The following is a 144,179-nucleotide window of genomic DNA, read 5'->3' on the forward strand; positions in this document are numbered from 1 at the left end:
TATTCCAAGGAGGCCATGATGTGAAGTCCAAGCCATGGAGAGGACATGTGATGGCAACCAGGTTACAGTCTTAGTCACTGAGCAATCCCAGTCCAGGTACTAACTATGTACCTGAACATGCCTTTGGATTGCTCAAGCTCCCAGTCTTTGGATCACATTCCCTCCCTGATTTTCCATCTTTCAATGTGATACCCCAGGTATTGTGGTACAGTGTGACAAACCATCCTTGCTTTTTTTCTGTCCAAATCCTGACCCAAACAATTTAGGAAAATAAAAACTAAGTGTTGGGGTTGTTTGAGGTGTAGTCATAGTATCTGGGACTAAGCCAAGCAAAAACATCACAGCTAAACTGTGAATGAAATGAATCTGAGGCCAAAATTTAGCTTTGGAGCAGTCAATAGGCAGTGTGTTTGTAATTTTTTTGGGATCTTATGTAAATGAGATAATGAATGTAACTGCTCCTATTACCATGCCTAGTAATAGAAAGTATTTATTATTGTGCCAAAAGAAAAACATGTGTAGATACACTTCTAAATGATAACCATCAGTGATCTGCTAGTAATAATCTTCTGGTCCAATGTTCCAAAACTTTAAAAGTGTATTTCCAAATTATATATGAATAAAGATGTGGTTTATTGTTCAAAGTCATGCAAATCTGGGCAGAGCTGGAATTCAAACCTAGATTTTTTTTTTTACTCTAAATTTTATTTTTCATTACTATATTCTCCTCCTCCCAGATATTTTAATGTCTAGAGAAAAGATTAAGAAACTCCGATTATGAAAAGTTGCTCCCATTGTAGAAGTGTCAGAATGAAAAGTTAACCTTACACACTAGAAAAGAGAGATAAGGAATGATTTAGTGGTTAGGAATATGATGAGTTTATATATGAAGATAAGTTTCTGTATTTCCCTGTGTGTGTATGTGTCTTTAATTTATAAAAATTAAAATTTAGGTCAGCTTAACAAAGCGTTTCATTTTGGTGAGGATTAAGCCTTCATTTTATACACTAAGGTTTGATAACCATCTTTACTTCAAAGAAAAAGCAAGGACAGATATGGGATTTAATCAGTACAATTTTGCATACAGACATCAATGATGCACAAGGTTCAGGACTAACTGGTTATTAAGGCCCCTTTAATTTTCACAGAGATAGTAACCATAACTCCCATCAATGCAACATTGATTATTTCACAGATACCTGGCAAAGGACTCTCTATATACCTTTTTTTTAATCCCCAAAGCAAGCTTCTAGAGTAAATATTACTTTGCCTTTTTTCTACAAGTGAGAAAGCTAGTACTCAAAAAAGTAAATCATTTCCCCAAGGTCACCCAGCTAGGAAATAGTGGAGTTGGAATTATAGGATGGTTCAATCTCTCACATCCTCATCTTTATAAAGTACTCTAAAGAAAACACAATAAAATCACATGAGGGAATTACATATGATATGACCAATCACAGGAAAAATAAACCTGTAGTAGTCTTACAGGTTTTTATCTCTCTATACTTAGGATTTTTTAAGTTACAACCATTTGATCTCCTTTTGAGAATATCATTGCTATTATAACTGTACAGTTTTAATATCCATCCAATACATAAATTTTCTACCTGTATATGTTGGTAATTTTAAAATATATACATGGAAAAACATATAGTACATACAAACCAAATGCAAATAAAAATATTTTAAAAACTTTAGAAATTCTTTAAGCAGGTTATGTTAATCCTATTAAAAATGGTTTTTCTATGTACAATACATAATCTTTAAAAATACTACTCCAGGAAACAAAAACTCTTTGGTTCAGTAAAAGGACTGTAAGTGTGGAAATCTGATTTGTTAAGGATGCACTTTCTTGGATTGGACCTCACTTATCGGGTTAAAGTCTTCAGGAAGCATATAACTTCTCTGGATGATGAAATAGGTGTGCAGAACAGGTGGAGGTTGTGTTTCACATAGACTATTATGATATAAAAATATAACCAGAAACTTGAATAATGCTGGAATTTGGATATCATTTGTACTCTGCCAGACTGAAAGAAAAAAAAAAAAACCTACAGAGAAAGCTCTGCTTCCCATCCATTTTAGAAAGAGGAAATAAAGTGATCATGGTCAATCCCTATAAACATTCACTTACTAGTGATGTTCTTAGATACTAGTATCCAACATTATTGAAAATATTCTATTCATTATTTGGAAGATTTCCAGGAGGAGGCAGGAAGAGGCCAGATGCTAGGTGTTCTTTCATTTCATTTTACTTTGTTTTTGTGGTACTGAGGACACAACACAGGGTTACTCTACCACTGAGCTACATCCCTAGGTTCATTGTTATTTTATTTTGAGACACATTTTTTTTTTAAATTGGTGGAGACAGGGTCTTGCTAAGTTGTTGAGACTGGCCTCAAACTTGCAATCCTCCTGCCTCAGCCTCACAAGTCACTGGTGTTACAGGCAGGAGCCACCACAACCAGTAGTAGGTATTCTTTTACTTCTAAAATCCTATGACTTCTTCAATGGCATGTAATTATAAACACATCCAGAACTCAAATGTCTTTAAAAAGAGTCATTAACTCCTCAGAGATTGCAAAGCATCAACATTTGCTAATAGGTTTCTCATTAAAAATTAATGGTAGCCACTCTATCCCTTTTTGGTTTATTAATAGCAACACTGACAGAATTGACCAAAATAGCTCAGAGTTTCAAAGAGTCCATAACTTTACCTATTGGAATCTATTCTCCCTTTATCTCTAACAGGGAGGAAAAGCTTTCATGATTTCATTTTAATATATTTTCTACTTTGGTAATGAAAACATTTTAGCAGATAAAACCTTTCCAAAGGTCCTCATTTAACCATAAATTATAACCACTTTTAGCAGGGTTTTTGAAAATCTCTGAGGTATCATAGCTGGTCACAGCAGAAAGAAAAATACTTTTGCTTTGTTTAATTTTTCTAAGTTTCTCAATAGAATATAATGGATAAGTTGACTTATTTACTTTAGAAAGGAGTATCACTCTCTAATACGCAAACACAGTTTCCAGACTAGTTTCAGAAGCATATCTGTATATTTCTAGGCTGAAAGAAGTCAAGAACTATTGATTACCAAGATTTCTACATAACACCTTTTAAGATGCCACCATGCCTATGTAGAGTTGTTGAGTGCTGGGGAAATCTTCCAAAATTTAGTCAGATTCTTCCTCTTACTTGCAGAACTTAGTTGCTCAAGGGCAAGGCCCTTGTTAAGCCCTTATTATGACTCAAAAGAGAAGAGTATGACTGGGAAGGAGCAGCAGATTTCAGAGAAACTATGCTGCTTCAACAAAAATGGCTTGATTGTGGAAAAGGGGCAGGGGATGGCCTTCAACATTTGACACAAGCATGGAATGGAATACATGAATAATTCACAGCATTTAAATGAGACATTATCATTCAGAACCACATCCATGCCACTCTCCTCCACCTCCTGCACAGGGATTTCTTTTCCCTAATGGTCTTCCAAAAGATATTGTAATACTTTGAAGAGAGAAATAATCAGTGTCGGATTTTGATCCTTATTGTCCTCTTCCGTATAGGCAATAATCATCCTGTCTTCTGTTAGAAGTCCTTGTCCCAGCCGGACAGCTCATCTGGAGGCACTCCCTTTTCAGGAGGATACTTGTCAAAGTAGCTGTGATCGATGGGTCCACTGAGCTAATACAGAAAGTTTTAAGACAAAGGTGAGAATAATGTTGATTAAGCATTCTATTGCACCCAGCTGATCTTTTTTCTACCTGAACACTGATTCAATGCCACAACCACTTGTAAAGAACACATTAAGAAAATATGGCTCAAATATCATCATTGAGTCACAGTCTCAGCTTACTGAGATTTTTTTCTTAAGAAACAAATGATCAGTGGTCAGTGGATTACATTCATTAGTTGCTACCTGGCATGAGGAATTACTTTCTAAAGAAAAAGTAACAGAAATAATACCTATGATTTTATCAAGTTGAAAAATATTTTAAAAGCAAATATGTAAAAGTCAAAGTTTGTCACAGTCTTTCTTCTACTTAAGTTTTTTAGCAATCTTGAATTTTCATATGGTTAATTCATCCCTATCAGGTATCCATAATGCCAAAGGGACAATTCAAAATATTAGTGATCCTGTTGAAAGAATAAAATGTCTCTGGCACTAAATTAGTTTGTAAATCAGGTAGTTTCTAATTCTTTTCTTTCAAACAAATTATATAGTGCCCAATTGATGAATCAGTTTAAAATATCATTAAAAATATAGTTAATGATCATCATAAGTGTTGGAGCTTGGGGGCAAGGTGGGGGGATCATTCATTGGCTAGTGGTACGGTTTTTGGACAGTGTAGTCCAGAGGAAGCAGAACATAAGCTGAATTGGGTGGAAGAAAGACTTTTCCAGGTTAATGCCCTGTTATCTTTTTGCTAGTGTTGTCTCTGAAACAATTGTGAAAGGCTATATCTCTCTTTGTACATTTGCAGACTGATTACTAAATTGTCATGAAAGTTTTCATAGTTGTGGAGAATGCAATTTTTAGTATGTTGTAAATATTGTCATTTTCAGATAAAATGTCATTGTTTCTTTACTCCTTTAAACAAGTCTACTGTACTTTAGTGATCACTGAAGTTTGATAAACCATTTTTAAAAGTCAGAAATATTATATCACTTTTCTCCCTCCATTTCCATTTTCCTATAAAATTCATCTTAATATAAAATGTTCTTTTTGCTGTTAAACTTTATTATTTATCTTTATCATTCAGTGATTTAAATTTTAATATATTTTTTAGAATTTCTGTGACAACAGAAATTTCTGTGATAGCACAAACACTTCTTCTGGATTCCGTTATAATTACATTTTTAATGGCATGCAGCACCAGATGATATAAATACAATACAAAAATTTAAGGGTAACTATTAAATAAATGATATTCCATCTGTTAGCCTGATGGAATCGAGTGCCTTGGGACTTGGGTGGCACTGACATGTAGACAGTTCCTGAGAGGATAGCTAATGCTGGTCAAATAGGAAAGAGTAGTTAGTGCCTCTGATCAAAATTACCGTCAAAAAAACCACCTAAACTGTTACGTATCCATGTGCATGTGTGCGCATGCCTATGCACACCCACTCCTAAAATCTGTTTACAAAAATAAATCCTCAGAAAAAAAATAAGTAATATAGTAAACACCATACCTCTCTTCGTAAGGGTGATGGGAGATTCCGTGCTTTCAGTCCTTCCCAATTAAAACCATTTAACCACCTGAGAAATGAGAAGGGGGATATTACTTGTCAATTCCTTTTGTTTCCAGCTATCTGTCTGCAACAGGGCAGTTACAGGCCGCCAGAGGAAAATCATGCACCATGCTGGTTGTTTGATCTAGCTAAATTAAATACATGTGGGAACGTAATGCAACCCAAGTATCATCCAGATTTCCCTTTATGTGCTCTCCAAATTTCCAGAATCTTCCCATTCCCATTCTCCAGATGTCCTTGCTTCTTATTTCAGTGAGAAAACTGAAGCAAAAAACAAAAAACAAAACAAAACAAAAAAACGAAACCATACACACACACACTCACACAGACACACAAAACCCTTCCACAATGCCCGCCAGATTCTGTGTTACTTTTTTTCCTATACCATGAAATAACTGCCTTTGCTTCTAGCTAAGCTCAATGCTTCCACTATATACTTGATCTCATTGACTCTTCTCTATTCAAGGACATACTAGACATATTCCTGCAATTCTCCTCTGTCCTGAATCTTCTCTGTAAGATCATCAAACATTTTACTTCCTAGAACCCAACATCCTCTCCTGACCTCAGTTCACCTCCAACTCCCATCCCATTCCTTTCCTTACATTAGAGGAAAACCCCTGGAAAGTGTAATTCAATTACCCTCTCGACCTATTTTCTCCTGACCACACCAGAATTTGGTTTAATTCCATACATTCATTGAATCACCTGGATTCTCAGTTTTCCTCTTACTTGATCTACTTGTAGACTTTGCAATTATTCATCAGACCCAAACCATAACTCTTTGTTCACTTGGCTTCCAGAACACACTATCCAAGCTTTCCTTCTTCCTTCTGAGCACTTTCCCTCCTCTTCCAATGTTATCTTCATGAAGCTGGTGAGCTCCAGGACTCAGTCTTTGGACCTTTGCTCTTTGCAAATATTCTCACTTCCCAGATAATCCCAACCAGTCTCATGGCTTTAAATGGGACATATATATTGGCTACTCCCAAATTTCTATTGTCAGCAAAGACTTTACCTCCCTGTTCCTTTAACAAACTATCATCTACAACTGCTATTTATCACTCCTATCCAGATATCAAATACGCATCTAACACAGATCAGAACCAAATTTGGTGTTTTAGTCAGTTTTTTTTTTCATTTCTGTGACCAAAAGACCTGACAAGAACAGTTTTAGAGGAGGAAAAGTTCATTCGGTGCACACAGCTTCAGAGGTCTCAGTCCATAGACACCCAACTCCATGGGCCTGAGATGAAGCAGGACATCATGGTAGAAGTTTGTAAATGAAAAGACATGACAATTAGGAAGTGAGGAGACCAATTCACTTACCAAAACCAAAATACATACCCCAAAGGCATGCCTCCAGTGACCTACCTCCTCTAGCCACATCCACCTTGCCTACAGTTACCACCCAGTTAATCCATTCAACTGGATTAATGCACTGATTGCTTTAAGGCTTTCATTACCCAAGCATTTCATCTCTAAACTTTCTTGCATTATCTCATACATGAGATTTTGGGGGGCACCTTATATCTAAACAGTCACATTAAGCTCCAAATTTTCTCCACCAAACTTGCCTCAATGCTTTCAGTGGCTCAAGTCAAAGACACTGGAGTTATTCTTTCTCACATCCTACCTATGTTAATAAGCAGATATGGTTAGTGCTACCTTGCAAATATATCGGTATTAGGACTATGATTTATCCTCTAAACTTGCACTATACTAGAATGGATGAAGCTCTGCTTTTGTCCTTAGGAAACAACCCAGCAGCAAGAGAGATCATTTAACACGTCAGGTCACCTCATGTCTTTGCTCAAAATTCTTCAGTGTCTTCCATCTCATTTGTTCTGAAAGGTGGTCTTTATCATGTCTTTACTGTTGCCTACAGGACCTTACAAAATCACCCTTTCCACCATTGCCCTTCCACTATATTACTGCTGTCTTACTTTTCTCTTTATCTTCCTCCTGCTCATTTATCTCCCTATCATTCTTCCAATAGGTTAGTGATACTTTCACTTTTTAAGACCTCTACATGCAATGCTAGATTATTTTTTCTCCAGATTCCCACATGGCTCATTCCCTTAGTATCTTCAGATCTTTTCTCATCTTCTCAGTGAAAACTTCTTTGTCTACCCAGTCTAAAACTGCATCCCCTCTCACTCCTCCCCAATCAACACTTATTTCTTTCCCTGTTTTATGTTCCCTCTTTAGCATTTCCGATAAACCATTTGACTTATTTATTTTAATTTCTATATCCTCCACTAGAACGTGCACCCCATGAGGTCAGGAGTTTTCATTATTTCCTTTCCTTTTGTGCACCTAATATTTGAGGTCTTGCTTGAGACATAATAGGGGCTCAATAAGCATTTGTTGAATAACTGCAAGAGGAGGTACTATTGTGTATTATAACATCACACTCTCAGGGTGGTGATGTTCCTAGTGACATGTACCTAAAAAGCTCTAAGAACTTTTCTAAGGAAAGAACATTTCTAAGGAAATGTTTTATAGTCATCTGTGAAAATAAGAGGTTAAGCTGACGTCCAGATAAAGCTCTTTCATTTATTGCTTATGTTTTGCTAATCTAAAAGTGTTCTGGTCTCTAGCTTGTATGCCAAGCTTGGTGGGCTAGAAATGTAACAAAAAAAGTCTGAGGTTCTTGCTTCTCTTGAACACAATCTGTTTGTTATCTCTCAGGATCTTACAAAAAACACAGAAGAATATTATTCTATATCCACTGATGTTTTCTACTGGGACCCTGAGGTCGGTGCAGCCAACAAATATTTATGGAGAGCCAACTTGGTTCCTTTTTTTGGTATCAAAAAGGACCAAGACCTTACTTTTAAAATGTTTCTATTTTTGTGAGAGGTGACAGACAAAAACAAAACAATATAAATTCTTTTTTTTTTTTTAAAGAGAGAGTGGGGGAGAGAGAGAGAGAGAGCGAGAGAGAGAATTTTTTAATATTTATTTTTTAGTTCTCGGTGGACACAACATCTTTGTACGTGGTGCTGAGGATCGAACCCGGGCCGCACGCATGCCAGGCAAGCACGCTACCGCTTGAGCCACATCCCCAGCCCCAATATAAATTCTTAAACAAATTTTAATAAGTACTAGGATGCTAAAAGAGAATACAATGGTACATGTGTAACAGTGGTCCACTTTATGGTCCCCTTGCTGCTTTGCCACTGCAGAGCATTTTTAAAATGGACATGTTTCCTTCTCTTCCTCTCTCCCTGCTCTTCCCTAATCTCGTCTCTTCCCTAATCTCAGGGGCAACTGGGTTACCTTTCTTCCCCATCCTACACAGAGTTGATCTGTCCTTAGGTACCCACCCACCATAGGAATGAAGTAACCCAGACTTTGGGGATGGTACTAGAAGATGCCAGAAATGATGTCTCCCAAATTAACAAATGAAGTATAATTCCAACAGAGAACACGTGGAATGTAGCCTTTGAATTACCTCTTAAAAATCCCCCTGTTCCTGCTGATGGGCAAAATCACAGACTTTGGGACAGGAGTCCCCTGTGTTTCACCTTTGCTGGCAGAGCAATAAATCTTCTTTTTCTTTTTTTCTCAAAACCATATCCTTATTTCAGATTGGCATCAGGGACAAGGACTGAGCTTTTATCAACAAATTTGGCCACCCAGATGGGACCTGAGAGCAGCTACCACTCCAGCTTTTTTGGTCAGGCCTGCTTCTCCAAGGAACCCAATACTTCCATGCTGAGGAGTCATGGTGCTGGTGAACTTTTTGAGAGCTAACTTCAGGAGAGTTAGGAGACTGGTGAGTTTGCCTCGGGTTGAACCAGAGGAGCCATTCCTATGAGTAAAGGGAGGGACCAGAGGAATGTCCCACCAGCTACTGAAGCTCCTTTTGCTTCGGGCAATTCCCATCTTCTCTCACAGAACAGTACAGGTTGCTCCATTATGGTCTACTTTGAGAAGAAGGAAACTGAACTCAGGATAACGTCAACAACTTTGGCCATTTGGTAAGTCTTCCGCTGGGCATGCTGAGCTTCTTGATTCTACATAGTTGGTTCCTCTTTGTGGGAACATCTGGTCCCTCCTTCTGGGGACAATTGTGGCGCCACTGATGTAGGAGTCATAGTTAAAATGGGCTCTAGAACCTAGGGATATGTACTCCCTTTTGATATGTTCTAGGTTCTCATCTGTTTGTTGGTCTTGGGCTTGAGAATTCCCTCTGCTTCTCTGTTTTATTTTTATCTGCTACTGACCTTTTAAGACATGGCCAGTAGTACATTGATTCTACAAGTAATCTCTTGGGAAAGATCTTGGCTGGTCAGTTTCAAGGTTCCCATCTATCAGCCATGATTTTGGGGCTCCTCTCTGTGTTTCTTTATTGTACAATCTTGCAACTGGAGTTGGTCTGTCAGAGGTCAAGTGAGTTGAAGAAAGGACCACCAATAGGTATAAGTCTATGATAATGTTTTATTTTAATGATCTGGCTTTTGAATAGCTTTCTGGATTATTATACAATCTTGCAGTTGAAGTTGGTCTGTCAAAAGTAAAGTAAATGGAAGAAATTTGTATGTGTGGGTCTTCCTATTTTAAAGGATCCATTCTGCCAGCCCTGGTTTTGGGGATCCTTTTTTCTGTCTGATTTTTTGGTCTGTTACTGGCCCTTTAAGACAGGAGCCATGCTGCATTGATCTTACCTGTAGTCTCTTGAGTAGAGAGATCTTGACTGAATGAGCCACCTACAGGTATAAGACTAAGAGAAAAACAGTTTACTGGCCCTTTAATGGTTCTTCTGGATTATTACACAATCTTGACTTTGTAGTTTGTCAGGGATAAAGTATATGAAAGAGATTCTATATGTACAGGCATTTATGCAGTTGCACAATAAGGGGTCTGAACCATCAGGAACTAAGTTGAAGGTGCCCAAAGGTACTGCTTCTGGTGTGCAAGGAGAGCAAGACACCAGAAAAAGGGTTTTAAAAGATTTAAATCTTTGACACCCAGTGCTGGCACTCCCCACACTGTTTCTCAGGCAGCCACAGATCATCTCATGTGGTCAAGGACACTGGCCCTAATCTGGGGAAAAAAAAACCCATAAAAGCTGCCTGAGCTACAGAAAAATGTCCAAAGAGAAACTGCCCTTCCTTTCAGCCCCATTTGCCTATGGGAGGTGAAGGCTGCTGGCCACAAAAAATGTGCAGTAGATTCCAGCACTGTCAGTTTATGACCTAGGGACAGGACTAGTCTCCTCTTTTAAAATCTAACAGAACACCCCATTTGGACAGGGGATATTCATCACTGGGGCAGAGCAATTCTTGCTATAATAGTAGCCCATCAAACTAAAATGGCTGGGGAGACTGGCAGAATAAATAACTACACCCAGATAAGAAAAAGACATAAAAAAGGCCAACCTGTGTTTTGAAGGCATCCTCTGCAAAGAGATCTTCAAGGAAGACTAAAGAAAAGGATGCATTGCATATCAACAGGCCTAGTGTAGGAAAAATGTCCCAAAGGATCCTCTGGGTACAACTGACAGTGGGGAACTCACTAAAAGTTGATGACACTGTGATAATGATAACAGAGACAGGTCAGACTCAAAAGAATCTTGTGTTCCAACCTTTTAAATACAACCTCTGTGGAAAAAGATTAAGCCTTTTTTTTTTTTTTTTTGGTATACACTGGACTGTCCACCTCCCAGGATAAAATTTGTTGTATAAATTAAATGCACAGATAACATTCATAAAGTATGTGTATGGTTTAGATGTGATATCCCTCCAAAAGCTCAAGTTTTAGACAATGTAACAAGGTTCAGAAATGATTGGTTTGTAAGAGTCTTAACTCAATCAGTGAATTAATCCCCTGATAGGGATTCACAGAGTGGTAACTGCAGTGGTAGGGTGTGGCTGGAGGAGGTGGGAATTGAGGAGTGGCTTTGGGTATGTATTTCTGTCTGCCAAGTAGAGTCTCCTTCTCTACTTTCTGATCACAATGTGAGCTGCTTCCCTCTGCCACACATTTCTTCCATGATGTCCTGCCTCACCTCAAGCCCCAAGGAATGGAGCCAGCCTTCTATGGACTAAGACCTCTGAAACTGTGAGCCCTCAAATAAACTTTTCCTCCTCTGCAGTTGTTTTGGTCAGATCTTTTAGTTACAGCAACAAAAAAATTGACTAAAATAGTCCATTTCAGAATATGAATTTAAGGAAGGGTCCAAAACTAGAAAAGATAAAAGAAAGTTATAGTTTTCCATATTTTAGTATGGAAAATTAGAAGGTAAAAGAAATGTTTCTGGATGAGAAAGTATTTTGTCTGACAGGTAAAGTAATATTTTTTGTGCTAAAGTCCAAGATGAAAGAAAAACTAAGGATATAAAGTAGTGGTGAATGTTTTAGTAAGTTGAAGAAGATTTGCGAAAGGTAATTCTTAAAATGTTTATGTTTGTGTTTAATTGGCTATAATTAATACAAAGTTATTTAAACTTTAATGTAATGATATGAAGCAAAATCTGAAACATTGATTTGTTCTTATCTATTGAGATAATTTTCTTGCATTTGTTAGGTTTTATTACTTGGAGAAATTAAGCCTTAAAGGAATTAGGGTCTGTACCTATTTTAAATCCTTAAATGATTACTTTGTAACTGGTTTAACAAAAACTGTTATTTAGATTTTAACACTATTGTTGACACTCAAAACGTGACTAGGTATATGTATGCATCTGAGAACTATATCTGTCTGAGTGTAATGTAAAAGTTAATAAAATGAAAGTTTATATAAGTTTACAGGCAAGATAACCAATAAGTGCTCTCTTTTATACATTGTATTTTACATAGAAGGGCCACACTGTCATTTGAAGACCTGTCTTATATCTGTTTGCTTCGATCAAGTCAGTTTCTGGTTCATTAACACTATTTCCTAAATGTATAAGAGATTTAAAACTATCTTTTGATTTTTGTTAACCCATGCAGACTGTAATTATTGTTACTGTCCACTCTGGATTCTAAGTTGTACTTTAAACTTGGTTAAATGTAAAGCTTAGGAGAGCACTTTGCCAATTTGGTGTTATCCAAACTAAAATAATCTGTAGCAAAATCTTGGATTTGTATCCAAAAGTCTTGGATTTGGTTGGTATTTATTCATGTAATTTGATGTTCTGTAGCTGGATAAAATAACCTATTGTCAATAAGTTTTATATATATAAAATTTTGTGTTACTCTTCACACTGAAATTGGAATTTAAATACATTTTTGGAAGGTAACAAGGAGATCCTGATCTGTTTAAAAGTGACACTGTAAAACATGGAAGCATTCTGCCATTTTTTCCACAAAAAAAAAGTTAAAAACTCTCTCTGCATTTCTTTGATTCATGTTTCAGATGTAATGTTATATTGTGTTATTTGTGAAGAGCTCTGCCTTACCTGAGATAAAGCTCTGCCTCCCATCTTAATCCATGTTAGAATGGCTCCAAAATAGGCTAGATTTCAGCTCATTTAAAGTTGTGTTCAAAAGATTGAATTTTGTTGTAAAGATTACTGTGATCTCAAACAGGGGATATAATATATAACTAAGTAAAGGTTCAAAATCATAAAAGTCTTTTCTTGGTTCATAGCTCTACACAAACTGAATATGTTTTTTTCTTTGTTAATTTCATGTTGTATTTTCCTTGTAAACTTTATAACTGTTGCCTGTTAGTGTTTTGCAGAGGTACTGCTTCTAAAAACAAAAAACAAAATTAAAAAACCTGAGTTAATTTGAGATGATAAACCATCAGGACAGATAGTATATAATGATGACTTCCAGTACTAATACTAACCCTAATTAAATGAAAGAAGTCTATGTAAAATTATAGATATTGAACTTATAACCTGTTACTCCATCTTTAAGACTGGTGAAACTGGCTTTCTGGATGTTTAAAACCAAAAACTTGAAAACCAAAGTCAAGGAAGTAAAAGGGCAAGACAAAAACAGTCAATATTTTGGCCCTTGCCCCTCTAAGGTCAGCTAGGATGCAGATAATGATGGGAGCTCTCTGGGCCCTGCAACTCTGGTGAGTCACCTGATCTGCTGATTAGGGAGATGGACAGGACCCTAGAACACAGGAAGCCAACTAGTGCACATTCTGCAAAGAGGAGGATCACTAGACAGGGAACTGTTCCTGGTGCTTCCAAGAGAAGCCACATATGGTCAGCAGGACCCTGACTTATTCTGGTAGGTGGCACCACTAGTAGAGGAAAGCTAAAGGAGCCAGGAGGCTTCACATATGTCCCCAAGTGTGATCTTTGAGGAATCTCAGCTGACTCTTAATTGAGATAGGAAGAAGGTTAGTTTTGACCAACTTGGTCTTAAACACCTGGCAGGAGAATATATACTAAAAGCACAGTCCTACATGGACATTTAAAAGGAAAAATAATGTTTTGTTTTTTTTTAAAATGTAACTTAAGATGTACACTTATGTCAGTTCTACCAAAAAGTAAGTAAATCTGGAGGCTATAAAGGAAGGGTTCTTGTGTGACAGTGCCTAATAATAATGATCACAAGAGTTGCAAAGTTGTCCTGAGTTAATTTGAGTCTGATTTCATAGACCCACAAATCTTCCTAACCTCCTATATTGATGAACTTGATCTGCTTTTCACTGATAAGATTGTGATACCATCCTCATGGTTTTCAGAGACTGGGTGAAATACTAAATATTTTTGTGCTAATTATTTACAAAAAAAGTAATACTTTGCTGTATTGTTTATTGTTGTCTTAGCATGATCTCTGCCCTATGTCCAGTTACCTGCCATCTGCCACTGTGGAACTCAACTGTTCTGATGCTGAATGAATGCTCTTAACTGTCCACGGCTGACCTGATACAGAATAAGTACTTTGGGTTACTTCCCCCAACTTTGCTCCCTTTCAGCAGGAAGCAGTTTGGAGATGTGCTAGCTCATTTTTCCACAGAAATGGAATGTAGAAATTGACAGTGGGGAAATGTTACAGTGGTCCACTTTATGCTTTGAATAAAACCCTTGTTTTAATAAAACCCATTTTTTAAATGGATGTTTCTTTCACTTCCTTTCTCCCTTCTCCTCCCTAATCTCTCCCCTTCCCTAATATCAGGGGCAACAGGACTACCTTTCTTCCCCTTCCTAGACAGAGTTAATCTGTCCTTGGGTACACACTCACCATAGGAATGAAGTAATCCAGACTTTGGGGATGGTACCAGAAGATGTCAGAAATGACTGTCTCCAAAATTAATAAGTGAAGTGTAACTCCAACAGAGAACACGTGGAACGGAATGTGGCCTTTGAATCACCTCTTTAAAAGTCCTCTGTTCCTGCTGATGGGCAGAATCACAGACTTTGGGACAGGAGTCCTCTGTGTTTCTCCTTTACTAACAAAGCAATAAACCTTCTTTTTCATTTTTTTCAGAACCATATCCTTATTTTGGATTGGCACTGGGGACAAAGACGGAGCTTTCAGCAACAAATGATGGCTGGAAAGGGAATAATAGGAGGAATGGATTTTAGCTGTGGTGGTATTTAAAAAGTATTATTAGAATTAAGGCCAGAATGAAGAGAAGGGTGAAGAAGCCACAAGAACATCTGTGGCAAGGGCCTTCCAGATGGAAGGAAGTGGCAGGAATGAACTGAAATGTGGTGAGAGCAGAGAAAACTAAAAAAGGCAAAAAAAAAAAAAAAAAAGGTATTGAGAAATAACCAGAGGCCAGATCATATTAGTGTGTTTTAGGGCACAATAAGAAATTGATTTTTCAGTGTGATGAGAAGCCATTACAAAGTTCTAAGAAAATTATGCAATCGAGTTTTCAAAAGACATTTCTGGCTACGTAGGGAATAACCACAGGGGACCAGGATGGTCAGGTGGTGATGGTGTGGTGGGGTGAGATGGAAGGCAAGGTGATTCTTAGGAGGCTGTCACATTCTTCTATCAGCCAAGTCAGTGCTTCTACCTTTCTCAGTCTCTCTGTACCCTAGAGTTGATTCTGGTTCAGTCCTTGACTACATTTCCGAATCCAAGCCTAAGTTTAGCAAAAGAGTAGGAACTGAAAACAGAGAGGGCAAGTGCTAGTACATTCCATTTCAGATGCCGTTCCTAAAGCAAAGTGCCATTTTAGTAGAAGCTGCTGGAACTCTAGCCAAAGACTGAGTTCCAGGCAGCACACCAGGAGTTCCCTCGCCCTCCGCTGCCCTGCAATTCTGAACAGAAACCACAGTTCTCTCCTGGATCCACCCATCACTGCTTCCCACAGACAGAGGCTCCATTTTTAGAGATTTCTGGGTACATAGTTCTGTAGATTGTTTTCTTTTGCCACCAAATACAGTAACAATACGTTTAACGTATTTTAATTCTCTCTACCCAGAAGTATTCCACAAACATTAATAAAAATCATTACCATTATTCTACTCAGACTGTATCATTACCATTACTCAATCAAAGAGAGTGTGCATTTTGTTTTACAGAGTACTTGCTACAATCTGACTTATGGTAATGTTTACTTAACATGAGTGGCCATTCACTTCATACTTGGCCTTTTGATATTAACCACATTTTAAGTAATGCAAATGCCAGCATGTACTCATGGGTGAAAAACATCCACCAAGGAAATATTGGCATTAACAGCACATAAATTGCTTCTTTGTTTTCAGAAGGCTTGTAGAAGCTATTCTTAAAAGTAAAACCAATGTTTAAAATACTTAAAACAAATTATTCCTCTTCTTATCAGAAAAAATTTAATAGTACCCTACAAGTCTATTATTCTTCTTTTAAAAATAGGTGTTGGGAGATGTGATTGATGCCTCGTTTATAAGTTAGCTCATACATATGGGAAAGAGGAGCTCTATAATAAATTTTTTAGGAAAAGATAATTAAACACAGAATGAATAAATCCATATAACAATATTCCATGTTTAACTCTATTGTGTTTAAATGAAATGCTTACATGAATAGGTCTCTAAGAGCATTGAAGCTTTTACTTTAGAGAGAGGGGGAAAATCTAATGCCAGACTTTGGGTTTTTTTTCCCTTAATATTCTAAGAATATGCTGCGGAGTAAAGCTACATACCCAGGAGACTTGGGGAAGGTTGAAAAACACTTCTGTTTGGTGAAAAATATGGGGGTCTTCCCCCCCCACCAAACTTTCATTAAAAACAGCAAGGAAACAGAAATATAGAATGAAATCATGGTTTTGAGCTCTTTGGTCTCACCAGAAGGCACTGTGTAAGCCTCGTGTATCTTTTTAGTCAACTCTTTTCTACACATTATACTCTGACTTCTTCACATCTACCCACAGCAAAGACCACCTTGCCTCTTAGGAAAAAGAGGCAAATTATGCCCTACAGGGAATGAAATTCAGAATTCTTTATTTAGATGCCCAGGGGAGGAAGTTCTTTACCATCAACTTCCATGTGCATCCAATCACAATTTGTCAGCTACATTTAAATGAACTTGCAGAAGTAAGTAAAAGATAGAGCTGCAGGCGGTTAACAATTATATCATTTCTGGTTCTCAATTACCCCAGAGCCAAACCTGAAGATGTTTTAATGAGAGAAAGGGAGAAAATATATTGAAAGAATCACTTTAATTGACGGGACACTTGTTTCTGCCATGTGAATGGTGTGTTGATGTGTCATTTTATAATGAGAAAAGAAACTGTGAGAATAGCATGGAATGCAGGGAGAAGATAAATTGGAGTCTAAGATTAAATAATGAGCTTTACAACTGAAGGCAATCCAAAGGACAAGAAAGAACATTAAAATACTACAAGCATTTTGATGTCTATAAAATCCGCAGATTTATCTGTCTTATTTCTCCCTCTTTCTGCTTTTTCTCCTTCCCCTCTTTCCTCCTTAAGGCAGAGCTTGATATGAGTTTACAATGTTGAATACATGGCTTTATTTCAAGTAAGTTCATGAATACATAGAGCAGGGCTGGCAGCTTGGGGATTTTTTTTTAAGCTGTACTGCTACTGTTTAGGAAAATGAATAGTGTTTCTATTTATCGGTAGCCACATCTCTCCTTTTATTTTCACACTGTTTTGATGTGTCCCCAGCTCCTCAGTGAAAATTTCTATAGAAGGCTGGGGGTGTAGCTCAGTAGGGGAGTGTGTGCTTCCCATGCACAAGGCCCTGGGTTCGATCCCCAGCATGACAAGAAAAAAAGAAAAAGAAAGGAAAATCCACAGAGTAATAAATTATTGAGAGTCGTTTTCATTTCTAACAGCGACCGCATCAGTGGATTCAAAGGTTTTCAGTTAATGAAATTCTCAAAATTATTTTAGTACTATCAGTGTTTTTTTATAAGTGATATTTTCTATCTATAAATAATAAGCAAAGTAAAAACATATTGAAGATTGCAGGACACAGCCAGGTACTGACTGAATAAACAGAAATCCTCCAGGTTTGAAGGGCCACATTTGAATATTTAATCAAATCAGAGAGGATGTCTTAAGGAAGTTATCAATGGCGCTGAAGACCATTTTTAGAAACTCATAGAACTGAAAAATCTAACTGCATGTTAAATTACAGCACAAGGAGAACTCGATGCTTGAAGTTCTGCATAAATCTATGTTCTTCACCAAAATAAATAAAATCAACATGAGACTTGAGAATTCGGAGAAATATGCTAAGGAAAATTATATTTAAACATATTAAAACTGAAAGAGAATAAGATGAAATATTATGAAGTTACATATTAATAAGTCCATTATAACCTGAAAATATCCTAAATTAAAATATACCTACCCTACTGAACATTATAGCTTAGCAACACAGTTCCTTAAGGAGTATGGGTTGTTTGCCCCCATGATCATGTGGCTGTCCAGGAGCTGTGCCTGGCAGCTGCAAGAAATCACTAAAGAGTGTATTATACCACATATCTGTAACCCCAGAAAAGATCAAAATTCAAAATTCATCATATAGCTTCTACAGACTGTGTGTTACTTTGCACAATCATAAAGTTAAAACATCATAAGCTGGTGCTATTTTACTACCTACTTAGCTGACCTTTTCTCCTGAATATTGACAGTAATGATTATAGTCTATTTTATTTTAAAAGTCAGTGTTGGAAACAGAATTTATTTTCCTTATAGAATCCAAGTTCATAATAAAAAGCAATGAAAATAGTGAATAAAAAGCTAAGTTTCCATGACCTGAAGATGTGATTTTGTTACTTGTTTTATAACTTCATCTATTCTCAATATGAATTTCCAACAGTATAAAAATCTCCTTGAGATTGATTGCATTGACCACATCCAAAACAAAGCAGGAAAAACAAAACAAAACCACTCCCCCAAGTTTGCACACGCATGCGTTTGCACTCTCTCACACACACAGGAAAAATGGAAAATCTACATAATATAGAAATTCCTAGAATTTCTATATTATTCTGGGCAAAAAAGTAACTACTGACCTGTGTTTCTTAATGTCATTGATTCCATTCTTCAGATTTCCCAGTCTTTCTGTTGGATTTTGCCTGAAAGCATAATTTTTTAAAAAAGAGAATTACAGTAATGATACTCGAGTGAGTCTCATTCATTCATTCATTCAGCAGTATCCATCAAGTTCCTACTGTAGGTCAGACACCTGAGTTTAGGGAGATGAAAAAGACGTGGCCCTCCTGGAAGAGGCACAGTTGAACTAGTTAGGAATGTATTTGTATGAATTCTTTAACGGAGCTATAAATAAATACTTAGTAAGTACTATCTTGCCAACTCAACTGAGAAAACCAGGGAAGGCTTCTGAGAATCATTTACATCAAAGCTGAAATCTTCTTAGAAACAGGCAGGAATTCCTGCTGGCCACCACAGCTAGGTTTCATGTTCTAAATTTACCAAATTTTAATGATTCAAAAAAAGTTCAAGTGCACAAAACAAAAAGAAAGAAAGTATCAACAAAGTGTAACTTAACCAAAAAAAGCTGGAAGCCTTCTATTTCTGATAAATGATTTTAGTATTAAGTAGAAAAAATCGGGGTAATTTAAAGTAAGATCAGAAGAATGTCTTTTAAAAATTAAAAGTTAAAAAAAAGGCATCAACACTACTAATTTTCTCTCAAAACAACCAAGTTATAAATAAATAATTTTATTTTTAACCCAAGGTTTGTGATTCTATTTTGCCCTGTAACAGATGAAGATGATTCCTGAAGATAATCTGTGAAATTTGGATCTTTTTAAAGTGTACATTGCTACTGGATTCTACAACACATGAGGGAAATTCAAAACTCCTAACTTAGTTTTCATAACAGAAAAAAAAACAACTTTCTTTAAATGTAATTAGCAACATTTTTAAAAAGTAAGTGTATACCTAATTTAAAAAGGTATAAAGAGAGAACCTGAAAGCCTTCACACTTAATCCAAAACAAGGGGTTATACTTATGGTCACTCTCACCTGCAAAGCCTACGAATTAAATCTTCAGGTCTTCTTGTTATCTTTCTGGGAAAATCCATTTTTTCAATTCCTTTGAGAATCAGATTGTAGGTCATCATTTGATCAACCCCAGAAAAGGGTGGGCTAGGGAAAATCCAAAATAGGACACACTAAGACCAGAGTCCAGGGCTTCTTTTTTCTTTCTTTCTCTCTTAAGTTTTTCTTCCCTCTCTCCATTCTTTCCTTCCTTCCCTCCTCTCTCTCTTCCCCTGTCCCCCTAGTTATTTTATAGCACATATTTGGATATGTGCTAGAAAATCATTTCACTAATTTCACATCATTTAAATCACACACACACACACACACACACACATACACACACACACACATAAAACACAGGTAATCTATCAGTTAGTGATGATCCTTACAAAAAAAAAACCTAAAGGAAAAGAGAGATTATACTTTTTTGTTTAAAAGAGTGAAAAGGAAAAGCCTCTCTCCTGAGCTGAAAAATAAGTAACGAGAGGAAGTGGATGAGCTACACTGTAATCTGTGGGCAGAAGGCTCTAAGACAGGAAGAACAAAGATCGTGTGTTGGGAGTAGGCCTGTGTGTTCTGGAGGTGTGAGGTGGGCAGTGTGGCTGGTGGCGTGAGTCAACAGCTAAGGAATGCAAGAGATGAAGGCAACAACATGTAGATCCACTGGGCTATGGTAAGGATCTGGAAATGTATTCTGATTTGGTGATTTAATGAAGAAATTAGCTTTCTTCAATGCATGAAGAATAAACTATGATGGGGTTTGGGTGGGATCAATAAGAAGGCCTGCTATCCTGGCAGAGGACAATGGTATTGAAGATGTGAGACCTGGTTGGCTTCTGGATCTATCTAGACTGTAAAATAAACTGAGTATCTGTGACCACTCCAAAATTCATATGTTGAAACCCTAATTATGATGTAATGGTAGTTGGAGGTGGGGCCTATGGAAGTAGTTAAATCATAAGGGTGGAGCCTTCACAAATGAGATTAGTGCCCTTCTAAGAGGAGGACAGAATGCTGGCTGGCCATCTTTTCACCATATCAGGATCAAAGGAGAAATTGGAAATCTAAACCCAGGAAGACAGTCCTTATCAGAATTCTGTCATGCTGGCATGCTGATCTGCTACTTTAGATCTCTAAAACAATAAGAAATGCATGTTTTCTGTTTAAGCCACCCAGTTTATGGTGTCTTGTTCTAACAGCCTGAACTAAGACAGGTGGTAAAGACAATAAGATCTGCTAATATAAAGGTAGTGAGTGGGAGGAAAAGAAGGATTTAAGAATGATGCTGAAGTGTTTTGGTTTAAATGTCTATAAAATGGAACTATGATCACTAAAAGAAGAAAGGCTGTGGTGGTAGTTGGTAATTTGGAACTGAAATGCACTCCCAAAGGCCTGTGTATTAAAGGATTAGTTGTCGGCCTGTAGTGCAATTGGAAAGTGGTGGAAACTCTGAAAGGTGGGGCCTTTTGGAAAGAAGTGAGGTCATTGGGGGCATGCTCTTGGAAGGGATATTGAAATGCTGGTCTCTTTTTTCTTAGTTTACTAGAACTCATGATGTGAATAGGCCTCCTTAGCCACATATACTTGCCATGATGTATTGTGTCACCACAGGCCAAAGCAACAGGTCCAAGTGTGCCTAAATTGAAACCTCTGAAAACCTGAGCCAAAAGAAACTTTTCTTCCTTGTAAGTTGTTTATTCAAGTATTTTGTCATAGCCACAGAAAACTGACTAACATAGTGAGGGTACAGAGTAAGTTATGAGGACGGAAATCAAAGGTTAAATTTTGAACATTCACATGGAGATGCTAAGCAGGCAGTTGGATTTATGAGTCTAGTATTCAGGAAAGAAGTTAGGGATGAAAGTATGATTTGTGGTCATCAGATAGCATTTATGGCCATGGAATGTGATGGTGTCACCTAGGGAGTGGTAGATAAAAGAGAGGTTGAGGGCTAAAAAGGTCCAACGTTGAGATGCTGGAAAGATTGGAGGTGTCGAGCCATAGAGACTGAGAAGAAGCCACCAGTGTGGGATAAGGAGAAAGAGGAAGGTCCTAGAATCCTTGTGCAGGAAATATTTCAAGGAAAGTTACAGCTGAGATGAGTGAAAAAACAATTGAGAATTGATCACTGACATTAGATAACATTTCATAGTCCACTTTGCTCTTAAAAAATAATTTCATGTCTATTCTGTTATGCCATTTAATTTTTTAAAATTAAAGATGATTTCTGCTACTCTGCTGTATGCTGGAGAACTTTTGATACTGAGAGTTCCCCACCCTTGGTAATAAACTTGAAACAAAGATGGTATACCAGGTTTTTTTTTTTGTTTGTTTTTGTTTTTTAACAATCTAGGTTTCACTTGTAAAGAGAAAGAGACAGAAAACAAAAAAACATTGGTAAGATATTTTAAACACACACACACACACACACACACAAACAAACAAACACACACAGAGAGATACATACATTTACAACTATATTATTTTGTTTTGTCTTATTCTTCAGATGTTTTCATTTTCACTTACCTCCTGCCTCTCTAGAGTTCAGGGCATTTGAAATTTACTCTTTTCCTCCCCTATCCTAAAAACGTTTGCAAAAATAATTCCCCAACTTCTTCATGACAGTTCATGGCCACTTAAGCAGTTCCAAGGTGGTGGGATTTCCCCCCTTCCTTGTTTTCTCACTTTATTTCCCTATTTCTTGTAACAATTTATTCTATTTGATGAAGATTGAAATGTATATCTCCAGGCACCTACAGGTACCACCTTGCATTTCTCAGAAATACAGCTGAAACTTCTAAGATGGTAAAAAAAAAAACTCTTGATATAAAATTCCTTATGCCCCAAACCTTAAACAATGTTCTTCTCTGAATGACTCCCTGGAAAATTTCCCTTCTTTCCTTCAGAATTGTAAGCAATGAATATTTGAAAATGATAACTGATAATATAAAACTATCTTTCATATCTGTTTGCCCAGTATGTTCAAAGAAAATGCTGAATGTAGACACAGGTAAGCTAATATTGAAGCTTATAGTATAAAAAGTTCAAGAAGGGCTGCAGGGATAGCTCAGTGGTACAGCAGTGGTCCAACAGCACAGGAAAAAAAAAATCAAGAAGGTTCTGTGATTCCACTAAGCTCTCTTTCTCAAGTAAGTGTTTGAGACTTCTATTCCACCCCCAATAAACCTACCCCAGTATTTCTTAAATTATTCCATATGTGAATCCTCTCTGAAATTAAGATTGAGAAATATTTGGTTATAAATTGTTATAAGGATAATACAATCAGTTAATGAGAAAGGAGGTAGAAAACTGATCTGAATTCTGTGTGTGTCCACATGTTACATCTAAATAGATACAATGCCACATGTGTGATAAAAAGTGCACCTCATTTAGAACCAGAAGACTTGAGATTAAATTACTAATCTTCAGCAGGTAGCTTTCTCACTTGGTTTTCTAATCTACAAAATTCAAGTAATAAAATAATCATAATAAAACTTGAATCATAAAATAATAATAAAAATTCCTGCCTTATCTTCCATACCAATTTATGAAGACTAAACAAGATAATGCTTACATAAGTGCTTTGTAAACTGTGAAGCATTTTACAAATGTGAGCAAATATCACATAGATTCTATGATGTATGTGCGTGTGCATGTGTCTGTACGTGTGTATGTGTGTTAAATATTTGGGACCCTGAATTCATTACTATAGTATTTTAATCTCTTTGGAAATTACAATGCAATTTTAACTGCTAAACCTCTGATGCGTCTTGTCTGTGTTCATTAACACCTCTAGAAAGGAGTTGGCAAGAGGATGAGAATTTAAATCCAGCAGTATGGCTTTCTCTTAGCATTTCTTATTAATGATATGTTGGGAAGATGGAAGAATATGGCTAAATTTAGTTTGTTTGATCAATGAATTTAATTGAATTAGGAAAATAGCTTCTTAACAAATTTTAAAAAGAGGAAATGATAACAATCACTCAAAACTTTCATTACAAACATTCATTCCTTCTTTTAGTCTAATGCTGGATCATCAAAGAAAGCCCTCCCATATTTAATGTTATCTTCAATAAGGTACCTTGACATTTTAGGTAAAACATAGCAATTCTATACTCCTTTCTTTCAACTTCCTGAATCTTTTCTGGCATGCTATAAGCTTACAACCTCACAGTATTTGAAACAATATAAAGAGAAAAAGGCAACATACTTAATAAAGATATTTCATAAATATTTTAAACTCCTGAATTATAAATTTTTATCATTAGTGAGTTACTCTGGCATTTCTCTAAAATAAAGTGTCTAAATAAAACTGGAAGATATACACTTACTTGCCCGTTAGGAGCTCATACACTAGAATTCCCAGGGACCAAAAGTCCACACTGAAGTCATGCCCTTTGTTGAGAATGACCTCAGGAGCTACATATTCTGGAGTCCCACAGAATGTCCATGTTTTCTGTCCAGAACCTATTTTTTTAGCAAATCCAAAGTCAACCTGGAAAGGAATCAAAAAATATGTCAGAGATTATAAAACTTATGCTCCTCTTTAAGTCTGCCAGTAACTTCCTAAATCTTTCTACACTCCCACCCTTTCCCATGTGCACACATGCACACACACATCACACACATAGTCTCTGTCTCTTCTCTCTCTGTGTTACATATTTTTTTTGCAGGATCAGATATAAATCTAGTTGCATGCACCTCTACTCTCATCACCCTTAGAAGATAATTCAATTTTGGTAATAGGCTCCCAACAAGCAGTGCCAAAAGTAAATTTAAATATGATGGTGGTATTCAGTGGGAAGAAATGAGAAGGGGAAGTGATACAACTCTGGGTGCAGGAAGCTCCATCATGGAAATACAAACAGTTGGGGGAATAGGGTTGGAAAGAGATTACTGGGCCATGACTCTGAGAACGTCCCTGAGAAGGAAGGAGGGACTCTCCCAGGGTAAAGAATCAGTACCTCCCCTTCTCTGTCTTCTCTAAATGGGCTCTCCCACCTCTCTTAGCTTCTGCTCAATGAACTCTGTGCACAGAATAGACAGGGAAGAAAGCTGGAGCTGCAGAGGCCCTGTCACTGAATTGAGGCAGTGTCAGTAACTGAAACCAAACCCGCCTTGTACAACAAACAGTTGGTTAGACCTGTGTAGGGGTATTTAGCACATATTTTTCATCTCTAATATATACAGATACTATTTTAACAAAACCATGTTCCAGTTCCCTCAAGTAAACAGGCACAGAAATTGCTCCTGGACTGTAACATGCACATTTTAACAACTTCATTACACATGGATGATCTCAACATAATGGCAATAATCTTATCTAAAAATTTAAATAAACAAAGTTAGTATATCAAAATCAGCCTTCACCTAAGAAAGTGTAAGCCAGTTAGTTAGAAAATCCATGCCCCATTTATTCAAATATTTAAAATATTTATTTTACCTTAAATTTATTAGAAAGTTACCATCTTACACATGCTTTGTTCTTATCCCACAACAGCAAGAATTTCCTTCCTGGGAAAAGGGAATCTACTTAACATAATTCAAAGTAGGCTTTCACTGTTTTCTTTCATCCACACAGAACAGTTCACAAAGATTATATGTAGGAGATAACTGGGGATATTATAGAATTAAAACTTGTAACCAGCTGAGATCAGCACATCTACTTACTCCTCAGAGAAGAAACCAATATGAAAATTGTAGCTAATTTTATAAAGACTGAAATTTAAGAGATAAGAAAGCAACATTTATAGCTGCGTTTGTATGCACAAATAGGTAGAAATATTATATTTTATTGGTTTATAACTGCTTCTCAACTCATTTTTAATTGCATTTAATTTCCCTTTAGCTTCTGCTTAAGAAAAGTTTTCATCACTCTAAACTTAAAAATAAATTTTTTATGATCTAAACAAAAAGTATGTATGTGGTTTCTTTTATAAAAAAAAGAATGACTGAATATTTAATAGCTATTTAAAAGAAGTTTTCTGGCTCTAAGGTGGTATATTTTAAATTGCTGGTCCTGCTCTTATCATATTTGCATATTGAGCCATAGGTGGTAATCACTACATAATTTTTTTAGGATTTATGAACTCATCACTTTCTTTATCTTCTTAAATCATATCAACTTTGGTTTAATTCATTTGGTGAGAAGAAACGGACCTTCAGACCTACCCAAAGTTACATGCCTAATAGAGAAGACTACATCTTCTGTCAAATTCTGCATGTTTTTAATCAAGCTCCCTCTGTCTTGCACCACCATAGATTCTAAAACAAGCCTCCACCTTTTCTTTACCCCATCCCATCTGGGCAATGAAAAGTCAGTTACTTAATATTTTTGTTTAATAAACATTCATTGAGCATCACCATATACCAAGTACCAGGATAAAGAAAGAGTTCTGGCAGAGTTTATATTGAGAAAAAGAGAAAGAAAACAAGGTTATAAATATAATGCCATAATGATCATATAATGTCAGATGGTGACATATGCCATAAAGAAACATACAGCAGAATTAGGCACAGAGAGCAATATGAATTGTATCTGAAATAAGGTGACCAAGAAAAAGCCACACTAAGGAGAAAGCATTTGAACAGGTTTGAGTAGAAATCTGAATGGAATTAGAGTTCTATAAATAGTGATTCTGTCAGGAGGAAAGCTCTGAGATGGGAACATGCACTGGTAAGTTCAAGGCCTGGGAAGAAGGCCAGTGTGGCTGGGTCATAATGTGGGAGAGGGAGAGATGCAGGAAGTGAGAGCAGATTCTGGAGTGTGTTTGTAGGCCACAGAAAGAACTTTGGATTTTTCTTCTAAGAGTTACTGTAGGATTAAGGGAAAGATGTATGATGCTATGGCCTGACTTATATCTTAAAGGGACCATTCTAAGAAATAAGAAAATAGACCCCTGGTTTTTTTCCCCTCACATTCTACTAGCAAAAGTAGGCTTTCAAGAAGGATCTCTAGAGAACCAGACTGCAGATTCTCCTGGTCTCTATTAAATTTCTATTATTAAACATGGCTTAAATTAAGCTAAAAGCTTACAATCATTAAGTATCCAAATACTTTAATAAATGAGAAGTTTTAAGATACTTCTAAATCTGCAGCTATGACTGCATCATTGAGAACCAGAAAAATTAGCACTGTGGCTTGCTGGAGCTGGGTCCAAGAAGTATGAGCTTGTTCCCAGAAGTTTCGCTCTAGGTCAGAAAATCTGTCAGATATTGGTTCTCTCAGTCACATAAATATGGACACAAAATGACCAGTCTAATTAAGCCAGATGATTCATGGAGACATAACATTCCAAAATAATATTTATGTGGCATTTTTAGGGCACTTTTTTTTTTTACCCAAGTCTAGACAAGGGTAAAATGGAATCTGTTCATCCTGTCTGCCAACAACCAAAATTGATTCAATGTCCTTCAGATACATCTGTCCATCCTCTAAATAGGAAACAATAGGTAATTTCCATCAAGTTAGAGAGAGGCTAAGGTATGTGTGGATGAACCTTTCATAACAATGGCCTGTTCTTTATGGGGTATGGAGATTCAGCTGAAATGCTCAGAGTATTTAGTAGAAGGTGGGCAAAAAAGGGATGATTTGCATGCACAAAGGCAAACTGGACAAATTCTTTGAGGCTCTTTGAAGATTTCCTTGAATCACAGAACCAATTCCTCTCTTATAAGGATCTCTAACACTGCTTATATTCCACAATTACATCCCTAGTAGGAGTACCATCTAATTGGGTGTGAGTAAATCTAGCTCCTTAAGAAAAGACATTGTATCTATTCATTTTGTACCTTACAGCATTTGTAACAGATTTTCAACTTGTGTTTAGTGAGAAAAAAATGAAGAGATAACTGCTCATATGGGTTTCAATAAGATATAATAAGCATGAGGTCTAGGAAGGTCATGGGTACTTGTATGAGCTGAGACTTGAACCAGGCTCTAAGGTAACCTTGTACAGGTAAATTGATGAGGAGGTAGAAGGTATTTAAAGGAGAAGCAGTAGCCATGTTAAGCACACTGATGGGAAAAACTGTCACTTAGTAAGTACAGCTAATAATTTCTTGGCAACGGAATATTGTTGGAGCTGATAATTATTTTTATTTTTAAGTTAGGAAATACTATATCTATCTATCTATCTATCTATCTATATAGCGAGAGAGAAACTAAAAAGAGAAAGATAACAAGTATTTATACTTTATATACAAAAAGTCTATTTATAAAACAATGTGACATGTATACAAGTTATAAAGCATGAGAATAAAACCCCCTGTACCACCCACCAGTTAAATAACTAGAGGAAAGCCAACATGGAAGGTCCACGTGCTTCTCCTAGGGAGTCCTTTTGCCCAGTGGGCAAGAGGTCATCATTCCCCTGACATCTACACTTATCACTTGCTTGCATTCATTTCTAATTTTGCCCCATATCTAACATACCTAAGTATGACAAAACTTTTATATTTTAAACTTTAGGTAGATCTTATCTATTTTGGGGCAAATTGCATTTTTTATCATTCAAATTTATATCTGTTAATTTAATCCATCCTGAAGTCCATTTTCACTGCTGTATCATAACACCATTTAATTAACACACTATGATTTTTATCCACTCTACTGTTGGTGGACATCTGTGCTATTTCCAACTACATGCCACTCCAAAATTCTTCTACTGATATTGTTTTCCATCTTATCTAATAGATATGTATAAGACAGTAGAGATGCTGGGTCAAAGATGTGATGGCATTTTCAAATTTATTAGATATTGCCAACTACATTTTCCAAAGGGATTATATTATATTGCTACTCTCTCTACCAGAAGTGTATAAAAATTCTAATTGCTCTACATCCTCACAATGATTTAATAATATAAACATTTCCCTTTTTGCCATCTGTGAGTACAAAATCACTGTGGTTTTAACTTGTATTTCCTCCTTTAGTAATTAGTTTGAGCTATAGCATTATAATTAGCTTTCATATCTGAGGGAGCAATTTCCTTCCATCCTGTTCTCTTTGTCTTCAAAAATGTCTTACTATTCTTGGCCCTTGGGTGTTCTTCATAAATTTTAGAACCAGCTTGCCAAACTTTCAGGAAAAGCTCTGCTGGGAATTCCACTGGAAGTGTATCAAATCTGTGGATCAACTTGCAAAGTACTGACATCTTTAGGATGTTCAGTCTGTTTGTTTTGAAATATAGTGCATCCTTCTGAGTTAGGTAAATAATGCTAGTTGCTGCACTAAATATTTCAAAGAAGGTATAAAAGCTTAAACTCTATATTAATGTACTTCTTTCTTACATTCTGGGTTTTGCTGAGGAGTGAGATCTCCACTAACAGTGATTTAGGGAGACAGGCTCCTTCCATCTCAGGGCTCTGCTAACTTCAAATCAGCTATGTTTGTTGGCAACAAGCCAGAAAGAGTACAGAGACCCACTGCACAGAAATTTTACAAGCCAGTTATGTGAGTAGTACACATGGCTTTTGCTAACATGTGCCACATGGTCATAACTACCCAGAAAAATGGCTGAAATGGATTGTCTAGCTCTGTGCCCAGAAGAGAGAATGAACAACATTAATTATTAATTTAAGTCTTATAATATCTTTTAAATATGATTTTTCTAAGTTTCTCAATAAAATTGTTGCACATTTTTGCTAGTCTTGGTTATGACTTTTTTTCATAAATGGCATTTTTTGCTCTATCAACTATTTTTCTGGTTTTCAAATAACACTGTTTTTGTATTTTTAAAATATGTTTTTTTATATTAATAATTTTACATGCTGCAACCACACTAAAAACTCTCTAATTAATTCTAACATTTGTTTTCCACTTTGGATTTCTATATAGTTAATTATTATCAACTAGTAGATTTTGTCCTTTGGTTTTCCATCTGTCTTTTAAGTTTATCTCTATCTTAGTTCAATGGTAAATAAAATACTGAATTGGGGTACATAGATCACTGATTTCAAGAGAATACTTCAAATGTTTAATCATGATGTACAGTGCTTGCTCTAAATTTTGTTAGGTATCTTTCATTTGATTCATTAAATTTCTTTTTATTTTTAGCTAGCTAAGAGATTTTATTATAACTGAACGTATCAAAATTTTCTCTGCAACTATGAAGTGATTACATAATAGATTTTCTACTTTAATCTGTTATGGTGGTGGTTTACTTTAACAGAGCTCTTAAAAAATTTTTAAGACTTTTAGAACAATCAGTGAGATTAAGAGGAATGATACAGAGATTTCTTATGTACTTCTTACTCACACACACATACAGACTTTCAATAGTCAACATCCCCCAACTGAGTGGTACATTTGACACATCACCCAAAGTTCATACTTTCCATTCAGCTAACATATGATTTCATGTATCAATCATTGTATATCATATAAGTATTTTTACTGCCCCCAAAATATGTTGTGTTCATTTCTCTCCCACACCCCACAACTTGGCCACCACTGGTCTTTTCACTGTCTCCTGTAGTTTTGCTTTTCACAAAATGTGACACATTTGAAATGAAACACTATGTGGCCTTTCCAGATTGGACTTTCTTTTACTTTGTAATATACATTTAAGGTTCCTCCATGTGTTGTCATGGTTTTGATAGTTCATTGCCTTTTAGCATTGAATAAAATTCCATTGTCTGGATTGAGCCATCTACCCATTTGCCTACTGAAGGACATCTTGCAAGATTTGGCAATTATGAATTAAACTGCCACGAACACTTGCAAGAAGATGTTGAAGTGAATATCAATTTTTTTGGGGGGGGGTAAATATCAAGGATTGGGATTGCTAAATGATATAGTTGATGTATGTTTAACTTTGTTAAGAAACCAGAAAACCATCCACCAAAGTGTGTGTGCTGTTTGCATTTCTCTCATGGCTCCACATCCTCGCCAGCACTTAGTGTTGTCAGTGTTCCAGATGTAACCACTCTAGAAGGTGAGAAGTGTTATTTTGCTGTTTTAATGTTTAAACCCCTAATGATTTAGATTGTACACATCTTTTCATGTGCTTGTTTGCCATCTATATATGTCTTGAGGTGAGATGTCTGTGCAGGTATTTTGCCCATTATTTAATAAACTTCTTAATTTTCTTCTTCTTATTTTAAATGTACTTTATACATTTCAATAATAGTCCTTTATTTTATGTGTCTTTTAAAAATATTTTCTCCTACTTCTGAGGCTTGTCTTTTCCTTCTCTTGACATTTTCTTTCACAGAGCAAGTTTTTAATTTAAATGAAGTGTAGCTAACCAATGATTTCTCTCATAGGCCATGGCCTTTGATTTGTCTTAAAAGTCATCACCATACACGAAGCCAACTAGTTATTCTCTCATATTATTTTCTAGGCGTTTTATCGCTTTGGGTCTTATATTTATGTCTATGATCCAGTTTGAGTTAACTTTTGTGAAGGGAGTAGAAGGGTACAGGGTCTGCCTAGATTCCTTTTTTGAATGTGGATATACAGCTACTCCAGCACATTTGTTGAAAAGACTGACTCTGCTTTATGTATGCCTTTGCTCCTTTGCCAAAGATCAGTTGACTCTGTCTCTGTGGATCTATGTCTGGGCCATCTGTTCTGTTCCATTGCTCTCTTTGTCTACTCCTCCATCAATATCTCACTGTCTTATTCACTGCAGCTACATCAGGTACTGTCAGCCCTCTGACATTTTTCTTTAATGTTGTGTTGATATTCTAGGTCTTTGCCTCCCCATATAAACTTTAGAATCAGTTTGTCACTATCCATCAGGTATCTTGATGGGATTCTCATTAGGATTGCTGTGAATCTCAGATCAAGTTGGGAGGAACTGGCACTGTGAAAAATACAGAGTATTCCTATTCATAAACAATCCTAAATAGCTCTCCATATATTTAGGACAGCTAAATTTCCTTTCAGCAGGGTTTGTTGTTTAGCTTATATAGATTATTTATACATTTTCTTATGTTTACACCCAAATATTTCATTTCAGGGGTGCTAATGTAAATATTATGGTGTTTTTATTTTAAATTCCACTTGTTCACTGTTAGTATCTAGGAAAGCAATTGAGTTTTGTATATGAACCTTATATTCTGTGACCTTGCTGTAATTGCTTACTGATTCCAAGAGATTATTTTGTTGTTGCTCATTCTTTCAGATTTTCTACATGGATGATCATATTGTCTGTGAATAGAGAAATTTTTATTTCTTTCTTCCCACTCTGCATATCTTCTATTTGCTTCTCTTGTTACATTAACTAGGCCTTCCAGTAGGATGTTGAAAAGGAGGGATGAGAAGAGACATCTTTATTTTTTCTGATCATAGAGGAAAGGCTTCCAGTTGCTCATCATTCAGTATTATGTTAGAAGTAGGGTTTTTGTAGATATTTGTTATATTGAGTTGAGGAAATCCCTCTCTTTTCCTAGTTTACTGAGAGATTTTTTAACAAATCTGTATGGTGATAGAGTTTATCTAATGCTTTTTCGATACTTATTGATATGATTGTGTGGTTTTTATTTTATCCTGTTGATGTGATGGATTAAACTGATTGATTTTCAAATGTTGAACCAAACCTTGCATTCCTAGGGTAAAGATAATTTTACTTTAGTATATAATTCTTTTTATACATTGTTGAATTCAATTTTCGAATATTTTGTTGTGGACTTCTACAGCTATGTTTAGGAGAGATCTTCCCTCTAGTTTTCTTTTCCTATAAAACCTTTGTCTGCTTTTGATGTTAGGGCAAGGGTATGTATGTACAAACATTTAACAATAGATCCCATTATTATGTATAATTATAATCCACTAATAAGAAATAATGGATTAGGGAGAATTCCCTCTGCTTTATCTTCTGAAAGGCACTATAGAGAATTGGTATAATTTCTTCTTCAAATGTTGACTGGAATTCACCAGTACACCCATCTGAGCCTGATATTTTCTCATTTGAAAGATTACTGATTATTTATTCAATTTCTTTAATAGATATAAACCTCTTCAGATTGTTTTATTTCTTCTTTGACTTTCAAGAGAGTTTATCATTCAAAGAATTAGTTAACTACATCCAGGTTATCAAATTTGTGGAAATATAGCTATTCATAGTAGTCCTTTATTATCCTTTTAATATACATGAATTCTGTCATTGTACCCCTCTTTCATTTCTGATTTAGTAATCTGTTCCTTCCCCCCATGTCTCTCTCTTTTCTTAGTATTACAGCTAGAGATGTACTGGTTTTATTGATCTTTTCAAAGAATCAGCTGTTGGTTTCATTGACTTTCTTTGTTCATTTCTTGTTACTGATTTCAATAATTTCTGCACAAATTATTAGTTATTCTCTTCTCTTACTTTGAATTTCACTTGATTTTTTCCTAGTTTCCTAAAGTAGGAGCAAAGATGATTATTTTGGATCCTAATATATCACTCAATGCTAGAGACTTCTCTATCAACTCTGCTTTGGTTGCATTCCAGAAATTTTGATAAACTGTGTTTTCATTTTCATTTAGTTCAAAATATTTTAAAATTTCTGTTGATATTTCTATTAGACCCATGTGTTGTTTGTTAGTGTATTGCTTAGTCTCCATGTGTTTGGGGATTTTCCAGTTATCTTTCTGTTATGGATCTCTAGGTTCCTTCCATGTGCTCTGAGCAGACATGGTAATGTCTACATTCAGGTATCCAAATGATGCTAAACCACTTCACAGGTATGCTAACAAAATAATCCTAATTACTCTCCATCCCTGTGTGGATTACTGCTTTCATTTTTTTTTCACTTATGTAGAGAGGCATAATATGCTCTGCACTTCCTGGACATGTAAGTGGTGACTGACATTAATTTAGACAAATTCTCAGTTATTTGTCCTTTCAAATATTGCTTCTGTTCCTTTTGTGCTCTGTCTTCTCCTTCTGTTCCCATTCAATTGTGCTTGCATTCTCCCTTCTGTAGTTGTTCCACAGTCCTATTATTTATATATATATATATATATATATATATATATATATATATATATATATATATATATAAAATAATTTTTGCCCAGTCTTTTTTTCTCTCCTGATTTTCAGTTTTGGAGATTTTTTTTAATTATTATTAACTACATCCAGTCTACTATTGCTCCCATCAAAACTATTTTTGCCCCTGTGATATCTACTGGAAGAATCTAGTGCAGCTCCTGGATGATTCACAAAAGTGAGTCCTTCTGCCCATGTCTAGACCTTCTGCAGTTGCTGGAGTTTTGAACTCTGCAGAGCAACTCATCCGTTACTGTGAAGGTTTCCCTCTGCAGCACACGGAGGTTCCCCTGGTGAGTCCTTGTTCCTGTGAGCTGCCACTCTCTGTATTCCCATGTCTCTCTCTCCAGAAGTGGAAGCATTGGTTTTCCCTGTGTTCTCCCCTCTCTCTTACAGATCCAGGAAGAGTTGTTCTTTCAGTCTGTTCAGCTCTTTCCTCGCGAGGTGAGAGTGGCAACATCAAGCTCCTTACATGTGGAACTGGCCCAATGGCTTTGTGTTTCCTGAGATGTATCCAACCTTGTAAGATGAATTGTTATGAATCTGTATTCACAGCATCACTTAGTTTGTTAATGTTCTGCTCCTGATTTATGCTCTGAATTCATGAGTAAGACTCTATATTAATTTGTCATTTTTAGGAGATTTCTTTGGAGAATTAAGTTCATATTAACTAGCCCCATAAAATAAGAGTTATCCCTTACTATTTTTGGAAAGATATCCATAATTTTAACATTAAAGGTCTTTGAAGTGACTGCTTTTTCAAAGATACAAGATCACTCAGATTTTCTATTTCTTTTTGTTTGGTTAGGCATTTTGTACATCTTTTCCATTTAACCTAAGATTTCCTATGTAATATTTTCTGGTCCACATAAATCTCTGCTTTAAGTAATTATGCTCATTCATAAAAGTATTTATTTTATAGCCTTTTTTTGAACAGTATTCACACAGATTTTTTAATTTTAATCTACCTTTTTCAGAAAACCAGCTTTGGCTGTGTCTATTCCTTTTTATTCTCTGTTTTACTAATTCATGTTCTTTATTTTGTTCCTTTCTTTGTTTTTATATTATGTCTTTTTCTTATCTTCTTAAGTTGGATATTTAGCTCATTGATTCCCATCTCTCCTCATCCCCACAACCCCCAGGGCTGAGGACGAAACCCAGGCCTTGTGTTTGCTACAGAGATAAATCCTCAACCCCAAGCTCGTTGATTTTTAACCGTTCTTATTTCCCAGCTGAAATGGTTAAGGTTTTAAATGTAATTCTAGCTGTTGCAGCCCACATATGTTGATATATAGTATACTTTCTCTTGGGCGTCGTTTTTAAATATTCATTAAAGTTTTCTTCATTGCTTGTTGAGTCATTGCACATTATCTTTAAAATTCTACCAAGACAAGTTCGATTGTTGTTAGTGGCTTCTTCCTGTTTGTTGTTGTTATTGAGTTCTACTTTAAATACATTGAGCTCAGTTTACAAGAACTACTTGTGCCTACTTTGAGAGTGAGGGAAGGGCTGCCTCCTTGGTCCCTCCTTCATTCTTACATGCTAATCAATCTGCTCAGTTCAGCAGCAAACTCTCTTAGTTGTTGTCATGGGGCTATTGCTAGAAGGAAGCAGATAGATCATAAAAATGAGCAATGATATCAATATTTAATATGCTTTATACTATACTTTCTTATGTAATAATATTCAATATAAGTAAAATTAATCTGCTCTGTTAGTGCACCCTGTGCAAAAGCATCTGGGTAGGCTTTGCATTTTGGCTGAGGGGCATTGTACACAGCAGTTAATTCCACAGTCACATCAAATGTCCACTGGTGAGTGACAGCTGAGATTTATTTGATTACTATGAAGTTTGCTCCTGAATAACTGCAAGAGGGTTAACTATTACATACTCTGCCTGGACTGAGAACAAGGCAAGTCTTCTTTAAACATTTTATGTACTGTCTTACATCTTAATGCTGTTCTTGATTCATTCATTCTATCCAGAATAAGGACTTGAAAATGCTATTGCCTTTATCAGCTCTCCTTGGCCTGGAAAGTGGAGAAAGATGATTTAAGAAATGATAGGACAGGAGGTGAAAGATGATGATGTGAGAGTATTCATGGTCCTACAGTTCTTTAATTCTTAATCTACACCCCTGCAGTTTCTGATGAAGACAGCTTGGTCCCAGAGGGAATTAATTTAGGAATAAACCAGCCAATCTCAATCATGACTTGGGCAGAAAGAGTGGAATAAGGTCTTCAGCCCTCCCCATAAGCCCATTGTCTACAATTATCACAAAAGGGTACACTTCTACAGCCTTCTAGAGACACAATTCCAACATCCAGGTTTTTCTCTTATTTAGGAAAAGTTTGCTCCAAGCTTTTCCTGTTTTATCACTGATGGAAAAAAAAAATTTCCATTAGGTCTCTCACCCCTCCTACGCACTGCAGGAAACTGAAGAAGGATGAAAATGCTACTTGTAAGAGTTAATAGAACGAGACTAAGATACTCTCAGAAGGCATCTTTCATCCTTAAAGACATTTCTGTCCATGGCTGGACTGCCCAGGGCCCATCACCCAGATGGCATTACTGCTGTGCTGTCACCAGGTACCCTACCACCCATCCCTACAGCAGCCCCCTCAGGAACTCTCAGCTCAGCTCTGCTGGGCTTTCAGCTAACAGACAGTGTCTGTTTCTGCTATTTGCTGAAACTTGCTTAATGACCCAGTAGAAAATCAAATTTTGTTCAAGTGTATTCTCCACCTATTGATGAGTGACAGCTGAGTCACTCATTGAATTGAATATTTTACAAACCCTATTAGATTAAATTTATTAATTTTGTTATACACTTTTTTATAGCTTAAGTGACTTAGTGTCTAAATATACAAGCAATTTCTGAGACAGGCATATTAAAAAGTCTACAATTATTCACATTTCTTTATTCTGCCGAATTCTGCTGTTTATTTTTTGAAGTATTTTATTAGGTATATAAAAGACTGGAATATTTATATCATTTTGCTGAAAGGGGCCTTTCATTATCATAATGTTACACCTTTATCTCTAGGAATACACCTTCCCTGATATTAACATGATGAAACCTGTATTTTAATTGGTTTAATATTTCCCAGAAATATCTTTTCCCATCCTAATTTCAACCTTTCTGCATCCTCCTATTTTAGGTGTCTCTCTTATAATCACCATCAAGCTGCTCTTTATTTTATAAATCTATCTGACAATCATTTTTATCTGGAGAGTTAAGGCATTTACATATATTAGATTTCTTCCTACTTTATTATTTTGTGCTTTCTCTGTTTTCTTGATTTGTTTCTTCTTTGTTGCCTTCTATTAAAATGACATTTTTCTCCTTTTGCTTCAATTTCAATTACTCTCACATTCTGTTTATATGATACTGGTTTTCAGGTATTTAGTATTTTATCATTTTAATAGTATATATTTCAAAGATTATTAATTTATACCATAATTTTTAAATGACGTGACGTGTTTACCATTTCTTATGGCCGTCACTCCTTGCGGCAACCCAGAGCCTTCGTGAAGGATCATTTTTCTGCCCCTCTAAGCATAACTTTTGTATGTAGGAGTAAACATATTTGAACTTTGTTTTCTGGGCTTACAAATGAAGTCTTTAGTTATTTCACTTAAAATGTTTAAGATATTGTACTGCTTTATGACTTCTATTATGACTAGTGAAATTTCTGCTGAAAGTCCCATTTTTATTCCTTTGTTCCTTGCAGTTTACGTAAACTTCCCTTTCTTTTTGATGACTTTTAAGATGCTCTCTGTTTTAGTTCTATACTTTTACTACTACAGTAGCCAGCATCCAAGGGAACCCCAGTGAGCCACTTCCCCTTGTGTTGAGTGGTATGCCCATCCACAACAGACCAACAGAATACAGTGGAAGTGCTGGTATATGACCTCGAGAGTAGGTTTTCAAGGCAGGTAGCAGTTCCTCGGTGTTTGGAAGACTTACTCTGACAGAAACCAGCTGCCATGCCATGAGAACATCCAACCAGTCCTGTGAAGAGGCCTGTTGGAGAATGAAGGCCTCCAGCCAACATCCAGCACCAACTTGCCAGCCATATGAATGAGTTACACTGAGACTGATCCTCCAGCCCTCGCAGATGTGCAAGCCTCCAGGTGATGGCAGCCCCAGCCAACATCTAACCAAGACTCCATGAGAGACCTGGAGTCAGAATCACCTAGATAAACATTTCCAAATTTCCAAACTTCAGAAACTGTGAGATTGTAAAAGGCTATTGCTGTGTTAAGTCATTAAGCTTTGAAGTGACTTGTTATACAAGAGCTTGAAGAAATATGATCTGGAATTTGGACTCCTTTACCTGATTGCTGTCTTTTTATGATTTCTGGAAAAATCTCAGTCATGGTTTATTGAAATATTGCTTTCCCCTCATTCTCTATATTATTTTTGTCTGGGAGTACAATTAAACTTTTAAAGAAACTTTTCTAAGTTTTTTCATTCCTCTTTCTTTTATTTCTATTATGTCTCTATGCTACATTCTATATAAATCACTTTTTCTTTCATTTCCCTGATTTTTTCTGTTTGTGTTAATCATCTACTATTTAACCTTTCCATGACATTTTCCAAATTGAATACAATTGACAGGTAATAAAATGAACACATCTTTGGTATACAATTCATGCAGATTATACTCATATAATCACAGCCACCATGTATATGTTCAGGATACAGGCATTCCCATTATCTCGGAAAATTTCTTCATGCTTTTTCCCAATCAAATGTTCCTCCCACAGACATCTATTATATTGCTTTCTAACACATACTATACAACACTTATAAATGTAATCATGTATGTGTGTGGCTTCTTTTATTAACATAGTTTTTAAAATTCATTCATGTTATTGCCTACAGAAATTCACTCCTTTTTTTATCACTAAACTGAATTCTGTTGCTGAAGGTACTACTGTATGCAAATACATACAATTGATGATGGATATGTGAGCTATTTCTTGTTTGGGGCCTGTTAGGAATAAGGTTATTATGGGCATTGATTCCCAATATATCTGAAGCTCCGATTTCAGTTTTCCTGGGTAAATATTAAGTAGTGGAATGTTCTGTCATAGAATAGGTATGTTTGGCTCCATGAGAAACTAAATGTTCTTTAAAATGATTTCAGTTTTTATCCCCATCAGAAGTGTAGGGGACCATCCTTACCAACACTTGATACTGTCAATCTTTTTAATTATAACAATTCTACTAGGTGTGAAGTGTATTTCTTTGTGGTTTTAATTTATATTTATTTACTTGATAATTAGTGATATGGCTAAGTGATCATGCTCATACTTTCCTTTGTAAAGTGTTTCTTCAAGGTTCATGACCAGTTTTAAAATATAGTGGCTCAAGTTTTTGTTATTTACTTGTAGATGTTCTTTATGTATTCTGGCTATGAGCCTTTTGTCAATTAAATATATATTGAAAATATTTTCTTCTAGTTTATGACATGATAATCCATTTTCTTGGCCATGTATTTTCTCAATCATAATTTTTTAATGTTTACTCTTTTTTGGGAGGGGAACCAGAGACTGAACCTGGGACCCTTAACCACTGAGCCACATCCCCAGTCCTTTTTACATTTATTTTGAGATAGGGTCTTGCAAATTGCCTATGTCCTTGCTAAGTTTGTTAAGGCTGATTTCAAACTTGTGATCCTCCTGCCTCAGCCTCACAACTTGCTGGGATTACAGGCATGTGCCACTGCACCCAGCTAGAAATTTTTAATTTTAATGAAATTCAATTCATCTTTTTTTTTCTTTTAAGATTAGTATTATTTGTGTTCTAGGAAATCTCGGCTTATCCCAAGTTTTGAAAATACATATTATGTTTACTTTCTAAATGGTTTTTATGTCTATGAAAAATCTTGAAATAATTTTTACATATAGTAAGAGGTACAATCAGGTCATTTTCTTTTTCTTTCTTTTTTCTTTTTTTTTTTTTTGCTATTACAGCTATACAGTTGTTTCAGCAATGCCTTCTGAAAACACTAGCATATCCTCTTTTGCTGACTGTCTGTGTCTATCTCTGGACATTGTTCTACTAGACTGAGTTGTCTGTCTATCTTTATACCAGTACCACAGTGTTTTGATTACTATGGCTTTATATTTATAGTAAGTCTTCATATCAGATAATATAAATTCTTCAATTTTATTATTTTACAAGTTAGTTATTGACACTTCTAAACATTCTGAATTTTCATGGGAATTTCAGAAAAAAAACTCCATTTCTGAAAGCTGGTTTCTCAGATTTCTGAGCTACATCCCCAGTCCTATTTTGTATTTTTTTTTTTTTTTAGAGACAGGGTCTCACTGAGTTGCTTAGCGCTTCACTTTTGCCAAGCCTGGCTTTGAACTCTCTGTCCTCCTGCCTCAGCCTCCTGAGCTGCTGGGATTATAGGCTTGTATACCAAGCCTGGCTATAAATTGTTTAACTGTGGATCTCACCTAGTGTGTTGCCCTTTTTCAAGGTCTGATTACCTACTTTTTATTGTTCTCCAATGCTTTCATACATATTTATATGCATAATTAATCTCACCAAGAGGACAGTGCAGTGCAAACCATTCAAACATTAATGAAAATTTCCATTGCACATTTAATTTCAATTATTATACTCTTAATTCATTAATAGATCCTTTATTTGTTAGGTTTTTTTCCCCCAAAAACCTGTTGGATATTTTTTGAAAACATCTGCTCCTCACTCATTTTTTATCCCACTCTTATTTTCAAGACACATCAGATGTATTCACTGTACATTCTGTACCTAGTTACTCCAATATATAAGGAGTTTATGTGTCTCCTTCTGCTCTTTTTGTTTCTGAAAATTAATGCTCATGGTAGCTTTTTTCCTCCTTATACATTTATTTTATTATTTTAAAAATGTGAGCTCATGTTTCCTGGAACTTTATCTACTAGAGTTCTTTGTGACTGGAGTTAAAAGTATATTCTTCCAAAGAGAATATACATTGGTTCTTGGGACTTGGGCATGCCACCAACCTGGATCTATTTTCATTTAGATTCTTACTTGGATTTTTCCATCCTTGAAGACTGGACACCAATCTCTCCATTAAGACTAGCCTGTGGCCAAGAATTCTTAGACGAGACCCTTCCTGTGCCTCTACCAAGAGCCAATAATGAGAAAAGCATGTTTCCTTGAATGTACTCTGTCTTTGTAAATTTGATACTTGTTTCTTATTTTCTTTTTCGCTTAGAGTTTAATCTGTGTGATTCCTGGCTCTATACAATGTTCTCTGATTCAACTTTCCCACATTGCCCAGGTCCAAAGCTTAGTCTGCTGTTCCCAGAAGACACAGCTACTAAAATCAAACCTCTAGGCGACCTAGGGCTGCTGGTGCACACAAGATGGCAGCTTCAGTGTTGGATCTCGACCACCCACTATTGCCAGCCCCAGAGGAACTCCCATGCTGTGCTGTGAACAATCATGCAGTTGGAACATTGCTTTCCATGTCTCACCTAGTATTTTCAGACATTTTGTAGAAAGAGGATTTCAGGATATCTAGATTAATATATAGCTAGAAATGGAAACATTCAACATTTACTCTTTAACCTCTGCAGGCTTTAGTTCTTACTCTTTGTTTAGGTCATTGACAAATGAATTAGCAGAATGGACACAACGGTGAACAGACTCATTATTATAAATACTGATTATGCTACCAAGTTTTGTTGAAAAACAGCTCTGAGAAGGACAAGAGCCTTCATGCCCTGTGATGGTTTTACTTCTAGGATACTCCAAAGCTTTTTTAAAGAGCTGAGGGAGAAACAACCAATGAAGGAATCACAAATAAGAATGATTGAAGCCTTGTGTTAGTTAGTACCTCACCAGCTCTCAAAGCTGTCTTCCATGGATAAAATAAAGCCTGACTAGATCAAAATATCTCTTGGAAGTCAGCCAAATATCACATGAAAGGGCTTCTCTTTTCCTCCTTCACCATGGGGAGAGATGGTGTCACCATCACACATTAACAAAGTTAATTAACAAAGTTAATTCCTATGGCTAAATTTCACAACTATAAGGTGTCGGTGATAAAGCTTGTCTCACAGATTGTTAACAGATTAATTGTTGAAGGTTAGCATAGTACCTTTACACATATAACAGCTCAGTAAATAATAGTATTATTTCCTTATATAAAAGGTCTCGGGTGGGTAATTTTGATATCTTTGTTAATATTCAGAGATGGTTTGAATGTCTTTGAGAGACTATCAAGACCTAGAAAACTTCAGCCTTGGTTCCCCACCCTGTGGGGTTTCCTTCTTAGGTCCCAAGTGCCTTGGTTTCTCCTCAGTTACCACCACCCAAATGTATTCTAGTTTCTCACTGAAAGCAGTTTCACTTTTCTTTTATTCTTTACTGTAACATACAAGGAAGTTCCTGTTAGACATCAATGGGCCACAAAGATGGACAGCAAGGGTCTCTGTCCTCAGAAGCCTGTAGTCTAACAGGATTTCAATCCTGGTTGCCCATTAGAATTGCCTGGAAAGATTTCAAAATGACTACCAACAGTTTTGTTTATCTTCTCTCCTTATATAGACAGCAGGTGTCCTGGGGCAGAAGTGATATACTCTCTTCTTTCATTATTTCTTATAGCCAGTCCTTATATGAATCAATTAAAACCTATTAAATTATTACATAAAAATACTAATAAAATACAATGTTAAGGGCTTTCTATTATGAGAATCTTCAGTAGGAGTCATAAATATGGTTGAACATTAAATTCACAGGACAAAGAGAATGTACTCATAACAGTGTTCCCAGTACTAAGTGTGCCAACTTCAAAGGCCATATCCCCCATAGTGAAAATAATAGCTGTACCAAAATTAAAAAGAAAATTGCAAGTGTAACACAACTTTGTTCTGGAAATATCTCGTGTGACACTGTAAATGAAAGAACTTATCTTACCAATTTCAGGTAACCCTCAGCATCTAGAATTAAGTTTTCTGGCTTCAGGTCTCTGTAGATAATACCTAGTCGATGCAGGTAATCAAATGCCTCTGTCACACAAGCGACACAGAATTTGGAGGTGGCTTCGTCAAAGCTGCCTCTGTAATGAAATAATTTTCATTCTCAGTGTCCGGGACACATGTCCTTTCTACTGTTCTAGGTCTCAACTATTATATTAGTACAAATATGTAACATAAATATTTTGTGTAAATATCAAAATGTATTTTATACTGTCAATAAAATTAGGATGTTTACTGGTGATAAAGAAATTGAGAAGGTTACTTGAGGCAAACTAAACAACTTCACTAAAGTTAAAATACCTTTATTCAAGCACTTGTTTCTGATAATCACACATGAACATATAAAATAGAAAACCAAGGAAACAAAGAGTTCTTTAGATGTCTGTGGAACACTCTGGAGAAAATGCAACTATCTCAGTGGAGAGCTTAAAGGAGACTTCAGCAATTTATTGCTTGACTAGAGAATGGCTCAAGTGGTCACTTTAATTTCCTGTGTGTACAGCATACAATACTAACCCAGGTAGAAAGGGGCCATAACTTTTCTTGTTTGATGTCTCTTGATCTTTTAGTAGAGTTGCCTTGTACCAGCATAGTGAGAAGCATTATTATACTCTGAATCTTTTTAAACATGGTGGTGATTCACCCCATAGTATATCAGAAGACTCTAGTTTTGGGGTGAGAGAAAATGGATTTGATTCCTGCTTCCTTTGCTCACTATACCTTGAGCAAGTTGTTTAACTGTTCTAAGCCACAGAATCCATGCAGTAAAATGTGCTTACTTCTTAATTAGCCTTGTTGTTTTTAGGATTGAGCATGGTATTTAACAGGTTGTAGGAACCCTCTTTCATAAGTAGATTTAGATTTTCTATATATATTCCACTGTTGAAGCAAAGACTAATGTTTTTGCAGTAGCATCATTAAAGTTTCCTTATCCTTTCGGGTTTTCCCCAATCCATCCAACAATATATGTTCCAAGGTCAGCGATTCTCAGTCATGAATGTACACTAGAATTGTCTAACAAGCATGAAAAAAAAATTTACTGGATACCATCCCAGATGAAATGAAATCATAACATCTGGCATTATGGCCCAGCATTTTTCTATATGATTGTAAGCATAGCCAGGGTTGGGGTCCACTGTCCCAGGTAAGGCTGTTAGAATGTCTGCTGGGCAGTAACCTCCACAATCTAATGCTAGCCTACCTTTCCATTTTCTTTCACTACCCTTATTTCCTACTCAAATTCTGCTCATTAACTATAAGGAAACCTAGTACCAAGTCAACTTTTCTGCTTCGTATTTTCCTGCTGCTCTGGCTTTCCAAGGTTTTGTCATCTTTAGAGTTTAATTCAAAACCTTCCTCTGTCATCATGCATTTCTCTCCCTCCCTACCTCTGAGCTGACTGTCTACAAAACTCACTTGCTATTTAATTACAATTTGCCAAACATCTTTGTTACTATTTAGTGTTCATATTTATGAAACGTTTTAAAAATCATATGATTTCCCCAAATGAACTCTTGATGTGTTAGAAAAAAAGTTAATACTTTTTATTCATTATGATAGAAACTCTATGTCATCTAGAAAAGTTCCATACTTACTGTCTGCTATGGAGTCTTCTACAGAGGTGGTGCTTAGTATGTATCTGTGGTTTGAGTGCATGAAACCACTTCTTTAGTAAAACTGAACCTTTGTTGACATCTTACACTGTTTTTTTTCTGTGAGGTCTTAACGACTCCCTACCAGGCCCCGTTTCTTTAAGTTTGGGAATCAGAAACATCTGAGTTTATGCCCTGATTCTGCCCTGTACTCACCATGAGACCTTGGATAGTTCTCCATCTCTGGGATTCTTTACTGCCTAAAACTGACTACTTTACAGGGTGCATATGACATGACTGCAATGTCAGCTAATAGACTATTCCTACTGTACTTTATCAAGCGATAACATTTTCTTATAATAATTTCCAAATCATTTCCTCTGTGCCTCTTTAAATGTCCCTAAATCCAACATCCTGTAGACTGACATTAGTAAAGAAAGCTCTTGCTTATAATGCTTGTTCATTACCTGTCCCTTAATATACTCCATAGCTCCCCACCTAAGCAGGCCTCCAGAAGCATGTACACATATTTATTGTCCTTAAAAGTGCGATATAATCTGCAAAGACAGATAAAAACATGATTATGATTAGAAATATAGCTTTTAAAGCTCTTTAAAGTCGCTTAAGACTATCTTCAATAACATTTTGAATGATGACCCTCATCTCCATACAAATATCCTGCAGCTACACTGGGCTTCTCGCCAAAGCTTCTTTCATCTTTCCTACTGCTGTGCTTTTGCTCATGGATCCCTTTACCCAGACTGCTTTCCCTCTGCCCACAGAGGAAATGTCTTCCATTTCACTGTAAAAGTTTTATCTACTCTGCAAGACTATACCTCTTAATAAAGCAGCTCATTATTCTGCCTACCTAGCAAAGCGGTTCAGAGACTGAGCTCAACCAAGAGGCTCAGGCTCAAATCCCAGATCAGACACATATTAGTTATGCAGTCTCAGATCTCTGTTTTTCATTGAAAAAAAATTATATATATATATATATATATATGTATATATATATATATATATATATATGTATACACACATATATATAGAGAGAGATTATATATTCATTTGATTATATATTATTTGTATATGTTGTTGTTGATAAATATTTACTGAAAATTATTCATATTTATTTGATCCTCCTAAAGGACCAGTGAAGAAAATGTTGTGATTCTCCCCACTTCCTCCTCCTATATTTTTGGCTTAGAAGAGTGACTGGTGCATGTTAATCTCTCACTATACAAATGTTGTCATTTATATTTATTCTTAGTATATTATTATTGCCCTATTATTTGCCAGATACATCACAAAGATCTAGAAATGCAAAACTTAATACAACTTAAACCATTCCCTGAAGCTGGTCATCATAGGTCATTAGTGAAATATTAATTTTAAAAGGGCATTCTGGGAGCATAACAAAAGGTAATTGGATGATTTTTGGTAATACTACTCGAGTTCAGACTTAATTTTTAGCCTTGCAAAAATGGGTCTAGGAATATGGATAAATGGGAAGATCTTCTCAGGGTATTTGATCAAAAAGTACAAATTCTCTCATTGTAGAGACACTGTCTATCACCCAGAAATCACAAAAATTACAGTTTGGGGGTATTTAGAGAAAATATAAGTTTGCTTAATATCACTAACCCATGAATTCACAAGTAAAGAGAGCTGTGGCCTAGAATAATTTTAAATTCCCCTTCAAACACTGAGGATAGCTACAGAAAAAAAGAATAACTATCAGTAAATGGTTCCTTTGGTACCTGGGCATTCGAGGACCAGGATATGTTCCCCCTTCGGTAACTTCCATGTGCCCCATGTGCCCTTCCTACAGAAATTCAACATCAGAACACCCTCTGAGGGGTTTCTTATAGCGTCTTGATTCCCTATTTCCAAATTCTACAATAGGTCTGGATAAAATAATCAGTTCAAGTTATTCTGCAGTAATTTTGTATTCACACACACAAACAACATGCTTTTGTAAGAATAAAAACAACTGGAAACTCTGATCCAAGATTTCATTGGCTAATTCAGAGTAGAGTCTCCTCCTCTTCTTTCTGTCCTCTTACATGGAAATATTCAAAAGAAGAGCCTAAAACTTCCAAGTCCTGGGAGACCAAAGGCTCACTTACTTCACAATGAACGGAGAACACAGCTCTTCCAGAATCCTCTTCTCTGAGTAGATGTGCTCCTGTTGCTTAGTGTCAACTATGTGCTTTTTCCTTATACACTTCATAGCAAAAGCAACATTCTCATTTTTTACTTTAACCTATGTAATAAATAGAAAAATCTTCAACATTGACTTAACAACAATTTGCCATATCTGTTTAAAACATGATAATTACTGAGAGTTAAACCTGTTTCACATTTAAAGAGAATGGAAGCTTTTAGCCACTTAGGTCTAAGTTTCATCACAATTTCTCAAGTAGTTCATATATCTGATTCTAAAATTTTGTATTACAGTAAGAAAACATATGGTTAGAAGTCTTAATATTTAGAAATCAAATGTTTTTGATCATGTAACAGAAAGAACCTGGACCAAAATGGCCAAAAATTTCTATTTCTTAATATTTACTTCTTTGATTTTCCAAGAAAAACAAATTAAATCATGTTCTCTATTTGCACCATTCAGTACAGTAGCTAGTAATCACATGAGGTTATTTAAATTTAAATTAATTAAAATTTAAATTTCAGTTCTTCAGTTGCAGTAGCCACATTTCAAAAGTTCAACGCCACATACACCTACTGGCTACCTGACTGGATGGCACAGATATAGGACGTTTCCATCATCATAGAAATGTCTATTGGAAAGTGCCACTCTAGGTATAAAATCAATCTTTTCCCTTAAGAGGAAAGTAAATTTTAAAATAAACATTTTTCCTGGTAGGTTTAACACTTCATAAATGGTCTATACTGGACAAGTAACGAGGTTGTACAGAAATGGCTTCTTCCCATATTTTATCATGTTTACCATTGGTACTGCCTATAACTTTTAAGTCAGGGGGAAAATACTGCTTCAATAATTGCTATCTGAGGAAACAGATCTCAGCATTGTTAATTTAATCCTTTTGCCATGATCTTTGGTGGAAAATACACTATAGATGGATATTGCCCTTGTCTCTTCATATGACATAAGAGACATCATGAATATTCTTCCTCTATTTAGAAACCATTTTCCCCTCTCATTCGTCAGAGATGAGGTATAAACTGGGTGTAAAGTGTGTTATCCAGGGTCCCTGGCAGTATTTCAGATCTGTTCATGCCCAGGGCCAACTGGCAGACAGAGACATCATCAGCACAGTACCCAGACGTCAATACACAGTACATTGTTAAAATTCTGATGGGCTTGGTAATTGCCAAGGGCTCAGAATCATATGTAACCAAAAAGGTCACAGATTTCCATTCTACAGTTTCCTCAGAATACCAGATCTGTTGTTATTCTACAACTTGGAGGATGATTATTAAGCACAGAGAGGTGGTGATATGGAAGACACAACTGAAATCAGGCTGTAAGTTTCCAGCTGTTTGTTCAGCACTGCAGAAGGCTGCTCTTCAAACATCATTTTGCATTTGTCTTATTTCCTTTTTTTCTGATGGAAAATTTGGGGCAACCCAAAAATAGGATAATGAAAGCCAAATACAGACACGGTAGTGGAGTTGTCTAAGGGATCTAACCATAATATTAAAGATCTCATTTCTATAGCATTTCTGCAGGACACATCCTTCTCTTCCTTTGTGTAGAGAGAGCTCATGTGTTGTGGTTATATATATCTATATATACATATTTTGCCATTAGGAAATACAGTTTTTACATTTTACAGCCTTTGGAATGCTTACTTAGTACATTCTCCAATAATTACCATCAAGAACAAATTCACTAAAGGATCTGATGTAAGAAGCTGGAAATAACAGCTCATTACTACAAGTTACTAACACAGACCTGCCACTATACCATATGCAGATTCAAAATTTTACTTTCTCAATTTCAGTTCAAAACAAAATTTAAGATAGCAATAATAATTCATATGATCCTCCGAGATAAGCTGGAATATAAAACAAAAAAAGTCAACAGGCTTCTCTCAGATGCTTGAAACGTAAACCCCTTACAAGCTCAACTCTTCCGAACCCACCAACGCCCAGTGTTGCAATTATCTCAAGGTTCTGGAAGGGGGATGATGAGGAAAATCTGGCCACCTTCTCCTTCAGCTGAATCATCTCCAGAGAGAGTGCTTTGGACAGCTTCCAGTTAGACATGGACCGCCTGAACAAAAGAAGTGAAACTTTACACACATACCCTTAGTCAGGCAGGCACCATGCCTCTCATAAATTCCACTCTTAAATAGTCTTACAACTGCCCGCAACACTGCCTATGGTTGCCTCGAAGGCTATCTCAACTTTGATAGGATCAGATTCAGGCACATCTGGGAAGAAAAACAATGGAATATACAAACCAAAAACCCGCATATGCACAAAACAAGAAATAAACAAAAATAGAATTGAATCATCAAGGTAAAATTGATGAATTTTAGCCAGACGTAGTGTCACTTGCCTGCAATCCCTGTGACTAGGGAGACTGAGGCAGGAAGATCTCAAGTTACAGGCCAGCCTCAGCAACTTCATGAGACCCTGTCTCATTAAAAAGTTAAAAAAAAAAAAAAAAAAAAGAAAAGAAAAGAAAATTGGGGAAGTGGCTCAGTGGTTCAATCCCCGAAGTTCAACTCCCAGTACCAAAAATAAATAAATAAATAAATAAATAAAAGTGAATAGCATTTAAAGCATACCACAATAAAACTATTACCAACCCAGAAAAGGAGTGAATAGAAGGCAATAAAACCAGAGAGCCATTCTCTTTGTTGCACATATAGGACAATGCCACACGGAGGATCTTGGCCATAGTTTGCTCCTTTTGTCAGATATTAAAGTTTTCCATGGCTTACCCAGAAAAATTGATTTTTTGAAATGTGAAAAGTAAATTTCTCACTTTATGTCTTAAGAATTGTGGAAATAACCATTTTATGCTTCAATTAAGACTTACTACTCTCAGTTATATATTCATAAGCTGTTAGTACAATAGGCCTTTGGTGTAAAAACTGCAAATGCATTCCTTGCAAAAAAAATAAAATCTTGTTAGGTACTGATTGAATGCTCTAATTTAACTCAACCTCAGCCTTCTAGAAATTTTAAATATACAGTTTCAATAACACTATCTACTGCACATATGCTTAAGCTTTCACTCAAAAAACGTTCTAAGGGGTGAGGGTACAGCTCAATAGTAGAGAGCTTGCCTAACATGCATGAGGCCCTGGGTTCAATCTCCAACACAGCAAAAAATAAACAAAGAAACATAAGAAGTGTTTTATTGGTTTGAATAACCAATAAAAAAAAAGAAGTGTTTTAGCAAAAAAGCAAAACAAAACAAATCATTTAAAAATGTAGATTTTCTATCAAATAATATTAATTCATCCCTATTACTACATCCCTATTAACCAACCCCTCCTCCATACATATAATTATCTAGGCAATAGCTCCCTTATGTTTTGAAAAAAACTATGACCGTTGATTATACTATAATCTAGTATAAATGTCCTTTTGAGATGTTACCATTGTAAAGAATTCCCTTTACCAGGAAATTTCTCCCTAAAATTTCTATTCATTATGCAAAATAAAGCTTCTGACTATTCAGAGACTTAACTAATCATCATTCTAGTGACATTCTAGTATCTTGTTTGTGGAAGAATTATTAAAAAGAGCTCTCCAGAAGTTTCTAGTGAAGGCAAATTAACTGTTTACTGTGTAGGCAATCGAGCTCCCATGTCGTCGTCTTTTTTTTTTTTTTTTAATTAATTTTTATTGTTGGTTGTTCAAAACATTACATAGTTCTTGATATATCATATTTCACACTTTGATTCAAGTGGGATATGAACTCCCATTTTTACCCCGTATACAGATTGCAGAATCACATCAGTTGCACATCCATTGATTTACATATTTAGTATGACAATATGTAAATCAATCCATGTCGTCGTCTTTATCTACTGACTTCCCAACAAGTCAGATCTCTCTTGGGAGGATGTTCCCCCACTTACTTGGCATGTCTTTTCTCATCATCACGGTTCAGGTTCGCCACATACCCTTCCAGGTATTTTTGGAGTTCTTCAAATGTCCCAACAGTTTGATTGAATGTTCTGAATAACATAAAATAAAATATAATAAAATAAAGCAAAATAGTACCAAAGTAACTTGACATTCTTCTTAAACTCATACAAGAATATGTATATAGTTACCCATGGAGTCAATTGTTTTTCAATAATTTATGGAATATTAACATCGCTGTAACATGTGGCCTAGTTACTGAAAGCTCTGTAATTGAGCTTTTGAGTTCATGCGAGCTAAAGAGGCTACCAGTGAGAAGAGACAGCATTCCTATTGTTTTCTGCTTTGCAGTTCTAGTTTGCCTACAAGTAGTTTCTCGTTTGTTTTAAGACAGTGGAGAAGAAACAGTTTACATGATCTGTTTATAGGGGTTATAGATTTTAATACTTTTGCTTAATTAAGTAACAATTTAAAATCAAAGGCAAAATTTATCTGTTCTTTGTCTCTGATAATTCTCCCCATTTCGCATACCTTCATAATTTCTTTTTACCTGAATTTCGTAGTTCTCTGTCTGAGGCTCATCTGGTTGACCTCACTCATCCTTTACAGACCACAGCCTTGTCCTGGGCCTGACCTAATCTCCCTGTCCCAGTCTACGGTCTTTAGAAATTCTTACATACTCCACTGTCCGTGAGAAAAATGAATCCCCTTCCTCACAGGAGAAAGGATAGCTTTGTTGAATGTCCTCCCAAAGTTTCCTAAGCCATATCTAACAACCTGCCTTGATTTGTGATTATTAGGATAGAGACCCCACTTTCACCATCGTGGTATCATTTTAAGTGTCTGGTACATGATAGAATGAAAAGAATAAAAACGGGCCTCAACATACCTAAAACTAACAAACCAGTAACACCTCAATGATACAGTGTCACCACTTAATGTCTCTATACACATTTTGCTGACAGCCAATCAATATTTCCATTTGTCAATATGTGTTACACACTGGAATGGGTATTTTTCATTCCTCCCCTCAGATGTACTCCCCACTCTCTTCTACCCTTTACTATAAACTGACCTTTGTTGATGTACAGTAATGGGACATGAAATAATATCACTCACTATGGAATTTCTAACTTCCTTAATCATTGAAATTTTCAAACAAAAAGGGAATGTTAAGAATGTGACATAACTTTCTTTCTTTCTTTTTTTTTTTTTTTTGTGGTGCTGGGGATTGAACTCAGGGGCCTGTGTTTGGCACTCTACCATCTGAACTATATCCCCAGTCCTCTGACATAACTTTCCTATGTGAATATATGAATACAGCATAGTGACTCTCACCATCATGTGCATCCATAAGACTGGGGTCTTAATTAGAATAAGATATATTTTATGCTTGTTCAATTATATCAAAATGGATTCTACTGTCATATGTAAAGAACCAATAAAATAAAAGAAATATTTCTTATACTTTGTTTTCCTTTAATTTACTCTTCCTTTACCAATTTTTTGCTTGCCACTAGACTACTGTTATAGACAAATCTTATTTTTTTCATGTTGTGACACTGGGGTCATGGGTTCCTAGAGGTTCTTTCCTAACTAATCTTAAACCACTCTTTCAAGAGCTGCAACATTATAGTTGTAACTTTCAAACAGCCTGTACTCATTCAGCTGTTACAGTAACTGACCAACTCCTTTGGGATTTATCTCAAAAATTAATGATGGTGGTGTCACCATACACCTTCCATTTGTTTAAAGATCTTAAAGCAGGATTATTTCACGGTTTATCACACTTTAAAAACAGGAAAACCTCAAATTCTAATTCTTCTTGCTCTATAATCATTCTAAGCATGTATTAAAACCGTGGACTAGGAAGGAAAGAATAAGAATCCATAGGCTTTCCGTGCCTGCATCTCATTGCAAGGATGATGCCCTCTATTGAGCCACCATCTGGTAAGTACTTCCTACATGCCAAGGACTACATCAGATGCTGGAACTGCAGCAGCAATGCGGTTATATGTTTCTGTATTCGTGAAGCTTACAAAAGAGCAGCAAGAGATAGTAAATAAAACAAAGTGTGAGTAATGGTATGATTTGGGTAAAAACAGTGGACTATGGGAGCGTTGTGGGGGTCTTAATCTACTCCAAATCATAGCTAAGATGATCCTAACATTTATTATACAAACTGAAATACTTTCCAGAATGAAATGAGATACCAATAATAAATATGTTGGGATAACCCTAACTGTCCCAAGAAAACCAGGTTATAGGTGAAACTAGCGATACCAGATAGTCAACATCTCTCACCCACAGAGTAAATCCATGTAATTTTTTATCTTTCATTATGCCAAGTGTATGTTATAGACTCTCAATGATATATATGTAAAGTAAACATTCTAAAATTATAATCTTGCAAGTAATTTGTAAAGTATATAAGGTCAATGCATGCTTTTCATGGATTAAGAGATATTACATACATGTGTGGTACATGTGATTATAATGAAGGAAAGAAGTCCTTCCTTTCTATCAAATTTTGTTGTGCTAACATTTTAGAGCATTTATTCCATGCAGCTATTGCTATTCAGCACATGCACATATTTTTAAGGAACTCAAACAAAACAATGTATTATTAGGACAATATACCAAATCATTTTCCATTTAAGACTTGGCATTCAAAGAGTGCTATCTGAACACACTTTTCACTTCCTAGCGGTCTGCCTTTGCTCTGGAGTTTTACTTCACCTGGGGTGAATTTTAAATTTCTTCTTTGCTAAGAAAAATCCTATTACTTCTTTACGCTCCATTTCCATATTTAAAAAAATAAAATAAATTCTTAACCATTTGACTGCATAGGGACTGCTTTTCTTTCTGAGCAGGTGCTATGAGAGCCAAATGTGCTGGAGAAAGTTGAGATGAATCTGAAACCTGGGCAGTAACCCCTGCTCAGTCACAGAAGGCATTGTTGGTACAATTCTTTAACCTACTTTGGATTTGCTTTTCTTATCTGTAAGGGAAAGAATTGAAATAATTCCATGTGAATTATAATCACTATTTAGACATGTTAATATTATTGTAGTCAATACTTGGCTTTTAGAGGTGCCCCAAATTTTTTGCAACAATTTTATATTTGAAATTTGCTTAAAAATGGTGTGGAGATGTCACAGAGTGGTGAAGAGTATAGATAAGATATGAACTGATAACTATTGACCTTGAATTGTAGAGTTCTGATGCCATTCTATTTTTTAATATTTGTAAATTTCTATGATAAAAAGGTTTCTAAACATTATTAAGTTCTTCCCAGCTCTACATTTTTATGATTCTATGTTCAATAAATGCTGTATTCAATAAGAAGTTGACTATATGCCTCTTATAAATTTACTGGTTTTTGTTAATATTTCATGTGAGTCTGACCTATTTCTTTGACTACACAATGACTTTATTTGGATAATAATCTAGCTCTACTATATTAGAATTTCCTTTAGTATATCTTGTAATTAATCAGTAAATATTTAAATGGTTAATGAGAGATCCAAGATGCCAGGATAAAGTATGATTTGAAGTGAGTGAAACAAAATAAAACTTATTCTGAAAAATAACCTAAGATATTTAGACATCAATATTGACACACATTGCTTACAAATGACTAAAATCTGTTTGGAAATATAAATAGCTAATGACTATTTTATACATTGAGAAAGGATTTATTCAAAACTGTTTTTGACTGCTAAAGGCATTTTAGAAATAAATTACAAAATTGTTCACTACGTTGTATGGAAAACATCCATAAGAACACTAATAAACTTATTTCTCTGGGAGATGCAGAATTTAAATCAGTCAATTGCTCATATTTATGTACAAACTCTGCACACAAAATATTTAGCCTGCCAGCATCTGCCACTGCCACAGACACATTCAGATCAGAAGGCCCTGTTCCTTCTCATGAATTTTAATAGAATGTACTTGCAGCTGAGTACTGGCTAGCATTTCCGAGTGGTGATGAATGAGAAAACAGATCCGCCCTGGGAGTAAGGGAAGGCCAAGTCTTCAAAGGTGGCAGTAATCTGCCTTCTTGAACATGAGGATACTCACTCTCGATCTATAACCAGGCAAGCGACATCATTTTCTTCAGCAATAATGTTAGCTGACCTGACATCATCACTGCAGACAAAAGCAGGAAAGTCAGTTTCCACTGCAGTTAGAAATTAAAACCACCAATTTGATTAGGAAATCTGCTACTTTGTATGAAAGCATCTTCCCCAAACTATACTTTTGAAAAAACATTTTAATTTATACTCAACCCCCTTCCCAAAGAAAAACCACAAGAATTTAAAATGTATCCCAATAAAGGTCATCTATACAAGGAATGCAGAGGAGAAGATAATTGCACTGAGAATGTAGAGGAATTGCTGACTGCAAGTGCATGTGGAATATCATTCTGAGCTTTGTGATAGCTAAACTAAAAGAGCTCTCCCCTGATCAAAGAAGACTAATTAATAAAGAAGCAAAACAGAAATGAACTGATCAAAGAAACTTATTGGGAAAACCATCAAAAATAAAACCTAAGAAAATTGTTTTCAGTATCAGATCATGAAAATGTGTATTTCTACATTAAAATCCATTAAAATCTCTGAAATCAATTTATATATGAAAATCAATGATGAGTCGCAGGATAATTAGCAGTATCGTCTTTCTTAATGGTGCATAATAGAGTAGGTAATACCTTACAATCAATATCTTAGATATGATGAGTAGTCATATATGACCTGATGGTAAGTTTAATTTTCTAATGAATATCAACTTGTTAAGCATCAGGCAAATATTCTTTAGAGATTTATTTATATTACTTTCCTCCCTCTATTCGTTATCAATTAAAGAAAATGAAAACAGGTTCTCCCATATGAAACCCAGTGCTCAGAGATTTATAAGATGTCCTACCAGTAGCAGCAAATGGTAGAATTCCTTACTAGGACTGCTCCAGTCAACTTCATCAAATATAGTATTGTACAAATCTCCTTCACTTTTCTTAGTGGTAGGACACAGAAAACTTGGGCAGCCCCTCTCTACCATTCCAAAGAAGTGCCCTCTGCCTAGCTGATATCCAGAGACATTCTGACATATCTTCCATCCCACCAAGATCCCTTTAAAGGATCTTTATAAGACATCAATCAGTAAAGACACTTGAGTTTCATGAACTTTGGAGTCAAAGGCATGACAGTTTCTGCTCAACTTGTATGAATGTGATTTAGACAGAGATAAAGAGAGATGATGGAGATAGAGATAGAGGTAGTGAAGGCAGAGACAGAGGTAGTAGAGACAGAGCCAGGTAGATATAGAAACAGAACAGACACAGACACGAACTTGGATTGTGGGCCAGCTATTTGATCTCTGAGTTCAGAGAAAGAGATATCGTGTTCCTTTCACACGTTGGTGTCATCATTGGCACTGAGAATATTCTCTGCAAACACTTTACAAATATTAATGTTCATAAACACACTCATATTTCTTTCATAGTACTGTGTAAGTGTCATGGATTTATATTTGCATATGAAATTCTGAAAGAACTTCTGGGACTTTTAAATGTCAACTTGTGGAAATATACAGAATAAAAGGAAAATTGAGTCAGTCAGCAGCAACCCACAAAAATGTTATAATATTTGTCTCCACTTTCCTTCCCATTGGTTTTAACTTTATGCTTTCAAATACCTTGGCAAGTTGTGAGTCCATAGTAAACATAAATTCCCATATTGTCCATAGGAAAACACTATAATTGGCTGGCTACAACATACAGCATAAATCACTGCAGGTCTTACAAAATTAGATGACACATTTCCTTTCAAGAACTATTTTGTCTCCATACTACATTTATAAAGGCCTTTGAACTTTCAAGCTTTAAGCTATTTTGCTTAGAAGTATGAGGAAAAAAATAGCCTGTAAATGCTGAAAACAAATACATTGAAGTCTTAGATAATGATATTACATTATGATAGTGCACAAAAGAAAGATAATTTCCCTATTAGGGAATCAAGTTCATTACCAGCAAGAAAATGGGAAAGAAAAGTTTAGCTTGGCTTTAAATTCTACTTTTAAGTTGCTTACATAATAACTATAACCTAATTTATTAAGCTTTAATACTTGGGTTTTCTTTTAAAAAATCTTCATGATGAGATTTATCTTCAGGTAATCTCTGAATACCTTCCCTTGCTCTGTAATTATGTAAAATCTGTCATACAAATCAGTAGAACTGGGGCTTTATACACCAAAATTAAGAAGGTAAATGAAAAGAAACACTACTCCATTCCTTCAAGCACCAATTTGAAACAAAAGCATTAAGTCATAACATAAATTTTAAGTGATTTCCCAGTAATTCCAAATATTCACTTAAAAACATGTAATTCCAAAACATCATGTTGCCCAAACTTTGAGGTTTTATGAAGTTATTTACATTTAGGAAAATATATTTCTTCAGTCATGAGGTTTTATGAGTTTTAGGAAATACATAGTGTCCAAGTCATTCGATTAACCATTAAAAATATTTCTTCCATAAATCATATCAAGAGTAAACCAACTTATGTCTCAAAGACTGAAGGCTCAGGTAGAAATCTCAAATGCACTATTTTGAGTTGCTCAAAGACTTGCAAAATGAGCTGATAATTTTAGAAGGCAGTTTAACATTTTTGTTTAATTCCTGAGTATCTGAGGCCATTAATTTGGTGGCTCAGTTGGACAACTTCAAATGACTAGTTTCACATAGAAAACAGTCTAAGCATTTTATGTAGGTATGGCATATAGATTCATGGGCTCACCTGATCAGAGCTTTTTCCCCAAAGTATTCTCCTTTCTGCAGTGTTTTAATCAGCTGTGGTTGATCGTGGCCCTCAGTACTCTGAGTGACTTTAACCTAAATAATGTTAATCGATTAAAAAGGAGGGGGAGAATCAGACACATATCCATTCCAGCAAACCCTCCAGACCTAGATAAACTTGATAAATGAAGGAAAAAAAGATAAGATTTTCCTTTAATTTTACAGGAGTAAGACAATTAACTACGCTCAGCTCATTTTGATGGATATGAGTGATCCTGTGGTTTAACACAAAGGACTACCCTCTGAAAGAAGAAGATTCTCCACTTAAACCCTACCTCCTAAAGTTAATTTTTGAAAGTGAATCTAGTGATTCCTTCCAAGACATTCTCAAAGGAAATAATAATGGTCCTGTGGGAACTTTTGTTACTCCAGAAAGCTTAAAAAGAATTGACAAATTAATCAAGAATAAAGTTGAGGACTGAGAATGTAGCTCAATGGTAGATCACTTGCCTAACATGCATGAGGCTCTGGGTTCAATCCCCAGTACCACCAAAACAAACAACAACAACAACAAACAAAAAACAAATGAGGTTGAATATCAGGAGTCCTAAGTCAGGTATCCACAGATTTGCCAAATCCTATGTACCTACTAAAACTGGACACAAAATGTGGGTTGGAAATGGTTCACAGCTTCTGTGGGCATCTCCAAGTGAACCCATGGCCCAGGAAACTGTAAAAACCCTCTAGCACAGCCAAACAAAACTTTAATATTTCATATCTGTGGCTAGAATTATTTTAATTCAACACATTAATAAATGTTGTTTCATGCTGATTCAAATTTTTGACTGACACTCATGTATGTAACAATAAATTTAAAAAATTAAAAATAATGATAGTAAGTACAACATGTTAATTAGCAAGAATTCTTTCATAGCAGAGGCCCAAGTAGGGGAGAAGTAGTTAAGATGTGGTTCTCACTGTTGACGAATAAGAGGTTTGAAACTATTTTGTTCATGTTTTGTCTTCATTGGGGGCCCAGTTCAAAGTTCACCCACAAACCAGTTTACAAAAGGCAATGCCTGATTCTCTCTTTCATGGAAGAGGGAACATACACAAAATATCTGACAGACACAGGGGCTCAAGAGATTTGATTCCTTCAGTATTTCATAAATGCTTTTTGTCTCTGACAAACCTTAAGAGTCAGCATAGGAACAACTGACAACATTTTATCTATTCAGAGTTAGGTAAAGAAAAAGACCTATTTTATATGTAATATATAAATAAAATTGTATAAATATTATAAATCAACATTATAAAATTATAAAATATATAAACAAAAATAAATTTAAATCCACAATTATATAAATAAAAAAGTAAATAAAAATAAAATTTTCATCAGCATCTAAGTCAATTTCAGCTACTGCGTACAAATTTAAGTTCCAAGTTTATTGGTTCTATAGTTTAATGCCTGACCACTGCCACCCCCAGCTGCTGAGTTCATTCCCCTCCACTTGCCACCTGTCACATCTGTTAGAAAAATGTTCTAGCCCTGTTCTTGGACCCTGGAGCTGATTGAGAATCACATACTCATAGCTAGAAATAACCTCAGAAACCATCCAGCTACTGTACACCAGGAATCAAGGTCCAAAGAAAGTCAAGTGACCTGCATAAGGTCACTAAAAGGAGACTATTTCAACTGGAACCCATCACAAGTTTCCTGTGGCACCCACCTTCAAACTCAGCCCTCAGGCAGACCCCAGAAGATTCTTTTGGAGGAAGCGCCAAATGCATTCAATGTAGACTATCTTATGCTGCAGTACAGAATATTGCTGCATTTATGGCAAAATGATTAATTTTTTAAAAATTTATTTTAAGTAAGCTTTAATTAATATTTACCTTTCCTTTTGCCAAAATGAAAAAGGTACTCCCTTCCTCGCCCTCTCTAATGATGTAGTCGCCTTTGTCGTAGTATTCCTATTGGGATGAGAAAGAAAGAGGATGTGAGGTCCAGCAGAAATTACAACTGAAGGAAGACACAGGGAAACAGGACTCTTTAGGTTTCTGAAATGAGTCTCCACACCTGTTTCTCAAAATTTTGGCCTACTGTATCTGTTTTTCTTACATCGCCATCATAAACTGTACAAGAGGTGACTTTTACTTTACTTTTGCACTTGTACGTTTTCTTTCACAGAAAAAATTCACATGGAATACTGAATTTCAGGTATGGAGACACAAAAGCAGGGCAGCGATCTCTATGCACTGGTGCATTTTCACCTACATAATCTAAATACAAACCGCACAGTGATGGGTAACAGTCTGAAAACGAGGTCCAGGATTTAGAAAAGAGCAAACAATCACATAATAAGTTGAAAATATCACCCTTAATGGGTATTAGGAATATCAACCTCAATTTCTAATTTCCTGGAGAGCAACAACTGCTGGGACGATTGCACATACACACTAAATCGCTCTGTTATACATATTACATCCAAAGATTCATCATCATAAAAGATCATAAAGATACTGGAATTTTTTACACATAAATTCTATTTTTAAATGTAGTTTCATCTTCATGAAATCTCAAATGACCACCTACTTCTTTTTATGTATGAATGCCTCCTTTATTTATAGATGATTGTGTGATTGGAGAATTATTGGGTAGGGAAAAGTAATTTATCCACCTGTCAGACCAAAAGAGCAATTCAGTACCCGAGAAAACAAAAGATGGATTAAACTGTCTGTCTCTATATTGCTTTAATTGGATCTTGTCTGGAAATCATACAACTAAAATGGATCTCTTAATTATTTATACAAACAAAAATGGGATTGTTTAATTTTTTAAAAAGATGTAATTAACACATAATAGCTCGTTGTCTCTTTTTTCTTTTAGACTTGAAAATAATTTCAAACTAAACAACTTCTGTGTTTGTTTTTTAAATACCTTTCTGGTCATTTACTCTTAAATTCAACTTACATGTATGGAGTAAACATTGCTAAATATTTATTATTACTGTTAAATATTAATTATTAATTTTAATATTTATAAATATCAATATTTATTAATACTTTTTAATATTAATAAACATACCTTTTATTTTCATAGCACAATGTACATCTTACAAGACATTTCAACATTTCATAGAAAGAAGCATGATATTTTAGGGTAGAAAAGTATTTTGAAGCCACACAGATCTAGACTCAAATCCTAGTTCTACCCTGAATTTTACTTTCATCAATCCATAAAATTATAATAAGAACATTTACCTCCAAAGATTTAAAAAAAGTACATTAGTTTTCTGCTACTGTGGAAACAAATGACCACAAATTTAGTGGCTTAGAATGATACCCTTTCATTATCTTAGGTTCTGTGGGTCAGAAAGTCCAGCCACAGCATAGCTCAGAAAAGGCATAAAATCAAAGTGTCTGTAGAGTTGTGTTCCTTTCTGGATGCCGGGGGCGAGGGGAGGAATTGGCTTTCATGCTCATTCGGGTCATTGTCAGAATTCATTTTGGGGATGTGGTCCCCATTTCCTCACTGGCTATCTGTGGAAGCTACCCTTACCTCCAGGAGACCTCTGTTGTCCCCCTGCCTGGGGCCCCTACATCTCAGAACCAGCAATGACAGGTCCAGTTCTTACCTGAGAAATCTCTCAGATTTCCACTTCTGCTTTTAGTCATAGAAATTCTCTGATTTCTGGGGGTCATGGAATTATATTCACCCCACCTCGCCCATCCAGGGTCATCTCCTATTTTAAAGCCCTGAACCTTTAGTACATGTGTAAAGTCTCTTTTGCCAGATAATGTGACATATTTACACATTTCAGGGATTGAAGTCTGGATATTGGGGGAACCATTCTGCCTACCATAATAAGCCAATGAAAGACAATGTTTTCTGAGGTACTAAAATAATCTTAAACATGGCAAATGCTTGATTAGTAATTGCCATGTTAAGGAAGAGGAGGATAATGTTTGCTTTGTTAGTGTATCTTCTGGACCTCAGTTCCCTTGTCTGTAAATTAATATTGTATATCTACCATAGATACATAGTGTACTAAAATATCTGGTGGAATGTTTGGTACAGAACAGGCACCTGGTTATTGTTAATTCCCATAAAAAGAGTGCAAGGTAGTTATCAGAGTCTTCCACAGGAATATATGGGTATCCAGATAAATTATACTCCTGCTGTTAGTTGCAGCCATATAATTAACTTCTATCTAAAAGAATCAAAACAAAGGTGATGTGTACCTTTTTTCCAAAAAGGTCTAAGAACCCTTTCATGTATGTATCTTCCTACTTTCCCCCAGTTTTAATGGTATAACCGAGAAGGACTTTGCAGTCATGAGCCTGGGTTCCTGAATGACTATGTGGAGTCAACAGGGCCATCCTCCCTAGACTATCAAATGAACAGGAGGCAGAATTGTATTTATCCACCTGTCAGACCAAAATTTTTGTCTGATTAATGATTAATGATGATGGAAACCATAGTGTGACTATTCCCCCTGACATTTTGTAAATTTCTTTGCATCATTTTACTTACTCTAACTCTTCATTCTTCCTCATTTTATATTTATCCCAAACATTCACTGTAGATAAGCTTAAATTTAAAATGGCAATGACTATAACCCTTATGGATGACCTCATTCCCACAGTCCTGCTGTCTTTATCTAACTAATGTTCAGTTCTCTTTAATAAAACTGCTGGAGTCATGTTTTATATTCTCATTTCTAATAGTCTGCCCTTCAGTCTCTCTTGTCCACATCCCAATCTCAGTCTCCATTGCCCACATGGAGCAGAAGGACATGGAGAATTTTTGAGGTGCTGCTAGGCTTTTCTTCTATTATTATAAAGCCTTTGGTACATACAGAGGTGCAGCTTTAACTCCTGTCAACCAGGTAAGTTTGAAGGTGAAAAGCTTGAAAGGATACCTGAGATAGAGCTTCATTGTTTCTTAAGGGACAAATTTCCTCATGGTATTTTTCCCAGGGATGATTCTTTGTTACCCCAAACCATGGGAGGAAGATAAATAATACCTCCCAGTGTATTGACAGTAACTTCATAGATCAGAAAAGGCTGTGGAAACAGGTCAGACCAAAAATATACAGTGGTAAGTACTGGCTGTGATGCTGGACTGCCCAGTGTTTGTCAACCAGGGAGAGTAGCCAGTCAAGCCAGGGTGGTCACCAAGACCAAAAAGAGAACTGCAAACAGTGTGGTTATTGTCCTTGTGGTTACACTGCAGAGGGGTCCCTCAGAGGACCAAGAAGCCATAGACCTGGACCTGTAGAGCAAAGTTTTCAAGCATTTTTTATTCTTACCTTCAGTAAGAAATATATTTTACATATACACTCAATACACACATAATAGCATGAACACATACATTTATATGAAACTAAAGCATGGTTTTCAAAATGATACTTACTACTCTGATTTTTTTAAAGGTCCCACTAAACTGATTTCATGACCTAGCAATGATTCATGACCCACAGTCTGAATAAGATGTTTTAAAAGAAGATGTCAAGAAGCCTGGAGAGTAGGTACTTAGTGTATAAAAAAAAATCAATTAATTTCAGGATAGAATAATAGGTAGAGATCACAAGAAAACTATACAAACAGCAACAGCCAAAGGTGGAAAGCTTTTATTTTTGCTATACATAAAATGCTTATACTATGATAATCTAGCAAAAGTCTAAATACAGTGCCCATAAAAATACTATATAAAACCAGAAGAAACTCAAAGGTGATGGAAAAAGAAGCATTTTAGACTTCCTTAGAGTATATAGTTTGTATCTAGAAATATCATTACAATTAAGTATTGATGATTTACAACAAGATGTAGTATACACACACACATGCACACACACACACACACACACACACACACACACCCTCGGTGCCTCACTTCTCTACTTCTCAAGTTTATTTAAAAAACTACTTACAGTTGTTTGAGTATAAGTAGTTTAAACAAACTTGGTTACATAGAGAATTAGTAATTTTTTCCAAGTACAACAGTTACGATCTTAGAAATATTAAAGGAAATACACCTATATCAGCTGGACCCTATCAATTATTTAGCATTATTTTGGCACCCGGTTGTTATTGCCAAGGAACTAGATCCTACAAAATAAAAACCAGCAGAAATTATTTCTATTTGAGCAAGTCAACTACATAGAATTCAGTAATATAAATAATGAAAGAGCCCATAAAGATGTGGTCCACAACCCTCTTGTTTTGTAATGAGGGGACACTATAGCTAGAAATCTCATTACATATGTTCATTATGATTAATGGACAGCTGGTAGTGACAGAGAAAGGACCACAAACTCTAGTCTCCAGACTTTGGACTGGTGAACTTTGTACAACTCCCAGCAGCCCCACCTTTAACTCACTAGTCCATAAACTGGCAAAATCCACAATGATCTCAGCTTTCTCATGACTCAGGATATAATCACTAAAATGAGGAAAACTGTCTGGCTTATCCAACTGTTATTAGAAACTTTAAGAAAGAAAGACTAAATTTTGAAAAAAAAAAAGATTAAAAATGGAAAATTCCTATATGAAGTGGCAGACTGGGGAAATTTGAATACATGTATTCTAGTCATAAACATATATGTGTTTCTCAAACTTTAGTAAGCAAAAGTATCCCAACATTAAAAGTTAAAAATGTGAATTTGGGGGCCTCTATCAAAGTTGCTGATTCAGTAAATGAAGGATGGTACCCGGGAACCTGCCTTTTAACTTTCAAAGGGCCCCCAAGTCTGAAGAAGGAAGGATAAGAACATTCCACACTACTCTAAATCCACTCACCCCCTCTCAACTGTGGCTTTGTGAAAGATGTCAGAGTGGCGGTGCACAAGGCCACTAGGTCAAATACCAGAGCTCTGTAACAAACAGTGAGGTGACCTCATGATTCATCACACGGGGCTTGTAACTCAGACAGCACAGTCAATCCCATGCTTCTGGACTGATCTGTGAATGGGAAGAGAAACCCCTTCCTCTCCTGTATTGTCCTGCATAATGGCAGGGGGAACAGTCACACTATGGTTTCTAGCATCATTAATCATTAATCTCCATCCCAAATCTGTATCATGCTTTATGACTTCACTATCTTAAGTACCTCAGTGAGTGTGTTATTATTATTCCCACTCATTCCCCCATGAGAACATGCAAAAAGGCTTAATGGCAATGTCTGCCTCCAAAACAAAATGGTCTGAGTGACTTAAGCTAGAGTCAGAAATGCTATTGGAGCACTGCACAATGGGGGCCATTGGGTCTAGAAACTCAACAGTGTTCAACAGTCTACATCTTAAACACGTCAGGCCAACTGCTTCTTGATGGGAAGTTCTGATACCCACCCCCATGTCCACCCAACACCCTCCCAAACACATACACATGGGGATAAAAACTCCCTTTATCAACTCCTAAACAGCATGACAGATTCTATTTTCTCAAGGATTATGGAACCAGTTTGTGGTACAGCTGGTCCTAGAACTCAGCAGGCGCTCTGTCATAACTTGGGTGCATTAGGAATAGATCATTGTCGGACCATGTGGACGGGTCATTAGTCCAAGCTATGCTGGTAAGGTATGTGCTTTTCTGAGAGCTAAAGAGATTCCATTACTCCCTTGTTCATTGCTTTTGCATCTGAGAATTTTCACACATTACAGAGACACATTTGTTTGCCAGGTAATGAATAAAGAGCCTTTTATAAAATGTGCTGTTTTCTGCAAATGCTTAGATATGGTAAAGCTTTTCTAAGGTGTTTTAAAAGATGAGACTCAAACTTGAATTGTGTGCTAATTAATATTGGATTTGAGTCCCCATCTATATGTTCTGTAGCTATTGCCTGTGGCTGTTTTAAATATGTCTAATTTACCATTTAATTTTAATGATACTAAATTTTCATATTTGCTGTCAGCATGGAATTCCCCTCTGGTGAACCTACTCTATTAGTTTTATATTAAAAACAGATTTCCTTGGTTAACAAAAAAATATAGGGCCTCTCTAGCTTTAAAAAAAAATCCTCAGAAATTGGGATGAATTATTAATTTGTAACATCTGTGATTGGTTTATGTTACATTGGGGAAATCCCAAGAGATGCAGGATAAGCAGTCTTCTTGAAAATGACTTCATATCTGACCCCTATGGGGACACAAGGCCAGGCATTGTGTCATCACGGTCTGTCCCAGATAAACTGCTGGATGGGTTCCATGAATTGTAAATGGAAACATTACTGGTGTCACTTACACTTAAGGATGAAATGGTCCCTACTCCCTTCTCAACAGATATTATTTTACATTGCATATTGTGATTGACAGAGGCATGAATCTGTCAACAATCAGCCTTGTAGGGCTTTTTTATATTCCTCCCACTGAGAACAGCTCTATTAAAGCTTAAAGTCTACATGTGACTTCTTTGCCATTCCCTACCTCCTTTAAATTCCATAAAATCCACTTTAGTTTCAATGAAATTGACCCCCAAGAAAGTTAGAGAGGTTATTTGCTTTGAATTTTAATCTCTGAAATCCGAAGAGGTTTTCATAAGATGCATATCATTAGCATCCAAGGTATGTGTCATTGAAGTATTATTCACAAAAAGACGTGAAGAGTCTTGGACTGGAACCAACCATCTGGGTGATGCCTAAAATGAGTTTTGAATACATTCCAAAATGCCGTTTTCCTCCAGACATTAATATAGGTAAAGTGCTTCTTGAGTACAGTTTCTTAAAATGTATTTTCCTGGCCTAGAGTGTTCAAGTATAGAATGTTTCATAGTCTGATTCAGAGGCTTGTCACCAGAAGCACCAACATGCCCTTTCTGTGCTCCATTTCCTAATTATGCCTCACTGACTCCTTTCTACTATGAAAACTCTGTAAGGGATTGTGATGTTAATTGCAGAAAAATCAAATGCCTCTTGAGTAAGGCAGATTAGTTTTATAAAATATACTAAAAGATTAAAATATGTAAATCAAATTTCACTTTACACATGCAAATCCAATTTCCTTTTATACATTTCAAAAGAATCTTAACTCTTCCCCAGCCTCTTATTTCAGCATGAGTTAGCCTAAGTTTTCACAATAGAAAAAATGTTTCTGGTCTCCACAGAATAGTGATCTACTGTCTTTTCCTTTTTATTCATTTACAGTGCTAATAACACAACCAGATTCTAAACTCTAATGAAATGTACTTTAAATGTCTTACCACTTCCAAACAGTCAATGATCTTGGTCAGTTTATCTTCTGGTAAATTCTTCAGCAAGGATACACTTCAAAATCAAAACAAATCTTTCCTTAATATAAATATCTTTCTGAGTTTAACTATAAATATACAAATACACATTATATAGATTCTAAAGTTTTTATATTTATTTAAAAAGTATAATGCACTCTAGTTCTCCAAGATAAACCTTTAAGTAACAGAAAACACATAAACAACAGAATTTTATATACATTAGAAATTACATAACATGTTATGTATAATTTCATAAGTAAATAAATAAAAATAGTAAGATAAAGGGGAAAAATCACATACTAACAGAGGAAAAATCACTTGACTGTCATTGTTGGTTTTCAAAGTGAATAGCATCTATAAATGTGTTCCTCTCCATATCTCAGTATCTTTTCTATTAGTTTGGGTAAGGAGTTCTGCTTCCAGTGGAGGATCAGATTTTCATCCAAAACCTTGTGATTAAATAAAGGCTGAATTCAGGGGAACATGGGAATTAACATTGAAATAACCTTTGATTATTAGTCATACTGTGTTGTCCTTTCAAAAATCAATGGTAGCCAGAGGCATGTAATAGGAACATTGTTACAGATAACAATATAGAGAGAAGTAGAATGCTGAAAACTATTATTTTAAAATATCAGAAATTTCAGTATGATTAATCGATCAACATGATTCAATTGTTCTCTTAAATTTCCCTTTTATTTTACACATTTTAATTCAGGACTGTTAATATAATTCCTATAAGAAAAATAAATTATTCTTACCATCTAAAATGTGACACCCCTACAGAAAAAAAATAATGCTACTCCAAAAAATGCACAATTGGATCTGAGTTTGTAAAGGCAGAGAGCTCTAAACTGACTTTTTGCACACATGCACCAGGAAGCACAGGCCAAGACACATGTATAAGAAGGTTTGCACCTGAATCCTTTGTAATTGCAAAACACTGAAGAAACCTCAGTGGAGAACAGACATTTACACAGTGTTAGAGCCAAGTAATAAAACTCTACAACAGAAGAAATGAATCTTAGTGAAAAATTGAGTTGCAACAATAATACCATTTTCATAAAGTTCAAGCCATAGGCAAAACTATTAAAAAAAACAAAAACAAAGATATGACCACTAAACTTTCAAATGAAGATTACTTTCAAGGAGAGGGGATTCAGGAAGAAATGACATAAAGAGGCACATGAGAAATTCAAGGATGCTGCTAATTTTCTTTTCCTTATATTGGGCAACAGTTTCATGGACATTTATTCTGCTATAATTTTTAAAATTTTAATGGATATATAAAACCATTACAATTTTACATATTTATGGGAACTCTGATATTTCTGTACATGTATATACATTGTACAATGTTTAAGTTGGGGAAAATATGTATCTTCTCATTTATTATTTATTTATGGTTAAAAAACATTCAAAATCCCTTCTTCTAGCTTTCTGAAATATTTATTACATTTTCATTATGTATAGTCAGCCTACTGTGCAACAGCACATCATAACTTCTTGCTTCTATCTACCTATACCTTAGTACCACTGATTAGCCTCTCCCTATCCCTCCCTTCTCCTACCCTCTCTAGCCTCTGGAAACCACCATTCTACTCACAACTTTATGAGATGAACTCTTAAGTCCACACATGAATGAGATCATGTAGTTCTTGTTTTTCTGTTTCACTTAACATAATGATCCTCATTTCCAGCCATGTTGTCACAAATGACAGAATTTCATCTTTTTTCATGGCTACATTGCACATGTGTACCACATTTTTTTTTATGTGTACATTGGTTGGTGGACACTTAGGTGCTTCAATGAACATAGGAATGCACATGTCTCTTTGACAAAGTTATTTCATTTCCTCTGACTATATACCCACTCATCAGATGGCTAGTCTCATAATATTTTGTAATTTACATAAGGACCACATATCTTATATATCACAGACTTTATAATAAAAATGGAAATGAAAAAAGAAAGGGCTTACTGTACATTATGAAACAAAGAAAAATATATTTTGCTAGTTTGTTTCCCTATTGATGAAATGATAAAGGATAACCAGAACTTGTCTTTGATTAACACATACTTAGTATGAAAGTTTAACTTCTGATCCAAACTGGGATCTACAACATTAGTAAGTCTGTCACCTTAGGGGCACGGTGAGAAAACAAATATGAGGGGAAATATTAGTATGTCTATGAAGGCAGGCATCAGGTTTATCGTATTTACCATCTGAGTTTATAATATTTTCTACCTGGAAATAAAATGAAAGAATGAATGAAGTGTCAAATGGAAGGAAAGAAAGAAGGAATGTATCTTAGTACATAGATAATAGCTCCTTCCACTAGGAACATACTGGACTTGGGGGAGGATTAACTGCTCTGCATGTAGTGGTTTAGGTTTTATCTCAGTTGTTCAAACATAACCTTTGGGCACAAGTTATTTATGTATCCTTTATTGGCTCTTGCATAAGTGTGGCTTATTAGCTTTAAATGCTGACCAGTGTCACTCAGTTGTTGGATTAGAGATCACCTATATTCAGGGAGATCCCACAAAATGATGACTAAGCACTGGCTGGCTATCAGATAAGGCATCTGCTTGTCATTATTGCCCCTCTGCCAGGAGCCATTACTGCCCTTGAAAGGGTCAGTCACTACAATTCTATATGAGAACTGATACTTGCAACGTCCTACTGATTAACAATGTGTTCCTTCAGGATTTATTGAGCTCTCAATATATGCTAGGCACTATACAACCCCCAAATCACTGACTTCAAAGGCTTATAATGCAAGATGAAATCACTATGCTTTACTTCAGAAGAGCTTAGAATTTATTTTTGGGAACTATGCAATGCATTATTAACACTTATAAGTAACATTTCATTACAGAATGTACTATAGATTCAGAGACTATCAAAACTCTCACAAATGATACAAAAGTAGTTTAAGAAACTTAGATTTTCAGAAACTTTATCTAATTTGGAACTGGCTTTTTAAATTACATAGATATTTGTTTCTCTATAAATTGATGTATTCAAGTAAGTCATTGAGGTACAGAATATTTCACAAAATGTTTATGTTTCAAGAATCCATGTCATCACAACAAGTTCAGTAATGTTTTTGGCAAGTTAATTTCCTACAAATAATGTAATAATTTGGAAGACAGTGTGGCTATGTGAATAAAAAAAAGAATGTCTCATTTAAAGCATGGATAGTAAATTAAATTAATTTTAATATTATTCTAAGCAAAGCAATATTAGAAGGGTTATCTTTTTGCTAGCCTCTTTCAAATTTCATATATATTTCAAAGTCTACTGAACACTCTGTTGAACATTTTAGGACTTTTTTATACATTTTTCTATACTATACACTATGGTTCCATGAATACAAGGGAAAAATTAGCAAAAGAAATAAATCAATACACAAAGCTAATGGGAATTAAATGTAATACTTTTTACTGATACTAGCATTTATTGCAAGGAAATACTTTTGTTCCTTGGCTTAATAATGTGGAAAATGGGAGAAACTATAAAATAAATATTCTGATAAAACAGTCATATCCACACTCTGGCTACATCATTGGCTGCACTTTCTCCCAATGTATTATTCTTACCTTCTGAGGAAGTTTCTGTATTGTTCATCTCTAGCTTGAGCTGTCCTCCGCATTATGTTCTGGAAAACCTCTCGATCTAATGCCCATGTTTTAACATTGGTAATAGCTTTAGAAAAATGGAGAAAATAACAAAACATTATTTAGCATCACATCAAGAAAACTTTCCAGAATGTTAATAGGGTGAATTTGCATTTCTTGGAAAATGCATTATTTTAACATGCAAATGGAAGGAAGCATTAAAATAAATACTAATTTTATAAATCATTTTGGCTCTGAAGTGTACCATGATTTGGAATTGGAAGATTTGCTTTCTAATTATCTTTTGGTTAGGATGATATTCAAATGAGTTTGCAATTTCCAGTTATACACTACCTCATCAGGACACATGTTAGAGAAGGCCAGTCAACCTGTGGCCAACCTAGACAGTGAAGAATTCACAAGCAGGTAAATTGAAGTTAAGGATTTCTGTGTGTATGTGTATGTTTTTTGTGTGTCTTTTTATGTTGTTTAGATCTCGTTGCCACAAAAAAGCCTATATATTTCAAGGATCTCTGTAGTTATTCACATAAAATGCTTATGAATAATTTTTAAAGAAGTTACAAAAGACAGTTTTTACAAAAAACAGTTTTAATAGGAAAGAATTAAAGGCAAGCATAAGATCCCAAAAAGAAGTAGAGTAGAAGTAACAGCTTTAAAAATAATTTAAATGAAATTACAATTGTAGGATTAAAAAAATAGAGTAATGAGAACCTATAAAATAGATCAGGAACTAAAGATCCAGTTTATCAAAATTTACAGTGAATTAGAGTTATCATGATATTCTTGCTAAAAATATAGATTCCTGGGCCTCATGACCAGAAATTCTTCTTCATATTTGGAGTGGAGTCCCAGAGTCTGCATTTTCACTAAATATCTCAGCATGTTAATATATGTAACCCAGTCTCAAACACTGAGATACACCACATCTAAATAATTTTGAAGAAAATCCAAGATTGCATAAATAAAATCAGTAAAAATAAAATCAGTAGAACTACTTAAACAAATCCTAAAAGTCATTCATGCAAACTCTCATGTCTTTAATTCACATCCTTTGTGATACTTACATTTTTTTCATTTGATTAATTTTTTCATTTAATTAATTTGGTTTGATTAATTTTTCTGATCAGAACCTTATGGAAACTAAAAAGCAAACATTCTGAATGAGCTAGAGATAGATGTCTGCGTAGTAAAAGATGAAATGGCAATTTTTAAAATGTTGGAATCATTTAGTTTAAAGCCATTTTCAAATTGCATACACAGGTACCTGAGAGAAAAGTTCTTTTAACTTGAATTGTTTAGAGACATGCTTCCATATAAATCCTATCATAGGCATAGCATTTCTATGAATAAGAGCATATAGGGGAAACTAAAAGACAAAGGTTGGACTAAGATGCAAACCTGACTTAACAAGATAATCTTCTAGCACCACGCAAGAATTCAAAGTCATCATTTCATCTCCTGTTACCTTTCACAGAGGCAGTCCTGGTACAGTTGTATAAAATGGCCAGTTCCCCAAATGTGGTCCACATAGGGATGGATGATAGCAATTTCTCTCCTTGGAACACCTCTAGTCGACCCTCTATCAAGTAGAATTTAAAACAGATACAAATAATAAAAATCAATCTGTATTTTGTAAATTAAACAACAACCAAATATATGAAAATCATCCAGGTAAGATATCTTATTATTCTCATTGTAATACAGTGGTTAAAAATACAGCTGAAACCAGCACTGCCACTCACCTTGAAAAAGGTACCCTTTCTGTCTGAAATTCCTTATCAATAATGGGGATATTAATAATATTTCCCATTATTAACAACGGGGAAATATTCATGCTATATTCTACAAAGGGGGATTTTTAATTATCAAATTAAGTTACTCGGCCAGATAATAATTTCACATATTTGTCATGAGAATAAGTTAATATCAAGAAGGAACATAGAATGATGGGTAGCACATAAGAAATGCTACATCAGCCATTACTAATATTGATTGCTATCACTCTAACAAAACTCCTTCCCTGAAGTGGTGAATGGCGAGTGTTTTTGTTTAAAGTTTATTCTATCTTATGCAAATTGTAGTACATGAAATAATTGATCTCTTATTAGGAATCCAACCATCATGGTGTTGAAAACACAGAACAGTTGTTCACAGTGACAGAAGGACTATGTGTCATACCTGATAAGCACTTGTCTTGCAGTCAGACTGCCTGGCTCTGGGTCCTGGCCCTACTAACTATTGGCTGTGTGACCTTGGACAAGTTGCTTCATGGTCCTCCCTGTTATCTAACCTTTCCTGCATTTAAATGGAATAACTATTAATTATAAAAGCAAGTCACTAGCAAGAATGTTTGGCACCTATCTGTACTTAGGGAAAGATGAAAGGAAGGGAGAGGCAAAACTAAGATATTCACAATTCTTTTACCCTGGCAGCTCTCATCTTCTTCTTCTTCACATGAAATCTTATCTAATCAAACACATAAGCCAAAAATATCCAAATTCTTAAAGGGTAATGTCCCTTCCCTTAAAGTATTAGTTTCTTTCTCTAAGTTACCACTGTGTAGATCTGGGTCATCTCTGTCCATCCTTTCATTCAACAAATCTGATCTGAGTACCTTCATTGTTCCAGGAACTGTTTCATATGCCACAGCAACAAAGTGGACAAAAGAGACAAGGATTCTTATTCTGATAAAACTTATAATTCATAAGAAAAACAAAAAGCAATCTCTGTTTTGGTTCAAAATCCCACAGATTAGATATGCAATGTAATAATTTTCCTTTACAGCTAATTCTATTCTATCAAAGCCACTTAGTGGTACTGTCCAGTTGATATTACACATATTAGTGTATTTTAAGCCTTTTCCCTAATTGGTTATGGTTCATGGGACCTGAAGAATGCTGAAGAATTTAAACGGAATACCGAATTTCTAAGTTAATATGCTATTCATGCTATATTCTACAAAGGGGGATTTTTAATCATCAAATTAATTTACTCAACCAGATAATTAAACCAGGCAAATCATTCTTTAGATGACAGCATAATTAATTCAGATAAGAAACCATCCAATTTCCATTTCCATGTGTGCTATATCTCTGATCTCAATAGCAACATTGATGCTGACGTCTGTTCAACCTCTTCCCTACCCAAGTTTTTCATCAGAGTTAACTGGCAAGGAACAAGATGGGCTGACATGAGTTTCTCATGCTCTCCTAGCAAGTTCCACAAATATTTGTTACTTAATGACCTATCTTCTCTTCCCAGAATTTTCTAGTGTGGCTAAAACAGATGTAAAATGCCCAAGAGAGAAGTTGCATGAGAGAAAAATTGCTCCAGATCACCTGTCCTATAAAGCTGAAGGCTGTTTTAGATATACTGGGTTAAATAAATTATTCAAATTTAAAAAATTATGGGCTGGGGTTGTGGCTCAGCGGTGGAGCGCTCACCTAGCATATGCAAGACCCTGGGTTCGATCCTCAGCACCACATATAAATAAAATAAAGGTATTGTGTCCAACTACAACTAAGAAAGTAAGTAAATATTTTAAAAAATTTAAAAAATTAAAATTTAAAAAATAAAGACTGACTAAATTAAGGCTATAATGCACTAGTTGAATAGAATTATTACTTGGGAATGACCATATGACTTTAAAGCTGCCTATAAAAATATATGGCAAATAATACACAGATAACTATAAAAGTAGCATGTTTAAAGAATCAAAGTATATGAAAATGATCTTTTTTACATTATAAATAGAATAATACATGTCTATTAGATTGTTTAGAAAGGCACCTTGTGTCCCACACCTAAGGCCCCAAGGAAATATGAATAAAGGCAACTGCTTAGCTTATCAAGAACTTCCAACATAAAATAGATCACAGCATATCTCAATTTACCACACCGTCTGGGTAAACCAATTTAACTTTCTTTCCTAGGCTTGGGGCAATTCAGAATTTAACAAGGCATCCAATAACCATAATTCCTGCTCAGATAATTTCTCACTTCTATATCTAAAATTTTTTTTGAGTAGTCCTTATATAACTTTCTAGCATGTATGCATGTTCAAGTGATCATAGATAAAGAAAGCCATTTAATTAGTTCTAAAAACACCAGTTGTTACTGTAAGGCACTCTATAGATTTGTCTGTTGGTTAAATGTACCTAAATTATCCTTTGAAATCATTGGTATATAGCCAAAATCATTTCCAAAACCACGATATTTTTTTCCTGGTATAATTATCTAAAACTAAACATAAGCAGCTGTATTTTGAATGGAAGCACTTTTTTTTGCAGGTGGCACTGTAATTAAAAATATGTTTCATAAGTTAGATTGCCTAAATTTGCATTTTGCCTTCACCACTTATGAGCTGTGTGGCCTTGGATAACTTACTTAACCTCCTGGGACATATTCTCTGTTAGTAACATAAAGATAACAGCACTTGCATTATAGAGTTGGTAAGAAAATGAAACATGATCTCCCAACTGATTGTTGAATAGAATATCAGAAAAAAAGTTGAATAGAATATCAGAAAGCATTCAGTAAATATTAACTATTGCCATCACGATGATTAGATTAACAATGTTGCATTTCATGAACTCACTCTATTAGATTTCTACAAATAGAGAAACTGGTTTTGTACTTTTATAAATGTTTGCAAAAAAATCACAAGACAGTAAGCAAAACATTTGTTATAATATAACTGAAAAAAAAATCTGCAAAACCCACCTGCCAGCACAAATATATGGTTTCCTGGTTCTCCTTGCTTAATAATGTAACTGCCTTGCTGGTAGTTTCTCCCATACATGCATTCCACCATGTCTTTGATCTGCTGAGGATCCAGTCTCTTCAGGAACTGGTTTTTATTAAGGGCATCTGTAATGAGCTTCTTTTCACTGGTGTAATGGGAAAGATTGTTAGTTACAATTAATTATTTTTTTGATTAATTAAAACCAAGCTTTACTACCTAGATTTAATCCATTCAGATTCTCGATATCACTACCAATATACTTAAAACTTTTCCTGCAAGAACACAAATAATTTTAGCCCCACCAAATATCTCATCCTTACAATTCCTAATACCTTACATGTAAAGCTCTTCAAAATTATTTCCCATATTTTTCTGGTAGTTATTATTACATGAATTTTAATATTATTCTTAGTTCTATCACCATACATGTAGCATCTCTCAATAATCCTACTAAAAAAGCACACAATTTTCAGATAAAAATCAAGTCTGGTGAATATGAAGAAGTTGTATTAAGGGACTACAACACGGTATTCATTCATTGTTGTATGCATATGGCTTTATTTATATCTTATTTAATCCTCACAAATATCCTATGAGGTAAATGCTCTTCCTGTTTTATAGAGAAGTAAACTAAGAGGTAAAAATCAACTTATTCCTTGGATTTTTAAAATCTAAGTCTGTGATGAAGTCTATGCTGTTTCCATTCCACCAACTGCCTCTTCTGAGGAGGAGAATTAGCTCCTGTGAGGCTCTTTAGATTTGATCAGACAGAGAGGGTAATGGTGAAAATCTTTACTTCCTTAGATTCCACTCTAAGTACATCTAGACTGAACCTATATTTGCAATGTCATATCCTAGTCATTCCCCAAATTCAAGACTTGCTTGGTCATTCTAGAACACTCTGCTGTCTATTGAGGGGAAAAGGTAGTTTAAAATAGCAATTATCATCAGTTTGAAATGTTTTAACCCACATACACACTTTATTTGTAGATATCACATAATTATTGAACTAGAAGGAAAAAATGCTTTAGAGACTTTCAGAATCTTTGCACAATGTACTTACTAATATTCTAAAATAGCTTTTTTTTAAAAAAAATTTTCATCCAAATGCTTTGAACACTAGATTTACTGTTTGAAAACTAGTGATCTTTTTCTGAGTTCTTCAACATAAGGTAAGACTTCATGGCATTAGTCACTGTCTTCAGATCCCACCAGCAGACCATTTGGTTACATGCAGGAAACAGAAAGAGGTCTCCTGCATAGACTGTCCTTCTTCCCCACAGTGACCCAATCAACCTCAGAGCCATCCAAGCTCATTGAAGAACTTGAGAACTTCCTTTCCATGTAAAAAACCAACAAATGTTGTTGATTTCCTGAACAAACTATCACCAGTCTCCATTTCATTTTTTATCTTCAAAGATGACCCCATAGTCCAAAACCAAATCCCAGGTCTAGAGAAATTTAACACCTTTATCTGGGTTTTCAGTGTCTACCCTCTTTTCCTTACAGTTCCTCTTGTACTATATTATCAGATGGATCTTCCTAGAAAAAAAAATGATCAACAAATTTCACTCTCATTTCACCCTAGTCCCATTTTTCTTTTATCCACTAAAGCAACAGTTCACTCAATTAAAAGATACTGAGTGAAAACTTTTGCTAGATCATCTTCTTGGTGTAAGTGGTAGAATTTTGGTCAATAACAAAATATTAAAAGCTCATGCTTCTGTGGCCTTTTCAAGATAGTATATGATATTCCAGTCACATATTTCCTTGATGCCCACACATTCCAATTTCCCGAAGTACGTTCCAAGAAACACTGCTTCATTATATGGGAAAGTGTGCTGAGTTTAAGCAGTTTTAGAAACAAGCACACTTTAAAAAAAATCAAGTAAGTCTAGCAGTAAACAAATATGCTTAAAACAACATTTCCCAAACCTTGGTGTCTTTTTTAACTTCTTCATTTTGTTTAACTTCTGTTAACATTCCACGGAGGTACCATGAAGTACCATTTCTTCCAGAGAAGAATATATATATATATATATCCCATGATCTAGTATTCACCATTTCCCATACCATAGCTCGACTCTACCCATCTAGTACTTAGTACCCAAAACAAATGCTTTCTATAGGAGGCTGGTATCCTGTCTTCTAAGACTGCCAGCTTTACCTTAAGGCTTGGAGCATGTCTTCTCTTCTAATTTGATTTAATTTCTTCTCTCCTTAAGCAAAACAAAAGCTGGCATTCAAGCCACGTGATGAAGGAGGGGTCCTGATCAACACCTAAGATTTCAGGTGCGACAATGAAGGGCTATGACCTAGGGGTAAGGACTAGCCAAACCGGACTCATCAAAACAGTCTAGCATCAAACTGATAATCGAGTACCAAAAACCAAAACCCTGTTTTGTTTACAATAATTTTCCCCAGCCCCATTGCCTGCCAGAAGCAAAGGTAAATCTTTTCTGCAAAAAGCTCACAAAAATCTCAAATTTCCTCTATAGTTCTTCCCTGAGGAATATCTGACATGACATCAGAAATTACCAAGCAGACCAAAAGATCCAATGTCTAAAGACCAGGAGGAAAAACAATAGTAGAATTAGATCCAGAGTAGATAAGATATTGTACTTATTAGGAACAGACTTCAATATAACTGTAACCAGTATGTTTAAGAAAATCAAGGACAAAATGAAGAATGTGAACAGGAAACATGAGTCTTTTTAAAAGATCAAGTGGAAATTCTAAAACTAAAAAATTTAGTATCTGGTGCTGAGAACTCAATAAATGGCTTTAAAATCTAATAAGATAAAGGTAGAAAGAATTAGAAACTAAATATGTACAGGCATAATAATATAACTATGAGGCAAACTGGAGAGAATACAGAATGGAAATAAAGCAACCTCCCTCCCCCCCAAAAAAGTAAGAGACATAGGAGGCACGACAGAGTAATTAAATGTGTGTAATCTGGGCCCCTGACACTAAGAAAATAATTGGGATGAAACAATATAGTAGGGGATCATATTCAAGAATTTCCTTAAATCAGTGAAAAGACAAACCACAGACAAGATGTACTATAAACTCCAAACAAAATAAATACAATTAAACCATATCTAGGCCCACCATATTGCTGCAAACAAAATACAAAAAGAAAACTCAAAAAAGCAACAAGAAATGAAGAGACACATTGCCTTCAAATGACCACCAATAAATCTACCTTAAGAAACAATAAAAGCTAGAACACAACAGACTATCTTCAAAGTGTTTCATAGAGCCTATTTCAAAATCTTTACCAAGTGAAAATAGCCTTCAGAAATGAAAGCAAAATGTAGACATTTTCAAAAATGTTTTTGCATTGGCAAGAGACTTGTAAGAGTGGAGAGCGCCAGATAGAAGGAATATGATCCCAGATGAAAACTGGCAAAAGAAAAAGCAATGCAAAAAGGAAATATGTGGGTAACTAAAGGCAGCCTGTCTTTATGAAAGAGCAATTACAATATGTTGTGGAGTCTAAAATATATGATGACTAAATGAATGAAAATAGCCAAAAACTGCAGGAGAGGGAGACAATAAGTGGAGTTAATACAATAGAAGGTCCAGGAATTGATAAAGGTACTAATCTATATTAGAACTTTAATAGAGTAATGAACAAATAATTTAGAGTAATAATATAATATTAGTCAAAGAATGCTTAACTACAAAGGCAAAAAATAGATACAATAGAAAAATATATGCTTAACCCAAGAAAATGGCAAGAAAGTAGAGGAAAAGAAATGGAAGAAGTGCGACAAATAGATAATAAATAGTAAGATAATAGATTTAAACACAAATATTTTATATTTGTGTTAAATATGAGCTGACTAAATCGAACAAGATTGTTCAGCTGATAAAATAAAACAAAAAATACACACCAAATGAATGTTAAAATAAAAGAGAAGTGCTTTAAAGATACTAGTATAGAAAAGTTGAAAGTAAAAAATGGAAAAAGATATATTAAGCACTGACTAAAGAGAATTTTTTTTTTTTTTTTGCTACAGGAAGGTAGACCTTAATGAAAAATTAAACTTCTAGAAATAGTAATATTTCATATTGATAGCACCAGGAATATGCAAATATTCTATCTATACACCTAGTTAGCTATATAAAGCAAAGTTGACAAAAGTAAAAGAACTTGATTAATCTTCCACAATAATTTTGGGAAATTTTAATATCTCCAAGTAACTAGAAATAAGCAGACACTGGAAACTAGATGATCTAAACAACTGATCATCAAATTTTACTTAATTTCCTGATCCAATTGATATTTTTAAAGTCTATACTTAATATATTTGAAATATATACTCTTTTCAAGTGTATATACACCTCCATGAAAATTGACCATACTGTGATCCATAAAGAACCATAAAGTTTCAATGAATTTCTTAAGATCAAAATAATATGGAATATATTCTTTGAATATAGTAGAATGAGTTAGAAACAATAACAAAAAATATAAAATTCTCAATTTTTTACGATTGAACAATACATTTCTAAAGACCCCACTGGTCAAAGATTAAATCACCAGGTAAATCAAGTAATGTTTTGAAATAAAGAGTAGTAAACTATAACATATCAAAACTTATAAAATGTAATTAAAATGATGCTTAGAAATTTTTAGTATTAAGTAGATATAACAGAAAGGGAAAATGTTATAAATAAAATTACCTAACTGGCCCTCTTAAAAAGTTCAAAAATGGCAAATGACACTGAGAAGGAGAAAGGGGGAAAATAACAAAAAAGATGCACAGAATGATAAAATGAGGAAAAATACAATGAAGAAAATCCACACAGTACCAAAATAGTTTCTGTGAAAAGATAAATAAAACTGATAAATTCATGGCAAGATAGGGGAGAGGAAAGAATATGATTACTTATACTGGAAATGAGAAGACATTACTATAGATATTACAGAAGTGAAAAAATGAATGAATAATATCAACAACTATTTTGAGAATTCAGATGCTATGAAAAAATTTCCTAGAAAAATACAGCATAATAAATAGAATGCAAGAAGAAATAGGAAATCTGATTGGCAGTAAAAAAATTAAATTAAAATGAAACTACTCCAAGAAGAGATTCTAGATCCAGAGAACTTTACCACTAAATTTTCTAGGCATTTAATGAAAAATAATACTAATATTACATAATCTTTTCAAGAAAACAGAAAAGAAGGATTTTTCTCAACTCATGCTATAGTGCCTAAATAGCCGATAATAAAAAACCAAATTAACAGAAAGAAAACTGAAAGTTAATTCCCTAAAAACATAAATACAAAAGCAAAATCAAGAAAAAGTATGTAAAATAAATATTCTAGGTCAGAATGAAAATTAATGAATGAAATTAACCACATGAAAAGAATAAAGAAGGAAAAAATAGAATATCTAATTAGATGCAGAAATAGTTAATAAAATTAAATACCTCCAATTATTTTTAAATTTAAAATATTGTAGCTGATAAGAATAGAGGGAAATCTTATCTGATAAAACATTTATAAAACAAACAGAAAACATTAAATTACATTGTGAAACACTGAAAGCTCCAGATATTAGAAATGGACTATTTCAGTTCCACTCTGAATTGGAAGTCTGAGCAAATTTAATTAGGTAAGAAAATAAAAGAAATAAAAAGAAGAAAAACTATCAAATATGCAAACATAGGAAAAGAAGAAATAAAATAAAACTGCCATTCATTCAAAAAGACATGGTGGTCAGGCATGTGAAAAACTCAAAAGAATGTATAGATAAGTTATCAAAATCAAAAAGTGGCAGCAACCATATCACTGGATAAAAAGTCAATATATAAACTTAATTACATTTCTATATTCAAATCTGCATCAAACAATTAAAAATAAAAATAAATGACATATCTTAAAATAAAATAAAAACATTCACTATGTAGGATTACATCTAATAAAGATGTATTAGACCTCTACACAGAAAAGTACAAAACAGAGAAATAAAAGAAAACCTAAATAAATGGAGGAATATACCATGGATGTGGATAAAAAGATCAAAAAATTTAATGTTGCTTAAAACCAAGAATCAGTAAATGGGATGGAATCAAACTAAAAAGTTTCTTCTCAGCAAAAAAAACAATCTGTGAGGTGAACGAAGAGCCCACATCCTGGGAGCAAATTTTTACGCCTCACATATCAGACAGAGCACTAATCTCAAGGGTATATAAAGAACTCAGAAAGCTAAGCACAGAAAAAACAAATAACCCAATCAACAAATGGGCCAAGGACCTGAAAAGACACTTCTCAGATGAGGATATATAATCAATCAGTCAACAAATATATGAAAAAATGCTCATCATCTCTGGCAATCAGAGAAATGCAAATCATCTCACTCCAGTCAGAATGGCAGCTATTATGAAGACAAACAACAATAAGTGTTAGCAAGGATGTGGGGAAAAAGGTACACTCATACTTTGCTGGTGGGACTGCAAGGTACAGCCAATATGGAAAGCAGTATGGAGATTCCTTGGAAATCTGGGAATGGAAACACCATTTGACCCAGCTATCCCTCTCCTTGGACTATACTCAAAGGAGTTAAAAACAGCATACTACAGGGACACAGCCACATCAATGTTTATAGCAGCACAATTCACAATAGCTAAACTGTGGAGCCAACTTAGATGCCCTTCAGTGGATGAATGGATAAAAAAAATGTGGCATATATACACAATGGAATTTTACTCAGCAATAAAAGAGAATAAAATTATGGCATTTGCAGGTAAGCGGGTTGGAAAAGATAATGCTAAGTGAAGTTAGCCAATCCCCTAAAAACAAATGCTGGATATTTTCTCTGATATAAGGAGACTGATTCATAGTGGGGTAGGGAGGGGGAGCATGGGAGGAATAGATGAATTATAGATAGGGAAGAGGGGTGGGAGGGGAAGGGAGAAGGCAGGGAATAGCAAGGATGGTGAAATGTGATGGACATCATTATCCAAAGTACATGGATGAAGGTTCCATGAAATTTTACTTGACATTTTTAAACACATGGAAATTGATATGATGATTCTAAAATTGTTAAACTCCTACAAGGCTCAAGAATAGCCACACAAAATTGAAGAACAACAACAAAATCAGATAATGAATATCAAGAATCATTATAAATAAAAATAATTAATAGAATAAAATAATTACAAGAACAAAATAATTAAGAGAATATATTATTGGCACAAGAATGGAGAAAAAGACCTTTAGTACAGAATTCAAGGTCCTGAAACTGTCCTACACATACAGAGATACCTATGTATAACAACAGTTGTCCTTCTGAACTATGAAGGGAAAAACAGGCTTCAGTCAAAGATAACACTGTGAACTATTCACAGTAGTTTTCCTTAACTAGTAAGGAAAAGCAAACTAAAGTCACAATGAGATACCACAACAAATGCACCAGAACAGTGAAAAAGAGTGAAGATGCCAAATGCTGTTGATGGTGGCAATATTTCTTCAACAGCTTAGGAAAATATTTTGCAATGTAAGTTAAGTTTGAACTTAGAAATAATCTACTGCCCAGCTATTTCACTTCTAGGTTTATACCCACTGTAAGTCATACATAAATGCAACAAAAGGTGTGCAAAAATGTTCATGGCAGCATTATCCACCCTAGTTAACCACCAGAAGCAATGAAATGTCCATCAATAATAAATTTGATAAATTGTATATAGTTGTACAATTGACATTATACAGTAATGATAATTCATAAGACACTGCTATGGACAAGTACATAAATGAATCTCACTATATAAACAAAAGAAGCCAGAGTCTGAAGAGTAGATCCTCTACATTTTTATTAAAATAAAGTTCAAAAATATGAACAAAGTAGTCTAGAGCAATAATAATACAGCTAGTAGCAGCCTTTGGAGTAGATAATGGATAGAGTTTTGGAAGAGGGATGGAGACTTCTGAGATTCTGGTAATGTATTTCTTGATGGGGGTTACATAGATGTATTCATTTTATTATTGATACACTTCAATAAAATATTTTTTAAAGTGTATGGCTTGGGAGTAAAAAATCCTAGGCTCAAATCTCAGTTCTGCTACTTCCTAGCTTCATGATCATGAACAAGTGTCTTAACCTTTCTGAATCCCAGATTTCTCATCTATGACTTGGGCACAGTTATTATACCTACTTCACAGGAATATTAAGCACTTGAACTTAGAAAATGTGGCACTAAATACTTACTATGTGCTAATAGTATTAAGTATAATGATAATAGTATTAAGTAGTTGGCACTAGAAGTAGTTATAGGACTTTTTTTTCTGGGGGAAAGAATGGGACATGAAAAGTTTTGGAAATCACAAAGCAACAGAGAGGCACTTCCCAAGACCCTCTACTCAGTTCAAAGTTCCTCCAGTAGAGCTGGATTTCAAATTCATACCCATCAGAGGCAATATCAGTAATCCTCTTTTAGTCCTTTTATACCCCCAACTTACATAATCAACATTCCTTCAAGCAATAAATTCCCATCCTAAGTTGATTTCAGAAAGTTTCTGATGTCAAAGTTCACTTCTAGTTCCTGTAGTGTGAGGCTCTCAATCTTTGTTTTCCATCCGGTATCTTACCAATCTCAGTTCTCTGTTTCTGTCATGTAAAACCATGTTATCTTGCAACCTTCTTTGCATAAGTCTCAGTGCAAAGCTAGGGGCCAGGAGACTCTACCTTCTTTCATATCTATTAAGAATTTCTTGTGAGCAAAGGGCATGTAGCAGCTTTACTTGTATGGTATTTCATAGCTTGATTATATGTAAAGTATAAAGCACAGGATGACATGTATTTGTTATATATAGGCACAAGATCTGGAGCTGGAATGCCCGGGTTTGAGTCCAAGTTCTGTCACATACTAACATGGAACCTGGGGCTAGTCACTTAACTTCTAAGTCTTCCAGTTATAAAACAATAATACACATAGTCCACAGGTCATAGGATTTCAAAGAGTATTAAAATAGTTAACAACATAAAGCACTAAAGACAGCACCTAGAACATAAAATACACTACCTAAGGGTTAGCTATTACTGATTAATCAGAAAGTTACCAGAAACTTGATAACAGTGTTAGAAACACTGTAAAAACTCTATTCTCTCTACTTAAAATCTGTCTTTATCAAGGGAGGTCCTTTGAAATGTGGGTAAAACTCCTAACAATTTAGTCCCTCTGCTTGTTCAGTCTCCCTGTGCTCAGTACTCCCAGGCCCACTGAACTACAACTGTCCCCAAACATGCCAGCCTACCTTGTCACCCTACAGTCTACTCCTCCCTCAAAACAGCTCAAGATTTTCTCTTCTATGGAGGTTTCCCTGATCCTGCCATTTAAAAAGTATTCCCTTCTTCCTTCCAACACCAATCTTTTAGAATATTAATCACATAAGACTGAAAGTTTAATTTCCCGAAGAAATTCTGATCTTCAACTCTGGATGTGACTATGCTTTCTGCATCTTCTTATTACCTAAGAAGATGAACATCTAGAACTGTACCTGGCACACATTAGGAACTTAACAAAATCAAGAAAGCTGAAGGACATTTAAATTCTCTCTCTTTGTTTAAATATACTCGGTAAATGGACAAGAATCTGAGCCAAAATGTCAACCACCTGATAAATAAGGAATAGATGATAAAAGTATCTCTTTACTTCTTATCCTCCCCCCAATAAAATTTTCTGAGTGATAAACCAACAAAAAAATACCTAATGAAAGCAAAGATTTGTAAATGAAGAAACTAGCATGAGAAAGATGAGGTCATTCTGTGGATAATCAGAAAATAGGCATGACTTACTCCTGTCAGTTCTTTTACCTATTGCCCATGTGATCAAGCACAGTTGTAATGTAATCATGTTTGCTGTTACTTCATGCTCACAAACAAATATTTCTCTCTCTCTTTCTTAAGGCTGTGCAGATAATCCTATTCCCATGAGCATCAAAGAACAGGGTTTGATAATGAAATGTTGAAAACAACCAAAATTACAAGGAAATTAATCTGACACACTCAATGATATGCATAATCATCATTGTGTGGCATGGCAACTTGATATAAATGGAAAATCATTCCTTTAAGTGTAAGTAATTAGTACTGGTCTTAGATCATCAAACTAAATATTTTGAGAATCAGCTGCAGGGAGGGCTGTTCCTATGACACAAGGGTCCTCAATGGTGGTTTTATAAATCCATATACTTGGGCTCTCACCTCAAACCAATTTAACCAAACTCCCTAGGGGAATATTGTTTAACCAGACTCCCTAGGCATCAGTATTGTTTAATATTCCCCTGGTAATTATTTATGAAGAAATATAGCTGTAAACAAGAAAACACAAGGGAATTTGAAGTTGTCCCTTCTGTCTATTTCCACAGCACTGAACTGGGAAAATGCTTTAATTGATGACTCACCAAGAACTCAATCAATTAATACTAAGTAACAATAACTGATTAACAACAATTAATTAATGTTTGTCACAGGATTTTGCCATAGCCTATTCTCCTTTGTGATATGACAAATAAGTACAAAAAATGAGTAAATCCTTATTCTCCTCTTCTCCTCTTCTTCTCAGCATCCTAATGTAAATCCTGAAACATGGCTGGGTATTTGGGAATACACTGTCAAGTCATCCCTAAAACTCTGGACATTTTTTCAAAATTTCCTGATGAAATGTACATACCTAAAATATACAGTTTATTTTTGATTGAACAGCTCAGTAACATTAAGTATATTCTAATTGTTCCGCAACTAACACCACCAGCCATCTGTACTTATTTTTCTTATCTTCCCATCCCTGTACTTATTAAACACTAACTCTGTTACCTCCCTGCTTCTTGCCACTGGTAACCTCCATTAGAATGGAGACTCATGTCTCTATGTATTTGACTATTCTACATATCTCATGTATGTGGAATCATAAAATATTTGTCCTTTTTGAGTCTGGATTATTTCACTTTATATAACATCTTCAAGGCTCGTTTATGTTGTATATGGGTCAGAACTTCCTTTTTAAGGCTGGGTAATATCTCATTGTATGTACATATTGCATTTTGTTTCTCCCTTCATCTGTTGGTGAATATTGGGTGGCTTACATCTTTAGCTATTGTGAAGAATGATGTGAAATACACAGATGTTCAAGTCCATGTGCATGGACTTTTCATACCACTATAGCCAGCATTCTCAACCAAGGAATCTCACTTCATAGAAGCCAAAGAGCCTTGTACAGTGTGCTGAATTCCAAGATGGCCCCAGGAGCTCTATGCCTGTAGTCATATCCTTGTATATCCTCTTCACCTTGAGTGGGAACAGAGCCAGTGACATGGTCCTCATCAACAAAGTGTAGCAACAGTGATGGGAGGGCCACCCCAAGGACAATACCTGTCTCAGCCAAATATCAAGCAGCTCCCCAGCTGGTCTTGATGAAGGAAGTTGCCCTGTGTTGAGAGGGCTTAGCGGAGAAATTCTGGGCAGCCCTAGGAGCTGAGAGTCGCCCCAGTGGATAGCCAAAGAAATGGGGACTGCTGTCCTACAACTACAGGAACTTAATTCTGCCAACAATAACAGAAGTTAGGAAGAGGTCCTGTTCCTCTAGAAAGTTCTGGAAAGTAACACAACCAGCCAAACCCTTGACTTGCAGCTTTGTGAGACTGAGCAGGTGAACTAAATAAGGCATACCTGGACTCCCAATCCACAGACACTCTGAGATAGTGGGTGTCCATTGTTTTAGCTGCTAATCATGTGGTAATTTATTACCTAGCAATAAAAAATTATTATATCTGGATTTCCCTGAGTTTCTATTCCCAGGAAGTTTAAATAGGGCCTTGTTCTGCTCACTTTTATTTCCTCTTCTCATCTGGAGAGAGGGGACTCGAAGCTCCAGCTTTTTATTTCCCTCATATTTTCTAGAGTTTGATCTGCAAATCTCAAAAGGATCATCAAAGCTGCTGCTTGAAATTTACCAATCAAAATTGATTTGGTACAGCAACTACAACAACAAAAATCACTCTGGAAAGATTAAATGGATTTAATAGGTGCTTGATCACTCCTGCTTTAGTATAAATTATGTATATAAAATATCCCCTGGTCATCTACTCCTGGGTATAGATCTCACAAAAATATTTAAAAATTAAAAACTGTCAAGATTGTGCTGAAAAACCTTGAACTAACAAGTACTTTAAAGACAAATTAATTTGGAGTAAAACTTTAAAGTAAAGCAACAGTTTTAGTTAAAAGAATAATTGTGAGAAATGTATCTTCCACAATGAGGGTCTTTAGATCCTCCCAAAGGGTCTAAAAACCTGAAAGGTTTTATCCTAATCTTCAGATCTTTTCCCTTTGTGAGAATTTCATTGTAGTTTGAACCCTAGAAAAAGTCAGATGACAGGGGCTGAGCTGACTTATGGAAAGAAGGGAGGTTCTCATAACTGCAGAGCTTATGAGCAGGCAAAGGCCAGGGGCCCTGCTTCCTTCTAACCTGACAAGCAAGGAGAATAAAGGCTGCTGTCTTCTCAACTCAACTATTTCTGTTATGGTATTTTCTGGGTATCCAGCAATGAAATAGGCAGTATCTGGAATAGCATAGAAGGCTCTTGAGTAAAAAATTGGGTCAGAAAAGAGGAGCCCATCTCAAAGGACACTGAGAAGACACAAATGAGGAGAGCTGGCAGCTCCTGCCCAGGCCTCCAAGACAGTGGTACGAAGCCAGCACTGCTCAATTCCAAACTTCCATGGAGCCAAGCAGATCCACAAACTATTGTTAATATCCTAAAAGTTAAGAAGACAGCAAGCAAAATAAAGCAAGTATCAGTTTCAGAGTTGCTCTGATACTGAGAATGGGGGAAGATTAGAAAGGAAAAAAATAAAAGTATAAATGAAAAAAATGAGACAAGGAAGACAAAGGGAAGAAGTGGGAAAAAAAGATAAGATTAAAAAATGAGCCTGCTGATTCGATATTTGGTAAATGTTGACCTGAATGTGTTAGTCTGAAGGAGTAAAGGGAACCTTGGACTTTCTAGCTAGTAGTTGAAGCTATAGGGTTAAAAATTGCTATGGGTTTTCTGCAGCATAAAAATAGCATAAAGTGTCCTCTTAGGAATGCAGCCACAGGGAGAACTGCACTTCTGACTCTTCATAACAGGGAGGTATCAGTCCTGGGTGTTTTCAGAGGCTTCCTTAAACATATTTCCTAACACCTAGTGACAGACTGGAAGTTTTGAGGAGCAAAGGGCAGATATAAACAAAGCACAGCATCTGGTTGAGAGAGGGCAGAGGTGGGCAGGCTGAGTGTGTCCTTTGACTCCTCGAGAGAAGAAAGGGCAGAGGCAGGAATTGAGAGGGGCCAGCTGCCAGCACTTGCAAAGGCTGCCAAAGCTTAATGGACCACATTTAGATGACAAGGCAGGTGCCACTCAACTGTAGCCACCTTGTTAACTTCTTCCTACTTTTGATTTCTCCCTTTCTTTCAAGTTTAACAGCAACTCTCACCCACCCAACCCCGGCTGCACAACCCCAAGGGCACCCATTCACACTGGAGGCTCTGCAGTCTGGGATATGGATGCACTGTGGTAAGGAACACACACTGCACATCAGGCAGACTCACTGGAAACCCGGTTCCACAAACTGTCCACATTACAACCTTCAGCACATTGATGAATGACTCCCTTTAGGTAAGATGGAAAAATAACACCACCTCATTCCAAAAGTCTAAAGCCCCAGGAGATGATGGATGGGAAACAACCAATGTCTAATAGTTAGTTGATAACTTGGCTTTCTCATCCCATCCCTCCATAGCTAGTTTGGATCTGGATGCCTCTACATACATTATTGCTATACAGCATAACTGCTGGTTTTCAAACATTTATCTTTCACAAGACATATCACTTAGCTGCCTTCACCCATAGCTTCTAGCTATCAGATTACCACAAGATTGGACTTTTTTCTTTTTTCATGCTTTATACAGAGAGCTTCATTTTCTTTTTCCTTTTTTAAAAACTCAGATTAAGCCAGGCACAGTGGCTAACACCTGTAATCCCAAGTGACTCGGGAGGCTGAGGCAGGATGATTGCAGTTCAGGGCCAGTCTTGGTAACTTAGTGAGACCTTTAGCAACTTAATAAGACCCTGTCTCACTAAAGAGAAAAAGAAAAGAAAAAAAGATTGGGGATGTATCTCAGTGGGAAAGTGTCCCTGGGTTTAATCCCCAGTACCCATAAATAAATAAACAGATGGATGAATAAATAAATAAAGACTTGGGTTAAGGTTGTAATATTTATAAGTATATGCACCAATTTTTTGACTATTCAATAAGTCTGTACATATACTCTTAAAAATCTTTCTATCAAAACAAGATAAAGAACTTTTCATACAGCAACTTCTAAGTTACTAATTCATGGGCAACAAATCCTAGAGCTTCCCCGCAAAAAATTTCCCTCAACTTGCAAACTGAGACCACAGCAGCACTTCTGGAAGCACAATTTTCATGGAAAAATAACAATAGTAGGCAGTTGTTTCTAAGCACAGCATTTTTTTTAAAAAAAAATCTGTTTCTAATTACATATTTAATTTTTTGTGCCAAGTCTTTCCCACTAAAATGTGAAAAGTTCTCCTCTAATTTTCATCTCTGAAAAATGATAGAGGAGTGGTTAGAGTAGAACCTGATAGCAGGTTTTCAGGTTTTGAATTCTGGTTCCAAAATTAAAACCTGTGTAACCTTAAAAAAGTTATGTAATTCGACATGTCTCAGTTTTCTCATGCATAAAAAGGGGACAATGAGGCTGGGGCTTAGTGGCAGAGCACTTGCCTACCACAGGTGAGGCACTGGGTTCGATCCTGAACAGCACATACAAAAATTAAAAAATAAAACAAGGGCATGCTGCTGATCATCTAAACTACAAAAGTAAAAAAAAAAAAAAAATTTAAAGGGGGGTGATATCTATCTATCTTATAGGTTTATCATGAGAATTATATGACTCAATATCTGTGAGGCATTCAGAATGGGCTAGCACGGATTAGTGATATATATTGTTTCTTTCCATAGAAACTTTCTTATTTAATAAAGGAAACACATTTCTCCAATGCACTATGGATTCTTTAGCGCTGCTTTAGAAAACGAGCACAAATAATAACAACATACTCTCCCTCACTCCTTTTCCACATCTTATTTAAATGTGTGACTCACTTGCATTTTCCACTTTTACCTATCCTGCTCCTGGGGCGGGAATGACAAATACAACTAATTGTCCTTCCTAAAACTGGAGCCAACATCTGAAGTCAGATGGCAAGTCTTTGTTTTATCTTTCCTTTTCATGAAAGAACAATAGTTTCAAATGATAGTTTAAGCATTCTTAGCAAAAAAAAACAGTCATACAGCTACTTGCCAGATGTCTCTGATTAATTTTCCTGTGTTCCACCAGACATTCAGCATGAGCCTGTAATTCTGCTCTGCCAGTGCTGAAGTTTGCTAAACGATGTCTCTACATAAACAGAAAACTTAATTTCAGTAAAAGGTCTGACCTCTGGATGCGTGGTTGTCTCCATGCTCAAGGCAGGTCGGAGATGGACAGAAAAGCTATCTGCTCTTCTCCCTGTCCTTCTTTACCACTGATATCCAGTCTTCAGCCTTAAGAAGCACTATATGTGACACATATGTGACCTTCCATACACACCACAGTTTTGGCCATCAGATAGATCAAATCCATTCTCGACGTCCTTTCCTCTCAGTCAAAGCTCTGAGGTTGCAGCTCTTGTTGACAACTATGCAAAGGGCAAGCTCAGCTCAGCTCCACATGGAAGATGCAGGGAGCACCATTGCTCTTATTACCAGTCAACTGGGTATATCATCAAAAAGTAGACTGGTGCCCAAACTGGTGCCTTTTTTTTTTTTTTTTTTTTCATTTTTGCGGGCAGATCTGACTGCAGAGAAGAACTGGTTTCAAAATCAGGAGTCTTATATTCTAATCCTGGCTCTACCACCTTTCATGGTGTATTCTATAACTCCCCTGCACCTGTTTCTGCATTCTCCAGGAGGGTAGCATGAAATAATGCTTAATTTTCTTCTAGTTCTAAAGTCTTCTGGTGTTCACTTATTACATTTAAATCAGAGATCAGAATATTTGCTAGTACTCTGACTTGTCATGTGATTTTATAATAATGCAAAAAAGCTGAGTGCCTATAATAGAAACAGGCTACATGTATGCACAGCTATATGCTTTGGAAGATCTAAAATGGTCCACAGGCACAAGGCCAAGTCACTACAAAAGGTTATGAAGATTCCAGCGCATCTTCCCAGCAATTCCATTTAGGGCCCACCTCAATCTAAGGGTCATATTCTTATTTTCTGTGGCTTCATAAAATTTCACACTGGTCTTACTTTGTCCATAAAGTATACCCAAACTGCACTAGATCATAATTCTCATTTCACGCCACAGCAGTTGCCATCTAAACCATATAGTCTAGAATTGCAATATCTAGTTCAGCAATCATTAGACATGTGGGTATTTAATTTTCCAATGAATTAAAATTAAAAATCCAGTCCCCTAGTTATAGTAGCCCAATTTTTAATTACCTAGTAGCCAAATTTTGGTTTTGGCTACCATCTTGTTGAATACAGATTACACAAAATTTCTGTCACTGCAGAAGTTTCAACTGCACAGCACTGAACTACTTTAGAACCAGATCCTAAAAAGTGAACCTGAGAATTTTGTGAGACAAATGTCCAGATTCGTCAGTACCATTATATGTTCCTCTCTATAAAGAACAGAGGTACAAGTACACATTTAAGTTATTCCCTTGGACACTAACTGTCTACTTGTTGGGTATCAGACAACAAAGCTGGGATGAGCTGGGGACAGCCCTGAAGCTGAAGCATGTTACTCATCATTCACAATACATCTGATCACAGGAGACTCAGGAAATCACACACTGATGTTCATGAGTTAGAGTTTCTTGTGAATTACTGAATCTGAATCCTCAAATTTGGAATCTGTCATTCCATCAAATTGTATACTCTGCCATCTATCAGGGCTTCATATTTCCCTAATAATTTGTGGGAGACTTGGTAGTCTCCCCTCAATTTCTTGCTCTGTGATAAATACTTACTAGAGACATTCATTCTTTTTGACAAAATTACTGAAACTCCATCCAATGGCTTTCTATTTACCCAGTGTGAAGGGTAAACTTTATCCAAAATGTAGTTGATACATATGTAGTAGGAACAATATTTAATCTTAGATTCAGCTAGTAAAGTTTATAAAAAGTTTGACAAATAAATCATGAGAACTAAGAATAAACAGAGAAGTCATTTTGACTGAGGCTCTTAAATTCTCTAATATCTAGCAAGCCCTGCTTGATAGAGTAGCTAAACCACTACAGAATGTGCATAATCCTTTTAGCGGTGGAAGATGCTCCCATCTTCTTAATGCTCTAACTTCTAGAAAATTGTTCCTTACAAAATTTTGATATATTGCATAAAAGATATATTAAAAATATTCAAGGTTTACATTTGTTTTTTCTTCTGAATTAGAACTTCTTGGAAATGAAAAACAAATTGTTAGAAATGAAAAACGAAAAAATTCAGATTCTGAATTGATAAAATTAGCTGTGTTTAAGCAATTATTTCAAGAGACATAGTTATACTTTTTTCAAGGGAAAGTGTGGTACACATCAGTCAATGAAAGAGAATGACTCCATATTCTGTTTTTTTTTAATTTAGAAGCACAAGGCTCTGAGAAAGCAGATGAAACGTTTTAGGGCATGAATGATCTAGTCTGCTCTTTTTAGGACCAATCATTAAGAAACAAATTAGTTCATTTCCTCATTCTGACCTCAACATAGTCTGGTACCCACGTGGTCTGCCTTTAGGGTGAGAATAGTCATTGATAATCCTTATTCAGAATCTATGATGTCTTTCCTGTGTCCCTCACTAGACAGAAGAAAAGGAATGCAGTTTGTCTCAGAAATTGACAGCATGTAATTACTGATTTTCTTTGCCTGGTTATAAAAGAGCTAATAAAGAAATTCAAAGAAATATGCTCATCTCAGATTATTTAGCACCAAGAAAATGGTATTTTGTCTCAAAATAAGCATAACTCTTTGAACAAAGTAATTGAACAAAATCTTCATTCAAGAGGAGAAATCTAGTGGCCTATGTAAGGATAGGGTCAAAGAAGATGAATTGCTACTAAACTCTCTGACACATTGTCCTACATATGAAAGCATATTGATAGTCATAATATATTTATGTACACATATGTAGCATAATGAATAATATGTAATATTACTATAAGTTCAAATGTCTCTGATATATCAAAAAGTAACACGGGATGTTGTTCAATTTTGAAAAATAAGTGAGAGACATAGCATTAAGACAAGTATTACTTTAAAGGAGAGTAGATAAGATCTTTCTAAACCAATTAATAATGAAACATTTGGCTTAATAAAACTTTCCTCAAACCTAATATTAATCATATTTTTTCAGCCATAGAATATTATGATTAATAATCCAGTATGACTAGTTTCCTTAACAAATATTTATCAATAATTTCATACATGCCACCAAATGCTGTCAACAAATTGATGAGTTAAACCCCCCTTTGTAATTTTGTTGTCAAAATCAATCTTTTATTTGCTTAGGTTGAATGTTTTATTCTGATTTATATTACTTGTGTCTATGAATAAATTAAAATTTGATTTAATTTCACAGCTCTTGCATTTTGCCACAGTGATCCAGGCTCAGCCACAGCAATAGTAAGGCAAAAGATCTCATTTCAGTTAATAAATATTTACTTATTTAAAAACCATGCAAAAGGAGAATCCTAACTCATATTTGTAATCAATCTTTCCTGGTCAGGAAAATCAAACTTAAGCCAGAAAAATATATACATGAATATATATATATATTCATATACACATAAGACTGTTGTGATATTTATATGTTCTTTTAAAATTTCTAATTTTTGCTCTAAACATAAATGATAAAGAAATAGAAATGCTAATCACCTTTAATTGACCAGTACATACTGTATACATGTGTTGACATATCACACTGTACCCCATAAATATGCACAATTATGTTAACTAAAAAATTTTTAAAGAGAAAAAAATTCTAACTTTTAAAATGCATTCTAGCTTTTCATTGTTCCCTCTTCCTAAAATATTCTTTCCACTTAGTCTCTACTTGGTTGGTTTTGACCTTTATATTTCAGCTCAAGGTCACCACCTCAACCAGGCCTTCATCACAATTCTGCTCCTCTTTCCTGCTTCCTTTCTTTCCCCCTCACGCTCAACACAACCCACTATACTGCTGGTTTCCATTACAACATTAACCTAATTAATAATTATACATCTCTTATTTGTTTCTGGGTATACAATCTCCCCCACAAAAAAGGATCTGGGAATATTTATTTTAAGCAATCAACACAGTGGCTGGCAGAGAACAGTGCTCAACATAAACTGTATAGCAAATGAATGAAGTCAACCTCCTTTTAACTACTCAGAAGTGGTTTTTGCTATACATATTCATATTTTATTGTGATTTGTGTACATTTTTAGGTCTACTCTAAAAGAAAAGAAGTATAGACTTCCTAAACCTACCTCCTCACTCCTCCAGGGATTGTAAGATAATGGAAAGGGCTTTTAGTAAACTCAGAAACTCATTATGTCTGCATTTATATCTCTATACCTCAAAGTCCACATAAAGTGCAATTTTTGTTTTAAAGAAAAGTTCTACTTAATGAGAGATACTTTTGTAAAACAAAACCATTTGAGAATCCCCTCTAGCCCCACATCTGAGAGTTTACTGCTCTTCACCATTCAAAAGCCTTCATAGTTATCACTCTGGTCCTTCTTAACATTAAGGCCATCTGAGTTAAAACGGCATGGAACTTCTTACCTGGAGTCCTTTCTGACTCTCGCTTTCTCAAAGGAAAACTCAGGGGGCTTGTTGAGGTCATAGGTTCGGGTTGTTGGCTCCGCAGACACCCCGGCCTTTGCTCCCCTTCTGCTATGGAGAGAGACCAATCCCGAGGTCTTCCGGTGGACCTCAAGAGGCACTTTATCCACAGAGGCCTGGAGTGGGCTTCCTCCCTGCATATGCACCACATCCTGAAGCTTGTTCAGCTGGATGCACTTGTTCTGGAGCTCCTCCGTGAGCTCAGCAATGGCCACGGTCTGTCTTGACAGCTGTTCCCGCAGCTCCTTCAAATGGTACTCCCGCTCTTGAATCTCAGCATCCTTCCTCCTCAGCTCTCTCTCCAGCTCCGCCACCTTGCTCCGCAGGGCATCAGTGCTGAGGTTCCCGGTGTGGCCATCTGGATGCTTGGAATGTTTGGGTTTCACTGAACCATTTCCCATGTTGCTCAGGGACCTGAGACGAGGAGGCACAGAATCAGGAACAACCAAGTGAGGTTTCATTTTCCAACAGTCCCCACCACCCCTCTCATTCTGTTTCATAAATAGAAACACACAGCATTCATCATCATTCAATGAGCAACAAATGTCCCCATGCATCCAGAAGCGAAGCTAGTGATAGTTTCCTTTATCCCTCCATGAAGAGAACCTGGCATTTGGGTTCCCTCTTCCCCTTTCCTTTGCAAGCACAAATATGGCACCTAAGCATTCTGTTGTTCTCTTTGGGTGTTCGCTGGATAGCTGTCAAAAGCATCCCTGCTATTTGGATGTTAGCACAGCAAAGATAAGAATCAAAGAAGCAGCCACAGAGTCAGAGGCTTGGGAATGTCACAACTCTCCAGGTCCCTGCATGGCTACAGTAAGAAGGCTTGCCCAAATTTAGAATACAACACATCTATTCCTCCCATGCTTCCCCCATCCCCATTATCCCCATTATCAATCAGCATCCTTATATCAGAGAAAACATTCAGCATTTGGGTTTGGGGGATTGGTTTACTTCACTTAGCATTATATTCTCCAGCTCCATCCATTTACCTGCAAATGTCATGATTTTATTCTCTTTTAATGCTGAGTAATATTCCATTGTGCATATATGCCACATTTTCTTTATCCATTCATGTAATAAGGGTATCTATGTTAAAGAGGAGGGAGGGGAAGGGAGGGGGCATGGAGGTAGGTAAGACCATGGAATGAGACGGACATCATTACCCGAAGTTCATGTATGAAAACATGAATGGTGTGACTCTGGTGTACAACCAGAGACATGAGAAATTGTGCTTCATTTGTGTAACATAATTGCGTTCTGCTGTCATATATAACAAATTAGAATACATAATTTTTTTTTAAAAAAAGGAATACAACACATCTGCATTCCTCACATGGTGGAGGCTTTATTAGTGATACTGGCACACACCTGTAATCCCAGCAATTCAAAGCCAGCCTCAGCAAGGTAGTGAAGACCTAAGCAACTCAATGAGACCTTGTCTCTAAATAAAATACAAAAAAGGGCTGGGGATGTGGCTCAGTGGTTAGGCTCCTCTGGGTTCAATCCCCAATATGAAATAATAATAATAATAATAATAATAATGCTCACTTCTGGATTGTGGTCCTTAGAAGGAAACAGAGGCATGAGGATTCCTCTATATCTTTTACTTTCTGTTCTAAAGTTAGGTTGTCCAAAAAATGATGACCTATGATGCCAGGTTCTTTCCTTCTCCCACTAAGAATTTGCTCAGTGTGAACCCCAAAGCAATCACTAATCCAGTGAGTCTCAGGATGTGATTAGGAAGATCAGGGGTTATGAGGGATGATTTTAATTGATTGAGATTTTTCTTTTAGTTCAGCAACTAGGTATTTATTTTAACATTTATTAGAAACATAAACTATTGACGTACAAATTTATATTACTTCAGTGGAGGCTAAATTCATTATTTTAGGTTTACTGAGCCAATTCAATGAAAATAAAAATAAATCATCTGTAGGTAATAAGCACATATGAACAAAATCAAAAAGTATAACTCAAATAGATAAAGTTTAGGAAATAATGCTCTGAAAAATTGCCATAGGTTTAAACCTTTTTAGGTACCTGGTCAAACTTCATACTTTTGTACAATTTTTGATAGCCATAATCGAGAAGCATTGTAACACTTATAAACTAAGCCTGAATTACTGTTGGTTATCTAAAATAAGGAAACAGATTATAGCAGCACAATTCACAATAGGAACCAACCTAGATGTCCTTCAGCAGATGAATGGGTAAATAGAATGTGGTATATATACCCACAGTGGAATATTATTCAGCATTAAAAGATAATAAAATCATGGCATTTGCAGGTAAATGGATGGAGCTGGAGAATATAATGCTAAGTGAAATTAGCCAATCCCAAAAAAACAAATGCTGAATGATTTCTCTGATAAGGACACTGGTTCATAATATGTTGTGAGGAGCTGGGCCGGGCTGTGGGGTGAGAGGATTAAATGAACTCTAGATAGGGCAAAGGGGAAAAGGGGAGGGAGAGGAAGGGAAGGGACATAGGGGTAGGAAAGACAGTGAAACGCGATGGTCATCATTACCCTAAGTACATGTATGAAGACATGAAGGATGTGACTCAACTTTGTGTACAACCAGAGATATGAAAAATTGTGCTCTATATGTGTAATGTGAATTGTAATCCATTCTGTTGTCATATATAACAAATTAAAATTAAAAGAATGATTTTAAAAAGAGAGCAAAAAAATGAGATGGACAATTTTTGTCCCTCATAGAATCTGGGTTCCCAGTAGTCACTGAAATATATTAACTTTCAAAGAATTGCCTCAATATGTTGTAGAGATGTGACAGGTTCAACCTTTACATTTTTGTTCACTTGGCAGCATTTACTATTCTTATATATTAAAAATATATAAAAAGATTGAGGAAACTGGAATTCAAAATAAGGGGCCCTGAAAATAGTTAAATCTTGAATAAGCAATCAGAAGATGTGAGGCTGGGACATGAGAATAAACTTAAATGAGATTCTAAATTACAGGCATATAAAAGGTGCTCTCAAAGGTATCTTAAATTAACATTTGCACAAATTTTGAACATGCAGCAGTGAAGCATCTTTTATACAGTTATTTTCGTTCATGGACAAGCATTCTTTGGCCAAGGAGGAATACAAAGACAAAGGAAATTCTGTATAAAAAAACGAAAGCCAGCATAAACACATTTACATGTAATACTAAACTAACAACTCATTCTTCATTCATGGCACAATTGTTTACTAAGATCTAACTAAGTGTCATGTTTGGGGGCATATCCTTTTATGGATTTACAGTCAAACTTGACAGAGAAAACAATTTTAGCATTCTAAATATGAAACAGCTTAGAATCATTTTTTGTCTATGAATAACATTTAAAAAAAAAATCTATGCCAATCCAATAACTTTACAAACATGAAACACAATTAGGTAGAGGGTGTTAAATTCTCCCCAAACACCAACTATTCTCTGGTTTTAATGAAGTCAGTTTGGAAGCTGTACAAATCTTTCAAGCTATTTAGAATTTCAAAGAGGGTGAAATGAGAGTAGCTAACTCATCTTTCAAGTCACTAATTTGAGATAAGTAAAGTACTAAGTGGCTCAATACTAGTCTGAGTTCTTATTTAGTTTACCTGCTTAAATTCTGTTGTCCCTGAAGCCAAGGTTTCAAGTCTCTGGCTTCATAAAAATCTAATTAGATTCATTATGTTTCCTATATCAGTCACTCAGATAAGATAATTCTCAAATATGGATTGCTAGCCACAAGGTGAATTGAACATCAGGATGTTGCTTCATCAATCTAGCAACTACAGGTTATTAAAATCATTCTTACATTCAGAAGGCAGTACATGATGTAACAAGAAATGGCTTTAGAGATGAAAATCCAAATTTAACATGAGCAATACAATTAGGCTACTCAAGGTTCAAAAAAATCTGCCCTCTCCCAATAGAAATACATTACTTGGAATCTCTGATTTAGTCTTCTTTTCTATAAAATGCATATACTTGAATCCATCTCATAGAGTTATTATGAAGATTGCATTTATAAAGTCTCTGATGCAATTTCTGACATCTAGTAGACATGAGGAAAAGAGAAGCTCTCTTAATACTATTGGACCAGAGACAGGCATTAATGTCTTGGTTTGAGAAGAGCCCAGGGTGATCATTTCCAGGTGGGGCAGAAGTCTAGTAAACAAGATACCTTCCATGCAAAAAATCATTAATGATTCAAATATCACTTTGGGAGAAGAGGAATTTGAATCTGGCTGAATTGCATCTTCCACTGAGAAAAGATGCCATTCTATATCAACATCCTAGGTAACAAGCCCCATCAAAACATGGAATCTGAAAAACATTGTAAATCACAAGCCTGTTCCAGAACTTCAAGGACTCCTTGGGCTTTGCATTCGTTCATGGAACAGCCCCTAGTTATTTTCTTATAGTGCTGTGAACTTCTTAAATCAAAAAGATCCACCTAATTATCTTTTTCTGGTACTGGAGAATTGAACCCAGGAGCACTTAATCACTGAACCAAATCCCCAATACTTTTTATTTTGGGACACTGTCATGCTAAGTTGAACAATGCCATTCTCCTGCCTCAGCCTCCAGAGTCACTGGGCTTACAGGCATGCACCACTGCACCCAGTCCCACTTAATTATCTTTGAAGGTAACAAAGAAACCTGGTTCACTGAGAAGGGTGTATTCTTCTGAAAACAGAAATGAGAAAGGGGAATCGGGTGAGTAGTGACACATAGCCTGAACAGAGCAAAACTGTAGTTTTGTGAAATTTTATTATCACATTAATTTTCTCACCATTTAGCAAACGCAATCCACCAAATGGTAAGAGGAGACACCCAAGGAAAGTGATAGCTCCTGAGAAGGCCCTTGCCCTCCCATTTATGCCTGGCAGTAGATAGGGGAGGAACTGGGCTTCCATGTCTGTTTTTACCTCTAGCACTAAAGTAGTTTGAAACCAAAATCCTGGCTCTAATCTAAATAATATCTGTTTCTTTCTCTACCCATCTGGAGTCTGATATAAATACACTCATATGCACACACTGGTTTATGTATGCATCTAACTACTTGTTTATCTGTAAATATGAGAGTTGGTATAGTGCTAAGTCTATGAAGCCACCATTCCAATGCAGGCACTTTAACTTGGTTTTTCTATGCACTGGGGCAAGGTACTGGGCTTCAAGCCAGTCACGGAAGAGAGACACACTGATAGTTGCACATACAGATAAAATAATGTTGCAAATCATTTAGAGTTGTTTGGGGGTTAAATGAGATAGACCACAATAAGAATTTAGCACAACAATATCTGGCATACAGTACTTGTTTAATTAATATTGGACACTGTTATTATTACTAACATGATTTACCCTTCAAAATAATGCATCTTAGTAGAAAAACATATTGATAAAAAATGTACTACATCAACATAATTTCATAGGAGAACAAAGTCAAAGAACTGACTCTACCTAACTTTTTTTTTGGGGGGGGGGCTTGCGGGGGTGGGTACTGAGGATTGAACTCAGGGGCACTCAACCACTGAGCCACATCCCTAGCCCTATTTTACATTCTATTTAGAGACAGAGTCTCACTGAGTTGCTTAGCACCTCACTTTTGCTGAGGCTGGCTTTGAACGCATGATCCTCCTGTCTCAGCCTCCCAGGCCGCTTAGTGAGCCACTACCTAACTTAGATACTTAGTATAAGCTATGATAGTCAAAAAACAGTATGAAAAGTGAAAGTGGCTGTGAAAGGTCTGGTGAAGCAGGTAAACAGATTCAATCAAACAGAACAGAAGGCCCAGAAAGAGACTCAAAGAATACAGTTACCTGACAAAGAAGCAAAAGCAAATCAGTGGAGAAAAATGGGTAGTCTTTAAGAAATTACACTCGAAAAACTAGACATTCATATCCTCACCACCACCCCCAAAAAAAAAAGTCTAGAGAGAGGCTTTACCTCTTTTACAAAAATTTGGTCAAAGTGGATCATAGACCTAAACTAAGACACAAAGCTATAAAAATCCTAGAAGACAGCCATAGTACAAAATATAGATGAGCTTGGGTTTGGTGATGACTTTTTAGGTAAATATCTAAAAGAACAATTCAGGAAAGGAGAAATTAATATTTGGAATTTATTAAAATGAAAAATTTCTCTTCTGCAAAAAAAGAAGAATTAAGATAAAACAAGAAACTACAGACTGGAAGAAAGCACTTGCAAAACACCTACCTAATATAGGAGAAATTCTTAACACTCTACAATTAAACCTCAAACAACTCAACTGAAAAAAAAAAAAAATGGGTAAAATATCTGAGCAGACACTTCACCAAAGATTCCCAGATGGCAAATAAGCATATGAAAAGATGCTCAACATCATATGTCATGAAGAAATTTGAAAATTAAATGAACAATAAGATACTACTATACACAGATTAGGATGGCTATAATTCCAAACACCAACAACATCAACTGCTGGCAAAGATAGGCAGCAGCAGAAACTCATTCACTGCTGGTGGGAAAGTAAAACGATACAGCCACTTTGGAAGACAAGATGGCAGCTGCTTACAAAGCTAATCCTACTTCTTGGTTTTTATCCAACTGATAATAAATGTATGTCTTCACCAAAACCCGCACATGAATGTTTATAGCTGTTTCATTCATAATTGCTGAAACTTGGAAGCAATCACGACCTTAGTTTGGGTTAAGGAATAAACAAATGGTAGTACAGCCATATGGTAGGATATTATATAATAATAAAAAGTATATCTATGAGAAGACATGGAAGAACTTTAAACACCTTACTAGACATTTTTAAAAACAAATCTTAAAAACCTACATATAGTATGATTCCAACTATAGGGCATTCTGGGAAATGCAAAACTTATAAGCAGCAAAAACATCAGAAGTTGCCACAAGGCTGGGAGAGGGAAGAAGAGATGAATAGATGGAATAAAATGCATGTTCCGGACAGTGAAACTGTTTTGTGTAACACTGTGATGGTAAATATATGTCCTTACATACTTGTCAAAACTCCATGGAGTACAATACAAGGAATAAACCCTAATATAAGTTATGCACTTTAGATGATAGTAATGTGTCAATATTGGTTCACCAATCATAACAAATATAACACATTATTACAAGATGTTAAGAACAGGGGAAGCCAGTGGAGGGGGAATATAGGAACTCTGTGTACTTTTCAGCAATTTTTTTTTTTATAAAACTAAGACTGCTTTAAAATAGAAAGTCTATTAATTAAAAAAAGAACATGTACTAAAAAATGAGTGCAAGAAAGCTGATGGCACATTCAGGGAACAGGATAAAATGCATGATGGGTGGAAGGAAAGTGATGAGTAATGAATCTAAAAAAGCAAGATACTGGAGGGAGACACTAAAACTTCATATGCCACGTTACGGGATGTGGATTTTAATGTAAGCCAAGTTTTTTTTTCAAGTTATATGGTCATATCTGTCCTGTAAAAAGATAATTTTCTTGGAAATAACTATGGAATGGAGTGAAATGAGCCTAGAGGAAATAAGACAGACTATAAGGCCATTGCACCAATCATGGAAGAGGTGATAAGTACCAGACTAAGGCCGGTTCAGAGTCCCAACCCTATTCTGATGACTTGGTCAGCTTGACTGGGGAAAAAAAGGACCATCTCCATGGTAATCAGAAGGATGTCATAAAGTTATGGCTACAGGTAATTGCAGCTTCCTCTTTTTGATAAATCATAAAGGAGAAAAGATCCTTCTTTGTGATATGGGCCGTTTAGCTTGAAATGAGAGGAGTGGATTATACTGTCTTTCTAAATAAAATTCTAAACATATATGAAACTAATGCATATCAGTGTGGTGTTACCATTAACTTGTCTCACCATAGTTCTTTTAGGAAATAATTAACCATAATTGAACATATAAATTCGTGCCTCAAAACTGAAGTGAAAACAGAGTTGCTCTTGTAAGAAACATCTAAACTCTTTTTCAATGCAACAATTAAAATCCTCTGTCCATATGACTTGTGACTATTTACTTGAGGCTGAGTTTTGAACCTACTGTTTGTTTCATCTGTTCACAGTATCCTGTGGAGAAAAATTTTCTCTTGGAACACAATCATATGAGCTTATTGTACCAAAGTTTCATCTACCCCCAACATTATCTTTGAAGTATCCCTCCTCCTAGCAGAATGTTCACAGTGAATTTTATGAATGTCACATATCCTATATTTTGACTGCCAAATTTGGTAGCATTCCATTCAGTTATTTTGGGGAGCTACATGGACAGATAAATAGGAAACACACAGAAATATAGTTCCATAGGAGTGGGTCAGAGATGATAGCTCATAGAATTTAAGTGGTGATAGGAATAAAGAGAAGAAAGATTTGCAAGGTCATACGTGGCATCTGGGTAAGAGGTTATAGCATTAACCAAAATGAGGTACAGTCTTGAGGAATGTGATTCTAGTTTAAGTTGGGCAATTCTCAGTTTCAGGGACCTGTGGAAATTTAAGGTAGAAAAAAGTTTAATAAGCAGTAATAGAGACAAGCTGGGCACAGTGGCACTCACCTATAATCCCAGAGGCTTGGAAGGCTGACACAGGATTGCAAGTTCAAGGCTAGTCTCAGCAAAAGGGAGGCTCTAAGCAACTCAGTGAGACCCTGTCTCTAAATAAAATACAAAACAGGGCTGGTGATATAGCTCAGTGGTTGAGTGCCCCTGAGTTCAATCCCTGGGACCCAAAATAAATAAATAAATAGACACTAGAAAAAAAATTTAAATTGAGAAGCTAAAATTATGTAGCAATTGACCCATGTAAAAGCTGAAGTTGACAAAGTGCTTCAACTTTGTTGACTGGTAATGAAGAGAGAAAGAGTGTATAAGTCTATATGAGGTTGGGAAAAAACTAAAGATATGTGAGAAGTAGCTCTTGCTTTCATTTAAGTGAGAAAGGATGTAGAGAATTTAATATCCAAAGAAGAGGATAGGAGGAACACTGCTGGGTTGAGTCTCAATGTCATAAATAAATGGGTGTGCACGTAAGGGAAGACATAATAATTCCAATGTTTTGATCTTGGAAATGTTGAAGGAAGGCAGCACTTTCCACTCTACATTTTTCACTCATTCAAACACGACAAACATGACATGGAGAGCACATCTGTGAGCAAGCCATCATGACACTGACTACAGGAAGGAGAATGAACACACTTTATGGAGACACTAATGGATCTGCATTTATAGAATGTTGAATTTTAGATGCCTGTGGGTTGTCAAGGTGGGAATGTCTACCAAGATACAAAGATGAAAGTCAAGGTAAGAGACTGTTTCACAGAAGTAAGACTTGAAGTCCTATTAGCAGATGAGATAACCCAGGTGAAAGAGAAAGGAAGGCCTCTACTGCTGTATCTGAACATAGTAGTAACACCTATGAATATTATTTGTGGGAGAGAAAGAGTGAGGATAGAAACTATTACAAAGGACCACAGAAACAGCTGATGCTGGGTAGAGACTTCAAGATGGTATCATGGTTCATGGATAGAAATTAGAGTATGTATAAGCCCAGGATAATAAACCACTGAAATTAGAGAAAATTAAAACATAGGAGAAGAAGGGATAACTGACAGAAATAATCCAAAGGAAGCCAGATAATATAGGATTACAAGACTTGCGCAATATCCAGGCAACACATGCCTTCGCTGTTATGTGAATTCTCATTGGTCTCACTTCTATTGACTTCAGGGTGTCAGAGATCAACATTTCATGTAAAAAGGGAACATTCCTGCCAGGCTCAGTGGCGCATGCCTGTAATCCCAGGGTCTAGGGAGGCTGAGGCAGAAGGATGGCAAGTTCAAAGCCAACCTCAGAAACTTAACAAGGCCCTATGCAATTTAGACCCTGTTTCAAAATTAAAAAAAAATTAAAAAGGGCTACGGATGTGACTCAGTGGTTAAGTGCCCCTAGGTTCAAACCCTAGTACAAAAAAAAAAAAAAAATGGGGAGAAGGCAGGGGAGAAACAACGCAATACAGTTTCGGGACATCATCTTTGAATGTCACTTATTCTTAGTTACACAGCATTCCAATAGAGAGGACAGTCTCTAATTTTCTAAAGAGAATTCTCCACTATATAAGCTCATACCCTCCTGTGCAAAACTAAACAGGAATACTGGCAACAGCTGCTGCATGTTATGTGGGATGATCGCCTTCTCCATGAGTTAAATAGAAACTTGCAAAGAGAAGAGACAATTCCTAAGGAACAGTATGTATGGGGGTGTGGCGGGGAGCAGGTGTATGTTGCTCTCTTCCTTTATTTAAGAAAAAAAAATGCCCCTAGGAACAACATGATGATCAGGAAACTGAGGCATCTGTCTGAGCTTCATCCTTTCTGCCTAACTACTCCTCCTGCCTTGTTTCTTTGTATTCTCAACTCTGGACCCAACCTGCTCTGCATTTGCACAATGGCTCTTCTCATACTTGCACCCATTTCTCTTCCCCCAAACGGCTAATTTCTTATCTTCTTCTGTTTGTTCTTGTTTCTTCTTCACCAGGAAATACAGAGATGTGCAAGTGCCTCAGGGTGCCCAGAGTGACACAGGACACCCACACAAGTTTACACGGACTTGGAAAAAAGTCCTTGCCTGAGTGCTGGTCTCCTAAGAGGGACCAACAGCTCAGGAAAGCAAAGCACCCTGACAGCATCGTCAAGCCCCCAGGCCCAAACAGCGGCGAAGGCTGTTATTGCCACACCGAGATCCACACCGAGGTGCCACACTGAACGACCGCTGCCACACCGAGTGAACGCAACGCGTCCACACGTTCACACGCAGTCAGCACGAGCATGAGACCGGCTGGGTGGGGAACCAGGCGCGCACCGCGCAGCGCACTCACAGCATGCACACGCGTATCTCCCCACAAGTGCCGGTGCCCAAACCCCCCAGCCCGCGAACCTCACCAGACAGCCGGGTAACTTTCCAGGTGCGCAGCTTGTCACCTCTGTGTGGCTACCCCTGCGTCTCGGTGTCCTCTCCCACGCCGCCCTCCCCAGCCGTTTGCGGCGCCCGAGCCGAGCGCAGGTCAGCTCAGCCAGCACTGGCGGTGCGCACCCTGCGCAAGGAGGGCACAGGGCCGCGGGCGCCGCCGCTCGGACTGCGTGAGAGCCGGGGACGCGGCGAGCGCGCGGCGGGCAGGAGCTGCGGCGGCGTCGGTGCTGCCGCCCAGCTCCTCTGCGGGGGCCGGTGCAGAGGCGGTGCGCGGGGGGAGGAGGGGGAGGAAGCGCGAGAGGAGGGACGCAGGAGGGCGGGGGTCAGTCGGGGCTGTTGCGCCGAGCCGCAGGGAGCCCGCTTCCCCAAAGGTGGGGTCAGCGGCGCGCGCGCCCGCACCAGCCCGAACCTTTACTCCCTGGACAAGCCAGTGGAAACCACCGCAGTCCGCACTTTATACCCCGTAGCATCCAGCCAGGCAACTTAAGTAGGGCGATAACATCGTGGTTGTAGCATATTTCTGTTATTATCATTTCTATTTCAAGTGTGTGGGACGAGGGGAGAGGAAAGTTCGGGGGGAGGGGTTCGTCTCTTCTTCCCTCCCTATCCTTCATCCCTCCAGTCTGTTTCTGCAGGCTCCCCCTATCATGCCTTCCCTCCCAGAGCGCAAACAGGCGCACGCATCTTGGACCTGTTCTCTTCTGTCACACCAGTGCCCTTCTAGGAGACGTGTGACCCCAGACTAGATTGGCGACGCGCTTTTCCCAAACTCTGGAGCCGTAACTTGCGTTAGTTTGCCAGTTCACGTGACGCTAGGGGCAGTGGTTGAACCGAGTTTCTAGGGACAGAGATTGTATCTCCGTAATTGCATCTGCAGGTCTCGAACAGGGAGCTTTCTTGATCACTCAAGCAGTTAATTTAGTACTCTGCCGTCGCCTTTTGAGTACATGTTTTTTGCCTGAGGCGTGCATTGTGGTTTTCTAAATATATACATACACCCACCGCACTATTTGCCGTGACTGGAGTTGTGCGATCTCCATGTGGTTTTTCCCCTTTTCCTCCTGCGCCCAGAGGAATTCTACTGGCAGATCTACCGAGGACAAGGGCAGTTTCTATGTTGAGGAACGGGAAGTACAGTGAGGGTCTATTCTCCATGTGCATCCAGAATGTTAGAACCCGACTCCCTTGGGTTTAAAACCACACGGTGGCAGTGGGGCTCATGTAATACCAGCATGCACTATTGCATACATAAACGTATATAGAAATGAGGCCTGGGGAAATTTGTTGAATGGGGCCATTAAGTTTAGAGGAAGAAGAATGTAGTTCTGTTTTGTGCAAAGTGGAGAAAAATAAGCAAAAAAATACAAACTACTTTTTCCTGGACTTAAGCCAGAATCTGTACATTCATGCCCAACCTGAGGAGACAGACGGGGTGAAAGAGAATTCCACAAGAAAGGGGGAAATAATTCAAGTCTTTGCTATGTCCTTCTAATAAAGGACATGTAAATCGATGGACTGAAGTTTTGTAAACAATTTAATGACAAACGGGGGGGGGGGGTGGAAGAATTTTTGAAGCTCTTACATTTCATTTAATCCTGGTTGTTTTTGAAATGTGGGTTGCTAATTAATGAGTCATAAACTTGATGTATTGAGTCAAAGCTAGCATCTTTTTTTTTTTTTTAGAAAAAGTACAATAAAATAACTGAGTATGTCACACATAGGAAGAGCAAAATGTTTTATAAATCTTTCAGTTTAGTTAAATATATATATGTGTGTGCCCTGGGACAACATGTAGTATGTACTTCTTGTTGTTAATTGAGAGAAAACTCGAAAGCCATTCATGGGGTACAGACTGCCACCTATGATCATACCCCTCAGAGTATGGGAATTCACATTTCTCCCAGCAATTCTGTACTCTCATCTCAACCATATCACCCCAAAAGGAGGAGGAAGGCTAGTAACCATTTTTGAGTCTTTTATTAATTTTTCCAATAAAATGCTTTTAACCACTCCTCTGTCTCAGGCCCAGTGGGGATTCAATAGTAACAAAATTAACTGTCACCTCTGTTAATTTAGAATCTGCTATCTTGTGGAGAAGCAGACATTAAACAAATAAACATAAAAGTAAACATACATGTGATAAACACTATGAAGGAAAATATGTGAGAAAAAAAATATGGGGTCATAATTTAAGTGAGAGAGGCTGCCATTAATAATTAACCCAATTTAAAATGTCATCAATGATAAATAAATTTATTGTTTCATATGACCAAGAAGGCCCAAGGTCAGGAGGCTCTCCCTGGTGAATTCAGCAATTCAGCAATGTCAGGGAGTACCCCAGGCTGTTTCCGTTATTCCCGGGTGATAGCCAGCCTGTCAGCTTTGTCCCTGTCCAGAGCCACCCATCCACCATCTCAGAATGGCTGGAGCAACTGAACAGTGCCTGAAGGTGACAGAGAGTGTCTCTTTACAAGAGTGGGGAAATCTTTCTCAGGAGCTTGAGACTTCTCACCCGACATTAGTCAAAACTGAATCACATCCCCACCCCTAAATGCTGGGAGTAGAGAGGGGCTTATGATGACTGGTTGGGTTAAGTTCTTCAGGATTTGTCCCCAGACTCTTTAGGATTGTATTCTTTGAGAAGTAGATGCTCAAACCAAGTAAGATGTAGTTAGAATTTGGGTAGCAACCTAGAATCTGCTACAGGGCTCAGGGATGCCTTCTCCTGGGTGGGAAAATGACATTTAAACTTAAAATGAGTGAGAAGGAGACAAGGGATGAGGAGGCACCATCAGAGAGAGGGAATTCCTTCTCTGAAGCCTGACTGGGTTAAAGGACTGCATGAAATGTCTTGTTTACTTCATCCACTAGAGGAAGCAGTGGACCTCAGGAACATGCTCAAAGAGTTAAAATATGTTGACCAAATTTACACAGCTAATAAGTTACAGAACTAAACTATGTCATTCCAGAGCCTAAAAGCCTAAGCTCTTCTGCCTGTACAGTAGAGAATGAGAACCATTCTCTATTGACCTGTCTCTGTCCTTGACTGAGCGGCCTCACTCCAAGCTCCCTCTGGGCTGTATCTTTGGGCCACTGGGCATTTGTTCATGAATAAACCTTCTCCCACTAGGAGTACCTCAGCTCCACTTGGTTTCCTGCTCCCTGCTAAGCCTTATTACCAGAAAACTAAGGTTTTCTGATGTCTAAGTTCAGAGAGGTGGGGAGGATGAAAGGATCATCTTCTCTGTTTTACAACCATTAGAGAAGTCCCCAAGCAGCTCCTGGGTTTTACAGAGATACCTGTTTTGTCTACATCGTTTTTTTCACAAGGAACTGCGTCCATTGGGCTGAGCTGGGAACAGATTCTATAATGCTTCCATGCTGAATTTAGATTTTTTTTTTAAAGCACATGAATTGCTTATTTCTGTTCAAGCTCATCTACCATAGCCCTATTTTCTCCAGATAAAGTTCCACACAAGAGGCTCCATAATTGCAGTCAGCTACCTTTGCCCAAAGGATCAGCCTTGGGCTCACAGCATTTGGACTCCAGCTAAGAGTCCTCGAAGCTAAGCTCCCCTCTATGTATCAGCAGATTTCCTGGGAACATGAGAGGGACAAAACTATCATCCTGGTGAGTCATATGTTTTCTCACCCTCTCTTGGGCTTTGTTCCCTTCTCTCCTGTACTCTCACTTCTTTTCAGGCCTGCTTATCTGATCCCATGAGCAGCCATTTCTACTACAAAAGCTCAAGTCTTTGGTTATTGTGCCCCTCTTTCTGATTGACTTTGTCAAATCCTGACCCCAGGAAAAAATACCATTTGCTTCTGCTATCCAGGTTCCAGCAACACTTAACATGATTATGAAATTGGGCCAATTGATCCACCACAGTTCTCATGTTATCTTACCTCCCTGAAGCCCATAGTCCCTTTATTCACCTCAATGCCATTTACGACTTCCCTGAAGTCCACTGACTGTGCAGGATGGTGTTTTTCTCTTCTGTGATCCCAAGGTAACATGCTGCTCTGAGTTTCAAATACTTGTTAATTTGTCTGTCTTCCCTATTAGGATTCAGAGCAGGGAATTTGTAATGCTTGTTATGTTATCTCCAGAACATGTCAGGGCAACACAGCAAGTCCCCTCACACACAATATATATATACATATGTGTGTGTGTGTATATATGTGTATCACACACATATTTAATGTACACAAATATATTTAATGTACATTTATTTAATGTACCCTTTGCTCTACGGTCTCCATTTTCTTATTTTAAAACTGTTTACCAAGATACAGGAGACTTGAAACCATATATATGGTGTCTGTTTCCTTCATGAAATTTCATTACTAATGTTATATAATTTCCCAGGTCCAGCATTGGGATTTTTCTCCATTCCTCTCTTCTCTTTCCAAGGGGCCAATGGACTTTCATTTGCCAAATTCTCCCCAGTGAGTCCTGGTAGGAAGGAGGGTGAGCATCTTGGGCATTAACACATTTGAGCTGGTTCCCAGCCTTTCCAGGCAGCAGCTAGAGCCTCCATGTGTCCCCACATTTTAAATTGCCAGTCTCTCACTCATGCTCATCCTGAAGGTTCTCCCTGCTGTCCTTCTACTTCCACTCCGTTTAAATTTTCCCAGGTCTCTTTCCCATTCTTCCTCTTTTGCTCCTCTCCTTCCCTCCTCTTTTTTTTTTCTTCTCTTCTCCCGTACTCTTTTCTCTTCCTGTCTCTTTCTTGTAGCTTTAGTTTTTACTTCCAGATGCCTGTTCTTCCTCCAGAACCTGCCCTCTTCCACCACTGCATCTATTTCAGCCAGTCTTATGGTTATTTATCACTTTCTACTTTTGTGTTGTTGTTATCCATCTAAATTTCCTATCTCCCCTGCCGGACTCTGCGCACCAGGGGGACATGGATCTCATTCATCTTTGTTTCATCTCTCCAGCACCCACAGCAGGTTCGATCCTGCAGGTGATAGAGAGCCATGATTTATTACCCGAAAGAATTATGTTTCTGAAATTCTGTAAATTTTGGAGAGTGTTGTTGAGTTTCCTTCTGGAATAAGATAATTATTTGAAATAATTATAATTAATTTATTAACTAATAATCTGCATAACTAATAATAAGATAATAGTAAATTTTACTATAAACACCAAAGTATAAACAATGTTTTGTGTTTTGTTTTTGTTTTTGTTTTTGTTTTTTTGGTTTTATCTGCATTGACTTTGATCTGCAAGTGATTTTTCTTTCTAGTTATGGGTGTTCATTAAGTAATATAGCCAGTGTATACTAACTATGCACCAGGCTTACTGCCTCTGGCATCCCACCATTCTGTGCTATTTCAAAGTAACATGGACCACCCATCTAACACTTTGCCTCTCAGCCCTTTAGTCTTCCCATATCAAATAACTACATCTCACTCAACTTCAGCCTCCACCATCACACCTGGAATTTCCATTAACATCACTGATAGTAATGGTGTATATACACCCCAGATCAGCTTGGACCTGCCTGCCCCCAAGATTTCATCCCTTTGTTCAGCTTCTCAGCCACAAACCCTGGCAATGGCTCATGCTCTCCCCATTGTTGTAAAGGCCAGGCTAATACTATTATTATTCTCAACCTTCTTTGGATTGAGGGTCAGGCCAGCAGGGCCTTTGTAACACCCATGTAAAGGGAGACTCAGTAGCTCTAGCCTCTGAGCTGACCTGACTGAATCCACAGAAATTCTGGTTTCCCTAACTGCTGCCTGGAAAGGCCCAAAACACAACCCAGAAATACATGAAATTATGCCCTGTAGAGTTGACTTTGACCACTGAGTGTCAGGAGCCAGAAGAAGACAACAGGTAAATTGTTCACCCTTCCTGCCCACCCAGGAGCTGCTCAAAGACGCAATGGTTCTGTACTATGGCTGCTCTACCATGACTCAGCAGGCAGCTTTGTTTTCTAGAGAAACTGCAGACAGTTTGGTGAAGCGCCACCCTAAATCTGCTTTTTCTCTCCTCTCTCATTTCCCTTTTTTTCACTTGCCCCTGCAACCCTAGGATCATACCCTAAATAGAGTTTTAGCATGTGAGTTCAGGCTCATTACCTAGGGAACCCAAGCTAAGATAAGATCTTATAGGCTGTGACTATAGCCTTGCATTCTTCAAGCTTATTTTCTCAGTCACTTTCTTTTCATATGTTTCTGACCTCATAGGGACCTCTAGTTTCTTAACCCTCTATTTACTTCCTCCCTATCTTTACTCTGCTCCTTTACAGTTTTGTATGCAGTGCATTATTTTACTGTCTTGGTAACTAGTTCCAATCCTACCTAGTTCCAATCCTAGGTCTTACAGCAGCTAGATGCAGCACTCTTCCTAGGGGAGTCTACTTCTCACCTTCTCTTTCTAATATTTAGACAACGTGGATAGAGACCCCAGGATCATTAACTTAAAATTCTGGGTCAGTGGTTGTGGATTAGACTGGTAAAGCCATTCTAGACAATCATTTGGCAGGATTTACTAAAAAATGTGTACAGTCCATTGGCAGTTCTGCTTCTGAGTATACTGTAAAATTCTCATACAGATCCACAAAGGGACATGGACAAGGACATTGTCCTTGCAGCTATTGCAACTTCTTTTTTGTTAGGATTAAGGAAATAGGCCACCTGGGTATCCATCTCTGAAAGGATGAGTATACACATTATTTGCGGAAAAATGCCACAGAAAATTATACAAAACTCAGAAATAACAGATTAGATATTTAAAAAGCAAAATTATGTATCTTTAAAATAGAGTGTGTAAACCAGGTGCAACAGGCACTCCTGTAATCCCAGCTACCCTGGAGGCTGAGACAGGAGGATTGCAAGTTTAAAGCCAACTTCAGCAACTTACAAAACCCTGTTTTAAAATTTTAAAAAGTAATAAAAATAAAAAGAGTTAGGCATGTGGCTTGGTGGTAAAGCACCACTGGGTTCAACCCTTAGTAGCAAATATAAATATATGTGTGTGTGTATTCTAGTGGATAAATGTATACAATGAGATATGTATATATGACACAATATCTTTTGCATTAATTAAAACAACCATGCATAAAACACATCAATGCTCATTTTTCAAAAACACGTACACAAAGCCTCGTATGGTGGCATACCCCTGTAATCCCAGCAACTCAGGAGAGTCATACAGGAAGATGGCAAGTTCAAAGGCCAGCCTGCACAATTTGGAGAGACTGTCTCGCAAAAGAAAACAAAAGAGCTGGGGATGGTAGTTCAGTGGTAGAGTGCCCCAAGTTCTATTCCCAGTACTACAAAAATAAATAAATAAACAAACAAACAAACAAATAACACACAAACTGTATATTTTTTAAAAGATATAAAATAAGTACAGGAGAATGTTTAACTCTGAGAAAATGAGGCAAAGTCATGACAGGATGCTATAGGGGAGGATCTTGCCAGCAGAGGGCAGAGGGATTAGCAAATGCAATAGTAGAAAGGAGCTTGGTGAGTTTGAGGGACAGAAAGAAGAGATATAGATACTTGGGCTCTAAATACCCACTCACAAAGCTGTGGTCCCATTCCCAGGCCTGTTTCCACTGTGTTAGAGTATGGTGGTGCCTTTACCTATATCACAAGGTTTATCAAGGGGTTTTATAATCCAATGTGCGTATAGCTGATATCAAACTGCAAACTCCTGGCAGCAGACAAGACCTTTTCTGTATGATAATCACTCTGTGAATATCCATGAATAAAAGAATGATGTTTTTTTTTTTTAAAAACAAACACTCTGTTCAACCATAGCTTCTAACCAGAGTGCAATGAATGCTGGGAAATACTTTAACCCACTGCACAACCTTGTGTTCAGTTACCAGAGATGGGTTAGCTGTTTTGATGCCCAGATGCCACATATCCCAACAAATAGAAATACCATGTAGCAACAGTTCTATAAATGAAAACCCTAGCTGTCAATTTATAAAGAATGCTCATGTCCATCTAGCAATAGCTAAAGTGACATAACTGCTTTTTAATAGTGGCTGGTGTTTTGCTTGTTGGTTTGTTTCATATGTTGTTTATGTTGTTATATACTAATATATATTAGAAGCAGTGACAATTTAACAACCAAAGTAATGGTAAGTTAATGAAAATAATTTAAGTGTTATTATCTATTTTCATTCCACACTTTTAAAGTATTATGCCATATAGATATGGTTTATTATTTGCCCATCCTTGCATTTACACAGAAGAAACCTGGCTTCAACTACATTTCATTTCTCTCTTCATATAACCATTCAAGAGGAACTAAATCCATTATGACCTCATTGGAGATATAAAATTGTATCATTTCCCAAACTCAGACTGTCTGTAACCGATTCTTACTCCCAGAAAGTTCTCCAGACACCAAAGGTTTCATTTAATCAGTAAGCAGTATCTCCCTGAAATAAGGGTAATTGAGAATCCTGTTTAGTTTCAATCCTTTGGTGGGTCAAATTATTTTTCAGACTTTGCTTGGTCCATGTAAACTGTGCACCACTAAGTGAGCTCATTTGATGACCTAATGCCAGGCAGAACCATCTGCTCATAGACAACAAATAATAAATCATTTCCTACCTATGCGAAGCCAGCATGTCCCATGAGGAAGCCTCTAAAACACAACTACATGGTCTTCAGTCTTAGCACATTGTCAAAAGCCACTATTTCCATTTTGTGACCTTGCCAGTGGGAATAACTACAGATTACCCTAAGCTTCATGATGTTCTCCTTTGTTTTATTTGTTACTGACTTTGCAACTTATACACCTAGCTTCCCTTTGGAGACCATAATTGGAAGTAAACTATCAATTTAATTGTCCAGTATGTTCCATTTAAGAGAGGGTCCTATGTTAATAAAATAAATTTTTTTATGAACAGTTAGCCCTGGTCTCTGGTTATTTCACTTTATAAGAGCCAAGATTTAGGGACTAGCTACCAGGGGCCAATATACATTATACAATAGCTTTTAGACTGGGTATTTACAAACATTCATGAAGTGTACCTAACACATAATAAGTAATTAATAAACATTTCTTGAATGGATAAATTAATATTTCTAGGCTATTTAGCAATTTAATAAAAGTGACAATGTGTATCCATTTTTAATTATAGTTTTTATTAGAAATTCTACAACTACAATTAAGAGTTATTTTATTTTTCCCATTACTAAACGGCTCATTTATTGAGAGAACATTTCAGAAACTACATAATTAGCATACCCTCTGGTAGCTGATTGTAGTGACTTTCCCTTGAATAGATTTTGTGTGGGAGCTGAGGTCCCATGGTTCTGGGAGAGGAATACTTTAAGGGATTTGTCCTACGGAGAATGGACACCAGAATCTGTCCTTAGACTGGAGTTGAAATATCTGGTTCTAGCTACAGGTTTCTGGGGAGCTAGAGAACTTCTGTTCAGAAGGGAGTAGGTTAGAGGCAAGAAAGGAGTGGATGGATGTCCTAAACCCTGTAAGTAATCACCCTTATCCTCTGTACCCACCCTCCATTCCAGCAAGAAGGAAATCTTTTGGAGAGGGTGCTTCCAGAGAAGACACAGGGTTTGAAAGAGCTCAGGAGTCTATATTTGTCTCATTCAGTGGTTCTCACAATTTTAGTCTCAGAAGACTTTTACAGTTTTAAAATTATCGAGGACCCTAAAATATGCTTGTTTATGTATATTATATCTATCAATATTTATCATTTTCAAAGTCAAAACAGACAGTTTTATAAATATTTATTCATTCAAAAATAACTACTATACAACCATTATGTATTAATATAAGAAATAAATATTTTCCCACGAAAAATAGTGAAGGGAAGCATTGCTCTATATAGTTTTTGCAAATCTCTTTAATGTTTAGCATAAAAGAAGCTATCTGGATATTGCATATTGATGTGTATTTTCACTCTGTTGTTATAGCACATATGACACAGTATCTGGGAAATGCCACTGAATAAGATGAAAAATAACAAGTAGGGTCTCTATTGACATAATAGTCATTCTGATCCATGAGGCCTTAAAAAGGTCTTGGGGACTCCCATGGGTCCCTCAACCACACTTTAACAACCACTGTTCTCAAGTATGAGCCCCCATACTACTTACTGTGACATAGATGACCCCCCCCAAGCAACTACTACTGCAGTTCCAAGTTTCAGCCAATGCCTCAATTAGCTTCCCAAGCTCTAGCTTCCAACAATTACACAAAGAAAGAGTGGGGGATTGTTTCTCAGCTTTAATATTTTTATATCACCAGTCTGGAAAGCTGCACTAGCTCAACTCAACTGGTGGGTAAGAGAGATTTAGACAGACCTTGAGGACTTTGTCTGACCTTTTATTACTTGCTCCCAAACCTTACAAAATACAAAGAGCACATTGCCACATGCGGGGTTTCTAATCTGCATACTTCAAGTATTCACTCATTCACCAAATCGTTCATTTGACCAATAAGCTTTTTCCTAGGGAATCAAAACTGATAAGGCCAAGTCACTTATATTCTAGAAGTTTCAAATAAAAGAAAAAATGCTGTAATTCTATAATCCATGCATAGATTTATTCAGCATACAGTAATTCATTCAGCAAACATATGCTACTATGTGCCATTACTGAAACAGATACAAAGAGAAAACATGTCATGTGAAACTCAACTCAGTGGGCTGAAAACCTAAATAAATAATTAGAACATACTAAGTCACATTAAAATTAAGTGCAGAGCTCTGTAGAAACTTTGGAGAGAAAGTGCATATCTGGTGGTGAGGAGATGAGTATTAAGAAAGATTCCTGTCTCAGCAAGAAGCCAAGAAGGAGGAGCATTGATACAGTGGTCACTTTCTAACCTCTCTAATCCTAAATCACGGGGTTGTGATCAAGGTTGTGAAACATGATCGTACCTGTACAATACCCATCACAATGTTGGCTGTCATAAGAGAACAGATACTGTTTTCCAGGTAGAAATGAATAGGACATACTGTATATTCTAGGTGAGAACAAACATACATTTGCAGCATATGCAGGAAATAAACTTGATAAAGTACGGTAACACACCATGAAGTCCTTATTAAGATAAGATCAGAATTCCATAGCTTTTATTTAAATATCGATCTTTTTAACACTTAGAAAAAAGTAAAACATAAAGCCTTGATAGAGTAAATCACAAAGCTGAAAAAAAGACCAAGCAGTAAGTGTCTGAACCGGAGTAAGTGTATGAATCAGAGCTACCAGAGCACACACTGAAATTTCTTCCCTTCTAGAAATCGTGATTTTACAACATCAAATTTGCATTAAGAACCAGAGGAGTACTACATTTGTAAATATTCTCTCTGACAGAAGGGCCTAGATTTTAAATTTTTCAGGGGTGGTACTATATTGTTATACATAAAAGTACAATAGTAGCACTTTTGCCAAATCTGAGGTACCTCTGCCAGGGGAGCAGCTGCCCCACTAGATAGCCTGAGCCTGGAGAAGGCCATGTGGCCACAGTGTATCCCCCCAAATGTGGCATCTGTATAATTTCTTAGTACTGCTATGCCCAAGGACCATACATTTGTTGCCTAAAACAACAGAAATATGTTTCCTTATAGTTCTTGAAGGTAGAAGTCTGACAGTGTTGGCAGTTCCACGTTCCCTCTAAAATCTAGAAGGGGAGAATCCATCTTTGTCTCTCCCTAGCTTCTGGTAGTGGCCACCAATCCTTGTCATTCTTATCGTGTAGTTATCAAAAACTTAGCAAGGTCCTAAGCAACTCAGTGAGACTGTATCTCTAAGTAAAATATAAAAAAGAAGGCTGGGGATGTGGTTCAGTTGTTAAGCGCCCCTCGGTTCAATACCCAATACCAAAATAAATAAATAAATAAATAAATAAATAAATAAGGCAAGGTATTCTGTCTACCTCATGGCTAATTGTTTCACTCCTTAGGATTCATTAGAGTTTCTGCCTCTATCCTCCCATACCATGCTCCTCATGTCAAATCAACTGCAAAGAACCCTTTGCAAATAAGGTCATACTCACAAGTACCAAGGGTTAGGGTTTTGACATATCTGATGAAGGAACATGATTTGAGCCCAAACAGTAAATCTTCAGTTAATTTTGGAACTGAATTTAACTAAGGGTGGTGGTGGTGGTGGTGGTGGTGGTGGTGGTGGTGGTGGTAGTGGTCAGAGTGGGTTGAGACTCTTTCCACCTATCCAAAACCTATCTGAAATCATACAGAGTCATAAAATCTTTTTAAAAGAATGCCTTTGAATTGTAATATTTAATGTCAATTGGGATATCATTTATAAGGTGAGGAGTAATTTCCTGTGTCCAGAAAATAGGCTTCAAACAAATTATGAAAAACCAATCTGTTTTTGCATGGCCAGGTTGGTACTGAGGAGCCACTGATGTTTTCAAGTAACAAGGAAATGTGATTACGCTTGTGTTACAGAAAGGTTTCTCTGGCAATAGTGTGAATATCAAAGGTCGAGGAAAAGATGAGGGGCAGAAATGGCAAACTGAAAATGATTGCAAGAGTCTGGAGAAAGAAATTGTCTGTGGAGGTCTGAGGATACGTGTGTATGTGGCACTGGGTAGGTGCACTATGAACTTGAGAGGAGAGGAGGGAATGATTAGAAAGCATTCTGAGTGACCTGTTGGATGTGACTCATAAGAGAGAAATTGATACTGACTCTGAGGTGATGAGCTTGGTTAAGTGGGTGGGATGTGTCACCATAAATTAGGACAGAAAGCACAGAAGAAAATGCAGAATTCTGAAGGCATGAACAGAATAATACTATATAAGATATTAAGCAGGGATTACAAAGGCATGAGCCTTATTAAAAACAATTATAAGAAACTGTTTTTTTCCAGGGAGTTCTACAAGCATACTGTGCTGCCATATTTTCTTAGAAAGTCTGCAGTCACCCTACATGCAAAATGTCCCAAAGGACTGATTTTCCCCTTTGCTCTCAACTTCGTGCACACCCCCACAACCAACCTTGTATTTTCTCCTCTGGTGGGTAGCAATACCATTTAGATGTCTTCTAAACCATAAATGTGGAATCTTTCGCAATGCCTGCCCCTCACCCAATTCTCATATCTGTCAGCAAGTCCTGTCCATTCCAGCTTGTCAGTAGCTTAATTCTGCGTAGCCTCTCTGAACTGCTCTACTGCCGTTGCAGCAAACTAAGTGTATTTGCCTCCAACATTATAGCAAAGTGTACTTTGTAGAATGCAAAGCCTGATCTTATTGCTTTCATGCTAAGACCTTTCACTCTCCTCATCCCATTCCCTACCAAATGAAGTCCAAACTCCATAGCATGACCCACAAACCCTATATGTTTTGCTCTTGCTTGTCTCTAGGATTCTTCTCCTTCTCAGTTTATCCCAGCATATTTAAGAGTTTTGAAACTTTATGAATACTTGCTTGGTATTTCTTCCTCCTCAGTTGTCCTTCCCATCTGCTCCTCTGGAATCACCTGCCCTTTAATGCCCTCTTTAAACACTTCTGTGTACAACTAACTGCTCTTTCTTTTTCTTGTGTACTTCTGTATTCTCACACTTCTCCTGTTAAATTTAAACCACTATGTGTAGCCAGGCACAGAGGTGCATTTCTGTAATCCCAACTACTCAGGAGGCTGAGGCAGGAGGATCACAAGTTCAAGGCCATCCTGGGCAACTTAGTGAGACCCTGTCCCAAAATTTTAAAAAGAGGGAGAAGGGAGGTGCTGGGGTGTAGCTTAGTGATAGTGTGCTCCTAGGTTCAATCCTCAGAACCTTCTCCTAAAACCTTCATGTGTCAATTTTAATACAGCTAGTTCTCCAATTCACCTACAAGACCCTTTAGGGTAGGAGCTATCTAAATTCCATCCCACAAGCAGACTGAGCAGATAGTTTGTTTCATACATTGTATTTTTGCATCTCAAGTTAAAATCTGTGAACCAAGGAATTGGATAATTCAGATATTGAAGAGGAGCTGGTAGCTAATAGGAAAGTCAAGAAAAATGAGAACCTAAAAAGAAAAAAAATAAGTTGGAACAGTCAAAACTGAATTATTATAGGTGAGGTCAGAATTTATTGTGCTTGATTAAAAGCCACTGAGAAGCTACAGTATTATCTTTAAAGCAAGCCATACAGATCAAGTCTGAACAAAGGGAGAATTTCCAAATATAACAATGCTGACATGTTTTAGTTCTTTGAAAAGAGGAGACTGATGCATTGCCTTTGACATTTTATTCTCACCAAGCAAAGTAACTCTCAACTCTGCTTTTCTCCAGTCAAAATAGACACATGGTATAAAAATAAATGTATTGTGGGGGCAGGAACCTAGAATAGGCAAAGCTATTTCTTTTCTGATCAAACTGACCTGGTAACCTCTGACCTGGCTTCTGACTGATGGAGAACTTTCCTGCACCATCATCAACACCTGTCACCCAACCACACTGCTTCCCACCTGGTTATGATGTGTGTGTCTAGCTGAACTCCCTTCTCTCCTCTTGCTCTCCAACATTCTATCAGAGCTCCTTCTTTGCTCTTCATTTAAGGCCCAGTTCTCAAAGAACTTGTGATCTCTGCAGGATCTGGCCAGGCTCTGGCCTCTAGGTCTGTGATGCAGCCTGGTTCTGGTTTAAAACACTTGGAACACTTGCTTTTTTAGGGACATTGTAAGAGGATGCACTTGATCAAACAAACTCAGTATATGCTCAGGATTTCACACAGTATATGCTCAGAACCACATAAGATGATTTGATGTTTGAAGTTCAAAAGTAAAAATACTGTTGTGGTGGGGAAAAAAAAATGGAATCTGGTGGAACTTGTGTATACCCATTTTATGGTTTAACACTGTTTTGGTTTTGAATCACTTGGGGATGTGTGTGTTTCTGGGGAAAGGAGAGCAATAATCCTTTCAGAATGTGAGGCTTGGTTAGGTCTTAATTCAGCCTTGCTTCCACAGGATGAAGGAAAGCTTCTCTCTTAACCCTTCACTGATATTCTCACAAGATATAAAACTTAGGGCTTTCCCTTCCCTTCCTACTTTATTTCATGACTTTCCATTAAAATCTAATATCTATCTTCTATTCTTTCATCCCATAGCCCTAGTCTAGACCATCATCCTCCTTTACCTGGGCTACTGCAGCAACTTTAAACTTGGTCTCACTACTCAATCAGTCTTCACTATTTCTGTAATAGGTCATGACTCTATCTCGTAAAAATCCTTCCATGGATTTCCATTTTATTAAAATAAAATCTAAGTTTCTTTACCTGTCCTATCAAGTACTGTATGATCTAGTGCCTGCTCCACCTGGCACATGATCCTCCAACAGTACTGGTGACAATTTTTCAGTTAAGATTTCTTCCTGCTTTGTCACATGAAGATCTTTCACCCCTTGGGGCTTGGCATTTCCTGTTTCCTCTGCTTGGAGATTGTCGGCCTCACCTTAAAATGATAACTTCTTTCATCTTTAGATCTTGGCTTAAAATAGCACCTTCTTTGCAAGGCCTTAGACCATGACCTGTAGAGACAGCCCCACTTTTTTTTATCCTTTTTTTTTTTTGGCTCATATATTTTCTCATTATACTTATCACAAGTTAAAATGATCATAACTCTTTGTTTCTAATTCATTAACTAATTGGTCTTTTGGTCTATCATGCTAAAATAAAGAAAAGGATGTGTCTGACTCACTCGCTTGGCATTGCCAGTACCCAGAACATTAACCAGCTGCTAATAAGTCGCTTCATGAATGCTTGTTATGTGAGCAATATTTTATTGCACACTTTCTGATATATTCATAAATATTTTTACAATTTTAATTATTTTTGTGTGAGCTCTTATTAACATTTGCTCCGTTACTAAGAGAAAATCAGTCTCTATTGCTCACTATTATTTCTCTGGAACTTTACAAGTAATAACACTCTTAGCATATATTTATTCAACAAGTAAATTAAATAATCATCCATCTGTTGGAGACACTTTAAAAGGTACCATTGAAAGTTCCAGACAGTCTGTCGTATTGAAGTGAAACAAGTGAACTCTGCTTTCCATGATCTAAGCTTGGAAAAGGCAGATTTCAACAAGTAATGATTTACTATGATGCCTTTGTTTAATTCTGTCCATAAAAATTAATATCTACAACCAGTCAGAGATTTTGCTTTCATTTTTTAATCAGTGATCCAGTCTTGTGTGTTAGCATCTACTTGAAATGTCCCATTTGTTCATGGGAATATAATACATTCAACACCATCTATGATGTTCAGTAACCAACTCATTATTTGAATATTGATTGTGAAGCTTCACAATCAGCCAGGCTGGCCAACCCTCTGGCTGCCTGCAGGAACATGAGAGCCCAGTTCTGCTCATTCCCTAGGGCTGTTGTAACAAAGACTACACCACACTACAGCCTGGACAGAGCAAACAAAAACTTGTTTTCTTACACATTTGGAGGTGGGCTCCTTTTGAGGGCTGGAAAGGAAAGAAGTCCTCTCTTCTTGGCTTACAGACATCTGCCTTAGGGTTCCCAGGGTCACCTCCCTCTATCTTCACATTATCTTCTTCTGTTCAGGTTACTGTTTAAATTTACTTTTATCTGGACACCAGCCATATTGGATTAGGACCTTTACTTTAATTACTTCAGTGAGACTGTATCTCCACATATCATAGCAATCTGAGGTACTGGGAGTTAGGACATAAATATATAATTTTGTCAGTGCATTAGAGGGATATAGTCCAGACTATAACACTACTCAAGATCAGCAAAGACAAGAACTGCCCAACTAAGCCCAGGCCAGACTGCTGACCTGTGAAAAGCAGAGTCAAAATCAATAGCTGTTAAGTTAGTAATTTCTAAAGTAGTTTATTACCTAGCAAATTTAATGGAAAAAGCCAGATTTATTCAACCTCAGTACACTTACTTGTTTTTAAGACTGTGGACTTTCCAGATAGTACTGAGTTACAAGAACTATACAGCCCACCTGGAAACCTACTGAGATTCACATTCCCTGAAAACATACCTGCCCCTCTCGTGCCCCAGGATGAGTAGCAGGTAATTTACCATAACTGTTTTACTTTTTCCTTCAGGTTGTTCTTCTGGGAAGTGCATCCATCATCTCATCAAACAGACTTAATGCTTGTCAGTCAATGTCTCTGCCAAAAGTATGTTCTTTAAAGTATGTTCTTGTCCAAGTTTAACATGACCTATTTTCTAAGAAAATCAAATCAAGCACACCTACTAGATTCCTCAAATAGACAGAAAAAGAAAACATGGTTTAATTATTTTATGTGACTGTTTCATCTCTGAATATTGATATTTTCACCAGAATAAACTTAGTTCTGTGAAGTTAAATTTCATGCATGTCAAAAGTGTTTCCCCAACTGAGTAAATATTGAGATACACAACTTTACTTTCTGACAGAAAGTGTTAAATGTGTTTGGTCATCAAATTTGACTTAGTATTTCAAAGGGTATCCAAATGTTTCTGGCAATATCTCAAAGCTCATATGAATCTCCTAGCCAACTATCACTATGGTGAGCAATTTTTTCCACCTGGCAGGAAGTTTTGCTAGTTAATTTGCCTTTACTTAGAGCTCCATATTTTCCTCTTGAGTTCCATATTTTCTTCTTTCTGTATTTTTTACACATTTAAGCACAATTAGACTTTTGACCACAATGCACTTTACAAAATCCTAGCTGAGTTAATTAGTCTTCTTGTCCTCATACTGGGAAACTAATAATTCATGATTCTAACTGGATTAATCTCCTTCAGAAGCCTGTACTGCACACTTCTCATTGTCCACCTTCATGAAGAACTGAGCACCTATTTGTGAAAAAATGCTGGGAGAATTAAGATTTTTTATTTCATTTGGTACTGGGGATGAAACCCAGTGAGGTTTTACCATTGGGCCGCATCCCCAGCCCTTTTTAAAAATTTTTGAACCAAGATCTTGCTAAGTTGATGAAGGCCTCACTAAATTGCTGAAGCTGACTTTGAACTTACAATCCTGTGCCAGCCTCCAGAGTTTCTGGGATAAAAGGCATGTGCCACCATATACAGCTTGTTTTTGTTTTTAAAGGAACATTATTCAGACCCTAAAATGACCTTAAGTCATTGTTACATGTAGTTTAATTTTTCTTTTGAAGATTTTTTTATTTTGCAGAAATTCTTTTTCTTTGGGATGCTCCATCAAAATTTACAGAAAAAAAATTATCTGTTCTCAAAAGTATCACTGTGGGCTGGGGATGTAACTTAGTGGTGAAGTACTCACCTAGCATGCACCAGGCCCTGGATTTGATCCAAAAATAAAAAGTCACTGTGCCTACACCACCACCATGATTTCCCACTATGTTGAGCTCTATATTAAGGGCCTTGTGGTTGTATTGGGAAATGGATAGATTTTGACACTGTTTGTTCTTCACATGGCTTTCTTTGTTATATTGACTTTAAATCAGTTTCTGCCATTTCCTATGTTCCAGGGAGCGTTTAGCTTCGACTTGATTTTAATTCAGTTCATTAATATGCAAGGTGTATCTAGTTTATGGATACAGATTAAGTCCTAGACAATGTCACCTATGTTTGCAAATTGGCCATACCAGAAAGAGCCTTAACCTCAACATTATTGGGTTGTCCAGAAATTATTTTGTGCTTTTTAACCTTTTTATAGTCCATAGATGGAGAAAGTTGGTTTAGCAGATAGTTGTCATTTCACTGCCTGGGGAGTTTTTCTTTCTTTCATCTCCGGTGGTGGAACAACATTTCTGAAGTTTTCTTCCTTTTTTCAAATTCCCCTTTCATCTTTGGAGAGCATGAGAATTCTCCAGTTTTGCTGTACTTCCCTCTGACCCTGGAAAAGCTTTCGCTCCCTCAGAAGTCTCTTTCATAATCTGATTTCTTTGATTTTGCCAGAACCAACAAGGAAGTACTTCTTGTTGTAGTCCCCCAAGCTGAAAGTCTGTGTGCCAGACCATATTAGACACGTTTTCCCTAAAACTTTCGAAACTAAAGAGATATGGATGTATATTCTTGCAAAAATCTCCACGAATCCCCTTCCCCAAGGTTTCCTCAGCCTTTTCTGTTCAACAAAGTTCTACAGGTTTGAGATCATATTTCTCTGTCACTGAGTATCAGTATATTTAAAAACAAATAAACAAATAAAATGTATTTTTAATAACAGCAGCTTCTACATTTGAAAAACAACCTGAGTTTGTGATCACTATATTTTAGCAACCAGGATATAGAAAATTAACACCCCCAAAATTATTTTGACAGTTTTAGTAATAAACATAGCTGTTAGCTAAACCAACCAGTTATTGAGACATTCCAAATAATCTTCGGGGAGTATTTGTCATGAGATCACCTTTTTGGGCCTCAAAATCCCCAAGGACTCCCTGTATTGCTGGATATATAAAGATCACTAAATAGTTATGTGTCCTCAAAACCTTTTTAGGCATCAGATATACTGATAAATTCAGAGAAATTGGTGGTTTTTAGGGATTTTAAAAACAGAATGTTAAAGTGCTTACATGACTGGAACACATTCCAATAAATGCAAAATGGAAAGAATCAATATTAGGCATCTACTCTGAGGGAGACACTTTACATAATGATCTTTTTATTCCTCACAATACTCCTTTAAGTAAGTGTTATGACTCTATTTTATGAATGAGAAAACTAAGACTTAGGGACAAACACTCCCTGCCAAAGGCCACACTGTGCACTGGCAAGCAAGCTACAGTCAGGGTGGTAAAGGGGTTTCTGGGCAAAGGCCATGTGTGTCCTCCTCTATCCAATGGCTTCCTAGGAAGTAGCAGTAAAGGAAAAGGCAAGGATACAGGATTCATTCATCTTAGTCACAATTCCCACATGACTTATTTTCCAAGTATGCTAGGGGCTTAGAAAAATGATGTACATGTTGTGTGAAGCAGCATCTCACGAAGGTGGAGACACAGTGTAGTAGCCTTCTGTGTGTAAAACTAGAGTACAGTCATCAGGATTGAGTGCTCTGTTGGTAGGCTTTCACATGCTCAGACCACTAAGGCACAGTGTAATGGGCATCTTGGACCATATGGGGAATGTCAAATCCCTGTTTTCGCTCCTAAAGCTACTTAGCCTGTTTGGGTTATAGTTCCCTTGATTGTGCAATAAGGATGCTTTTAAAGGACAATTTACTTTTGTTGGGTGAAAAGGACTTAAGGGGCAAAAGACTTTACTCAGCAAACATTATCAAATAAGATTTAGGGTAGGTAAACTCAAAAGACATTAGGCAAATGAATTCCAATTCTGGGATTATAAGTTTTGAACTGATATGATAAATAGACATGAATAATTTATTCAGAGTCTCTAGATTCTCTTCAAAGAATGATTTTATTAATCACCACTGTGATTCTGGGAGGTGGTTATGTTCTCCCATTTGATACAGAGAGAAAAATACTCAGCCAGGTGATCCTGGTTATATGTCTAGTAGGTGATAGAATCAGGATTCCAACACTGGTCTGAACCACTGTTCTATACTAGTTCTCAACTAGCTATTTAAGATATAGATAAAGCTCCCAAGAAGAAACATAATTTAAGTGCTTCTGTAAGCCACACATTGCTTTTAATAACATTTATATGTTTCAAGCCATTAGCTCATGTGATCCATAAAATGACTTTGAAAGACAGATATTGTTACCCTTGGGTTGCAGACAAAGGCAGAAAAATTTACCCAAGATCACAAAGCTGGTAAAGAATAGAGTCTGAACTTGAATCCAGATCTGCTGAATAAAGGTCTCTGCCATAACTTTTCATGTTCCCCTACCTTCTTCTGAAATGTTCTGAGAAGAATTATATGATAATATGTAAGATAGGACTCACATATGCCTCCATTTTTCATTGACCAAAGAAGAGGAAGGAAGGAAGGAAGGAAGGAAGGAAGGAAGGAAGGAAGGAAGGAAGGAAGGAAATAACAGCTCTTTCTTAAAAGCAAGAATACAAGTTTAAAGTAGAGAAAAGACGGAAAAAAACATGGCATGTTTTATCCTTTGTAAATTATCTTTCATTTGCAGTTCTCAAGTCAGTAAGAATCATGTGACAAATTAGTTGACAGAGTTTCCATTGAGATTTGTGAAACCAAAAAAAGGAAGACAAGAAAATAAACTAAGTAGACAAACAAGCTATTAATATTGTTTTTCAATATTCTGTTTTCATACATATAAATATGAGCATTGAGGAAACCATTTTAAAACCCAATAGAGATATTATTAAATTATGAAGAAAACATAGTTGATAGGAATATGTAGATAATTATTATGAATTTTTTAGCTCTAATCCACTGTCAATAACTTATTCCCGTGGCATAAACTGACGTTTACTTTCTTGCTTTTTTTAAACTCCTGGGTTTCAACTGAAGTTCAGTTTCCAGGAAATCTCTCCCCATTCGGGGTCACTATGTACCACAGCCTCAAATTCCTCCCATGTCCCTTGCCCATGTACACAGTCATACAACTCACTGTCTGTTCTAGCTGGTTTAGTGGACAGTGCCCTTGTGACAAAATTATACCTCTCTGAAAGGAACTGGAATGAGAGAGAACAGATATTACTCTCTCATGGAAGGGTCTTCATGTGGGAAGCTGCGGGAGCTGCCTGCCACAGTCACAAGGTTTGCCTGAAGACTCAGATTTTTGCATTTGTTCCTTTGTGTCTGTCATGCTCCTTTTTAGAGTGCTGAGAAAAATAGGAAACACAGTCCTTTTCCATAGAAAGGTAGCCCTGCAGTCTTCACACTGGGGAGTTTAAACATAGAGGTATAAATTCAGGCTATAATGATAACCACTCCTTGAGGAGGGTGGAGAGGGAATTACAGATCAAACACAACTACCTTGATGAGTCTAAAAGACATAAAGTTGTGACTCAAGTTATTCTGAAATTCACTTTTGGTTAATGAAACTAACAAGACCAATCCCATTCCCCACCCCTAGTGATTCATTTGGATGCCTGAATAATCACTACTTCACACAGTATCACACATTCCTTCTCCAATGCTGAAATTACCCCTTTCACTTAGTAAATCAGGACTTTTTGTTGTTTACTGTGACTGTTTTGTGAACTTATTTATCAGCTACATAGACCTGCTGCAAGACCTTCAGTGGGCTTGGGACCACAAGTGAATGTGTGGTACAAAAAAGACCTCACCATGCAATTTAACAGATCCCAAAAAAGGAGCAAAAATCCTAAGAGAAGGCATTCATGACAGTTAAATTATGGTTGGTGAAACTTGGCTGAATTGACTGAGGAATTCATCTTTCTAAAAAGATTTACCTAATGTATTGGGGTTAAATTCAGCCTTGAAAGGGCCTATTTGAAATCATGTTGTTCTTACATCTGGCTGAGGACATCCTTCCCCAAATTAACCACACACAAATGCCATTTCCATTTTTAGTCTGTCAACATTCGATTAAGTCAAGGGTTCACATCTTTTGAAGCAAAATTCTTTATAGTCGCAATATGGTCAATAAGCATTGGAATTCTTAATAAGTCCTGATTAAGTGGATTTTCCGGTTGTATTAGATGTTATCTATAATCAGTTTTTATTTCAATCTTTATTAAGCATCATACCTTTATGTGCTAGACTAGTTTTCTGGTTTAGAAATCACAGTATATGGAATATAATTTAATTGTCTCTGAATAGTAACATAAAAGTGCAGCAAGATATAAAATGTTATTAATAATAGCCTCTGATTATGATTACTATGATTTCAGGGTCCAGGACATAGAACATAAATAAAACAAATAAATTATGGAAATATCTGAATAAGGAATCTTGCCTCCAAACAAATGGATTTGATGGTTTTAAATATCTTGATGTGCTTTCTGACTAACATGACCATTGGATCTTTATCTTAAGCAATGTGGAAGGATATGATGACTTGTGCCAGCTAAGGATATATCTAGAAGATCTGTGTAAAAATTACATGATTTATTTTCATAGTAGCATTATTCAAAATAGCTGAAAGATGGTAGCAGCTCAAATGTCCATTAATGGATAAATGGATAAAATTTGCATACACATAAAGTGGAATATTACACATCCTTTTAAATAAAGGAAATTCTGACACATGCTACAATATGAAAGAACCATGAGAACATTATACTAAATTAAATAAGTCGGTTACAAAGACAAACAGGTATGCTTCTACTTATATGAAGTACCTCATATAGCCAAGTTCATAGAGACAGAAAGTAGAATTATGGTAGTCAAGTGATGAGTGGCATTTCAGAATTGCTGTTTAACTAGCATAGAGTTTCAGTTTTGCAAGATGAAAGGAGTCCTGGATATTGTTTGCATAATGATGTAAAAGTACTTACCAACTGAATTTTACCTACAGGTAAAAATATCCTAGATGGTTGTTTTCATATTTTCACATATGTTTTCATATTATGTATATTTTACCATAATTAAATGTTTTTAAACTAAAAAATTTAAATATCCATGATTAAAGCTTGCATTTGATCATTTTCTTCTCTTATAATTCATATGTAGAATAAAATATAGTTTGGTGGGATGGAGTGTATGAAGATTTTACTCTACAGGAAGCATGAACAACAGGACTTATAGGAGCCTTGGTTTCTCTTTTATTACAGATAGTGTTGATGGGAAATACAGTCGTTTCCTTAGAATTTAAAGTAGAGGTAATCTTCAAGAAATCTCAAAGAAATTGTCCCTGTATTTTTCTTATTTCACTAATTATATCCCCCTCTGTTTTGGTTCTTTCATTTCTCCATACCCCCATGGACTCTGCCCAAAGTTCACCCAATGGGCTCAGGACTTCTGCATCTATTAACCTGATTTTTGTCTTAGTCCGCATCCTTTCATTGTACTGTGTTTTGTATATACAATTGGGGATTTATATATAATTGAGAATGACAGGAAGAAAGTTAATTTTAAAAAAAGGGTAGGAGATTCAAAATTCTAGAAAGAAGTCTAAACGTTTAAGATTAAAGCTTCAAGTCTGGATATGTCAAAGAGGCAGTGGAACAAGTGATAGAGAAATATTTAGAGAAAAAAGTCAAAGAAAAGAGAGGCCAGAAGACCAAATAAGAGGCAAGGTCTTTAGTTAAATGCACAGAGACCCAGTATTAGGCCAGGTATGGAGACAATATGTATTGGCATGAATGGCAAACACATATACTGCCAACTTTTATATCTTTTTTCAGGGTGGGTCCTCAAAATCATAAGATTCCATTGAACAACTCCTATTTTTAGATACTGTAATTAGTGGATCAACGCTTCCAAAACTATTTTACAATTTGGCCATAATCTATATTCCAGCAGTCTACCTTTCTTCTGTCCTTATTATTTCTTCCTTCACAATTCTATGATTTTCATCCATACTATTTTTAATCTAAATACAGTGCTGTTCAATTGAACATTTTCTGAGCATGAACTTGTTCTCCAGCTGCATGGCCCAGTAATGAGCCACGAGCCACATGTTCCCAATCTGTTGAAATGTTACTTTTTTCCTTTTGATGTCCATCACTGTCGTGAACACAGTTAGTGTTCCATCCAGGCTCTCAGATCCCTTTTCTGCTTCTGTATGCCTGTCCCTGGCCTCTCGGCCTTTGCTTCTAATGGCTTCAACCTATGACTTTCTTCAGTGGACTTTCTTGCAACTACAGGATCCATTGTGCATGCAGCAGCAGGGCTCAGAGGGTCTGGGAGTTTGTGGCCTGCTCCTCACCCCAACCCAGCTCCAGGGCAGCCCTTAGCCCCTGGCTGACTGCTATAGGAGTATAAAAACCCAGCTCTCTCCTCTTTGACTCAGGCAACATAGAACTCAGATCATAGGGTTCAACATCAGGTTGAAGCTACCCTCTGCAGGGCTTTGCCAGGACTCTCACCCTTGTGCTTGTCTTCTTTCCTCTCCCCAACCTGCTTCTCCTATCTCCTCACTAGTTTCCCTGGGAACACTTCCTCCATGAATCTCTTGCCTAGGAATGCTCATATCAGGGCCTAAGCCTGGGGAATTCTAAGAAAACCAAAATTCTGTGAAGCTACCCCCAGGCCCCAATTAATCTCTAATTACTCTAAGCAAGGATAACACTTTATATCTCTATGGCAGCACCAATTAAATATTAGATCATTATATTTATGACTGGGTCCTTGTTATGAATTGAAGTGTGCCTTCCCCAAATTCTTATGTTAAACTTAACTTCCTATGTGACTGTAATTGACATAGGGTCTTTGGGAAACTAATTTAGATTTAAGGAGATCATAAGAATGGGGTCCCAATCCAATAATCCTAGTGTCCTTGTACAAGAGGAAGAGATTGCAGGGATTTCTCCTCTAGCATCCACAGAGGAAAGGCCCTGTAAGGATACAGCAAGAAGGCAGCCATCTGCAATCCAAAAGAGCCCTCACCAGAAACTGTGTCAGCCATTCCCTTTATCCATGATGTCCAGCCTCCAGAATTTGAGAAAATAAAATTCTGATGTTTAAGACTGGTATTGTTGTTTAATAACACCCAGACTGTGGCATTGTAATGGCAGTCCTGGAAGACTGATCCAGTTCCTGGCTGGCATGTGGGCTCTTCTAAATAGGAATTATTTCATATTCATCCTGTGTTCTGTCACTCCATGTCTTATAAGTGTTCAACAAAGTATTTGTTGAATTTATTTGCATGTAAAGGAAAAAGTGGTCATGATGATTTTTCATTATTTTTTAAAATATTTCATGATTTAGAGTTATTAAAATTATAAAAAATAAGTTTCTGCCATAAGACATTTATTTATTGTCTTGGTCATTCCATATTCAGTGATGTTGGTTAGCCATTCTTTAAATTAAAAGCGATTAATATAAAGTAGTGCTTATATATCATATACTCATTGACAATAATAATACTTTCTGATTTTTGTGAGTTTTTTTAGAAACTGTTCAGCTCAGGGTAATTCAGATAGATCATTGAGCTAAATCAGTGGAAGCACACACAACAGAAAGGAAAAAAAGCCATCTTTTCCTATCCATTGTTGATTATAAGTTACTAAAACATAGACCATGTTGAATACCTTGTAACCATTTAGAAATATGCAATTGAAGACACAATAAATATTTATCAGGTGGACAAATAAGTAACTATTAATGACAAGAAAAAATAGATCATAGAATAGATCATATATTTATACAATTAAAATATACATGTACATAGCAAATTTTTTTAAAAATAGAATGTTACAAATGGCTGGTTCTGAAAGGTAAAATTTGGGGTGGTTTCTATTTTTTTCTTCATTCTTTGTTGAATTTTCCATATTTCCTGTAGTGAACACGTTCAATTTTGGAAATCAGCAGCAAAGAAGTTCTTTTAAAACTTTCTAGCCATGTCCACATCTTAGCAGCTCTGCCTACTCCAAAACTCAGCAATAATAATCAAACATGTACTTAGGGTTATGTACAGGAGAACAATAATGAAAATTGCTATTTTACTCACTGAGAAATTGTTTACAATTCAATCAATTGCAGAGAAATTGGCCTCTGAAAACTTGATCTTATGAGTCAGGCAAAATTAAGCAATGACTATGATAAAGATGCAAACAACCCACACAGAGTCCATCTGATTGTATGAATTAACTCCTTCCCTGATACTCTTCCAAAACCCACGGCCTTAGAACAAATTGGACAAATTTGAACATTTAGTAATTAAAATGTATCCTTGTTAGATTGCTTATGTAAAAAAAAAATTCACAAATTAATTTGTCCAAAAGAACTGACCACATTATGTAAATTTTTTAAATAGACAGAAATATTAATTCTGAAATAAATCAATCAAAGAATCCCTACTTTACAAACTGCTCAAAATCAAGAAAATGTCTTAGTATCTCCCCTCCACCTTTGGTAATAGAATTTTTAAAAAATATGAACTTAAACTCATTTTATAGAGAGGGAGATAAACCATAATGTTTTAGATAAGTTTCATATTACACCACACTCTAAAAGAAAACATTTGGTAAGTGCATACTTCTTTTCAAAATGCATTCATCTTATATGAACATATTATACATAGAAGAGCACTGAGAAATCAGAAGGACAGATATTCCACTTAACTTGCTAATAAATATCTGAAGCCACTACACAATCCTCTTGAAGCCTGCTGTAAATGGAACAGAGCTCTTCTGAATAGGTGCATTCTAACAGGTATGAGTATAAATACGAGGGATGGTTAGCACATTTGAAGCTCAGGGGAAATAACATTCTTCTATCACCTTGGAAACTGCTGAGTGCCCAGGTCTCCTGAGAACTTCCCCCCAGAGCTTGGCAGGAATGCCCTTTCCTGGGTGAGGCATGGGCACGACATGGTGCAACTCACACTGTAGCCCTGCTTGCTCTTGACCCATCACCCGTCTGGGTGGTCTTCAGGGAAAACCCTCAGAGGACCACAGATTAGAACCAGAATTGCCATACCACCCACACCATTCCTAGTGTTAGAACCGAGCCAGCTAAAGCATATTAGCTCTCCTAAAATAATAAAAACAAATTAATGGAATTGCCTCAAGGGAAATCAAGTTCCACTTACAGGCCTAGTGGCAGAAACAGCTGTTAAAATTCACTAAATTGGAAGTTCCATGAAGCTTCTTAAGGATGTTTTCAAAGTCTTTGGCCCACTCCTATTTAAAAAATTAGTTAAATATTATTCATCAGACGACATTTTGTGGGAGTGCATTTTGGAATCTGCATAGGGTATAAAATTGTGGCTGGATCATTTGCAAAGCGTTTATTTAAGAAGATCCTGACTGACAGGCCCATCATAGTTTTAAATTTTAAAAAGAAATCATTGCTGCATTAAAAATCCCCAAAGCCTTTCCATTGAGGACTCAAAACCCCAAGAGCTTTCCACCAGTATGATTTTCCTTATCAAAGAAACTTCTAATAAGATGTTTAAAGATTTTTAAAAGTCTGGCTACAATTCCTATAATAAAACTCTTACTTAATGACAGCAATTTAAAACCTATGTTACTCTAAATTAGTTTTTCAAAAAAGTTGTTTATATACTTTCTCTTCCCCAAGGATATTTCTATGCTGTTAAAAGGATTGTACTTGTTATATAAGTGAACTATTTCAAGAAGAATTCCTATAATGTTAGTAATCAAGGAATATGTCTGATGAGAAAAGAAATGAGCTTAGTGCCTTTCTGTACTAGAAATTCTTCATCTTAGAAAAAAAGGAGAGGTTGGTTTAGATGATGTCGGAAGATATCCTTGACTTTTGAGCTATAAACTAGAACTTCAGGAGTGCTCTTCATCCTGGTGAGTCACAGGCAGCTCTTCATGCAGAGTTAATGCATTAATTCAGGAAGAAGCTGAGGATGCTCAAGATACTTAATAGTTAGATAATCACATGCCTTTGTGTAAGAACAGAGGGCAGATGTGAGGCAGAGACCACTGTTGTGCTCCTTCTGCAATTTCTGATGTAGAGTATGGATGTCAAAGTGTTTGATTTTTCTGCAATAGTTTTAACTGAAGTCCCCAAATCCAATCGTTAGCTTAATAGGTGTTGAGAGGTATGGCCTGGATCTTCTAAATTGTAGGTACATGTCATGACTATGGAGGCAATGATTCAAATCCCCTAAGCACAGCTAAGATGGATATTCCTGGAGCCAATGGTTGCAGTGGTAGACAGAAGTTGGCAATGTGGTTCCTAACCTCAGCTTCCTGATGGAAACTGTTCTCTTTGCAGAGCAGTTTCATTCTGCAAATAATTCCTGGACCCCAGTTCCCTGCTAATAAATCCCCTTCTGTTTCAATAAATAGAGTTCCAGTTGCATCCAAATGACCACTGTGGTTTATGCATCTACTTTTCAACAAATGAAAGACTAAACATGCTGATTGGCAGCCCCACCAAAACTGTATACACAATAGAAGAGAGATAATTCTCCCAAAAGAAAATAAGGTACACTTATCAAAAAAGAAAAGGGAGGAGGAATGGATTGTGAATGGCAGAAAACAATAAATTACTTTCAAAGATAATTAATCAAAATTATTTCAATAGTGTCTTGTAGGTCCACCACATAAACAAATGCTTTCTGCAGTACTGAAATGTTATGATGCATTATTTCCTTATACCTAAGGAAAGGAATCAGAAAAGTCTTCTTAAAGCCAACATCTGATTTAGGTATTAAGGCTCAAATACATGTGAAGAGCCTCCCCTCTTTTTTAAAATTAACGATTTAGCAGAGGATCCCAAGAGCCCAACCTCTCTTGCAAGTCATTCCCAGAGGAGGCACCTTCCTATCTCTGCTCTTTAATTGCCCTATGCATCCTGACCTTCTTAGATAGAAATTGAATTTAATTCTTGAACATGTTCCAAATGCTAAGGTTCATTATCCCTGGACTCCCACATCACCTGCTTATTTTTATGACTTCCCAGCATTCTTCACGGGCTTAGCTTGCCTCTTACAGTCATGGTTACTGATTCATAGATTGATCTCTAGAGACAATAGTTTGGGACTGACAGTTACTCTTGCTTCCCTAAGGGACACTCGACTGCTATTATGTCCTTCTCAACTCCAGGTAGGGCTATAGTTTTATTTCTAGTCTGACCTGTGACTCTGCTGTTTTTCTCACTCAGCCATTTCACACATTGAGTTCAGCTTTTACCTGCACTGGAAATGCTGCTGAGACAATGTTGTCACAATGATGCTTTGACCCAAACTCACACAATGTGTTTTATGTACCACCTGGTAGCACCATCAAGAGCAGGAAGGGAAAGAAAGTGAACACAAATCGACTTTCCATTATGTGTCAGGCATGCTTTCAAGGCCTTGGAATGTGTTATTCTATTTGTTTCTCATAATTTATACAGTGATTTGCATCCCAGAGTCAATCATACTTCTGTCTGTGTCAGCATTTCCCAGGGACTGACTCGAGTTAGCAGGGACACTAGAGTTAAGCACCTCCCTCCCAGCAGTGCCCTTTGCCCCGGTCATCCTGCCTTTTCATACAGGTGACCCTCAAATCCATCTCCTCTGCCCTTGCTTTTACCATCTGCAGAAACTACACTAGTCTTACCTCCCTGTTTTTCTGTTCTTTCCTTTCTAGTCATTCTACAGTGAAGCTCCACTGACCCCAACCCCAAATTCCAACCAGTTCTGAGTGAAATGCATATCCCCTCAGATGTCAATACTGACCTCACTGAGAGGGAGAAATTATGATAGGAACCAAATTTCTAACATTCCTACCATTTTTTTCTAAAGCCAGGTCCATCTGTTTTGAATCAGTGGTGTATGGTAAGTGAATATGATTCTCCCAAAGGGATAAAAATGACTTAGATGTTACTTATCACACAATTTCTCAAAGCTTTTCTCCTCTTCTTGACCTTCCACATTTTCTTTCCAAGTAGCAAGAGGAGTGCTAAAAGATAAGATTTTTAAATACAATAGAGTGTTCCTCCAAAGATTAGGAAGTATTGATAAAATGAGGTAACAGTGATATAAGATATAAGAAACCCTGAAAAGACCTCCAGGAGCCTCTGAACAAAAAGGAGAATCCTAATTTCTCCATGCACATGGTTTCCCAGGCGCGTCCCACACATAAACTCACCATTTACTCTTCTGCTATAGCATTTAAAAGTCCGGTGTGCTGCACTGTCTCTACTTTTATTTCACACACTGAATTCCCAAGTATAAAAGCTGTTAAAGAAAAATCTATTTTTGCAACAGGACTCTTGGTATTAGGTGCTGGATGAGAAAACCTTTTTAAACAAGTATGGCTCCAACTGACGGGGGGCGGGGAGTGCTAACTTCCTAAAAGAACTGTGAGAAGTTGGGTTCAGACCAACTGGAGGGCTTGAGGTGTTAGTATGAGGCATTTCTACTCCCCCTCCTCCCACCCCTCAACATTTTAAGATGAGAAATGGGAGCTAGAGAGAGATCATTTTCAGAGCACTGTTATTTTTTATAAAAAGAAACTACTTCCTTCCTGCAGCTCCCCCTACTGGAAAGAGGGGACTTTTCTTCCCTCCCTGAACCCCAGAGAAGGCAGCCCCACAGGAATTCCGGTAAGGTTTAAGGTGACTACAGGAAGTGGAGATTCGTGTTTCATTCCTTGGTTACATATCTGTTTAGGAACTGGGCTGGATCATCTGCCCAGTGCCCCTCAACCAAGGAATGTGGAACTCTGGGAAAGGCAGTGTATGGAGAATCCTCCTGGAGACAGCCAGGACTAGATCTGTCCCCATCCACCAACACTTAGTAGATGATGGATACTACAGAAGACTGCAGAGGGTACAAGCCTTCAGGGAACCACAGCAGCATGGGGGCCAAGAGAAATCAGAGAATATCATGCATCGGAATGTGAAAAAAATGAAGCTACTTTACATATTATCACATATTAAAACTATAATAAACACTTCATAAACATTTCCTTGAAACTGACTTCAAGAAGGGGCTTCCAAACTGATTTGCGCAATGACAACTAAGAGGAACAAGTGTGTCATTTCCTATACTGGTTATTTTGAAAAAATAAAAATACACTTAGATAACCTGTTTTGTTGCACCTGTTCAAAACAATTTTCTCAAAACTTCATAGTCTTAGTTTATATGGATCATCACACAACACCAGGAGCTGCTATAATCCCACCAATCATAAAGACTTTCTATTGGGGATTCTCAGGATTAGCCTTTGCCCTACTTCTCTCTATTTCTTGAATGTAGGCATCAATGTGTTGAGAAATGCTTAACATTTACATGGGAGGAAAAAAACATATGTATAATTTGCCAATATTTGTGACATAAACACCCTACTGTGGTTAATTTTGAGCTACCGATGCCACTATTTTGATGCCACTAAGTGTAGAATTAGGAAGAGACTGGCACAGTCAGCTCTTTGGAGACAGAACAAGACATCTGGACACAACCACTGAAGTGAAATGTGATGTCAAGATCCATTCAATCTTTACCATTTGTTCACTTAAAAAAGTTGTTGGACTATTACTTTTTACTGTATGACTTTCCTCAAACAATTTCAAATAGTATAGAAAGAACAACTACAATACTTAAGTACAAATGAGAAAAAATGAAGTGGAAATATAGAAAATGAAAAGTGTCCATTTCTTTCAAAGAAGTGTTGACAGCAAAGAGGCTAGTTGTGCATTCCATGGTAACTGTCATATATTTCTTTAAAAGACACAACAATAGTCCTGCTAATTTCAGATTTTTGCCATAATGACCCCAACTGTAGCACAGTTTAAAACAGAGGTCTCTGGTATAGCTTTACTGATAGTGGTCTACAAAGTCCCTATGGTACGGGGTACTCACAGAACTCTTCTGTACTAGGAACTAGCTTGTCAGTCACACAAGGAGGCACAGTTGTTTATACCACTGTAAAGGAGAGAAGATCAAAATTAAAAAGTTGGTAACATGCTTATATTAAAAGAAAAAGTGTTGTGTCCCCTAGCTGATTGAAGGGTATATTAGTTGCAAGCCACAGAAGCCCAGAGATCCTTTACAGCTAGTAGTTTCTGAAATAAGTGTTCTACTGGGGCCTCTGAAGTTATGTTCTGCATACATTCAGATCCCCAGCTATAGCCCAAGTGGAGATGAAAATGACCATGGCCCAATTAAGGTGCTCTCTCAGAGAATGAAATAAAAAGATTATGACTAACACTGCTCTTTCTTAGAGGAAAATACCAGAAAGTCATACTGTTTTCAATCAAAAACAACAACAACAAAGAATTAACAGCATGACCTCAATTTCACATCTACATTAACAATTCAAGAACAATTTTGCAATCATCTGTGAATAGAAGATGCTATCACTGGCCAAATTCAATTATATGTTGAACTAAAGCCAAGTCAATTTAAAAAAAAAATAAAACAAAGCAAAGACTTTCTGAATTTTCACACAGACCTTTTATAGACGTGTACTTTGATTTTGATGTGCTACATTTATACACTTCAATTATGTCCTTATAGAGTTCAGTGAACAGCATGAGGTCAACCCAATTAAATGACAGCATGAAGACCTTCTTTCTTTCTCTAGTGCATCCCTACCCGACACCAGTCATCCTGTTTTATAATAGCTAGAACGTTACTACAAAGATGAAATAAAAGGTGTTACTCTTTTTCTGCTATATTAAATAGAAAAAGGCAATATTATAGTGGTTTCATTTTAAGCCCATTTTATGTACATGAAATAAATACAGTCCCTGATCAACAGAAATATAGATCAGAGTTACAATATCATACTTACTCACATTTTTTTCTATTGCCATAATCCATTCTCTTCTTCATAGATGGATGGATGGATAGATGGATAAATACATAGATAGATGGAATTAATTATCTAAACTGCTCCAGGAGATTCCACCCATATTTAAAGAGTTTCCTCAGTCATGTAAAGATGGGGAAAATACCCTGCAGAGAGTTAGAAAATTGTCAATCCAATATTGCAAAGATAGACAAAGAAGCAAACCTAACCAAGAAACTTAACTGTTTGAGATACCAGTAGACAGACTGTGACTTCAAAACTTAAAACCCAACTCTGAGTATGTTGAGAGCTCACTTCTTGCTTGAACATCCCAACAGCATTCCCTGTGAACCTACTAAACAGGAAATGGCCAGCTAGGGACTCCAACAGTTAAGTGACACTCATCTTGGCATGACATTATGGAATTGACACCATTTGGGAAAGAGATGACCACCAGACACTCAAGGAACTTTCATAATAGTCAGCAAAAGTAGGGCAGCCACAGGCAGGATGGGGCAAGAGAACTATTTTAAGGATTCCCTGAAGCAGAGCTTCAAATGATGAGGCCCAGCTTTGTCACATTGGCCTAATGGGGATATGCTTTTAAAGACCTTAGGCTGACTCAGGAAACTCAGAGCAAGCAAAAGTCTCCCATTCTGCAAATAGAAGCTGTAGCCACACTTCCAAGAACAGAATGAATCCTTTCAGCCATACTTATTCAAGCTATGAGGCTCTGTCATGTTATCTGGGAACAGGAAGTCTATACTGCAAGTGATCTGACCTGGATAAAGAAAGTCATTTGAAATAATTTGCCTCAGTAACATATGTAGCAGGCGATAAGTCAATATATAAAGAATTGTTATATCAAACTATCTGGCAAATAGCTCTCTTAGATAGTCAAAAATATAAGTTAGTCACCTATTTGAAGACTTTTAAATGATAATACCAATGTCAGGGAGACAGAGTAAAGCAGAGACTCCTATGCATTTATTTATTAGTGAAATATTTATCAAGCAAATACCACATGCCAGGCACTATTCTAGATTCCAGGAAAACGTTAAGCAAAATCTTTGTATTCATGGAGCTTATCATAATTTCAGGCAGTGATAATATTACAAAAAGTGAATAGGGTAATTGAATAAACAGTGACAGGAGAAGGGCCTATTTTAGACAAGTTGGATAAGACCGCTCAGAGGAGATGATATTTGAGTCATGATAGCAGTATGAGAATAATTCTAGCTCTAAAAACATATGTGAAGAAAAACAATGTGCTAAAAATATTCCATTGTCAAGTTAATTGCACTCTTTTATAATTGCAGAAAATTGGAAACAACATAAAAAGGTACTGCAGTTTTCTGCTTATTCTTTATCTCTCTTCCATTGCTTGCTCTGGAGAAATCTGGCTGTCATGTTGTGAGCAGTCCTATGGAGAGGCCCATCTGGCAAAGAACTGAGGCCTCCAGCCAACAGCCATATGAATACCTTTGGAAGACATCCTCCAGCCAGAGCCAAGTCTTCAGATAACTGTATCCTTGACTAAAATGTGGGTTTAACTTTATGAAAGATCCTAAGCCAGCTCCACCTGGCTAGGCTGTCCCAAAGTTCCCAAACTACAGAAAACTGTGAGCTCCTAAACATTTGTTTAAAGTTGCTAATTTGTTAGGACAATTTATTATGTAGAAATAGCAATAGACAACTAATATGCATAGTCAAAAGAATGTCTTCCAAAAGTTGAATTGATTTAGATTTGGACAGTAACCCCTCCCCTGTAGTTTGCCACTGATTCTACTGCTACTGAGTATGTTACACCCATCTCCGACTGTCATAAAGACATTTGAGCTGACAACATATGTAAGACTTCACCAGATGTGCAATGAAAGCTGCATATTTTAAAGAATTTTCCCAAGCCAAATGTTTTCTAAACTCAAGCAGAAAACAAAGAGACCAAAATGAGATTTTGAAATTAAAAAACATATAGGCATACGGTAGCTAACTCCCTCTTGAGAGTTCATATTGCATCTTGAGATCTTAGAGGCTTTAGGACATCCTTCAAGAAAGAATTCAAATTGTCTTCAGTATTCCCCCAATTTAGTCAAATATCTTTTCTTCCTTCTTTCTTTTTATTCTTTATTGCATAGTAGCTATTGTCATACTATAGAACATTTCAGGAGAGGCTATTCCAATTGATCAAGCTGCTAAAATTGCAAGGTTTGCAACATTGTCTGAGTTAGACTAACAGAGATGATTTGAAGTCTTGTTTCTTTTGTACATTTAGGTGACTAGCTGGAGCTCTGCTTGACTTGGTATCTTATAAATTTGCCTTCCCTGCTTTTTTTAAATCATAATCCATTGCCAAACACAGGTGTATAGAAGAGTCATTCCTTAAGTATTAAATTGATACCATAGTTTTAAATTCTTGCTCAGCTTCCCTCTACTAACACCTACATCAGGAATGCATGACTATGTAGATGTTAGCTTTAAGAAAATGGACCAAAATATAAAAATCAAAATAAGAAAAAAGAATGGATATAAACCTAATGTTGTGATTATTGGCTACTTGGATATTGATAATAAAGTTCTTTCTCCTATAAGAAAGATTATGGAAAATTCAATTACAACTTCCTAAAACATCTGGTAATTTCTAAGAATTATAAAAAGTCCTCAAAATCCTAATCAACACAAACCTTTCTTTTTATTTTAAATATATCTCCCCTACAGGAACAGGAGAACAACACATTGGCCACAATTCAGAGCCAAGTCACACTGAGACGGTCATTTCTTATAACTTGGCCTGGTATGAGGGTTGAAAGTAACAGAACCAACAGACCTAGAGGAAGCAGAGCCTGAAAAGCCCTCTGATGTAGGGCAGGTTTATGGTTATCAGAGGTTATGATCTAGTTGTAAACCCTATAGTACAGTTTGGTGAGGCAGCAAGGATTAGTTATTCCAAGAGGACCATGACCTATAACTTGCTCAGACAGATCCAGCCCAGAAGCTAGTAGTTGAAGCAATATAGTTTAATGCCTTCCTGCTCAAAGTGTGGTCCCTGACCTGAAGCATCAGCATCCCCTAGGAGCTTGTTAGAAATGCAGACATTCAGGCCAGTTGTAGATGCTATTTGTTAGAAAGCTTATAAAACAGAAAATAGTGGTAATTTAGAAAAGATGCACTAAAATGGGAAACATCTAAACACACATATACACACATACACACAGAGGGCTTGCTAATGGTAACTGCGGAAGGTACCATCTGATAAGTGATGTTAATCAACCTTTTTTTTTTTCAAAATGAAAAAGTAGGATTCCAATTACCCATTGATGTATAATAAACTATTGTAAAACTTAATGAGCTAAAATAATAATCATTTAACAGGACTTATTGTTTTTGCAAATCAAGACCATGGAAAGGGTTTGGCTATGAGCACTCATCTGGCTAGAGTCAGATGGTGGCTTGGATTAGAATCAGCTGCAGTCTCACTCATTCACACATCTGGATCTGGGTATCACCCTATCTCTTATTCCTATGTGGTCTCTCCATGTGGGTTTTGGGGTAGCTATACTTTGTATATAACAGAAAAAGATGTTCATGTAGTTCTACAAGAAATCAAATTTACATTTTTATCTTTCTCATTTCTTTTCTCAACTTGTTTATGAAGGAAATGGGGTGCTATTTACTAAGATCCCTTATAAATGCAATACTAGAATGACTTTCCTCTCTCTTCTAGGAGTCTTTTGCCTGGGGCCCTGCCATGCTGTACCCACATACACTTTCATCAGCTCCTTCAGGTCTTGATCTGGCCACTTTACCCCCTTCCCCATGGAACCAAAAGCAATTCTGTGGCCTTTTCAGGTCCTCGGCTATCTGCTCATCTCCAGCTAACACTACAAACCCTGAGCAGGCATAGATGACCTTCTTGCCTAGAACTCCGAATGGAAGCCATATGCGGAGGTGGAGTAGTTTGGAAAGTTTTCCAAGGGAAGTGGCGTGAGGGAGTAGAAGAAGGAGTGGCCTAGATGGAAGTATACTGAAGAGAGAGGAGCATAGCCTTCTTCATTCTCCCCTATAGTTCTAAAAGAGGAAAAATGTTTTCTTTATCTCACTGAACAAAGACAAAATTGTCAAATTGCATGAAATCAAGGAGATAATACTGAAACTTGTGACAGTTCTCTTTACACTGTGACAATGTCAATAAACAGTGAAGTGACATAACCAAACACCATCACAGGCAGCCATCTGTGCCTTCTAATCAATGTTGTCATTCTGTTTATGGACAAATAACAGATACCTCAGGGAGAGGTTAAGAGAAGAAAATTTATGCAGGCCTGTGAGGAAGCTTCAGACAACCTCATCCTAAGAACACATAGGTGATACTCTGCCTGCCAGACACTGGGTTTTTCAGAGCTGCTACACAGGGACAGGTCTATGAGACTTTTGACGGTTTGACTCAGGAGCAGTGGAAGACGTCTCCAGCTTCCTCTTTCTGTTACAATTCCCTGGTTTCAGGGAACAGAGGCCACAGAACCTCATGGAAATGTGATGGGACATGATGATCTGAAGCAAAAGAAGTAAATAGCAACCTATTCTCTCAGTCACGTAAATCCTTGTGGGTCCTGCCTCCACCTGGGTGTCATTCAAGGCAAGTGGACATAGAAGCAAGACAGAGGCAGCAACATGTGCTTTCCCAGGTGATGGACAGGCAGCCTGAAGCATACCTTAGCCAACTAGATACCGAAGGAAGGGAGAAGGTGAGTGGCACCTAGGAGAAGTCAGTCCTTTTGTTCCAAAGAGAGAAATTTAAAAAGATTGCAGATTTTTTAAAATCCTATTTACAATAGCATCAAAAAGAATAAAATGCTTAGGCATAATTTTAACCAAGGAAGTGAAAGATGTATTCTATAAACTATAAAATATTGTTGAAAGAAATTGAAGAAGAGAAATAAATGGAAAGATATTCTGTGTTCAAAGATTGGAAGAATTGATAAATTTTCAATGTCCATATCACCCAAAGCCATTTTGATAGGATTCAATACAATTCCTGTCAAAATTCCAAAGGCATTTTTCACAGAAACAGGAGAAATAATCCTGAAATTCATATGGAATCACAGATGACCTGAATAGTTAAAGCAATATTGGGAAAGAAGAACAAATCTGGAGACATCATATTTCCTGATTTCAAACTATGTTACAAAGTTAGAGTAATCCAAACAATATGGTACTGGCATCAAAATAGACATAAAGGCTAATAGTCAGAATTGAAAACATCAAAATAAACACACATGTAGTCAACAAATCTTCACCAAAGAAGGCAAGCACAGGCAATGAGATAGCCTTAAAAAATGGTGCTGGAAAAATTAGATATCCACATGAAGGA

General features: G+C 36.5%; 1 protein-coding gene across 2 annotated transcripts; it reads right to left on the bottom strand.

Moving 5' to 3' along the window:
* Positions 1 to 3,589: 3,589 nt before the first annotated feature.
* Positions 3,590 to 95,077, bottom strand: Prkg2 (protein kinase cGMP-dependent 2). 2 transcript variants are annotated; one of them, XM_076864681.2, is made up of 18 exons: positions 94,617 to 95,077; positions 74,700 to 74,866; positions 71,443 to 71,556; positions 69,939 to 70,044; positions 66,302 to 66,365; positions 59,000 to 59,077; positions 57,105 to 57,199; positions 54,391 to 54,459; positions 50,298 to 50,396; positions 48,406 to 48,472; positions 46,344 to 46,480; positions 44,682 to 44,771; positions 42,561 to 42,702; positions 23,965 to 24,128; positions 19,616 to 19,738; positions 18,640 to 18,702; positions 5,195 to 5,261; positions 3,590 to 3,685 (listed from the first exon to the last, which is right to left on the bottom strand). In XM_076864681.2, exons 1-18 carry the CDS (start codon positions 95,075 to 95,077, stop codon positions 3,590 to 3,592), a joined length of 2,202 nt encoding a protein of 733 aa, XP_076720796.1. The 2 variants fall into 2 exon arrangements, with proteins under 2 accessions (XP_076720796.1, XP_076720795.1); XM_076864680.2 differs by having other exon boundaries at positions 48,319 to 48,472.
* Between the last annotated feature and the right edge of the window lie 49,102 nt (positions 95,078 to 144,179).

Source organism: Callospermophilus lateralis, chromosome 8 (assembly GCF_048772815.1).
Source record: "Callospermophilus lateralis isolate mCalLat2 chromosome 8, mCalLat2.hap1, whole genome shotgun sequence".
Classification (NCBI taxonomy): Eukaryota; Metazoa; Chordata; class Mammalia; order Rodentia; family Sciuridae; genus Callospermophilus; species Callospermophilus lateralis.

Coding starts and splice junctions, on each gene's coding strand:
- Prkg2 (XM_076864680.2), bottom strand. CDS start 95,077: ATGGGAAATGGTTCAGTGAAACCCAAACATTCCAAGCATCCAGATGGC. Junction 44,772..46,343: donor TGTTCTCCGTTCATTGTGAA/GTAAGTGAGCCT, acceptor CTGTCTTTGCAG/ATTATATCGCACTTTTAAGG. Junction 18,703..19,615: donor TTAATTCGTAGGCTTTGCAG/GTGAGAGTGACC, acceptor TTATGCTTTCAG/GCAAAATCCAACAGAAAGAC.